The sequence below is a fragment of the Marmota monax genome, unplaced genomic scaffold (genome assembly GCF_021218885.2).
Source record: "Marmota monax isolate L192 unplaced genomic scaffold, Marmota_monax_Labrador192_F-V1.1 WCK01_AAM20220418_F8-fsc00121, whole genome shotgun sequence".
In the NCBI taxonomy this organism is placed as follows: Eukaryota; Metazoa; Chordata; class Mammalia; order Rodentia; family Sciuridae; genus Marmota; species Marmota monax.
Genome location: NW_026693351.1, coordinates 5,454,629 through 5,598,807, shown reverse-complemented (window position 1 = coordinate 5,598,807; position 144,179 = coordinate 5,454,629). Strand labels below are relative to the sequence as shown.

At 33.3% G+C, this 144,179-nt stretch overlaps 1 protein-coding gene across 1 annotated transcript; it reads left to right on the top strand.

Moving 5' to 3' along the window:
- The first annotated feature begins 28,445 nt into the window (after window positions 1-28,445).
- Window positions 28,446-131,148, top strand: Dpp10 (dipeptidyl peptidase like 10). Its single transcript, XM_046456887.2, has 19 exons — window positions 28,446-28,560; window positions 39,612-39,766; window positions 45,049-45,146; window positions 51,374-51,497; window positions 57,340-57,378; window positions 62,070-62,177; window positions 71,882-71,973; window positions 72,353-72,400; window positions 75,613-75,734; window positions 76,961-77,008; window positions 87,197-87,295; window positions 87,403-87,472; window positions 103,362-103,556; window positions 104,238-104,292; window positions 116,941-117,040; window positions 117,287-117,345; window positions 117,461-117,533; window positions 125,551-125,624; window positions 127,466-131,148. Exons 2-19 carry the CDS (start codon window positions 39,677-39,679, stop codon window positions 127,598-127,600), a joined length of 1,629 nt encoding a protein of 542 aa, XP_046312843.2. The 5' UTR covers window positions 28,446-28,560; window positions 39,612-39,676; the 3' UTR covers window positions 127,601-131,148.
- Window positions 131,149-144,179: the final 13,031 nt, after the last annotated feature.

Below are 144,179 nucleotides of genomic sequence, written 5' to 3'. Positions count from 1 at the left end.
TACAAAATTAAAATAAGGGGCTGGGACATAGCTCAGTTGGTAGAGTGCTTACCTTGCATGAACAAGGCCCTGGGTTCAATCCCCAGCACTAGAAAAAAAACAAAACAAAAAGAACAAAATTAAAATAAATTTATCATTTTATTCAGCAACTCTAAATCTATGTATTAATCCCCCAAAGCTGAAATTAAGATTTGAAAGACATATGTACACTCTCATGTTCATTATAATGTCATTCTCATTAGCCAACTTATGGAAAGAATCTACATGTCTATAAACAGATAAACAGGAAAAATGTGCTACATGCATAATGTGGAATATTATTGAACTTAAAAAAGCATAACTATGCAATATACAACAAGGCTGATGAAACTTATGCTCAAATGGAAATAAGTGTAAGAATGCAATAAAGACAAAGACTGTCTCATTCACATGTATGAAGGAGGAGAGCAGTCCCAGAGACAGTAAGCAGAGAGTCTCCAGAGTCTGTGAGCAGGGGTAAGTGGTGAGTTCCTATTTATTGGCTATGGAGTTTGTTTCCTAACATAAAAGGGTTCATGCTGGAAATGGGATGGACTATATAAAGTGCATTCATATTCACATGAATTGTACACTTATATATGGGAAATATTAGGTGCATTTTATAGTCTAATAAAATGGTAAACAAGAACTAGATTAGAGTACTAGAGAAAGAAAAGATGCCACTGGATATGAGGAAGGAGCTCAGAGACTTCACACAGAGAGACTTGACATGTGTTGGAAGGGTAGGGCAACCAGCAAGAAAACAGAAACCAAACAATAGGCTTAGATAAGTGCTTATCAGGATGGGAAAAAGAGAAAATTAGGTTGCTACATTACATCACTTTCATTACATCACTTGCAAAAGGTACACTGCAGATGGATTAAAGACCTAGATAAAATACAGGTTTAATGTTCAAGATGAGAAGGAAGGCCTTCCATGACCATCAGCTAGAGAAATTTCTCAGAAAAGACATAAAAAGGACACACCCATCAAAAACAGGTTCTTGCAGTCATCTCTATTAAAATAAAAAAAACCTCTTATTTAAAAAGCAATGCCATAAGCATTGTCAGAGTGGTTGAAGGACATTTTCAATATATGTCTCTACATGTGTGTATATACACATTTATAAACACATATATAATATACAATTTCAATAAATCAATAAAAGCATGTCTACTCTTTAAAACTCAAGGAAATGGACAAAATATATGAGTCAGAGTTTCAGAGTAGAATAAATCATAATGGAGAAAAAAGACTCCCACCAAAACTCACCCTTTCTATGGATTATAATTTTCAGAAATTAACATTTCCAATAGGTCAACCTCACCAATGAAAAAAGATAATCTTAAGCCCATATGTATTTTTCATTTTATTCATATGAAAGTCAAAATGGGGAAAACTATAGAGACAGGAAGTACATGAGTGGTTACCTAGAGCTGGAGGAGTAGGCATATAAAGGGATGATAACTGAAGGATACAGTATGTGTTTGAGTTAATGAAAATAGGATTAAATAGACTGGTAGTATTTGCACAAGTCTGTGAATATACTAAACACCATCACCCACTACACTTTATTATTTATTTATTTTAATGCCTTATTCGTGAATTGTAGTTATACATAATAAGGAGGTTCATTTTGGCATATTTAGCTCATTTCAGTCCATAGTGATCCTCTCTTGTGCAATTTCCTCTCTCTCACTGATTCCCTTCCTCTACTCTGTCTTTCTTCTACTTATGTATTCATTTTAATTGGAGCATTATAGTTATATATAAAAGTGAAATGCATTGTGGTACATTCATATGTACCCTTAGTATAATTTTGTCAACTTCGCCTCCCAGTCCTTCCTCTTTCCCTCGCCTCCTCCCTCTCCCAAACTCTCCATTTTAATGGATGACTTCTGTGGTGTGAACTATTAGTGAAAGTGTTTGCTTTTTGAAGAAATGGTAAACCTAAAAGAAGGAAAAACATGTTAGGCATTCATTTGAAAAGACTTCTAGCTTAACAGAGAGTGCCCTTTTCTTTTTTTAAAATGTAATTTAGCATTACAAATGTTAAAATCGTTAATTATAGAACATTTAAAAATACATATCATTAAAAAGGATGGAAGATTTGAATATCAGATAAAGGGGTTTGAGCTTGAGTAGGAAAATCATTTTACTGATTGAAATGTATCTGGAATCAGGAAGCCACAACTCAAACCAAATTTGTGTGTTTGTGCGTGTTTGTGTGTGTGTGTGTGTGTGTGTGTGTGTGTGTGTGTGAGAGAGAGAGAGAGAGAGAGAGAGAGAGAGAGAGAGATACATAGATATGCTGGGAACATTTGTAGAGATTTATTTTAAGGAATTGACTCATGTAGTGTTGTGTCTGACAATTCCCATATCCTGGATTCAACCAGCAAATCGGAAATTCCAGTAACAGTTGATGTTGTAGCCTTGAGTTAGAAATCTATCATGCATGCTGGTAGTCAAGAAACATAGGCAGGATTTCCTGAAGTGTCATTCATTCTTTTATAGAAATTCTAATATCTTACTCTAAATAGCTTCCTCTAATAGGGTGTAGCCCACCTACATTCTTGGAAATAATCTTTGATACTTAAGTCAACAGATTTTTAAAAGTTAACCCTGGTAATGAAATACCTCCACAGAAACTTCTACACTGATGTTTACTGAACAACTAGACCTAGTTAAACTGTCATATCAAATTCAACATTTTTAATAACAAGATAAATGATAGGCATTATTTTGTTTCCACCTATTATTTTCTATTAATTACTCACTTAATTCACAGTCTGCAAACGTTTCACCTAAATATTTTAGTAATTTATTTTCTAGCATCTTCTCTCCTTGGTCGTCACTTTAATTCATCTACTACCTGAAGAGATACGTGTTGAAAATGCATAAACTTAGGATAACCCCAGTAGATTACAAAAGTTCATTGAGGTGACACAATGCCATTGTTGTGACCAACATGACATATCATCTGACTTCTTCCACTCCATTACAGAACACACATTTTTCTCTACCTAAACTAAACTCTGTGTAACTGCTGGACAGAGACACTTGGTTCCTCTGTTCCTGACTCATTCCCTTTTGTGTACACCTAGTCTTTTTTTACTTTTTTTCTCTCAGAACACTTTGTAATACTTTCTCTTGCTCTTGTCTGAGCATTTATTTCAAGCCTTAATCCATGCTATGAGAATTGCTTGCTTTCAGCATTCTAGCATTCCTCTATTTTATCTCAAATTATTCAAATTTAATACTACTTATTGACATTGGTATCTTCCACCACTTACCTGTGGGGAACTGGTAGACTATAGAATATGCTAAATATTTTTCTTTCCTTCTATTTTTCTTTATTTTTTTTTCTCCTCTTCCTCTCCTTTTTCATAAAGCTTACTTAAGCTCAAGGCAAAATATAGGTTTAAAAAATTTCTCTAGTCCAGAGAAATTAGTGGGAGGCTGATTATTGTTCTCATGCATGATGGAAAACCAAAGATTTTGAGGATGGTATAATGTAAAAGGAAAGAAAAGATCACATATGAAAAAACAGATCTTATAGAGGAATTCATAACAAACCCATCCTTCTAATGGCTTAAAGTTTTATACAGTGTTTTATTTATCAAAATCTAGATGTTTGGGGAAATCACTTTTTCACATTCATTACCTACATTTTAAAAAATTATAGTGTTTGGGTAATTTCCCAAATATATATTTAAAAAACAAAAACTCCATCATCTACAGTTATACTATTACTAGAGGCTTAACTTAAAATTTATTAAAACTGCAGCTGATTAGAAATGGTTTGGTACCTCAAGGAGATTTTAAATTTCTGTGATATAATTGCTTACTTTATCATTAATAAAAATTTGAAACTGTACTGTTGACTTTCCCGGGTAGATGTATAAGGTAATACTTTTTTCAAATATGTTTTTGAAATCTCATATTTCCTAATAATAATCAATATGCTTCTCCTCGTATTCCATTGAATATCCACTTTAGCCAGGCACAGTGGCACATGCCTGTAATCCCATGGCTCCGGAGGCTGAGGCAGGAGGATCTTGAGTTCAAAGCCAGCCTCAGCAACACTGAGGAGTTAAACAACTTATTGAGACCCTGTCTCCAAATCAAGAACAAAATTATCTAGGGAATGTGGCTAAGTGGTCAAGTGCCCCTGAGTTCAATTCCTGCTATGCCCCCCCCCCCAAAAAAAAAAATCCATGCTTTTTTATGGTAAAGCGGTTAGTTCTTATTAAGATACATTCAAGAAATAAATAGTAAACAATCACAAGACAAAGAGACACAGTGCTGGAGTCATTTTCACTTTGAGATGAAAGTCTTATAATTTGACCCCTAGCATACCAAAATATAATAGAAATTGATAAGGAAAAGAAGCCAGTGAGAGTCCAGTTCTAATTCTAGTCAGTTCCTCACTGCACTGTGAATGGAATGGTGCTCATTGCTAGCTAGTACACCATGCAGAAAAAAAACCCTAGGGAAAGAAGCCAGATCCCTTTCACCATTCATATCTGCAGTGATTGACATGATGAATGTGGTGAGTATTTCTAACATAAGTCAATTTGGACCACTGGTTTGTTGGTTCGTTAGGTTGCTTTTAGTTTCCTACATTCCTCTTCATTTTGGAAGTACTTGAAAACAAGTTACCTACTGATTTTATCTGGAACCAAAGCTAATCTTTTTAGTTACAGGAAATAAAAGCAGTAACCCTTACCACATCCTAGGGTTAGCCACACCCTAAGGTCTAATGTTCTCACTTCAAATTTGAGATCAACAGAATTGCTATTAAGAAGCTCAGGTTATTTCTTTACTTAATATTTAGGCCAGAAATATTGATGAACTATAATGCAATAACTGGGTTTAATAAGAAACATATATATATCCAAAAAATACTTAAATTTACTCAAAAACCCTTAAATTTAATTCTTGACTGATAAATTTGCTGTATATTCAGGTATATGTTTATATTAATGTAATGCATATATAAATATGACAGGAAGTACATTCTCATATAAGTAAAATGCTATAACATTGATTGGTTTTGTGTGGAAAAGAAAAAAAATGTGCAATTGCAATACACAATATGAAAGGAAATTAATTTGAATTGCTGTATGAAAATCACACACCCATTAGGCAAGCACTTCCATAAACTCTTTAATGTCTTCTGAGCTAAATAGCATGTTTGTGACTTTTCCACTGAAATTCAGAGATCTTAAAAAGAATATGAAATGCTGCTCTTTAATAAGCACAGATTTCACACTTGATTTTTCCACTTCAGCGACACATACATCAATGTAAAGAGACAACCGAACATTCTGAATGCCACTAATTGGAGTTGTGTTTTTTCAAATTGTTTGTGCTGGCCCTAGTAGAAGTCACTTGAGAAGTATGTTTTGAGTTGACTTTGCTGACTGCTTTGAATTCTAGATTCTCTGAAGGCAGGGACTGAAGCTCTGTAATCCTCCCAGCATGTGAAAATATATAATGAACTGTGGAGATAGCAGGCAAAATGATTCCACTGACAGTAATTAGAGATGCTGCTCAGAGAAGATGGTCAAAGCCTGTGCCAGCATGTGAAGTGGAAGGTTCTGAACTGCTAAAGTCCCTAGAGATGGGTAAAACACTGACAGGCTTATCAGAAAGAAAGAAAAAGAATGTTGGGGGGTGTGGGGAGAGAGAGGGGGGAAGGAAGAGAGAGAGGGAGGGAGGAAAGAGAGGAAAGTAGAGGAGAGGAGCTTGGAAAGAAGGGAAAAAAAACCCACAAATCTACTGTATGGTATTTGAGAACACTTTTTTTCCCCTCTATTATGTATGTTAAATTTTATTTAACACTTCATAAAAATCAAAAGGAAATCAGTACTCTGTGATATAGAGTACCAATATTAATTATAGGATGGCTAATCTTTACCTATCTCTTTTTTTGGATGGAAAAGGTAGTTTTTAACCCAATCAAACATTTCCATAGGTTTACACAACATGTACAATGAATTTTTATAGAGGTTCAAACCAAGTGTTCAGATTATTTCTTTGGAATATAGAAGCACAATCCAATCTGCATTCCAGGTACTCTGACTATAGAGAATTAGCAACGAGAATTCTGAGTTTTGAGAGCACTTAGAACAAGAAGCGACCTACAAGCTGAATTTGAAGTTAGATATTGGTGTCATATTTGTATCTCTGTGGACTACTCAAATATGAAAAGAAATGAACCCAGGGCTTCACACATTATAAGCAAGTGCTCTACTGCTGAGCTGCACTCCTAGCCCCTCTTGTGTTACTGTTTTTAACAACCGAAAACTAAAATTTAGGGATCACTTCCAAATGCGAGAGGATAGAAATAAACAAATGAATCATCAGTGTAAAACATGTCAGCTAATTTGTGCTGGGAATAATAACCATTGCTCACTACGTTCCCCTTAATTTGTATTTAAGCAACTTTTGAGTTATTTAGAAATAAGGAGGTAAATGCAAAAACATATTTTTCCTTGTTGGTTAGATTTTTACTGTAAATAGCAATTTTTGTGGCACATCTAATTTCATGATGCCCCCAACATAAAATTAAATAGTAAATTGTACAGTAAAGACCATAGAGATTGCAAGACTGTGGATAATGGTAATCAGGTCATGCACAATTCAATGCACTCAACATTTTGGACAGTTCCGGCTAAGTAAACCACTTGAATGGAATAGTGATGTAGATAATATGCAGTGGAAGTTCCTAAACAGCCTCTTTCCATTTCACTGGAGCTTTTGCATATCTGTTACCTTAAGTTTGACTCCTCAGGATTGTCCTACAGTGATGATAAGAGCGAAGTCATATGCAGTCTAAACAAAAACTTGAGAAGAATAATATTATAATGACATCTTTTGTAAGAAGTGAACCACTTTACACAATCCCTGGGGTAAAAATAAAAGAAAAAAAATACCTATAATTAGGAAGCATTTAGTGTTTTAGTGATTTGCTGTGTTTTGTTAAGTGGCATGCAACTCCCTGAGGGAACTGTGTTCTGCAGTACTGTCAGGATTCTTCATGTCAGAAATAACTCCAGATATCACTTTGATGATGTGATACAGCAGAGATCTATAAAAATGTGAAAAGAAAGTCCACTAATAAGGTTATCATAATAAACCACATCTAAAGAAGTGATTTCTAAGGAAGATAGAGTAAAATAGTCTCAGAGCTAAGGAAGGATTGAGAGCAAATATACTTTGTAGTGGAAAAACATAAAGATATAGACAAACTGAAAATCTTAGTTGAGAATTTTTAAATTTCTTGTACAGTAAAAGACGCAACATGTAGGAAAATAAGTAAGAATATAAAATATTTGATCAATATAGCCAACTTGATCTGCATGATGTTTATTGAAACCTATACTTAGCAATTACAGAATACAGGGCACTTTCAAGAGCACACACCAGACCATAAAATATGTTTCATCAATAGGAAAATATTGCAATCATACAGAATATACTCTTTGACCACAAAGAAATGAATATGTAAATTTAGTAAAGTATGAATTTTATATACACACAATTTTTATTCAATTAAGAATATACCATATAATAACACAGGTTGACTAAAAATTTGAAATATGAATTTATCCTGTAAATATGTTGCTCCTCTGCCTAAAGATGTGCAACAAATCATTGCAAAATTTTTATAATTTTAAAACAGAAAGTAGTAAACAATTTAAGTAATCAATATGGTCCTGGTAAAAATAAATGTAGAGCAAATATACTTTGTAGGAAATTTGTTTTTTTAAGTAAAATAGTAAATATATGAATTTATTTTACTTAAAAACCAAACCAAACAAAAAATCCTGGCAGATTTATTTGTTTCTGATGTGCTTTAGAATGAAACTAGAACTAAGAAATTATATTAAAAATTGGTACCCAAATCTGAATTTTTCCAAAATAATCTTAATAACTGTATTTTATGTCTCAACATAGAACTGGAACATGGGCAGGAAGATATTTAGGACTAGATGTTCATTGAAGAGAAACAAATCTCATACAACTATTTCTTTGATTTCTCCTTTGTTATCCAAATTCATATTCTCCCAAAAGAACTTTCTTCTGGAAAGAATTTACCATCTTCAAGCCAGGTACATGGCTGTTACATAAAGTCATTGGAAACATAAAGACATATATCTACTGATAATTCAGATTTTAAGTTGATTCTTAGAACTAGAATTACCCTCAGATTTAAGCCTTTATCACTTTTTTGAAATTGTGACTTTTTTTCTGATAACAAGTAATTCAATTGGAAAAAAAGTGAAGAAAAATATTATACACGAAATATGATAAACTATGTGCTGGAAAACAAATAAAGTTCTAATTCAGAGCTGTCACCAATTAAAAGAATCTTGACCAAATTTGAAAAAATGATTTCTCAACCCTGATATCAGAGAGTAATTGCTAACATTCTAACCTTCATGCAAATTTAGCTATGATAACTGAATAAAGTATTATTTTTAACAAAAGCAAAACAATTCCCTAAGGTCTGGGCAACTATACAAAACGAGGCAAATTTTGGAAGGGAGTAAAATTGACAAGTAAGTGATTGACAGTATATGAGTTCTTCCTTCTATGTTTTTTTGCTTTGATTTTATCCTAAGGACTCTATAGCTGAGGCAGAAACAGGGTATGAAGAGCTGATTCTCAGACAGGGAAACCCACTGTCTCTTCAGCAAAAATGAGCTGTCAAGCTCTGAGTAGCTGACCATGAGGCAGCACAGAAATGTATCTATTCTTTCATATATACATAAGATATTAAGAAGAACACAATGGTTATTTGTATACATGGTGAATATCTAAAATTAAAAAAAAATAACTATATGGGGTTAAGAGAAGGATAGGAATGACAGAACAATTAGAGATAAACATTATTCAATATGGAAAAAGAGACCATTACAAAGGACAAAAGACAGGGCCCCAGGGAACAATGAGAAAACTACAAAATGCCTGATATATGGTAACTGGAGAGAAGGGAGAAGGAAAAATATTTTAAGAAATGATAGTCCAAAATTCTGGAATTTAATGAGACAATAAAGTTTATATTCAAGTATCAATTGAGCATGAACTGCAAATACAGTAAGTTCACAGAGAGTCACTCAGAGTCAAGAAAGAGACAGGCTGTTGAATATTAAATATAAATTGACAACGTCAGTGTGGCCAGAGAAACCTCACAAATAGAACTCGGGAGGACAACTAGAAAGACTGTGGTGTTCTCATTAGTAACCATGTAAAATCAAAATGAAACAAAGACAATCTCTGATTCAAGAAAAGTAAAGGTCCATGCTACAAGAATTGCTCTTGGAACATTTTCTGGGTTCTTTCATTTCTGAAGACCTGAATTTCCCTTTCATATCAATATAAAGAAAAATGATAGCAGAAGGAAACTCAGATCTTCAGGAATGAGGAACACAGAAAATAGTATATATCCCAGTAAATATTAAGAAACTTTTGTTTTTTCTTTTAATTTCTGTTTAAAATATGTTAGTGTTAAAAGTAAAAGTGATGATATGATTTGGAGGCCTATAATATATATAGGTGTAATGCTATTGTCAATGATAACAATAAAAATGTCATCAATTTTTAAGTTGAAAAATTATACATTCACAACATTTCTATATTTTACGTGATCTTATTTTCCTGAATGATAATTTGCTTAAACAAGGCACTTCGGGTTGTTAGATGACTATAAAACATTAGGTTGTCTAGTAAATAACTTCAGAATTCAGGGCATATGGTAGTTTATCTTCATTAAACAACAATAGATAGAATCATGTATTCATAATGCTCATCTTGTTGTTGACATTTTTATTCTCCATACATTTGAAAAAATTGAAACAAGTTATTATGAACTTGCCTCCTAGATGACTAAGGATATAAAATTGTTTCAACTTTTTTCCTAGAATATTTTGAACTTTTGAAAATGTTGGTACATTTTGTTCATAATCCTAAAATTTAAAATGTATTATCTTGGTAACTAATCTAGTTTTAATTATTCAGGTAATAAAATATTTATTAAGTAGTTCAGTTCTCCTGGTACCTTGTGTTACTCCCAAAGATCATGACCTTCAAAAATATAGTTAATAAAATATGGATGATATTTCCTGTAAATGGAAAAAAAACAGGCACTTGATTTTGTAAAGAATAAGAAGTTTGTTTTTAGAAATCTGTAATGTGTTAGCTACCCCGGTGATTTCTGTTGGAGTGAAATTAAAGAATTTATAAAGCATTTGAAATCCAGAAGGAGAAGGTGGTAAGTCAAGAAGCACTCTGGGCCATCAACATTTGGGTGGTGCATGCATGTAATTTCAGTAACTCGGGAGGCTGAGGCAGGAGGTTCATAAACTGGAGGCCAGCCTCAGCAAATTAGTGAGGCCCTTTCTCAAAATAAAATATTACAAAGGGCTGGAGATGTAGCTCAATATAAAAGTTCCCCTGGGTTCAATTCCTAGAACTGATAATAATAAACAATACTTTTAGCAAAATTTCAATAGTCATTTCATAGTAAAATGCAGATAAACCTAAACATATTCATGTTTTTATTGGAGAATAGTAGTTAACTCTTGGAATCTTGGTTTCCTTACTTAAGAGTTTAAAATGATGTCCATCTATTTGGAGAAAAAAAAGAGAGATTTTACAAAGGAAAAAAAAGTTATTTGCAAAGAATATTCAAGTGGATTTGATATATACTTTTAGGAAATCTAAAAGATAAGATATATGAGGGACACACTGAGGAAGAATGGGGTTGGCATAGTGGACCTAGCATTCTATCATGGCTATATATTTGCTGGGATTATAAATTAAGTCACTCTGGATTTCTAGAAATCTTAGAGTGCAGTTAAAGGTGACTCTAGCAGGTGTCCATAGGTTGGGATTGAGTACAGAGAGATTGCTTCTGTTAGAGTCCACTGAAGTGATAGTCCCTCTAGTACAGATTTGAAGTGCCAACCATTTACATGTACAGGTATGAAAAAGTTGCCAAGTTCATAAATAAAATAGATAGAAAATATTTTCTGTGGAATTTTATTAGAACATGGCCATGTGAGGAGACCCAGAAGATAAAGTCATCTGAATTACCTTCTTCAAAATGAGTTTTATTATTAGTACTGTAATTTGCTGACATGGGGTTGACCCACATCTTGTAACAGTGTTATACAAATTTAAAGCTCTGAAAAGAATTCCTTCTTAAGGTTTCAAGTAGGGGCTGGGGATGTGGCTCAAGCGGTAGTACAGTACGCTCACCTGGCATGCGTGCGGCCCGGGTTCGATCCTCAGCACCACATACAAACAAAGATGTTGTGTCCACCGAAAAAAACTAAAAAATAAATATTAAAAAAAAGGTTTCAAGTAAACATAGTTTGTTATTATTAAAGAAACAGGATATATTTTAAAATACTTTTAAAAGATTATTCCCTAGAAAATTTAACCTAAAAATATTCTGATTTTATTTTTTTAAATCATGGCTTAATCCATTTAAAAATGTCATATCTTGGATCTCAAAAATTTTACATTAAAGTAGAAAAGTTTTGAGACATCCTGAATTGAAAAGAAAAAAATAAAAAATAAACTTTTCTTTTTTAGTTGTTTTCCCTTAGACCAAGGGTCAGCAAACATTTCCTATAAAGGAGCAGATTGTAAATATTTTTGGCTTTTCAGCATAAGACATAGAAAGAATCAATATTATGCAAGTACTTATATAACAAGACCCAAAGCAAATTGTCACAAAATTTTATTGTGATAATTCAAAAGAAAATACTTAAGTATAGTAATTTGTAATGCAAGTCTACAAATAAAAGGAATAGCATTCCTTTCTTTGTTAATTGCAAATATATGTTCTCAATGCTCAAACCAATTATAAATATTGGTCTGCAAAAACCATTTTTAGCTTGTGGACCATAAAAAAGCATGTGTAGACTGGATTTTGCCTATGAACCATAGTTTGGTGAACCCTGCTTAAGACTATATATATAGGGCTGGGAATGTAGCTCAAGTGGTAATGCGTTCACCTGGCATGCTCAGGGTGCTGGGTTCGATCCTCAGCACCACATAAAATAAAATAAAGATGTTGTGTCCACGGAAAACTGAAAAATAAATATTATAAATTCTCTCTCTCTTCTCTCTCTCTCTCAAAAAAAGACTATATATATTATATGAGTGAATATGTTTTTGTATAATTAGAACTAGTATTTTAGAAAATTTCTCCTTTACAATGAAGAGTGCAAGAATGATAAGGTTGATAGGCATGGATCTCATATAAGAAGGACTTATTTGTATGGAGTAGAAAGGTTATAGTCTAAAGAAACAGCAGGGAACAATGAGCACCTTGAGTTATGACGTGGTAAGCAGTAATTACTATAGAGGATCTTTGAAAAATGCTGTCCTCAAGGGAGAGCCAAGGTTCTGTTATGGTAAAGGGGGAAAAGGAACCCTCAGAAGAGAAATTGAGAGTAGAGTGAAGTTGGTTGGTGTGGAGTGCTGGAGTTAGAGTGCACAGTGAAAAGGTATGGCAGGTGAGATGGTAAAGAGCCAAGGAGCATTGTTATTGGGACAATAACATGGAATGGGATCTGGTGATAATCAGTACTGTAATCTGTTGGCAATAAGTATTGTAATCTGGCATGCAAACTGGAATAAGTGGCATGGGAGATTTACTTGAGATAGTTTGCCCTGTGGTAAGGGGGCATATTTATACAATTATAGGATCCACCAAAGTTACATGTTCTTTGGTAGTTGCTGCACTTTGAATGTGTCCCCATAAAAGCACGTGTTAAAACTGAATTCACAATGCAACCCTGTTGGGAAGTGGGGCCTAAAGGGAGGTGGTTAGGGAAGGAGGGCAAAGGAATCACTGGCCTTATATCTAGTCTAGTTTCCTTGTAGAATAGGAGGTCAGCTCCTTTTCACATGTGTCCTCTTACCCTTCTGCCTTCCAATAGCAAGAAGGCCCTTTTCAGCCCCTTGATCTTAGATTTCTCAACCTTTAGAACCATAAGAAGTAAATGATTCTCGCTTAATAAATCACTCAGTCTGTAGTATTCTATGAGAGCAGCACAAAGTAAACTATAGGCCAAATGCTATAACAAGACATCATATTGTTTGTGATGAGCATTCTATATAGCAGACTTCCTGGACTGGTCACATCCATCCAGTATCCCATTGTTCATTTGTTCTGCAGTTTTATTTTATCTCTCCAAGAATTATGATGCAAAGTTATTAGTGAAGTCTGAGTTCAGACTTTCCCATAAAGTCATCTCGCCTGCTGTCGAAACATCTGCTTTTCTATTTCTACTAGTCTCCGTCTTATCTGTTCTAGCTTTAAAGTAATATGCACATCAAGGGTAAGAAGCACACTCAACTCCCACCACAGGCTGATGTGAAAAGCACTTAATTTTAACTGAGAGTAGAGGGAATTTGGTTGGTTGTGGAGTGGTGGTGTTAGAGTGCACACTGGAAAGCTACAGCAGTTAAGTTGGTAAACGACCAAGGAGCATTTACTGTTGTTATGGGTTATTCTTTACCTTTACCTATACCTGTAACCTATAACATTAGGAAACACAAATGGGAAAGGGGTTTAGTGGTTTGGTTTGAGATCTTTCTGACTTAGTGGTTCATATTACAGTTTTGTTGAGATTCTACTAATTCATTTCTCTTTCTACTTCTCAATTAGAGCAGAGTGTGGAGAAAATATGTTTTTTTTAACATTAGCTGAAAATGAAGTGATAAATTCTAAAATCATTAGAAATTGTTTTTTTTCAAGGCACCTTATTAATAGTCTTATCTTCAAAATTGGACTAATATTTTTCTAATAAGTTTTTAGATGGATTTTTTTTCTTCATAAAGATCATTTAAACCACAAAATGGATGATTGTTAAGACAGTTAACATTTATCGCCAATGCTTTTTTTTTTGCAGAGTATTTTGAAATTTATTGCTTCAGAATTTTAATTTTCAAGTACAAGAACTTTTTTCTTTTATTATTATTAATTTTATTTGTTGCATTTAGTTGTACATGACTTCAAAATGCATTTCAATTCATCATACATAAATGGACTGCAATATTTCTCTGTTTGTACAGGGTGTAGAGATGCACCATTTGTGCAATCATACATGGACCTAGAGTAATATCTTTACCCTAGCTCCATTCCCTCTCAAACACACATCTGTTTTCCTTGTCCACTCTCTAGCTTTCTGTCTTGATCCTTTTATGATTGTGCATTTGAGACCAGAGATGATACTGCTGGTAAGAATAAGTCAGCATCGGGTCCTTGTTCCCCTGGTATTGAAGATTAAACACCCGATAAATGACAAGGCAACAGAAAAATGTTTTATTTAAAGGACAGCAGAGAGAGAGAGAGAGAGAGAGAGAGAGAGAGAGAGAGAGAGAGAGAGACTACTCTGACTCCAAAGCTGTTGCCTGAGGAAGTGGGGGTGTCCTGCCCCTTTTAGCCTTTCTTTTCAAGTCCCCTTCTCCTCTTATCTTGCCTACATGGCCAAAAGGTGGGAAAGGAGCCTTCCAGTGGTGCCTCAGAGAAAGGCAGGAGAGGAGTACCCAGGAGGTATTCCATCAACAACTTCTTATTGGGAAAAACAATTCCCTGGAGGCAGGTAACCTTGGCAACAGGTTGGAGGAAAGGGAAGTGCTCTGGAGGTATTGGTACTTTATTTTCTTTTGAATCAGCCCCCATATTCCTAACCCAATCATTCATTATCTATACTCACTGTTCTTTTGTGCTGGCGTCAATTTCAACATCCAACCTTCTAGACCTGCCTTGCTTGCACTATATACTCCACTTAGAATAATGTTTACTTGCTCCCAGCTCAAAATAACTACTGGAATTTTTGGATCCAGTTATGATGTCATGTCTCATCTGAAGACTTTGCTGACACCTCCAACCCCAAATTCTAACCATCTCATACCATTTACTTAAATTCTAGTAACACTGAGCTTCACTAGATTATAGAAATACTATATTTTAAAATAAATCCATAAACTCTTTCATTATCTTTCTCATTATATTTGTGGATTGTTCAACCACAGGAGCTATGATATTCCTTGTTATCTTTGAGACATTGTGAACATTAAGCATTCAGTACATGAATGAATGAACCACATGAATGAATGAACCATCATGTCTCAAGACACCTCCCTCCCCCATACCATGCAATCTTCTCTCTTCTTTCATCTTAAAATTTCTTCATTGGTAAATTAAAAATACTTACCCCAAATAGTCATATGTATGTATTTCTTTGAAACAATGTGAAATTTGCCATATCACTTTGCATTACCGATTGACAGAAGTGGTATTTCACCAGGGGTTTATACTTAACTCTTTTGTCCAATGTCACTTTTTCTGTCTTGTGTGTCCATGTCATATCCAAGGAAGAAGCAAATCAAACAACTGCAAACAAAAATTAATGCATATTAAGGTTTTAAGATTGACCAAGACAGAATATAATATGGTGGATTGAAATATATGTTCTGAATAGAACACTTTTACTTAGAATTTCATCCAGAAGATTCTGATCTGTCTACTTTATGGAGCTCATGCCCCCATCCCTCACCCACCATATTGAACACTGTCACAGTGAAAGTACTGCCAGAAAAATTCTCTTTTCTTGTTGTATTATATGAGTGCCAAAGAAGACTAAAGGCAGACATACCAGTAAATAATTTATTGTAAACAATCAACCATAAATTACTAAGGATCAGAAATTACTATTTTTAACACCATCTTATATGCTTGTATCCGCCAAATGATTTTAGAGTATATTTTGTTGCAAATATTCATACATCATAAGTATTTCTATTGTAACAGAGTAACTGAAGAACACTGGAGAGTTTACTGTACAGAATCTTACAGGGGAATGTATCCCAACTGCTTTTATTCTGGACTCCAAGTTATACTTAAATTTAAATGATTCTCATCCTCACTTCCTTATTAGTTCAATCAATTTTAAGTTCATAAGAACATTAATGAGAATAAATAATTTAATTCTGGACATAGAGCTTTTATTACCAAGTTCATTTTCTATGGATATTTTACTTGTATTTAGTATTTTTGAAGGATATAGTAAAACAAAAAAATTGAGTGTTTCTGTTTTGCAATAAGAAAATGTATTTCTTCATTTGCGGCCAAGGATGTCTTGAAATTGCATGAAGAAGTAGTATAAAGAGTCTAGAGTTGTGGGGAAAATGTGCGTGGGAGATAGCCAAGCCTGGTTCCACCTTCTGCATTTTTCAATTTGTTTTCTTATCAGCATGCCTATAAACTGGAAAGTATTAGGCACAAAACCATTGATAAGCATATGAAAATTTCTTCCAGTCTCTCTCAACTCTCCTTCATGGAAACTCTTGAGTACTGCAATTTGAAATAAAATGAGTCACAATACAAATGTGAAAACAAATTATTTTAATCTTGGAGGCTAAAGTGCATATGCAGCATATTTTTCACTAATTTTTTGATGCATAAGAGGGAGGACAACTAGCTGGAAAGACTCTCAATATAAATGATAGTGAAGGACTTTCTTTACCATGAATGTATAAAGGTTAAATGGTTGCATGCCACTTGTTAATTAAGATTCTGAGAGTAGGCAACAGAAATGGACTCAGGCTCACATTAACAGAAAATGAACTCATTAAAACATACCTGAAAGCTTTCAGAACCAACGAGAAGGTTGGAATTCTTTGACCAGGAAATGAACAGGAGCTATGAAGATCCAGGCATTTTTGAATGTGTTCTGGAGAATCTGATTAAGATACTGCAGCAAAATCTGTTAGGATGCTACAACTGATACTTAGACCTATGAACATTCACCTCTACCCTTGGAAAAGTGAGGCTCTCTGTGTATTATTCCCTCAAGATTCAGAGTCATGTGGAGGAATATGACCATAGGATGTTTCATCAAGCATGTAATTATATTGGTGACAAGTCTTCCCATCCATATTTTATTGCTCATCAATACTCAGGTAATACAAGGATCCTCTAAAATTGAAACACATTTCAGAGACTGAATCCCCAACAAAGAGTCATGTGGAGGAATATGACCATAGGATGTTTCATCAAGCATGTATTTATATTGGTGACAAGTCTTCCCATCCATATTTTATTGCACATCAATACTCAGGCAATATAGGGATCCTCTAAAATTGAAACACATTTCAGAGACTGAATCCCCAACAAAGAGAAAATGTACTCTATGCAGCTGATACAGAGAAACAGCATACCATCTTCAAATTCTTATGCTTCCTTCCAGGAAAACTGGGAAAGGAATATTTGATTCTAAGTTTTAATTACATATTTTATGATCAATTACTATTAGATCAAGTGATTTAAAAATCTGTGTACAGATATCCTGATTTTGTTTTTTTAAAAAACTTATAGACCACTATGAAATACTAAATTCACTCCTTTTACAAATAAGAAAAGTAAGTTTCCATAGAGGGGAAGTGACTTTCTTGCCTCAGTACTACAAAAAGCCATTGACATTGCCAGGATCATATCACACCTCTCTCATAGAAATCTCGTTCTCAACAGGGCCACAAATAAATTTATCTTTTAGATAACAAAGTTGTCATTCTGAATAGCTAGCCCTGTCTAGTATATTCTTTTTCTATATTTTTCTTCAATACTCCAAAATCTTACTTTAATTATATTTGTTTTCATTTCAAGTTATACTGCCATCGCTCATGTAAAGTAGTACTATTTCTCCTGAATTAATTTATTGGTTCTATTTTTTCCACCATATCTACACTGATTTGCATATGCATTCATTGGAAAGTCATATCATAAGTTTTTTTTGTTTTTGTTTTTTTTGGATCCAAGGCTTAACACAATGCCTCAGATGTAGAAGGTGACTGATACCTATTTGGATTCCAATGAAGGGATAAAAGAAGGGAAATAGGCAAGACAAGGAAGTGGTGAAGGAAAAGTGAAAGAAGAAAGTGAGGAAGGGGAGTAATCAGACACACAAAGAGAAGACAGTACCATCATCTGGCACTGACACATACAGCAGTGCCCAAGGAACTTTTCAAATTAATAATAATGTTGATCACTTTATTTCCTATGGATTCCAGCTTATTTATTTGGACCCATAAATATGTGTATTAATGTTTTTAGTTATCAGAATGATCTATTAATCACAATGTTGTCTCTAAATGAGCTTTATAGTCTGATGTAGTCAAAAGACAATCTGCTATTACATTCATTGATTATAATTGATACTTTCATTAACTTTATTTTGGCATCTTAAGATATATGTCTCTTAAGATATATATCTATATCTATATCTATAAACAAAGATATCTATATCTATATCTATATATCTATATCTATATATCTATATCTATATCTATATATCTATAAAGATATATATATATATATATATATATATATATATATATATATATATATATATATATATATATATCTTTGTCTCTTAAGATATATATATATCTTATGTATAAAAGATAAGGGTTTGGAACTGGAAAGTGACTTATGTAATTAAGAATTTAAGACAAAGGGATATTTTTCACTTGCTGAAAATTGCATTATATTCTGTAAAGGTTTTAAGAAATAAGAACTTTGAAAGGGCTTCCTGATATGAATAATTGCAAATGTCAAAGTATGAAAGTTCCCTGATAGTAATTCTATTTCTAGAATGTCAGATACTGATTCAAAGGTGACATGAATGATTTTAATGAGTTGTTTTATATCAGAGAGATGGTCCTGTAGCAGTATGAAAGCAGTCTTTATAACCAAGAGAGAGATTTATTTAAGGCCAAAATGTCAGATGTAATCAAATTATTTAACTTGTACTCATAACTTTATTTTGCACTATATTAATGGACATACAAAATTTATTATATCTCAGCAAGTTAAAGAAACAGAATGTTATGAAGAGTAAATTTGAATGCTACATAGTGGTTTTTAGTGAAAAACTGATAAAAATCTTTATGATAATATTTTGTAAGTATTAATATAAATTACATATTATATTTTTTAACTTCGTTTTAAGTTTGTTTTAGCATACATGCTGTAAAGTAGACAGTGCTGGTCTTTATTAGCATTGATGGTACCTGGAGAAGAAACAGAATATTGTTCACACCCAGAAAACCTTTATTCTGCCTTCAACTAGACACTGTTTCACTCAAAGGGTGATCACTATCCTGATTTTAAAATGATTATTAGCTCTCATAAGTAGTATACTAGGAGCATTTTATGTGTACACACACACATACACACACACACAGGCACAGATACAGCAATCTGTCTACCCATTCACATACGTTTCTCTTCGGCATGTTCCTTGGAATAGCATGGCTGGGTCATTCAGTTGCACAAATGTCTGCTTTGGTAAAAAACTATTAATAAGATTTATAAAGTATTTCTACCAATTGTTTCAAGTGCATGAGCATTTTTGTTATTTCTCATCATTAGCTACACATTATGGAGTCTCTCTTTCATTTTATCATTCCAATACCCAAGTATTTGGCTTTTGTTTTTTTACTTTCTTTCATGTTATCAAGAACCTAAATTATATAAATCAAAATAAGGACTTTTTATTCATAGGATTTTACTTAAATTTTTTTTTTCTTGGAATATGATTTAATTATTTTTATTTTATTTATTTATTTATTTTTTATTGGTTGTTCAGAACATTACACAGCTCATGACATATCATCTTCCATACATTTGATTCAAGTGGGTTATGAACTCCCATTTTTTACCCCAAATACAAGTTGCAGAATCACATCGGTTACAGATCCACATTTTTACATAATACCATATTAGTGACTGTTGTATTCTACTACCTTTCCTATCCCCTACTATCCCCCCTCTCCTTCCCTCTCATCTTCCCTCTCTACCCCATCTGCTGTTGTTTAATTCTCTCCCTTGTTTTTTTTCCCCTTTCCCCTCACAAACTCTTATATGTAATTTTGTGTAACAATGAGGGTCTCCTTCCATTTCCATAGTTTCCCTTCTCTCTCCCTTTCTCTCCCCCCACTCGTCTCTGTTTAATGTTAATCTTTTCCTCATGCTCTTCTTCCCTGTTCTGATCTTAGTTGCTCTCTTTATATCAAAGAAGACATTTGGCATTTGTTTTTTAAGAATTGGCTAGCTTCACTTAGCATAATCTGCTCTAATGCCATCCATTTCCCTGCAAAATCCATGATTTTGTCATTTTTTAGTGCTGCGTAATACTCCATTGTGTATAAATGCCACAGGTTTTTAATCTATTCATCTATTGAAGGGCATCTGGGTTGATTCCAAAGTCTAGCTATTGTGAATTGTGCTGCCATGATCATTGGTGTGGCAGTATCCCTATAGTATGCTCTTTTAAGGTCCTCAGGGAATAGACCGAGAAGGGCGATAGCTGGGTCAAATGGTGGTTCCATTCTCAGCTTTCCTAGGAATCTCCATACTGCTTTCCATATTGGCCCAACCAGTTTGCAGTTCCACCAGCAATGTACAAGTGTACCCTTTTCCCCACATCCTCGCCAGCACTTATTGTTGCTTGACTTCATAATGGCTGCCAGAACATCAGATAATGAAGACAAAGTTTATCAACTTGAAAAGAATATAGTCAATACTGAAAAGATGCTTAAATCTCACGAGCAATCTATCCAAGAGATATGGGATTTCATCAAAAAACCAAATTTGAGAGTCATTGGGATAGAAGAAGGCACAGAGATTCAAGCCAAAGGAATGGACAACCTATTGAATGAAATAATCCTAGAAAACTTCCCAGAGATGAAAGATGGAATGGATTGCCAAATCCTGGAAGCCTACAGGACCCCAAACATCCAAAACTGTAATAGGCCAACTCCAAGACATATAATTATGAAGATAGCCAACATACAGAACAAGGAGAGAATATTAAAAGCTATGAGGGAAAGGAGGCAGATTACATTCAGGGGTAAACCAATTAGGTTAACGGCTGATTTTTCATCACAGACTTTGAAAGCGAGAAGATCCTGGAACAATGTATTTCAAACGCTGAAAAATAATGGATTCCAACCAAGAATACTGTATCCAGCAAAATTAAGCTTCAGATTTGACAATGAAATTAAAATCTTTCACGATAAACAAAAGCTAAAAGATTTCGCAGCCAGAAAACCAGCACTGCAAAGCATTTTGGGCAAAATTCTACAAGAAGAGGAATGGAAAAACAGTGCCCAAAACCAACAGCGGGAGGTATCTCAGTAAAGGGGGAGGAAAACAACCAAAAAGTAAAAAATAGCCAAACTAAAATAAATAAATAAATAAACATGACTGGAAGTACAACTCATATTTCAATTGTAACCTTAAATGTTAATGGACTAAACTCACCAATCAAGAGACACAGGCTGGTAACCTGGATCAAAAAAACAAATCCAACAATATGCTGCCTTCAGGAGACTCATATGATAGGAAAAGACATACACAGGCTGAAGGTGAAAGGTTGGGAAAAATCATACCACTCACATGGCCCTCGGAAGCAAGTGGGAGTGGCCATACCCATATCGAATAAAATCAACTTCAAACCTAAGTTAATCAAAAGGGATAAAGAAGGACACTATATCCTGTTAAAAGGAACTATTCACCAACAAGACATAACAATTATCAATTTATATGCACCAAATAATGGTGCAGCAACGTTCATAAAACAAACTCTCCTCAAGTTCAAAAGTCAAATTGACCACAACACAATAATTATGGGTGACTTCAACACACCGCTCTCGCCATTAGACAGATCCTCCAGACAAAAGCTGAATAAAGAAACTATAGAACTCAATGACACAATCAATAACCTAGACTTAACCGACATATATAGAATATATCAACCATCATCAAGTGGATACACGTTCTTCTCAGCAGCACATGGATCCTACTCAAAGATAGACCATATATTATGCCATAGGGCAACTCTTAGTAAATATAAAGGTGTGGAGATAATACCATGCACCATATCTGATCATAATGGAATGAAACTGGAAATCAATGAAAAAAGAAGGAAGGAAAAATCCTGCATCACATGGAAAATAAACAATATGTTACTGAATGATCAATGGGTTACAGAAGACATAAAGAAGGAAATCAAAAAATTCTTAGAGATAAACGACAATTCAGATACTTAAATTTTTAAAGAAATAATAATCCCTCAACTGTTTCCTAGGATGAAATTGTATGTAAATTGTATAAATTGCTTAGAGAGGATTTTTTTTTCACTATTTGATGGGATCATCTCCTTTAAGGGTAAATGCTGTTAATATTTCAAGGATTTTTATTTATTAAAAAATTAAATATCTTATAACATCTTATACATATAATAGAATTGAAGGAACCTTATCCTCATGTCAAGGAATTCTTATTCTTTGTTATAAAATTATATGTATATATATATATGTGTGTGTGTGCGCATACCTGTATGTGTGTGTGTGTGTGTGTGTGTGTGTGTGTGTATATATATTCAAAATGTTTAATGTTATCTGTATGATGAGAACTCTTCATTTATTGAAAATAATAGTGCTTGATCCCAATAATGTCTCTAAGTCAATACAGAATTTTCATATTTCTAATCATTTATTTCCACATTATTACATCAAGTTCACATTAATAACAAATGCTTAGTTTATCATAGTATAATACATTCTTAAAGAAATTTTTGAGGTAGCATGATTAAAAATTAAAATCTGTTCCTTGTAAAACAAAAGATCAAAGTGTCCACACACATTTTTGGAGCCAGATTTGGGCCACTAAGGTTTGCACAAAAGGAAAGAACTGCAAATGATTTGAAGAATGGGCCATCAAGGCTAAAAGGAGCTGCAGTGATTGACTCTGTAGGGCAGAGAATAAAAGGATGCAAGTGAGTGAAACTAAAGCATGTGCTTCAGAACTCACCTTTTAAATGTAAGCACTTTAGACACAACATTAGGAATAATGACAGCATTTTACCAATCATTCTTCCCATTAAGCAGAATGTTTAAGAATTACCTTTCTGCCATCAGTCTCTCATTTTTACCATCCATTCTTTAATTGCCACCAATTATTTTACTAAATATTCCCCTAAAATTGATCATACCGTGCACCTGCTCATAAACAATTTAATGTCGTCAAATATTGAGAAACTTTGAGTTAGCATTCGAGCTTCTCTATGGTTTGGCACCAGTTAACCTTCAGATCAAGCATGGGTGTATAGATCCTCTACAACTTTTCTCCAAATATTTCTATATAGTCATTTTAGCCCATTCTGGTCTTTAGAATAGAGTTTCTTTCTTTCTACCTTTCTAAGCGTATAGAATCAATCCTGTCCTTTATGCAATGCATATTTAGTATCTTTAAAAGTCATGAACCAAATCATTCATTCTGACCTCTGCCATTCATGACTCAACCTGGTAATTCTTGGATTTTGCTTCATTGAATTTAGAGGTTTACCTACCAGTCACATAAAATTATAGTCTTGAAGATAAGGAAGAAACATTGTAAATGTACATATATATGTACAATCCCAGGGATATTTAGTAAGGTACTTTCAAACAACAAATTACAAATTGGCTTTTAAAGGCTTGGAGAATTAAGTTAAATATTTAATATATGGAACATGATTATGCCAAGAAATTATTTAACTATGAATCAGTAGTTCTCACCTGGGGAGTGGTTTCAAGCCCCTCTTCCCTGCCAAGAAATATATGGAAATGTACGGGGACATCTTTGGTTATCCTGTCTGAGCAGAGGGAGTGCAACTGGCATCTTGTGTGGAAGCTGGATGTGCAGCTAAACATCCTATCATGCATGGAGCAGTCTTCCACAACAGAGAATTCTCTCATACTAAATGTCGTAGTTCTTAGTTTGAAAACTTTCCTATGTTAGGAAAACACCCTTCTTATCATCAGTTGTTTTTAAAATAATAACTATCATTCATGCAGCCCAAAGGCCAGATTAACTTCTATATTACTCATATATGAACTTCTGCAATTTATATACAAATATAAATGTGGTCACTAATCACCAGGAAATGCAAATCAAAATTAGAATGAGATAAGACCTCACAATTTTTAAGGATGGCTGTTATCCAAACAAACAACCAAACTCAAGCATTGGCTAGCATGTAGGGAAATGGGTACACTTATAAATTGCTGGTGAGAATGAAGCTAGAGTAGTTTCTATAGAAAATTGTGTGAAATTTCTTCAAAAAATTTGAACTAAAACAACTTTGTCATCTACTAATTCTACTTCTTGGTATTTGCTCAAAAGAATTCAGGTAAGTATTTCAAAAGATATTAGCAATCCCATGTTTGTTGTACCACTATTTACCACAGCCAAAATATGGAAACAATCTAAATACCTATCAGTGGATAAATAGAGGAAAAGTGCTGTATACAACAATGGAATACTTTTGCTCTACCCTTATCAGCCATAGCTGTCATCTGGAATAATTTTTGATTGCAGTTTCCCCACCTGGGATGCAAATCACAGAAAAAGGCAATTCAAATACTACCCCCAATGCACTATAAGTTTACCGATTCTGTGATGGCATTTATGGATAATTTTTAATGATTCATTTTCTAATTTTGGATGATCATGAAAATCACTCAAGTCAGTAAAGGTGAAGTAGCTTTTGAGTAGTATTTCTGATAAAATAGATTGAAAAGCCAATGCTGTTTGTTGTTGTTGTTCTTTTAAGCTGGCTGAAAAAAGTTTGTGAGAGTGTGGCTGTGACAATCCATTTCCGCTGGTTGCATTAGTCACAGTAGACTCATTAACACTGTGCTTACTCAAGGTCTTTACATTTTCATGACTTTAATATCAATTGATCATTTCTTGTTTGTCCACCACATGTCACTTGTGTATGGAATGGAATAAGCCCAGTGTCTCTGCTTTAGTTTGGAGTTGAAGAGTCCCCCAAAGCTCATGTGTAAGATTATGCAAGAAAGTTTATAGGAAAAATGATTGGGTTATGAGAGTCTGAACCCAACCAGTGAATTAATCCCCTGATGATATGAATTGAGTGGTCACGAAAGATGGGTAGGGTATGGCTGAAAGAAGTGGTTTCCTGGGAGCTTTGAGTTATATAATTTTGTAATTTTGTATCTGGAGAGTGTAATCTCTCTCTGCTCTCTGATCATCATGTGAGCTGATTCCCTCTGCCACATTCTTCTGCCATGATGTCCTGCCTTACCTGAAGCCCCAAGGAAAGGGGCTGTCTGTCTATGTACTGAGACCTCTAAAACTATGAGCCCCAAATAAACTTTTCCATTTTTACAATAGTTCTGGTTGTGTCTTTTAGTCACAGCAGTGAAAAAGCTGACTAGAACAGCTTCCTCACGAAGTAACCCAGGCTGCTAGTGTTCTCAGTATGTGGAGCAGCTGCTGGTGTTGCAGGGGGAGGAAGACAAGGCGGTAAATTGAAAATTGGCTCTTAAAGCCTCCTTTCCATCAGTGACACACATTGTGTCGATCTCTTGATGATGAGCAATATCGACTAGCATATCGATTAGAATAATTTCTTGGAACATGTATTACATATTTTCTGACAGAATAATTCAGCACATCGTATTTCAATTATCCTCCTGTTTCCTTTGGTGACTTTACAATTTTCAGTTATTTTGTAGGTAGATTAAGAGTATTGATTTTGAGAAACTGGATAGTTGGCATGCTTTATAAATTTAAGACTTAATTGATCAAATACCTATCTTTCTATCTGTTATGCTTTTTAGGTGGCTCATTGAAGGAATGAATTAATGGTATCAAAATATTTTGACAGTTTAATCAGTACCATTGGGATGTGTGGCATTACTGTTTGTCATGTTTCCAGGGTGATTTAAGTGTAGTTGAAGCCCCATTTAATTTCATCAGAATGGAAAATAGGATCCAGTTTGATTTCATCAGAATGCCTGAGAAGTATCTGGGAATATGTGCAGTTCTCAAATTGTTAAGGTAGTGGTTAGAGTTTTTCATTAGGTGAAATAATACAATTCAGTGAAAAATCTTGTAATTGAAATGAGGTTAAAAATTATAAAGGTAGATTTTTTTTATGAAAACAGCTACTATTTTTTGTTGCTGTTCTTGTCTACTGGGGAAAAAAAGGTTTTGTGGACAGTCTCTGGTAGTATAGCTTTTAGTGGGATGGCATTAAAATTCTGATTCCATATTGCTTGTTCTTTTACATTGGAGCAGATGTCAGTTTCATATGGATTCTGGATGTAATCCAATCTGTTCTTCAAATATAAATGTAATTACTGGTCAATAGTTTGGGATAATTTATACATCTGCTGAAGTCGTGGAGGTTTTATTAAATATTTTTGACTTAGAGTTCTTTCCCTCTGAAAAACTGAGGATTTTTGAATCATATTGCTTTGGGTGAAGTCACCTTCTTCCTAATAAAGTCTTGGGTTGAATAGTTGGGGGTTATGTGCAGTCATTACTCACAAGTGCTATTAGAGGGTTCGGATTTAGGGAGAAAAAAAAAGAGAGGTGGTTATCCCAAAGAAACAGTTTACACTTGTTTTTTTTTAAGGACTGAAGAAGTTAATATGCAAAAGACTTATAGTTTAAGCTTTAATCAGCTAGAATAAAATTAATGTATTTTTCCAGTTATCAGGGTTTAATTAATTAAATTCATTAAAGTCCTTAAAGTCATTAATTCAAGCTTTCATCCAGTATTATGATACCTAATATTATTCTCAAACTTTTGCCTACATGTGATCTCTATTCTTTAATAAGAAGCTTATTTCCTGTTTTGTATTGTTACCTGAAAACTTTCTAACTGAAATGAAAACAATAAATATAATTGATTTAATCCTCCTCCCCCCTTCCACTGTGGCTGTTCTACTCCTAACACTAATGTGTATTTAACTGGCAAAATGTGAACTACTGGCCAGTTGTTGGGGATCATTTACAGATGGGCTGAACTCACGGAGTATTTTATTCTGATTCAGAATGTAGAGCTTACAAAAAGCTCAGGATTTTGAACCAAGTTAATGTATGAGACCAGCCTTGATTTTAGGAATAGCCACATGTGTTTTATATTTTATATTCACTATCTCATTTACACTTCATAACAGATCTATATGGTATGTGAGAGACTTAACCACATTTTACAACTGAGGGGGACTGCAGTTTACCAAGGTCAAGAAAATTATCAAGGTCACTAGATTTTAAATGTAGACTAGATGAGGGTAAAGTCCATGCTTTTATGCACCATGCTGTACCCTTCTGTTTTCGAGATATTTTATCTGTAGACTGATATTCTTACTTATAATAATAATAATTATTAACTAAATATACCCAATATTAAATGCTTGCCACATACCCAATATCAAAATAGAATATCAATGAGATTTTCTGTAAATACCAATTTGCTCTGTTACTATGCACACCCAGATTTGAAATCTAGGATCTAATAATTATTTAGACAGTTGTTTTAGAAGTGCTTGTATTTTCTCTAATTGCCATTTTGTGTATGATTCTATACCATGCTAGTTACATCTTTTTCCTTATTGGTGGAACATTTGATGCTAAAAGAAGTATGGCTTGCCCTGGACAATTTTTGACTCCCCTAATATATGAAAGAAACTTGGTTCTATGGAAGCTTATAACACAACATGGATCAGCACATTTGTTATTAAATACAATGTAAAGTGAATTACACATAATTTTATCCTGAATTATCAATAGCAAAATTAGGTCACTTTGCGTGAACACCATCATTCCTGTTCTGGGGCTGTTGTATTGATATTACTGAAGGAGACTCTATTCTGTGTTCAAATTAAAACTCTACCACTCTCAGGCACAAGTTCTTATCATTGATATGCTATTTAAGAAAATGTTGGCAAAGAATATTGGTACATGGGTAAGTGCATTTCATGTGTAAGTTAAAAGGACTTTTATTATTTCTTATTATCAGTGAATCTGCAAGTCCAGCTGGATAGCTTCTGAAAGATTTTCTAAAGATATTTTTATTGACCCCCCCAAATGCATTTTTCTAACAGTAAAGTCTCAAAATTGAAGCTTTTCCAACAGTCAGTTGGCTGTTACTAAAATGACATCTATTTCAGTTATTATTCTCTTGAGTATGCAAAATGTTACCTCACAGCCAAACCAATTTTGTGGTATGGGAGAAACATCATTAAGTAGATGAAATATTGTTGCTGAAAATAAGGATTTAAAAACATCAATATCAACTTCCATGTGATTTCAAAATGACAACTTGATATTGATATGATAGGAAAAGAAGTAGCCATTAACAATTGATTACAATACAAATATATGCATTAAATATTTTTTAAAAATGTTATAAGTAGGCAAATGACAAAACATTAATTCAGTGATCATTATATGATATGAAAGTTTAATAAAGACATCCTAACATGTTGGGGTTTTTTTTGTTTGTTCATATGTTTTCTGATCCAGATTTATATTTTTGAAAATAATATCTACTACCAACCTGATATAAAGAGCAGTTCGTTGCGACTTACATCCTCTGGAAAAGAAGGAATTATTTTTAATGGGATTGCTGACTGGTTATATGAAGGTGAGTTGAACAGATTTGGTTTCAAAAGAATACAAACGACATACGTTGATAGAAAATCTAAAAGAAAAAATCTATTCATACCAGAACAGTACATTTAGCACTATATCTTCTCATTTCCTCTCAAAATTGCCTTCATGCTTTCATCTTTTTATGTGTTTACATTTTGCCTGGTTGTAATTTAAATCTACTTATCTGAGTCCACATTGGTTATATGTTTGAAAGTGTATATATAAAATGCACATACAGACACACTTGGTCTCGGCTACACAAATTTTGTTGTTGATGATACTTAACCAACGAGAATGGATGGCTACCTCACAGCATTCTGGAATTAGATGCTTAATTTTTCAGATTCTCTGGAAAAGGAGAAACAAAAGCCTTTACCTGTCCAAAAAGAAAAAAAAAAAAAAAACAGTGCATAGAAGCCACTTGATTTTAGTCATTCCCATCAGGGACATTCTGTCATATTTTAAAAGCCATTGCATAGGGAAAAAAATAAAGCCTATGTGAAGAATTATTTTTCAATAACTGTTGAATCAAGTTTTGGTAATAGCTAAAAATAAAGGCTGAGGATGTAGTTCACTGGCAGGCAGACAGCTAGCCTAGTATGCGTGTGGTCCCAAGTTCAATCCTAGCACGGCAAAAAAATAAAATAATAATAATAGTATAAAAATTAGTGATATGCTGAAAACCTCCCTCTATTTTTTTAAACATTTAGTTTTTAGAAGTAACTGGACGCAATACCTTTATTTTGTTTATTTATTTTTATGTGATGCTGAGATCGAACCCAGGGCCTCGCACATGCAAGACGAGTGCTCTATCGCTGAGCCACAATCCCAGCCCTCCCTCTAGTTTTGATCATATATCAGTTATCAACTGACTAGCTGAGTTCTAGGTATATATTGCCTGAGAAAGACTGAAAGCCTGAGTTTAAACCCTGATTTTCAGATTCTGCAACTGATCTTGGCAAAACATGTCAACACTTAAAGTAAATCTGTTTGATTATAAATGATAAAACCAGGAATCATACAAAAAAGTGATTTTATTTCTTGAACAATATTTGTAAATGCAATTTCTCTGCCTCAAATTCAATAATTTAAATTCTGTAATAAAAATAAACCATTCAGAGCACTCATTCATTTTTTTCAGTCTCTCACTCAGTGGGTATTATCAATTGTCTTCCATATACTAGTCTTGGTATTAAGATAGCACAGGAAATTTAAAAAAATATATATATATATATATATATATACATGGCCTTGAGACCTTATATTCAAGTGAAAGATTTTTGCTAGGCAGAGAGATGTTATTAAAAGTATTGTAGTCCTTGAAATTTACAAGTTATAGTCCTTGAGATTTATATATATGTGTGTATGTGTACAAGTCTATTTATATCTATAATAGATTTCTGTATACATGCCAGCATCAAATAATGAAAGATTTTTAGAGGCCATGCTTTATTTTGAGGAGTAGTGAGAGCTACATTGAATATCAGCAATTATTATGCCATGAAGGAGCAAAACAACAGTGGCGACAAAGGAATACACAAGTAGATAAGAAGGGTTCTTTGGTTGAGAGTTTCAGAAGCTGACTCTTAATTTCCGATTTCAAAAAAGATAAGTTTTAGAGAGGCCTGGAATGGTCCACTAAATTGGAAAAACAAAACAAAATAGGTGGAGAACATGCTTGGGTAGATTTGGGGATTTGACTAGCTGGAGCTACAAGATGCCTTTACCTGGATGAGAACAGAGCCTTTCAACTTCATGTCATTGATACTGTGTGAGAGACCAAAAAGTGGGAAAACAACAACAACAAAAACAAATGGATGAATTCAGTGTGGTGAGTGCTTGACTTATGGTCAACACAGGATTCTCTGAAAGAATGAAGAAATACGACTTGGGCCATTCAAATCTCAGGGATTTTCAAATATTTTTATTTCATTTCTCAGCCTAAAAAATTAAGAAGAATTATATATGAGAAGAAGATATTAGGAAGGAAAATCCATGCAGAGGTAATAGCTTGCAAAAACACAGCAGGGTTAAACACGACAATGTGTGCTAGGGAACTGAATCTACATTCTATTATCAAGGTATAAAATTTGGGACAGAGGAAGACAGTAAGAACTAGAAAACAGGGACCTCCCACAATGATCTGGAGTTTCAATTATGTTTCTACTAATAAATGTGGAAATTAGTAGAGCTTTTCAAGCACAAGAGTGATGAGATGGAGTCATCTGTGTACATAGAGGACACTGGTTATGGTGTGAAGCTGGGATCTAATAGTGGAAAGGACCAGTGAGCAGCTATAAGGCTTTTTCTATGTTCTATCAGGAGATAATGAGCATTGGAACTGGGGTTAAAGCAGTTAGAAGGAGGGAGGATTCTAAAATTGATGAGGCAGTAAAATAGTTAGGTCTTAGTGGCTGAGCAGATGGGGCGCATGAGAACACGTCAAGAATGACTCTATGACTTCTGGTTTGGGTCACTAGTAAATGGTGGTGGCAGACACAGTGAGCAAGCACTAACAAGGAGTGAATTTCAGGGAGGAGAGGACTTAATAGAAATGTGGTCATTTCAGCATAGTGGCAATGCTATGTTGGGCAATGCAGTGTGATCCTTAGCATCAATGAGCTTTGAAATCAATGAGATGTATATGCAGTGTAGACCGTGCCTATTTTGCTGATTTGGACCTGATTAAGATGACTTAAGCCACTGTCCAATTGGGGAAGCTTCATGTAGGTTATGGGCATTCCACTTTTAAGGAAAATTTAAGGGACAGTATTGGAGACCATTAGCTAACAAATAATTTTGAGATAATAAAAACATATATCTACACTGAGAATGAACAATGTCTTGAGGTTTCGAAGGGGACAGAACAAACAGGTAACAAAATCCTTTGTGATGACACTGTAGGTCTCAAAGGTTCCAAAGGGAAGTGAAAAAAAAAAATATATATATATATATAGTTTCTGTCACTCAAATTAAACTTGACACTTTGGCCACTATGTTCCAAATCTACTAGGAAATCTCCCATGTGTATCTGATTTAATCCTTACAGCACTGCTTATTGAAGAAACCAAGGCTCAGGGAGCACAAGTGACTTGGATAAGGTCTCAGAGCTGATGAGTGGCAGAGCTGATCTTTGAACGTCTTCTGTTTCCAAAGCCATTGCTTAGGCAGCAGGCTACCATATTTGTTGGTGCTTGCTTCCCCTGGGTCCTATGACATGGCCACATCTGGGCCCCTAAGCCTTAAGTTTTCACTAATCTTTTCCTCATCCAAGGGCTTTACATGCTGCTGTCAGTGGAATTATTCAATGTTCTACTTCATTGCCAGAAGGAATCTTTTCAAGGGAATCATTGATAAAATTTGGCAGAGGGGCTAAATTTGGATGTCACTGATTCTCCCTTAACATTTTGCCTGTCATCCCCAACCTGTGCTGTCAGAGTCCCATACACATGTTAATCTCCCATATCACTTGCTTGTCTGATATGCCAACAGCTCCGGTTCCAGAACTTTCCTTCATGCATTGAGGGACACAGCAACATGCCCTGGGGAATACATGTGATGGTCAGTGCTGTGTGTATAGTTCTAGTGTGGAGATCATTTTATTTTCAGAACTCAATTATAATCTAACCTGTGTGGGAGGTTCAGGAAGTAAAATGTAACATGTTTTCAAAGATTGAAATTAACCTTCTAGAAATGTTATGGGAGAAAAAGATAAGAGGAATCACACAAAAGATAATAAAATGTTTTTTATAGAAAACTTTAAGGACAGGGCTTAATCTTTTTGGAATAGGCCACATTGTGATTGCGGGTGTTGCTCTCAACCACAGTCACTACAATGGAGTCTTTAAAAGTGTCATTTTAAAGCTTCTTTGTCTCATTCTTGTCATTATTCAGTTCCTAAAGAAAATAACGACATATAGAATATGACATGTTTTAAAGGGATGGTGAAATTCAGAGAAATAATAAAACTCTTAGAATGGAAGATAATTTTAAATATTGTTTACACAAAGCACACCCATGTGCATCATGTACTTGGTATTATAACTAAATGAGGTAACATATCAAAGTTGATTTTTTTAAAAAGTCTTTTAAGTTTTGTTTAAAAAAAGTATATAATTGCCAAGTTCACAGCTTTGAAAATTTCCAGAAAGCATTTACTCTATTAAGTAGGAAAAAAAAATGACTTGCTTTAAATTATTTAAGTCTATAGAGTAATGAGACTAATGTGCTTAAATGATTTATGAATATACTTTAGATTGTCATATTTTAAAGAAATTATTCTCTGAACTTCAAGAACAACAGGGGAGCAAAGATATCTGTCAAAGATTATCTGAGTATAAATAAAATAGAGGTCCATTAAAAACTAAAAATATTTTAAAAAGGGGGGGGGCTGGGGTGGTGGCTCAGTGGCATAACCTTTGCCTAGCATATGTGAGGCACTGGGTTCGATTCTCAGCACAGCATATAAATAAATGCAATTTGTAAAAATAGAGGTCCATTGAAAACTAAAAAAAAAATATTTAACAAAAGATTATCTGAGAACAATACAATGAAGAGTAAGAATTTTGGATGTTTACAAGTTAGTGAAATGATAAACAGTAAAAAAACTATTATATAAGAAACCATTCACAATGTGAAAAAGAGAAGTATAAAAAAACCTATGTAAGCATACTAAATAGAATTATAAATAAAATCAAGTTTTATATTCCAAGCATGGTGGCCCATGCCTATAATCCCTAAGATTCAATAGGCAGAGGCTGGAGCATCACAAATTTGAAGCTAGGAAAATCAAGTTAGTGAGACCCTAAGCAACCTGGCAAGAGCCTGTCTCAAAATAAAAAATTATGAAAGAACTGGGGATGTAGCTCAGTGTAAATCACCCCTGTGATCATTCCCCAGTTTGGAAAACAAAACAAACAAAAAATAAATTTGATGTGATAGAGGATTTTAAGGTGCTTTGTAGAAGAAATGGTTCTTGTATTGATTTACAAGAATGGAGAAAATAGAAAAAAATATTACAGGATAAACACTATCCTTTTTGACAGATTGCAGTTGTTGCACTTTTTTCATTTAATGAGAACTGCTCAAAAATACCTATTTTTCCACTTTACTTTCTTCCTTCTCGTGGATACATGAAGTCACATTTATTCCTCATTGATTCATCAGAATTTTATTGAACACTTATTGAGAGTCAGTATAACTAGACTGTGACAGATAAGATTCTTTTTTTTTTTTAAAGATAGTGATGCAGTCATGAAGCTAGAGAAATGCCTGGTTATCAATAGTGCTGAGTCTGTAGAGGTCAAGCAAACTAAGAATTCAGATTGCTACTTGATTATCCATGACCTTGACAGGAGCAAAATCTGTGAATTGATGGGAACAGAACAAGACTGCAGTGCATGGGAGGCTATGAAGGAAGTGATAAGACTATGAATATAGATCAAGAAAATTTTGACAGGAAAATGTAGAAAATAAAGGGAAAGCATTAACCACAGGCCCACAGGGATGGAAATACATGCTTAAGAAATTCTGTCTAAATTGATTATAAATGGATAAAATCAGCTTGCTTTTTAGAAAAGCGTGTTAATCTGAACGCAAGGATCATATCTTAGTTTTCTGGAAATGCTTTGTGTTGAGCCTGTTTATAAGTGTCTGTGATATAAAGCCACATGTGCTGCAAACTCCATCTGCTCTGCAGTGAGATTTCCTAAATCAGAATAATAAAAACAATGAAGAGCCAAACCTACACTAAATTGGAATGGAATGCAATTTGTAAAAATAAATTGTTTGTAAATAATACAATATAATTAACGCAGGAAGTTTCAATCCTTGAGTAAGTGTCCCTCTTAGTTGCAATTAAAGATGCTGTGCCTTATCCAGAATAACTGTAAAGCAAATGCATATTAGATTATTCTATTCTATTCAACATCTCTTTCCAGTTAACTTTAGTTTTTCATCTGAAAATAAAATTTCATATCTCTTTGCATTTGTGGGTTTTTTTAATATTTATTTTTTAGTTTTAGGTGGACACAATATCTTTATTTTCTTTTTATGTGATACTGAGAATCAAACCCAGTGCTTCATGCATGCTAGGCAAGCGGGCTACCACTTAAGCCACATCCCAGTCCCTGCATTTGTGTTTTTTATGTGATAACATTTTTGTGGAGTAGAATATTAGTCAAGTTCGATATAAAATAAATGAGAGTTGGTTATACCCAATTTCTATTTGGATAGACCAGTGCTCTGAGGTTTATACCTTGCTTCCTTGTGGAAAGTACTGTCATACATACCTTAGCCCCTGTGATAGGATCCATCCCTCAGAAACCCAGAGTGCTGACTTTAACCAATAGGATTTCTTTGCACACTTAAGTTTCATAGGTCTTAAAACTTATAATTAATTGACCCTCATAATACATATTTTTTCTTCAGTGTGTCCTGTGTAAGTCATTTCTTCAACTGAATTATAATTGTTTGTATGAATCAAAACCACTTAGAAAACAATAGCACATACAAAAGCAAATAATTTAAGGAAGGTGTATCAGCCATCTTTGCATTACTACAACAAATACCTGAGACAATTATAAAGGGAAAACCTTGGTTTGGTTCACCATTCTGGAGGTCCCAGTCCACAATCAGGTGGCCCCATCAGTTTGAGCCTCTTTAAGGGTAGCACGTCACCATAGGAATGCATCCCAAGACTGAGATCCCACAGTACCCTGGAAGGGCACAACCCCAGTGGCCTAAGGGTCTCTCACCAGCCTCACCACTCAAGCTTCCACCAGTTCCCAGTAGTGCCACCTTGGGATGAGCCTTTGACACATGTATCTTTGAGGGACACTCACTCAAAACACTGAAGAGGTTTTATCTCTAAAGGGACCACTCATCAAGGACAAGGGTTCTGCAACAACCTCTGGCTAGTAGTGGTTTGCTTATTAATACCTGGAGTGGAAAGCAGAGGCAGCAGTCATCAGGATCTAGGAGGAGGAAATCCTGAATATTTTTCACAGCAAAATAAATAATGAGTTTGGATGAGGAATACAACCAGACACATGATTTCAATATGTGGTAGCCAAGAATAAAACCCCATGCACTCATTTCCTCCCTTCACTTGATTTGCCTGGGCTTCATATTGGTCATACCCAATGAAAAGTCAGAGACCAAAGGAATATTCTTATTATTCTAATTAAAAGTTTATGTCCCTGAAAGAGGAGCACACAAAGTTCCATCTGTTACTGTTTCTCTGCAGGATAGTATCAGTCCAGTTTTAGATATGGAATTTACAAATACAACAACCACTCATGTTTTTCATATACGGTTGTGCAGCAAATACTCCCATTAACAGAATAAATTAGTTTATCATGTGGCATTAGGCAATAATCATGACTGCCTTCTTTGACTACTGATCCTTTTCCCTTTATTTTTTTTATCATGTTGACCAAAACTTTATTCCTACAAAATCTTATTCCTTTGTTTCATTTTCTTAAGCAAATTGATAACATTTTTTTTTTTTTTTTTTATTAACTGGAACCCCTGGGCAAAGACGTATTTGTGAACATCCTAAGTTCTCAATATATACTTGTATGACCTCTTTTGAATAGTAAAGACACATTTTTTTTCTTGTAAATGAGATGTGTCATTGACCCAATGCAGTGACAGTGTTTTCTGTTATTATTTTCTTTTGTTTGTTTCTTTTTAGTCATAATAAATTCAAAATATTCAGGGAAGAAATTTCAGCTTCCAATTCAAAATGTATCGAATGGGTTATTGGCATAATGACTGATGATTTTACAACTTCTATCCTGATTTTTCTAGAATTGTCCCTCCTGCCTATGCTGTTTGGAAGTTTTCATGTAAGATGGATACATTTTTCATTATGTACACATATAGTAGAAGCGACAGGATTGTACAAAGGCAAATTCACTCCCAGTATATGTTTCTCTCTGCATGACACAAATGCTGCCCATTACTAATGGAATGGTTCCATGTAATCCATCTGCCACCAGTTTGTCACATAGACTTACTGGGAAATTATATTATACCAAAGATCAGTGATGGTGGCTGCCATTACCAGGTAGGTGAGAGAGTCCACAGGCTGATTGACATTCATGGGGATGTCATTTTGTTCATTTAATTACTGGTAGCCACTTTTAGTTGTGGATGTGATTTGGTAAACATTAAGTTGGAAACCAATATCTTCATATTTTCAAATATTTACCTCTTATGATAAATCAATCCACTTATCTTTCATAAACATCCTTGGCACTAATTTTCTAGTTTTACTCTTCCCCAGTCTCTCATGAAGTGGCTCATTATTAGTTACCATGCATGAGTCAGAATGAATTCATTCTTCAAGCCAAATTTTCTTCAAAGAAAAGTGGACAACTAAATATTTGGTTTGAGATTTTGCCAATTGGAAGACACGTTCATTACTATCTTTCAATGCCTCAATGGCTCTTGTGAGTCAGATGGTACTATAGAGTCTTTCTAATCCCAGCTTGCTCATGTACATCATGCAGGCCTACCCAGAAACCAAGCCAATGTTTATTTGTCCTCTGCCAGTCTGTTTCAGAAAACACACCCTAGGGCATAGGTGTGAGATGAGGGTTAGAAGGTGAAACAATACTATGGACAGTCCTATGTGCTTTCTGGCCCAATCCCATATATAAGACTTTTATTTTATAGTAGAATGTTGCTGTATATGTCCAGTTGTATGGTCATGGATCAGATAATAACTGGTTTTGAGTGGGGGTATGGATTTCAGAGTCATTTGGTAACCCATAGTCAGGTTAATTTTCTCAACCAGAGCCCAATACAGAACTGCTTATGAAAGACGTAATATTCCTTAACACAAGAGAGAATGAATGGTCTTTCTTCAAAGTGTGAAATGCCTGAGCTGTGATTATCATATGGGAGTGCCAAAGACTCCACATGGCACCTCTCTCTGTCATGGGTAGTCACATTATCATTGCATCTGCTTTGTCACAAGGTGCAGAAGGGAGACAAAGTTGCAACATGGCATATCTGCATTGCAGAATCCTCTATTGCTCACATCCAACTCAGAACTGGCAGCCTTACAAGTCACCTGGGAAATAGAACAGAGCAAAATGTTAAAATATGGTTTGCATTGTCTTCAAAATCCAGGAGAGTCTAATTCCTCTTTACTTTTGCACACGTGTGATCCCAATATTTTTTCTCTCTTGTGAGAAGATACCTGATGTGTCATAGACTACTAGGTCTCTAAAAACATCCCCAGTATTTCAGACTCAAACTTTCAAAGACATTTGTTTCCAATTCTCTGCCATTATGCAGAAGAGTTCTAATTTTCTTATACAGATGTTGTCTCTGTCAGTGAGAAGATCTGTGAGAATTATGAGGTTCAAAATATTTAACCATAAAATCAGTTGCATATAGCAGTATAATATAGCACAATTACTTGTGCTATATTATATATATATATATATATATATATGTCATATATATTATATATTGTATATAGCACAATATGCTTTATATAAAACTGGTTGAGAGAAAAAAAATGCTTCTTCTCTTAGCTGATGTGTGAGAGTCCCAAATCCTCTTTACTAATATCTTAGCTTAAAATCGCACAAGGATTTGAGCTTCTAATCTGGTTGCAGATGGTCTCCCATTCCTATATTATTTTGGACCTCAGCCACATTTTTCCCCCAAAGCAGAAATGGACTCTCAAATATTCCATTTTGACCCTTTATTCTCTATGTGCAGCCCTAATTTCACAGTCATAGTTTCAATTTCTCCCTTTCTCTCTCTCTCTCTCTCTCTCTCTCTCTCTCTCTCTCTCTCTCATCCCCTGGGCAATTACTCTGGGTTGTCAGAAAAATCATGTTAACTGAATTTCAGTCTCTAATCACCATTGTTTTTGTTGCAACTAAGTGTCATAAACACTAGTTCTTTCAACAACTCTCCCCGTTACCAGTATGTCTTCCAATGTCACCACTAGTGGCAACGGATTACTCACAACTCCATCTCCTCCTATGGATCATCTATGCTCCAATTTCCTCTTAGAAATGTTATTATCATATTCCACATGTATTTGTATTTGGAATATAATTATATATATGATATATATGGTATATAATAAGAAAGGCTAATCTCAAAATATAATTTGAAGATCTATATTCTAAAACTACTTCTGAACTCTATCAGGATCCCCCCAAAAAAGAGCTGACACATTCAGTAAGATAATTAGTTTGTTTGCAAAAAGAACATTTACCAAAAAAAGGCATAAGGAATCCATAAAGAAAAGTGCTATAATCTTAACTAGTAGCAGCCACCTTACTACTAGAGGAGAAAATTGTGTGGAGGAGACTGCTTCCACAGAGTAGTGACATCATTTAAAGTTCACAGCCAGCCTGAGGTGACATTGCAGCATGGAACTGAGAGAATAAGTAAACTGGCTTTACTCTCTTCCTTCTATTCTCCTGCCAAAGCATTATAATGATCTGTCCTCTGGAAGCCAGAGGGCATGGGGGCCCTTTTGATGTAGTTCACATAGATTAACTTTCTGAGCCAGAAAGCAGGTATGGAAAAGTGCATAGTGGTTCTTGGGTTACATGAAAGAAAGATATCCAGTGTATTTCTTATTCTTCCTTAGAGCTTAAAACAGTTAATGAATTTTAGTGAGTTCTTAATTCATTTCTTCAGAGAATGGAAAATAGTCACATGCAAATATGAATTCATGGTAACATGCATGTGGTTTTAGGCCATTTCTCACCCTTCAGTCACTGTTCTCATTCTGTCTACTGTAATAGGGCTTCCATACACCCTGTCCACATTGCCAATGATGAATGAAATCATGACTCTATTGTTTCATACTCTCCTTCTGCATATATTTTTCCTGAGCCTAGAAGGTGGCTCTGAAAGAGGGAATTCTCAGGGAAGTTGATAAAAATCTAGCATGCTATCCAGAAAATATATGTGTGCGATGGAGGTTTCAAGGACAGATTTTTGTGGGTCACTGAGCCCACATCTCTACAGTTGGTTTCAAATAACACTTATTTATTCTAGAGGAACTTCTGCATTCTCACATCGCCCACTGGTGGTCCCCGGATGGAGAGAGGCTTGCCTTCTTGATGATAAATGACTCCCTGGTGCCTAATATGGTTATCCCTCGGTATACTGGAGCATTGTATCCCAAGGCAAAGCAGTATCCATATCCCAAGGTAAGAAATGTGAAAGTGCTAGTTTGTTTCTTCTGTCAGCACCAGAGACTTGATAGATAATGTGCTGGGTTCATGAGCAAGTTGTCTTTTAAGAGAAAGCTTCTCTTACTTGGAGATAGATGAATTATTTCTTAATAGACAAGGCAAAATACTGGGTTGAAAGAGGGAGAAATGATTTGGAGGCATCAGAACTTTTGCTTTTGCTACATGTTTTTCCTTCTGCTTATTCTTGTTTTTCTCACCTTCCTTATCGAAATGAGGGTGAGAATAGGTAAAACACAGAACTGATGTTAGCATAAGTATAATTCCAAAGAATAATCTAGGAGTTGCAAGTAAGTATTTTTAAGAGAGGAAAAAGTGGTCTGATCAAACAAGTTGGAAGTTCTTAGCTTAAAAAAAAAAAGCTTCTTTCAGATGATTTCATAGAGCACTTAATATACTATATGTTAATGTGTATTATAAATCTCCTATAAAAATTGACTAAGCATAAAGAATCCCAGTAAGTAATATACTAAGCATGAAGAATCTTGATGAAGAACAGACAAAGCATAAAGAATTACCAATAAAGAATAGACTAAGCATAAAAAATTTATTAGTATTAGTATTAATATCAGCATTATTTTGGCAGTGCATACTCTGGAACATGGTTTAAGAAATGCCTGTGTTGAATCATAGCCAGGGATAGATACGATAAATGATAGGGTTTTCCTGGGTGAGAGAATATGGAAATCCTACCCAGACAGTAAAATTATTTTCAAGTATTGACTGGGGCCTCTTGGGAGTGGCTTGCAAAAGCATAGTGCATTGTGTTTCTATTGTAGGCCACCCTAAATTCCCAAAGATCTCTTTTTATGACTTCATTTCCCCCTTATGCTTATATAACAAAGAAAAAGGCTCATGGTAAGGGCCACATGCATTAATCATGTAAAGATATCTTGTAGAAAAATTTCTAAAATGCCACTTTATGTATTTTGGATCTAATTAGAGAACAGGGTGCTGATTTCATTTAGAAGCTGTTTTGAAGCTACTCCTTTAACGAGCTGCACTTTGTTTTTCCCAAGCTCCACAGGTTTTCTGCCTTTGAATTTGTGCACTGTATTAACTGAGCACAGCACACTGGGCAAATTTCTATCACAATTGTTACTCTAGAGCTGCAGTGAAGGCATGGCCAGTGTGGGGCCAGGTCCTTCGCGCTTTCCTTCTTATCCTGCCATTCACCAGACTCAAGTTATCCAGGGAAGAAAGTAGGAGAGGCCTGAGTATGGGAAATCAGGACTATGATGAGCATTTCCCTCCAGGAGCTTCTGCCCTCTCTATCTTCCTTTTGTTGGCTATAGTATTAAATGCAAGTTGGAGAGAAATTGGCTTCTATGATTTTGAAATGTTATTTTTAGGGTCTTCTCTGGATAAAGACTAGAAGGCAAATTTACTTTGTGCTTTCAGGAGAAAATGGCGATCAGACTTCACAACAAAATAATCATATTCACAAAGAGATTTTTAATTGTATTCTAAGAAAAGTTCTTATGACTTCTCCAATTATAAATTTAGCTTTTTTTTTTTCTTTGTGCCTGTTTAGCATACTAGTACACCTTTTCTTTCCAGATCAAAATTGAAAAGACTTTGTTTGGTTTACTGGAAATGATTAAAGTTTACATGGCAATTTAAGTATAAAATGGAGAGCTAGTGATAGACTGTGAAAGGCACATCCAGCTGTCCAGTGCACACTGAACAAAGGGGATAAAATCAGCCCCACAGATGGGACAGCACTTTTCAATTCATTTTCCAAGAGGAGTGAGAATTTGGTAATTCCCATAAAAGACATGTACATTAGCTACATCTTCAAATTGCCTTCTCAGTTATGGACCCAGTGTACTTGAACTTGGAGACTAACAGGCCTCACAACTTTAGCAAGACTGAAGCCAACGAGTGAGCAAATAGAAACATCTGAGAAAAAGTGAAATATAAGATCAGTAATTCAGAAGACACATGATACAAATCTAGACACTTAATTATTTAATAATCTGTTATTTCATCGATAATTTAACAGCACATAATGATGTTTCCATAAATTACAGATGTTAATAATACAATATGTTTGCAGGGGACTTCACTAGTTTTTCTTATATGGTCTTTATCACAATTGCCTATGTTTTATAAAAGGCAGAGATTCTAAAAGGTTAAGGACTTTTATAAAAAGTCACAGCTATTTTTAAGAATAGGAAAATAACTCGAACTTATTGATTCCATTCCTCTCAGTAAAACTACCAGAGGTCATCTTGTATTTCAGGAGACATTGATGAAATCAAAATATCTTTTTGTCAAGTTAACAAATATTTGGAGATCTGTTTGCTACATTTGCTCCTAATCGCCTGGCTGTATACGTGTAGCATTCTTAGTTTCTCACCTGTAATGTGTAAATATAACATGATGAGGGTCCTGAGTATTGATGATTACTATTAAAAAGGATTAAATGTAAGTAGTAAACAAATATCCTAGCAGACAAACTAAGTGGAAACACCCCAGTCCTCAAATATTGTCATTTGAAACACCAGCCCAGGTGTGTAAAACTCAAAGAAAGTAGAGCTAGATTTTGGTCCTTGTTCTCAGAATATACTTTAGTATTATTTTGGGTATGTTACTTTAATTTTCAAACATATTATATTCTACTCTGGTTTAGAACAATGTTTGTTTTGTTTTCCTTAACAAATGCATTGTTTCAATTTGCTCCTATGCAATAAACTTTCAAAAAGTGGTACTTTAGAAATTGAAATAACAGGTTGAGTTCATACTAAATTGTGTTTCAAATTAAACTGGATTAAAATGAGTTCGACAAATACCCAGTGTGGTCAAATTTACTAATGAAATACTTATGCCAAACAAATATATTAGTATTTTACTTAATTCAGCATGATTCAGAACTCATAAAAAACCCTATCATTAGCGATTCAGCATGAAAGAGATGCACAGTTCTATTTCTGTGACCTCAGGTTAATCTTCTTAATTAAAACATTATCTCATTTAATGACAATTTAGTTGCCAGTAGAATAAGGTTAATTATTATTGAGGCTTGTGTTTCAGAATCATAGAGGAAGGAATTCTGTGGCTTTGCAGGATTTGTGGCAAATGTGAATGTTAAAAGCAAACAAATGAACTCTTCTAATTTGCAAACTCTTGAATTGATTCAAATATTAAAAGGTACAAATGAACTTGCCGTGTGTGCTTAATTTCAAAATCCCATGGAAAAGTAAAAATGTAACAAAATTAGAAAATGCTAACAGCTGAATTTTGGAGACAACCTGATGTCTCTTTTGAGTTCACTTTTTGCCTAAAATTTGGCCTCAGGTGTACACAATTTTTAAATTCGTTTTCATGTAGAAGCTAATGAGGCTATCAGTGATCCTGAACAGGTACAAACTTCAAGTGTTACTGACAAAGCTGTCTCAACAACAGGATAATAGTTGATGTGTCTTTGGCAAAGTATGTCATAAATTCTAAATTACTGGTCAGAGTTCATACAGATCAAATTTAATTTATTTCTTTTTTAGTTTAATCAGTATATTGAGTAATAAGGATATAAACACACATTTTCACTAATTAGATCAGAAGAATTAATGTCATAACAATTACTTTCATTTTTAACTCATGACCATTTACTATTTTAGACACATTATCATCTGCTTTTTTTTTTTTAGTCCTCATAACAAAACTATATTTTTATGTACAGAAAGGGAAACTTCTTTGACCCAAAGCTATTATTTCTGACATGTTCTCAGAGAAGTATGCATCTCATTTTTGATAATCAAGTAAATTATACTTGAGAATATTAAGCATCTTCTCATGATCCATGTCAAGTAAACGACAAAATCAAAATTTGGATTCGGATTTCTCTGATTCTCAGATTAGACCAGTTCTCAAAATGTGGTCCATTCACCATTATCAGGGTAACAGGCGCAATGTATCATGTTGCTGTATCTGGTCCTGGCTTAACTTTGACTTTGTCCATGATATTTTCTTGAACATGAATCTTTTTTTTTTTTTTTGCATTTTAAAGCAGTTTTCCCATGCTTTACTATTTTGAACTCACTTTTGAACTCCTCAGTTTTCAACTCACTTCAACTCCCTTTCAGTTTCCTTCTCTATCTCATAGTCTGCTCTGTAGCCTCAGCCACACCAAAAGGATAGCAGTGCTTGTTGTTTAGAAACACACTGAGCCACAAGTAGTCAATAATTTATTTTATGCAAAATTTCTTCCTGAGAACATTTTTTCATTCATTCATTCAAACTGTTTGAGGCATGTTGGGGAAAGTTCCCTTCCTACCCCTCTATTGTTCACAGGGTATTTTAGAAAAACTCCCAAGGACATTGCCTGTAAATGAACTAAAAGCATAGTCAAGAGCACCCTAGATTTAAAAACTAGCTTGCTTTGTTTTTAGATATTTCACCTCATATAGCTTGTTTAGCTAATCCATTTTCATCTGGAGACAGTAATAGACTCACTTGGTGAAAAAATTCATGTAATACCTTTAGTACACACTATGTGCCAGAAACATACGGGCTTCTACTTGAAAGTTATTATTTAACACATATTTAATCCCTGTTCTCAAATGATCCTTCTCCCTTCACTTCCACTTTTCATGCCAGATACTTAAGGAGAGAAGTTTGCCCATTTTTTAAGAGATCAATTTAAAAAAAGTCACCCTATTTAAGCATCATTAAAATGTAAAAGAAACTTCAGATAGATGAATGCAATGGAATACAATGGATTTTCTGCAGTTTTAAGGATGTGACACATGCTCTATGAGGGTAGGATAATCATGTATGTAGATAGGATTTCTTTTTTCTTTTTTTTCCTATCTTTTTTCTTCTTTCCTTCTCTCCTTCCTTCTCTCCTTCCTCGTATCTTTCTCTCCTTTTGAGTTAGCCACATCTCCCCCACTGCATGCTGTCTTGTGAGTAGTCACTTGATCTACTAGTTGTTTTGCACAGCCAGCCCTTCTGGTGCCTTTCTATGGAAGAACATGGTAGCACAGCCTAATGAATAAAGTCATCATGATTTCCTATCACCTTTAATTGTCTGACTAAAACGCTTGAGAAGCAGCAATCTGCAGAAACAATTGAAAGCAATCAAGTCATTGAATTTAAAATCATTTATACTTCCGAGAAATTAAACTTTTTTCCTCCATAACACAAAAAAGTAAACGAGTCAAAAAATGCCTTTTCTTTTATTCTCAATGTAGCCTAATGCTTAATATACTCGCATTACAACTTTCATTTTCTCAAAGGCAGGTCAAGTGAACCCAACAATAAAATTATATGTTGTAAACCTATATGGACCAACGCACACTTTGGAACTCATGCCACCGGACAGCTTTAAATCAAGGTATGCAATTTCAATTTCACTTTTACGGGGAAATAGATATTTTCAATCCAATTATCATTTTGTTGCAATTTAGAGAGAGATGTGATCAGCTCAACAATTCCACTTGAAAATAAAGCTGAGGTTGCCTCCATTAGTGAAGAATGAAGTCATTCTGGGTGTCTGGCTGTTCCCAAGAGGCATTTAGTTTCAAGGTGATTAGCAGCATCGAAAATGACTAAAGATACTGATACTGAGAACTGGGTCTTTTGCTGGTGATGTGACAAAGAGATAAGGACAAAGGATAATTTTGAACTGAATTTTCTTTTAGAAAATAGTCACTCCAGTTCTCCAGTTTTTTTTTTTTTTTTTTTTTTAATGGTGCTCTTTAAAAGAGTATAATCTCCCTGAAATTTGTTTGTTTGTTCAACTTCCTCCCCACAGCTTGCCAAGGATTCACTAGCATTTTTCTCCAGGCAGAGAAATTTAATGAGATTTTGTTTCCACTTACCCTACCTCAAAAGCCTTCATTTTTAAAAAGTTTGAGCAGGGAGAAAAGAAGCACATTTTATGTGTCAGAAGCATAAATTTAATATTAACAAAGTTTTCCGTAGTGAACAAATAATCAAATAATCATGTGTATTTCAAAATTCCGAATGGCCTCATACTTCAAAGGAGATTTTTTTTTCAAATGTTGCAGACCTTTAGAAATTTACAGAGTCCAGGAGAAGGTATAAGCAGGTAGGAAAATGTTTCATGCTATATTGAATGATTTGGGCTAAGCTCAAATTTTGTTTTGATCATGTCTATATAATCAATGCAGGTTGACTGATTGCAGCAGAACTTTCATTAAAATGTTGACATAGTGAGGGAAATCTCATCCCACTTGGGGTTTTACAGATAGTGCAGCCTGATTGATGTGTATGGAAATTTTTCCCATTTGAAAAGGTAATAAAAATCTATGGGGTGCTTTCTCTGAAAAGCCCCTCCTTAACTAGCTAATATAAACTGTTTTTTATTTCTTTCTTTTGATGTGAAAGATGAAACTCAGAAATATTATATGGTTCAAATAGAACCTCGAAGCCAGTTGGTAGCCTTGGAAGAACATGAGGTCATCAAGTCACAGAGCACTTCATCCCCATTGTAATGGAAGACCTAAAATTCAATCTGAAGTGGCATGCATAATGTGGTTGGGTTCACCAAATCAAACAGAAACTTGTCTTTCTGAGCTTGGTCTATCAGCCATGAGGAATTAGTCACAGGAGAAGCAGTCATAGAAATATTCACATTCTGTGTGGCCCCTAGCTCCTTTCCTCTGAGTTGTATGATGCTCTGAATTAGGAGGAAACAGCTGAGTGTCTGAATCAATGTCCACCACCATTTCACAGTGTCACCTGGCACAACACAAGCCTCTGGACCTCTCTCAGGGACAAACTTGCTCCACCTTCATCTTGAATTAAGAATCTATAGGTTTCATTCTTTATTTATAAATCTTAGCCATGTGGTTCACTTGTACAATACCCATGTTTCTTTCTAACAGAACTTAGTTAATTGCTGTCCATAATTTTGTTTCCTATTTGCAAAAATGTAAACAGGTATAAAATTGATCTATAAGTGATATACTTTCCCCAAACCCTATTAAATCTGTCACATAGTTAAATGACCCCTCTGATTTTCTTGGGTTTTTTGTTTGTTTTTTGAGTTTGTGTACCTAATAAATAATTTTAGATATTGCCTTATTTTTTAATAACAATACATAAATCATATATATAAATTATATGATATATAATTTTTAAAGTAAATGTAAATTATTTTATAATAATTTGCATGTTTTGTATATTATATAACAGCTATTACCTTTTTTTAATCTTCAGAATTTCTACATAATGGTAATCAATACGTGAGCCATATTTTATTATTTAGTGAAGTTATAAATGATATTCTTTTTCTTTTCAATTATTTTTTTCCTGCCTATATAGAAGAAAGATGCATAAGACAAATGTAGGAAGGTGTTCTTTAATATCTTGAGCTACCTTATAAATTACATTCCATGACTTCCACCTGACAGTAAAAATATTTGTTTTGAACTGAAGGTTTTAGGTCATTTCATTTTTTTTTATATTTGGATATCTGGTTTATCTATATATAACAACTAGTGATTATAATAGAAAAATGTTTTCAGGCTAGCATCATCATGTGCTAGACTTTCCCTTTAATCAGATTCTTATACTGAAGCCAAACACTATAAAATAATTAGATTTTAACTCATTTATATGATTTTGTAAAAGAAATAAAAAATATAAGATAGCCTGGGTAAAGGCATAATTTCTTTTCTCAATTTGTGCCTTCATTTGCCTTCTTCATTTTCTTCATTTATTATCTATTTATTTATGCATCCAAAGTTCAGCTAAAGCACTTAATTAAACAAATTTAGAATATGAATGCAGCATTTCTTCAATAGTAATTCATTACATATTCATCTCATCACCATTTAGTTCATCTTTATTTGAATCATGGTCTGTGATTATTCTGAAAATAATGTAGCACAGTAGGACCTAAGATATTGGCCTTGCTTGGGACCTGTAGAAGTAATGGTGGGCACTAGAGGAGTCATCTCATCTTGTGAGAAAGAGCTACTTTCCAGATTGTTGCCCTGTGAGTTTAAGGTATTATAAGCACTCAGTGCATTTATTAGAAAATGTAGCTATAAGTTTAAAAATGTATAGCCATGTCCTAATGAAAAGTTTTTTTTTTAATAATGAATCATACCAATTTTTTTTTTTTCATAGATTAGGTGTGTGTCCCATTATTTGGAAGGAAATGACGCAACATCATCTGTGTTTAGACCTCTCCAGTCTGAACAGTAAATGTAATTGTCTTTGGTTTCTCCTTAGCCTAAGTCTTCAGCATTATTTGACTTATTTGATATCTGTCTCTGGCAACCCACCTTTTGTGGCCCATTATTCTCTACTTGCTTCATTTATGTGACACTGTAATATTGTTCCTGTCACTTTGGGCTTGATACTATCATGCTCTCTCTTTCTATTTCATTGAAGTATTCTAATCTACATCTCTTATTCTTCCAAGAAGTATTTGTGCCTTTTTAGAAAATCTAATTAATAGATTCATTTGTGTTCATGACAGTGTCCTAAATGACCCTTTTACAAATAGCACATAGCTATTAACAGAGGTCTTTGGAGAATATTCACTAAGAGCCAGTCATGAATGCTGTCACAGTACACTTCTGGACAGAAATCCTGGGTTATCTAAAAGAGAATGATCCCAGAGTAAATGTATTTGCACAAAGATTATGTTGTGAACACATAATCTATATCTACAATAGTATGTTGTGAACATAGAGCAGTGATTAGACAAATAAAACACAGATGTGACTGCTAACACACCTGTCTGCAGGTGATGCTAGGGCCTCCACTCCATATACCCTGTTGTGGACAATTAGATCTGCTGTGCCAGACCACCCAGCTGATAGAAAGTCTCTGTTGACTTGAGTACAATCCCTCTAACCCGCTTGTCTCTGTCTCTGTGGCTCAAGAGGACCAGATCCTCGAGGACTTCCTGGGAAATCCAGAGCCATGGAGACTAGGAACAAGCAGGAAAGCCAGTTTAAGAAAGGGACACTTCTGCTGGCTACTGGTTGTGGAACACCAGATCTAATATGTTCATGAGATGGAGTTCCAGGAGGACAACTACATCTGCAGCAGGCAGGTCAAGAAGTGTGACCTTTCCAGGTAAGGGTACTACTAGAAACTACTTTGTCATGCAGAGAAAGCCTGAATGCTTTTAAGCACACAGAAATATGTCAATGTGAATTGCAGGGAGATGTTCTCCTAGGATCCTGGGACATGGGAAGCGGGTATACAGGAATTTATTTACTAGTACATGTTTCTTTCCTCTCTGCCTACGTCAAGGTCTACTTTACCTTCCAGTTTGGGTGTTTCCAACACTTTAATATAGACACTTGAATGCCTGGAAATTACTCCATATGAGACTGTACACATTTGATTTTGGAGAGAACTGTCACTACAAAGATTGTGATTACCATGTGCAAGGTCACCCTTAAATATAAATGAGGTGTATACTAAGGTGTCTCACATCAGATTAAATTTTTCTTATTAACACAAGGTGAATTGAGTACAAACACACAAAAAATTACATCATTTACTCAAAAAGCAATGTAATAGTGTGACTACAAGTTAATGATTTTAGCTTAATAATTTTACACCTAACTTAGTGTCCCTTAAAAATTCAGTTATTCACCAGACTTGCACTAGTTGACTTTAACAGTTTTCCAAGTGTTAAATTATTTTTGAAAGTCACTATTTGCCTTCATAAGTAACAGATATAAATATGTCAGTATTTGTAAAGGTATTGCAAAGATTTTCTAGCAACTTTTCATTTGAATACTACTTTAAAAGGGAAATGATATGAATATTTAAATTCTGTTATTTTTATTTTAAAATCATTTGTTACTTTGTCATGTCATTGTGCCTAAAATGTATTATTTGCTTTAGCTCATTGAGACAAATTCTGACCAGTTTTGAAACTCAACTTTCAGTCCTATCTACATTTTCTCCCAAAATTATGAACTCCTTGATTTAGCAGTTATTTTAGCAGTGTTTACAATATTCATGTTAATTTTTTAACCTAAATTTGTACAATACTTATACCCATCAGTCAGAAATTGTTGAAATTCAGTACTTCTTTTCTGGATTGAGTAGAGTATCCATTATCTTTTCTCTCCAAGCTTCATTTTCTATGTAATGTAATAAATGTTAATATATATTTTATGCTTTTTAATATTAACGCTTCTAAATATGATCGTGTATACAAAATAAACTATCTTAAACAAAACAGTGAAAATGAGCAAGACATTGTCCCTTACAGGATTACAAGGTCCATGAAGTCACAGGTTATACCTAAAATAGCTATTTATTTCATTCAAAGTTGTCTTGCTAACACTATTTAGGGCACTTCCTATTATGGTTTCCTGGAGTTTCAAGTGGGGTTCAGCTGGTTGTAAAAGCTGCCAGATTTCTTTAAGAGACTTTTGAAGAAAATATTGTAGGCTTCACTCTATGACAGATGATGCTGGCCCTCCAAATGATGTCTTCTCTTTGATGGGCTAACAGATTGTTGAGAGGAAGCGGTAGCTACTCAGCAGTTTTAGAAGTATGATTCACGTAACTGGATATAGAGCTTAGATATATTTAAGGACAGGTGTTTTGTATCACAAAGTTTTTACTATATAGGTTTTTTTTTCCTATGTCTAGTTTTAATACAATGTCCATGGATGGCATTTTGAAGGCCATTTCTAAAGAAACTTGTGTCTTCTGAAACTGGAGAAGAATAGATGTCATTTGTGCCATAAATCAAATGATTTTTGATGATTGCATTTTTCTGCGTGGGTGTTTGGATATTATATCCAAATATACAATCTGCAATGTGTCATCGTAGAAAACATATCAGTCTTTCTGAATCTCAAACTACCTTCAGGATATTATTAATTAACATCCTTATTATATTAAAAATTTAGTAGTCACTCATCTCCTTAAGTTTGATTTCTTTTTCATTGTTATATAATGTTTAAAACATTGTTTTAAAATGTTTAAAATAAGTAAGAAAATTAATATATTTAGAAAAATAAAAAGGTTGCAAACAAAATATTTGGCTCTTAATCCACAACTGAAAACGACCAAAACAGACCATTTACAGCTCTGTAGGCAAAGTCTCATATATAAAGTGAAACAACATGAAGGTCATTCACAAGACAAAATTATAAAGCCAAGATTAAGCATTACCATTTAATTAGCTATTGATTGTGTTTTTAAAGAAACAGAGATTAAATAGTTTTAAAAATATATTCTTGTCTTGCACAGGTATCATCACCAATCAATTAATGTTTTCCATTAGAAGTTGAGCTTCTGATCTTTTTTTTTTATTTTCCAAGAATTGCTTTTCTGAGAAATCAATGATTTTCAAATACATTTTCAAGTTTTACATATGTGTGTGTATGAACATATGTTTACATACATTATTTGCATTTGTGTATGTACATATTTAAAAATATCAGTTGTATGAATAAATATGTATATATAATAGAAATTATATGAAATAGCATCCTTTTAATATTCCCAGTTATGTTTGCATATAAAATAAAAGTATCTCTTATTGGTTCTACCCAGATTCTCTAGCTCTAAACATAAGTTTTAATTTTTTTGTTTCCAAACTAGAGAATACTATATTACTATGGTTAAGTGGGTAAGCAATACCAAGACAGTGGTGAGATGGTTGAACCGACCTCAGAACATATCCATCCTCACAGTCTGTGAGACTACCACTGGTGCCTGTAGCAGGGTGAGTATGATTACTTTTCTTCTATGATTGAAACAAAGTAGTTAATCCTTCTTTACTCAGAGAAATCAGGAAATCTTTTGTAAAAAAGTCTTTGATATTTAACTTTCACAGGAGGTTAGAAAACATCTATTCCTATTAAAAGTGTATACTTGAGTATATCATTGAGCAGTGTCAATGATAAGCAGAAGAGAACAAATTCAGCTTTTAAAAGAAATAAGTGAATTCTTGAGAGACAAAGGGTAGTCTAAGACACATGTCTATCAAATGTTGAAATTTTCTCTGCCTCTTGTCTTTGATTAACTTGGGATTCTACAAAATTTCTTCCTGGTCTTTTTTAAACACATTCATAATTCAGATTACCAAAATATAACCACTTCTTTATCCTACAATTAAGTAAATATAAACAAAAAAATGAGGCTCTTGGACCAAAATGTTTTAAAAGTAAATTGTATTTCAGTTTCTAAACTCAGTTTTTATAAACTGAACAGTAAATTCAACATATGTCATTTTTAAAGTTCTCAGTAGAAGAAATGGGGCAATCAGATTAAATTGTAGGTGCTAATGCAATTGAGAAAAAAAGGATTCCCAGATTATTTAGCAATGCAATTTTCAAACATCTGCTCTAGGAAAGGTGAAATAAACATTGTAGATTAGCATTTCTTCGGGATTCTACCACAAAAATATTACATATATTATATATATATATATATATATATATATATATATATATATATTTTATATATAAATGTTGCATATATATATATATATATACATATATATATATAGTGATTATATAAAACACCTATTTTCCGATATTGTGCATTAGGAGAAACAGGGACTGCTAGGCAACTGCTCTGCCTCTGAACCACATCCCTAGCCATCTAATGGCAAAACTTTTAGACCACAGAGTAAGGAGATGGAGCCCAAGCCTAGCAAAATTGTGTTACTCATCAGTAACAGACTTCAAAAGACATTATGAGAGAAAACATTCTAAATTGAAATTTCTCATCCAAAATTCCTAAACTTATAGCACATGGAGGAGTCATGAGTATCTAATGACTAAAGGGGTTCTATCCCTGGGATTTATGATTGGTTTAATATTAGAAAACTAATATATATATATATATATATATATATATATATATATATTAGATATATATATATAGATATATATATATTAGATATATATATATAATATATATATGAGACAAGATAAAAAAGAAGAAAAATAGTTAAGTATTTCAGTAGATGGAGAAAAAGAAATTTATAAAATTCAGTATCCATTCATGGTAGCTAATTTTCAACATAACTAAGTAGAAGTAAAAATCCCCAATCTGACAAAAATGATAATCTATTCATGAAATAGCTCTCTTTCAATAGGTAAACACCATATTCACATAGATATCAGCAATAAATCAAGGATATACATTCTCACTTCTATTTATATAAACATTATTAGAAGCTCTAGTCAAAGTATCTCAGGAAGATATAAATATTATAATGTTAGAAAAAAAGGAAGTGAAATTGTCTTTATTTCCAGATGACACTTTTGTGTATAAAAAAGGATGTACAAATAACCTAGAACAAAAGAACACAGTTTATAAGGTTAGTTCACCAATGCAAATTTTTTGTTCAAATGCAAGTTTTATGTGTGTGTGTGTGTGTTGCAGATTCTAATTTTCATAGGAAACATTGACTAAACTATTAACAGGTAAAGAATGCAATGCCTCCAAATTGCTATAAATTGTTTATTTTAAAAGTATAGTTCTAATTTTTTATTGGTTTTGAAAATGCATGCTTCTAACTTCTTCAATGCTTTAGAAACTTGAAAAAGAGGCAATAATGACAAATGATGGAAAATTATAAACAAGGGGTGATTATGTCTAATGGTATAAATAATTTAAACTAGTCTCATAAATTGTCTAAATTTATACCTGTTATGAAAAATAATTCAGAACATACAAGATATATTTATCTATACTAATAATATTAAGAAGGAAATATGCTAAAATACCACAAAAGCCTTAAAACATTAAATATGTAAGTATAAATTTGACAAATACTCTGAAAAATTTCAATATTGAATACTACAACATTGCTGAAAGGCATTTAAAAAGACTTAAATAAATGAAAACTAATCCATGTTCTGTACTTGAAAGGCTTAATGTTGTTCACATGTCAGTTCTACACAAATTAAACTTGTAATTGCAATATAATACAAAATAAAGTCTCCCTGGACCCTTTTTATAGAAACACATAAGCTTTTAAAAAATTATGTGGAAATGAACAGACCTGAACAAGCCCAAACTATCTTATAAAAGAAGTTGAAGGAGTTCATACTTCCTGAGTTTGAGGATAATTACAAAGCTACCCAAATCTTGAGATGGTAGGAGAGGTACAGGGACATACAAATAGATCAACTGAATCACACAGTTTATAGAAATTAGGCCCATATTTGTATGATTAATTGATTTTCAACATAGATACACTGTAACACTTAATGGAGTGAAAAAACTTGTTATTGGAACAATTGGCATCCAAATAGGAAAACATGATATTTCACCTCTGTTTTATATCATAATTCTAATCTTTCTGAGATAAATCACGAAGTGTACAATTTGTAGTCTTCTAAAGGAAAATACAGAATATAATTTCACTGTGTTGAACAGACAAAATATCAATACTCCTAAAAACAGTAACACATGGGACCTCATCAATATTAGAAATTTTTTAATTAATTTCCATTAAGGAAACTGATAAACTGTAGACTGAGGGAAAATATTTTGCAAAATGGGTATCTGACCAATAAAAATGAAAATCCAAATAATATGTCAAAGCATGTGAACAGAAATTACAAGGAAGATGATAAATAAAGTTTTTCAAAAACAGATGATATTATGGAAATGCAGATTAATATTATAATAGGATAACACTACATACCATTAACACTACTAAATTGAAACAACCATGAGAAGGTTAACAACATTATCTGTTGATGAATTTTAATTCTTTTTAGGTGGGAGTGTAAACTGACATGCTTACTTTAAAAAAATGACTTTCAGTTTCAAATGAAGTTAAACATATGCAAATATCATTGTTTACATATAAATACACATGTACATATATGTATGTATACATATAAAGGAATGAAAATACTTGGTAATTCCACTTAGAGCTATTTACCTAAGGAATAAAACAGGTGTCTATCAAAAGATTTGTAAAGGTCTAAATAAACTTCATTAAACCTTTACTCACAATAGATAAAAACTGGTGACTCTGTGTATTAAGAGGGAATGGATTTTAAAAATTAAGGCCTATCTATATGAAAGAATTCTGATAAATTTAAGAAGAAATAGCAAGGGAATGTTGATAGACCCAAGAATGAATGAATCTCAAAAGCATGTGATATGAAGAAAACCTTACCCCAGCAAGCACATAATGTGTGTGATGCACGATCTTAATTTTCTGGGTTACTGAAACAAACAAAACTTATCTATGGGGAGAAAGATCAGGAGAGTGATTGCCATTTTGGAACCTCTGGGAAGGAGCATGAAGGAAGTTTAGAGGAAACATAAAGACTTTTATCTATGAGATATAAATCGATTCACCCAAACTCATCACATTATGAACTTCAGATTTGTGTATTTCATTATATGTAAACATTTATAAAACATACTTTTAATAGTCTATAAAAGATAGAAATATAAAAATGAAACATTTAGAATGGGATGATGAGCATAGATGTAGATATGAATGAAGTAGGAGAATCAACCATTTACTTATTGGGTTTGACTAACACTTGTCACATTAGGCTTGTTAGATAATTTATCTCAGTCATCCTCATTTGTCCTATTATATTATGGACTGAGTAGACTTTCTCCATATATTTAATACAGTGTCCTATATGGTTTCTTATTCAATGGATCATTAAGTAATTTAAAAATTGGCCTACATATATTCCACTTAATCAGAGAAAGGCTGTTAACTTCTTTATATAAGGATGATCTGAATTCTTTTTGTTGAGTATAGATAACAGCAACAATTGAAAAAGGAAAAATAGTGCAATGAATCTGACACAACTTTCCTAGGTATGTGTATGAATATACCACAGTGAATCTCACCATTGTGTACATCCACAGGACATTAATTTTTTTTTAAAAAAAATAACTATGAGTTAATGGCAGAAAGATCAAGAGGACCAGGGGTAGGGAGAGGAAAGGAGAAGGAGAGGAATTGGGGTATGAATTAGAGCAAGATATTTTCCATAAATGTATTCTATTCTCACACATGACTAAAAAGAACCGATAAAAAAGATTGGGCACAGAGTATCAGGATTGGAAGGGTACTTAAAGATTATGTGTCTTCCAAATTTGGAAGAAACAGAATTTCAAATGGGTGAAGTCTAAGAATATTTTTTTTGGTGAAATTTGTGATGGAATATTTTAGACTATCTGAATGGTATTTGCCAATGACTTTATGTAGGGATCATTGACAAATACCATTTTTGTTTGTTTGTTGTATTTTTTAATTTTTTAAAAATTTTAATTTGTTATATATGACAACAGAATGCATTATAATACATATTAAACATATAAAAAAGAATAAATTAAAATGATAATAAGAAAATAGAGGAGTTCTATCATATCATTCATTTAATACCTTCTTGATATTCTATTTTAATTCTATGTCTTGTTCAGAGTTAAAAAGGTTTTATTTCCAGTTAATTTAAATAGCAAAACAAAACAAAAAAATAGTAGCACATGAAATTTTGGGCTCTGTCTGGTTCTAAGAAAACTTAGTGGTAGTAGGGAGCAGCCATGTCACTATTTTATGTATGTGTTCTCTAGGTCTGAATTATAGCAGACCTAGAATGGCTATTGCTGAATTACAAATAGGAAATAAAAGAATAATTTATGCAGATGTTTTCATGATATCTGCATGTGGTGAAGATGCACATGCAGATATCATGCCTCAAAAGATAAAGTGATCAGTTATAAAGCAATAATAATACGGATTTAGAAAAGAAAAATGATATAAAATTGTAAATAAATTACTATGAAAAATTTAAAATAAGGAAAACCTCTAATATTTTATAGTTTTGATAATTTGAACACTTTTATTATAGAATCATTTCTTTCAAAAAAAAAAAAAAACCCACAAGATATTTCATGTAACTACACAGAAACATTACTAAAACATTTTACCTACACATATTTAAGATGTGGTACATATATGTACATTTCATTGAGATGAAATTAGTCAAATTTTTCTTCTTACAATATGATTTGGGTTCAGACGATTTGCAAAAATGTTTTAAAGAAATCTACAATTTTGGCATTTCAAATGTTTGATGGTTTTCTTAAGACTGAAGTACTACTAATATGAAAAAAATTGCAATGATTAAGAGTAAATTGAATATTGGAACAAGGTCCATTTTTAATTTTATTCCTGGCTATTTGCCTAGTTTCATGGAGGACTCAATAATTTTGTTTCCTGATGATGCCTAGAGGTGAAAAGAGACAGAGTCTACTGGTTCAAAACAGTTTGAATGAGGTAATCAAACATAGCTGGAAAATGATCTTCTATCCCTGGTGACATACTTCTGGGCATTCGAAATAACTTTACCAAAAAAAAAAAAAAACCTTTACAATTAAATTATCATTTAATCCAAATTCACTACTTTTCATTCATTTTAAATCAATAATAACAATGGTATCCCTCTTAATGTGTCACTACTTGAATGGAGGATGAAGTTGTCTGAAGATAACAGTATAAAAAAGGGTAAATTGTATATGCTTGTTTTGGTCTTAGATACTTCATGCAATCGATTGTTTTGTTTCAGAAATATGAGATGACATCAGACACCTGGCTCTCTAAACAGGTATAGTATAGGTGTTCTTACTCTAGAAAGTTATTTCAGTAATATTACTTTAAGGCTTTGATAATTTAGACAAAATTATCCCTTCCCATTAAGGTATTTACAATTTGGGCTTTCTATGACATCATTTGCAAAAAAAAGGTTACTTCTGTTTTATACGGAATATAGATTACAGAATAACTACTAGGACCCAATTTCAGGATCACTCGTGTAAGTAAACATTTGTGTAGATGAAGGAAAAAATGTTGCAATCCATCAAAACTGGAAACTATCTACATTATTCAAATTGCCCAGAAAATTATGCAAACCTCCACATAAATTGGTCATCTGGATATTATTCAGATGAACTCATTTTTTTTTCTTTAGATGTATCCTAGCTCACTGTGCTATTGTGTGACATAAATGAGCCTAGAATTGAGATGAGTACAATAGAGTGAAAACCACATTTCTCCACAACCTAGTCTCATACTGGACAATTCAGAAGGAAGCACAAATAGGCTATTCAGATACTGTCGGATCCATTTCACTGCTGACTCCATCATTGCTTTTTAAAAGAGAAACGTTATGCTTTATGTAGTTGGGATGGTTTAGGTTTGGTTCTTCACAGTCATCCTTTATTTTATATTCTCTTCCTGGGTGTCATTCACATCTGTGGTTTCAATTACCTTCATATATTGAAACCTACAAATTTACAGCCCCAGGCACTTCTGAGAGTTCTGACACATCCACATTCATCTTAGGATCGCCTCCTAAATCTGTAAAACATAACTACATATTCCCCAAATCCAAACTGAACACCTTTTTCTTCTATATAGATGTTATTTCTTTTTATCACAGGAATAAAAGCATCATTATCCATCTAGTGATTAAAAAGATTAACTAGTTAATCATCAAGTTTCACACTTTCAATGATCTATCAAGTCAATTGACTTTTATCCAGTTCATAAAAATTTCCCAGGTTCAAATGACAAGTACCACAATCCTTTCTTATTAGCAAAACCTCAACCCTTCAGGCACCTGCCAATCTGTTCACACTATGGATTGGCTGAGCAACATTTTTTGAAGTATGCATTTGATTGATATAACCAACAGATTCCCATTATCCTCATATTCCCATTCCTACAACTCAAAACAACTTTTATCTTCTCTTTCTGTACTTCAGATAATGACCAACATCCTTTGATGGTCCACAATGGATTAAACTGGAAGTTGTTCACACCCTGTCTCATATCATTTTTATAACCATTTTCTATCCAAGATACATTAGCCCTCATAAACCAAGGCCCGTTTGCATATGCCATTCCTTATAAACAGAATTCTTTCAACTCCCTTTTTTTTCTGTGAAGTCTATTCATTTTTAAACCTCAGATTAATATATCTATTTACCTTCCCCAATCACCCTAGTCAAATTACATCTCCCTGTATGTATTATCCTAAAGTGTAGACTTTATATAACACATACATTATTTTTGTGATTTTTGTATCAAGATTCAGGGGCATGAAGGATGTTTATATTTTTGCTCTTCTTTGTAATCCCAATGTCAAACATGGGTTCTAGTATATAAGAAGTGCTCCACAAATATTTGTTGAATGGATTAAAAACATAAAAGGATTGTTATTAAGTTAAATCCATACTTTCTTGAAGTATAGATTTGTGAAAATAGAGATATATATGTGTATGTACATATATGTATTTAAAAAAATTATATTCTGCATATATCTGTCTACATGCACAAATATCAGTTAATTCAAACAGTTTTACCCTAGTCAATGTGCAAGATAAATTTGGATAAAACCTTGATTTTGCAGACAATAATGGACTCTCAATTAAATTCAATATAGAAAATATAAACAATGAAAAATTGAACTTAATGGAAATTGATGTATTCTGAGTGGTCTTTTTTGCTTTCTGTGAATCTATTCTGTCATTTTTAATGTCATTGACATTCAAAGTAGTTTAGCAGACATCAACATATTTAAACTCAAAATTCCAAGTTTGTGAATGGTTAATAGAAACTTTTTTTAAAGAAAAGCATCCAGCTGTTAATTATTCAGAACAAAATACAGTTTGCAGTTTATCCCAGCTGATTTTTTTTTTCCTTCAGAAGTTCTAAGGGATTTTTGTTGAGTGATTAGAATCACATGAGATTGAAGGGATGAGCATGGTTAGAAGTAATGAGAGGAAGCAAATTTCTAAGATGACCAGAAATTTAATAGAGTTGTATGCTTACTTTCTAGATAGTAGGAAGGGCAGAGACAAATAGACATGGTTGGCCTGGTGTTTAAGGGACTTTCAGTTAAGATGACTGGTATGCAATATATTGGGTCAGGTTAACAAGTTCAATGACCTAAGTTCAGTGCCATGTGTATCAGAAATACTGACTTCCTTAGGGTCATAAAAGTCAACAATAAGATTGGCTCCACCTGTACACAGTTGGATGTTTCCAGTCAGATACTGGCTGGTGGTAAAATTTTGAAGACTAGCAAACATTTCAGGTAGAACCCTTCATCTGTTCTTTTTCTGAACCACTTGGAAGGCACCAAAATGGAAGTGGAGGTGATGTTAGTGAGAAAATGCTGAGTATCTCCCACCAAACAATGACTATTTATCTGTTGAATGAAGCTCAGCTTATGAGAGAATGTTGAGTAAGTTCAACATACGGTAGGAAGTGTGGTAGATAGAGTGATATTTGTGTAAAACAAACATTTTTGGCTATTTTGTACATGCATTCATCTATTCAACAATTATGAGTTGGGCACCTACTGTGTCCAGTCCAATAGAGTTAAGGAAATCAAATTTAATTATTAATTGACGAGGAGAGTAAGCCAACAAATTAATAGACCAACAAAATAGTTTACAGTGTTCATAAAGACATGAAGGAGGTAAATACAGGATACGTTTTAGAATATCTAATGAGAGATTCCTTAACTTATAGAAGTTCTATAATTAGGTAAATTTAAAAATGGTGTATGTCTCATGAAATTAAGTTTTTTTAAAAAAAGTAAAGTATGAAGTACCCCAAGAACAAAACAGAAAGTTTGTTCCACATGGAAAATTGCTCTAAAGATAGAGTGACAGGAGATGGAACAAATAGAATTAATGACTATCATAGTTGAAAAATGGGGTTTACTCAGTCAAATATTTTGTCTGTATCTATCATGTGCCAGTAATGCTATTTTCCTGGCGTTGAATTATATAGTATTTTAGAGTTTTCAATTTATTGTTTTTCTAAATGTTCGTGAAGTAGACTAGGAAAATATAATCATTTATGACTATTAACAGATCTTCCTACTAACAAAGCTGAAAATCTGTCTCTCCAGCATATTAAAATAATTATTGATTTATTCATTCAGATAGAATATATCAAACACAATTTACAAATCACTGTCCCAAATGGTGGAGATGTAGCATTGAAGGTTCCTGTCTTGTAGGGTTCACATTACAGAACAAAATTAAATAAGTACATTTATCTCTACATGCTTGCATTCACAGCAGACATACACATACATACATACACATACATACACACACACACAAAAAATACATGTTGAATAATGGTCTATTTAAAAAGTAGAAGGAAGGCAAAAGATGATAAAGGATGTCAAGTACACTTGGATGACCTGGCTTATCTGGTTATGCTTTACATGAAATAACCAGTGGACTCCTCATTGATAAAGTGACATTGGAACAGAGACACGAAGGAGACAAGAGAACAAGCTAGAAGTAGGTAATAAAAATTACGAAAACTGTGGATCAGGAGCCTGGGGAGGGAACCGCACGACAAGAGGACATGATCAGAAAACATAGGGATAAGTCATCTAAAAGGGCTGGAAAGCTATTTTAAAAATCTACAGAGTAAATTATATCAAAGCCTTTCTTTCATACCATGTATATGACCTCTCTCATTACTTTGATAGGAAGGAATTCAGTGTTCTTTCAGATAAATACATTCCCCTAACGATCTCCTGGAAGAAAGATAAAGCAATCTTTCAATGTGACTTTCATCATTTCCTTTTCAAAAATAATTTCATTTATTTAGTATGTCTTTATAGTTTAATTAAATGCTATCAATTAGGAATTCACTGGTGTGGCTTAGCATTTTGTTTGTGTGTTTGTGGAGAGATAATCAATGGAACAAGAAATTGGAATGAAATTATTTTCTATGACTTCAAGTTCTGTGGCCTTTTCGTATTCATATTTGAAGTAATTTTGTGCTCATTTTCAGTATTGAATCTTCAAATAACTAGAATTGCTGAGTGAAAGAGTTCTGAAAACTATATGAACTATGTTATGCGCTTTTATATTTTTAAAAAATTTTATAAACTGATGTAGATGTTCATGTCTTCCTTACCTATGAAGAATAAATTGCCAAACAATTTCACATGAAAGTTTTTGTGTGAATCAATTTAAAAGTGTCATGTCTGTCCACTGTGCATAAGCTTCCCCATCATTTGTACCACTCACATACCTACTGGCAATGTTACATGAGGTTCAATTTTTAAAAATACTGAATGTCATACCTTTTTTTTTTAAATACTTGGACCATTTTTCCAAAGTAATTCTAAATCAGTGATTTATACACCATGCTTGACTTAACAGTAGTTGGTAACATAAATTTCATGTGCCATTTTGGGATTTTTATATGCGCATTCTTATATGCATATTCTTATATACATTCTTATATGTATTTTAGAACGAGGAGCCTGTGTTTTCTAGAGATGGCAGTAAATTCTTTATGACGGTTCCTGTAAAGCAGGGGGGCCGTGGAGAATTCCATCACATAGCTATGTTCCTCATCCAGGTAAGTGCTGGCTTCTTTCTGTAGCTCAACTTGATTGTTATTATGTCCCTGAAAGCCCAATTCTCATGGAGTTTTGAGCCTCTGTGAAGCTCTCTCATATCCAACTCATAGACATTTTAAGAAAAGAACCCAGTCCATAGTCATAAATGTAAGCAGTGATCTTGCACAAAACAGTCTCAGAAGGCAATTAAATTTATTGAGTTGTACATGTGTGCTATGGACTGAGGACCTTGGAGTAGAAAATTTAATCAATGAAAAGCATCCAACTTTCAAAGACCTGAGAACAATCTAGAGGAAGAATTTTATCCAACATATACTTATTACCATTTTGTACAAATAATATTTTCAAGGAGTTATAAAAATTTTAAATGCTGAAAGCAATTTCAATGTCCACCAAAATTAAACCCACCCACACAGAAAAACACAATGTAGATTAAAAAAAACTATGTAAGAAGAATTTTTATGTATTGTCACAGACACAGGGCCTGTATAATATACTTGTGGTCTTTTTGATAAAAGTAGGGAATTTTTTTGCTGTCCTCTAAACTTTAAAAGAATGTTAACAGTTAAAAATGTTTGTTTAATTATTTAAAAACAGTAAATTCACAAGTTGTTTTCAATATGTCAAGATTAATATCAGTTTAATCTAATTTCTAATAACAAACATTCTTGAGGAAATAAAGCATTCTTCAAAATAAACTAAATAATCATCACAGTGTTACAGGTAGAAGTTTTATAATGATAAATATTTGTGGTTACGTTGGAATCTTTAGGGCAGTTTTACAAACAAGCCAGAATCATTTCATAGAAACAAAGTACAAACTAAAGAGAAGGTGGCAGCCAGGTGAGGTGGTGTAAACCTATAATCCCAGCAGCTCAGGAGGCTGAGGCAGTAGGATCATGAGTACAAAACCAGCCTCAGCAACTTATCAAAGTCCTAAGCAACTTAGCAAGACCCTGTCTCTAAATAAAATATAAAAATGAGATGGAGATGTGGTTCAATGTTTAAGCACCCATGGGTTCAATCCCCAGTACCCATCCCCCCAAAAATTGAAAAAGAAAAATGTGCCAAAAATTTCCTAAGTATCTTGGCTACTTTGACATTTACAGAACTTTTGGCTCTTGTACACATTCTAAAGTAATTATTACTACCTGTACATGTTTAAGTCGATCAGCCTAACACTTTGAAGCCTCAATGTCTTGTGTCAATGGTTTAAAATTCAAAGCTTGTCTAAGGTCTATTTTATTAAAATAATTGTCAAGGATTTTACATTAATTTTCATGAAGGCTGAAATAAATAATTGAGAACATACACGATGATGTAGATTGAACATACAGAGATGTAGATTTATTTATATTTATATATATGAATATAATTATTAAGTTGTAAAAACTGAATATAAACTAATGTATAATGTCATCCCTTTTATGTTCTAAATAAATGCATGCATTCATTGATGAGTAACGTTTTGTCAATCAAGGCAAACCATTAAACTATATCAGGCAGGTAGCATTTTAAATTAATATTTTCATTTTTAAAAAATGTGAACCAGAATTATCACTAGCAATTAATTTACTTAACTTTTGCTAAGAGTAAACTTTTGTTATAACAAACACTAGTTAAATATCTTGGACAAAACCAAAATTCATGCTTTTCAAGTCAAATAAATAATTGTGGCATTTTGTTGACTTTTAATTTCCAGTAGTTTATATTTAGCAAGCTGTGTAAATATCTAAGTAGCAAAGATCATGTACAAATCATGGATACTGAAAAGACATAACAGAGGATAGGATGAATGCACACTATGTCTTTATATGTACAATTCCAAAAAGTAGAAAATCTGTTCAACATATCAGCAGGAAAAATGGATTCATGTATATTACTGGACAAATGGTGAGGACAGCCTGGGGAGACTGTGGAGAGTTAGTTTACACAACAAAGCAAGAATTGCTTGTTAAGTTGTGGAAAAAGAAAGAAAAACCTTCTGTGCCCAATTGAAGCAGCCTGACATGCAATCTAATGGGTTATTTCTAAAATTTTCAGAAGAGCTTCATGGAGCAGATGTGTTTGTTTTGTGTCTTTTCTATTATGGAGATTCTAGCAAAGCCTCCAGTGAAGGAAAAACATCTTGCTCTGTTCTGGTTGCTCTTCAAGCCTATTTATGGGTTGCCACACTGAGAAATTACCATGACTACATGATTACTTATGGATATTCTGACAATTGACTAAAATTAATGTTTTCTTAATGAGTCAGATTTTGTGCTCATGTAAATACAATTTTACCTGAGTTTACACACATACATGCATCATATTATTTTAGGAAAGAGTTTAAAACTACTTGCAGTAGCACATGCCTACAATCCCAGAGACTCTGGAGACTTAGGCAGGAGGACTAAAGCCAGCCTCAGCAACAGGAAGGCATTAAGCAACTCAATGAGACCCTGTCTCTAAATAAAATACAAAATAAGACTGGGGTTGTGCCTCAGTGTTCAAGTGCCCCTGAGTTCAATCCCTAGTATACCACCCCCACCCCAACACAAACACACAAAAAACGCTTGCTTCAATTTAATAATATCTAATATAAAAAATGTTTTGTGAATTTTGTTAGCCTGTCTTGTTACTTTATATACACTATAAAAATTTGAAAAATTCAAAGCTGAATAAACTAAATACAATATATAAAATTGCCCACAATCTCATCATCTCACATTCTGATATCTTTAATAAATTTCTGCATATATTTCCAATTTCTTTTTATACTAAAACATGTAGTTTTCCTTTAAAGACTGCAAGCAAATCATAATTTAGGTTTACAATATTTAAACAATAACTTTTCTCACATCATTTAATTGTGTTCCTAATATTTAACATTTAATATTTTAATTTCTCTTCAATATTCCCTCAAGTAGATGTATTATTTTTCTGTATTTAAATTATCCAATTTTCTTCATTTTTAAAGTGATTTCTATTTTTGATATTAGAAATAATTCAGGAATAAGCACTCTTATGCATAAACACTTCTTTTCCATTTACAGTTATTCCCATGAAAATGACATTCTAGTTGTTAAAAGGCATTTAGGTAAAGCCTATGCATGTGTAATATATTTGTTTAGGTATTGATATGTAGTGGAAACTTGATCTTGCAAAACAGCACAGAATTTGCTGTCTAAATAGTAACACATACCAATGTTGATGACCTTGTACTTGTCTTCCTGCTCTTGCTGTTCTGTTGTACCCTCAACATGGGCATGCCGGAAAGTGAGAAATGATGGGACCAGAAGGCTTTGCCCCCTCAGTCAGAAAGACCACCCTTGCACATCCTTGTGCTCGGCTGAGAGCATCCCACTTCACTCACAACATGTGTATTTAAATGAAATTAGTTCATTTTTGCAAACATTTTGCTATCTTTTATAATCAGTGACTAGATAAAAACCATTGAAGGGCAACGAACTGAGTTATTGCTTTCAACCTATTTTTATTGTAGTGAGAGTTATCATTACAAATGCAATAGTGTTTTTTTCCTTTATTTACAGAAGCTACTCCTTGTTAAAATAATTGCAAAAAAAATAAAAAGATTGGATTGATGTATTTTCCTCTAGTCTTCTCACTTTAAACATGGTTGTAATTTTATATAAATTATACATTATATCCTGAAATTTTAAACTTAGATTTTCAATGCAAACTTTTCCCATAATGCTACTTAAAAAACAAACAAACAAACAAAAAAACAACCTTTAGATTATTAGCATTTAGTTGATTGGATGCAGATAGATAATCATAATTGTTAAGTGTTTAATTGAATGGCAATTTATTTTAACTATAGATGGCACTGTACATAAAGCTTATTGAAGTTATGAATTATTTCTTTAATATTGATAAATTAGCAGAACTGGAATTCTTTAATTAAATGTAAAATACTTCTCTTCCCTTATACATGTATTTCCCAATTTCTTTTATTATGAATATGTAAAGGCATGCATTGTGAGTATTTTCTTATTTTCACATATTCAATTAAAAGCAATATTTTAAAAAATATGACTTTTCTAAATTTCTATAGTGCTAAAATAACTTCTTCTGAACAATCAAGTCTATGCTACTATATGTGAAATTGTTCTTCTCCACCATTATTGACTATGTGCATATTAATATCCACTTATGTACTTTCTTTAATGTACCTCCTGAAGTTATCACTGAGGTTAATTTTTTTTCATTTTCTTTTTTTTTAATCACTTCAGATATTCTCCCCTTCCTTCCCAAATAATATTTATTAAGTAGACCTCTAAGTTATGGACTCCCATTTCAGGAACTATAATATCACACCTCCTGCAATTCAATTCAGGCTTCAATGAAAAACTTTTATCAAAGGAATGGGATCTTTTCTTTTTTTTTTTTAAATCAAATATGGGGTAAGCACAGTTCCCATTATATTAAGTGGTTCAGATTTGTGGACACAAGCAGCTACAATGTCATCTTTTAAAATTATGTTAAATGAAAAATCACATGTTGGTGAATCCATTTACTTTGTCTATTTAACAACATGAGGTTTTACCCATGAGAGCTGATGATTTCACTTGGAACACATCTATGTGCCATTATTCATTACAAATACTGTAGAAAAATAACATGCCCCCAATTCACAATTCTATCACCTAATCAACCCAATAAAATTTTTTTCATTAAATTTCACTGGTGTATCTGATTGGGACATTGTCTGAAAACAATTAGCTCATTTAATGTGATGAATAGACAGTAAATTAAAGCATTCTGTTTTTAAGCACTACAACATTTTCCTTATTTAGAAGATATAAAATTGAAACAGAATTCAGATAATTGAATGAACAGGCAAAAAGCAAAGGTACCATTAAATTTTTACTTACATCAACATGTCTTTATTTCACAAATATAAATATAAAATTGATATTTAACTTCTTGGACTAAGATAAAATTTCCAACCAAGTCAGGAGAGATATCTGAGGCCTAATTCCAAATAAAACCACTATATTCTGGATTTTTAGGCTTCTCTTAAGAATGAACAAAATCTCCAATTTTAATGCTTTTCTTTCCCCTAAAATTAGAGTGGACATTTGAGTTCAATTTGAAGTATGTTTCCATATTGCTTCATTCAGAGGTCTATTATGTTTTTACATTCATATTCAAGCGTTTCTATTCTACCAATTAATACAGCAGAGATTATGGATGCAATGAAAGAAAGAAATTCTGTTGTGGAGTAAAAATTGTTATTTTCTGCTGTATTAAATTTTCTCTCCTGAGACTGTATTTCTGGTGAAAGTATTTGAAAAGCTAACTGGAGTACAGATACCCCTAATGCAAAGCAGTCAAGACCCTTGCTATGTATTTTTTTATGAACTGTAGAGTAATCTACTATATTCTGATTGTTATTGGAGTTGTTTACTTTGCATCTGGATCAAAATTAATGTGTTCACTGTTATGAATCTCAGTATCTATCTATCTATCTCTATATATATATATATATATATTATTGGAAATTAAGTCTAGGCTATAATATGTGGAATGGGGATTCAACTTATTTCCCAGCTCATATTTACCTTGGTAAAAATATAAAAAGCAAGGCAATTACAGATGTTTGAAATAAAATCAAAAGCTTGTGAGGTTCTTAGTATGACTCTCAACAAGAGATGTTTTCTTCTTACACTTAGATGCAAAATATTTTGAAGTAAATGGACCTTTGAAGTCAATAGTGTAAAATTTTATTCCTGTGTTCGCTGTGTTCAAACATTTTTCAAAGCATTGAATTTTTTGCTCAGGATCATTTAAATGCAGCCTCTCTCTCTCTCTCTCTCTCTCTCTCTCTCACACACACACACACACACACACACACACATGCACACATATTAAATTCTCTGAAAAAGAAACTAATCAACCTAGAAATCTGTGAGTGAAATTTTGTCCTGACATTTAGAAATATTGAGCAACCTTTCTTTATTAATGTTGTAAGAATTCTTTCATCCTTTATATTGACATTAAAGATGCACTAAAACATACAGATATTAGTATTCTGATCTTGACACATTCATGAAAGAACCTGAAAATAAGTGAGGATATCTATCCACACAGTCACTGTCCTATGGAAGCTTGACCACAAAATGTCTGAATTTAGAATTTCACATCAACCTTAGGTTGTATCTGTCTAAAATCTCACAAATTATGTTTCATATTACATTTATACCTTTAGCTCACAAATACTTGCAAATGACAGTAGTGCCTTAGACAGTGTACCTCAAATGAAAAGTTTAAAACTTACTACTAGCATCATAAAATAGAAATCAGGAGGAAACTGGAAAAAAAAAACAAGAATGGCAAATAAATTCATTGAAAGGTATTCAAGGAAAAATAAAGAGAAATCTAAAAATATGTGAAAGAGATAAATGAAAACCACCAACAGAATGAAAATAAAGAAAAACAAAGTATCAGACTAGCTACAACTTAAAATCTAACTGATTCCATACTGGAGTTCTTAAATGAGATTAATAAGAAAACAGTGGAAGAGATAATATTTAAAATCATGATATAACAACTGTAAGCAACAACAAAAATATTCTAGAAACCAAAGAAGATATCTGTGTAAGGTTGATAAAAACATTATTAAAGTTATTAATGTAAACTTAAATTGTATAGCTAAAATGCAAACCTAGCACAAGGTTTTGAAGCACTAACTCTTTAGATATAGTATTCATGATAAATACATAAAAATTGAAAGAGGTCTTTAACAGTGTATCAATTACACTAAAAAAAATTGTGTTGACCTAATTTACACACTAAAAGAAAAACTGATTTTCAGTTTGTCTTCTGTAAAGAATCCAATTCAATCCTTTATGCAAAATAGACATCTAAAATAAAATTATTCAGTAAGGCTAAAATCTTGATACCAAATAAGAGAACATTTATTCTCAAATCAATAAAGATGAACAAAAGAAAATAAATTATAAAAAATATATAGTAGTTAAAAAATCTATATCTGAGCCATAGACAGCATATGGTATTCAACATTATAGTATTCTATGGTATTCAACAAAATCATTATTTAGAAATCTTAGAGTCACACAAAAACTAATGTTTGCTCTGAGTAGAAGTGAGTCAAGTAGATCCAAGACTTGAGACTATAGATAGATATAGCATAGGTAGATAATTAGGATATATTAATATAATTATAAATATTTGAACACACATCAATAAAAGATAATATATTCCCTTCAATTTTATATGAGACATTAACAAAATTGAACACATACAGGACAAAGAAGAAAAACTCACTGACTTCTGTAAGCAAGAATGTTGTTGTATCCACCTAAAACTAAAAAATGAATATTAAAAAGGGGGTGGGGGGCTGGGATTGTGGCTCAAGTGGTAGAGTGCTCACCTAGAATGCATGAGACACTTTGTTAGATCCTCAGCACCACATAAAAAAATAAAATAAAAATATTGTATCCACATAAACCTGAAAGATAAGTATAAAAATAATGTAATCACAGTGTAATATCCTAGAGATCAGAAAGACTGTGTGTGTGTGGGGCGGGGGGTGGATGTGTGTGTGGGTGTGTGTGTGTGTGTTACTGGAGTTTATACCTGGGGCACTATACCACTGAGCAACATTCTCCAGCTTTTTTTTTTTTTGAGACAAGGTATCATTAATTGGCTGAGGCTGGTCTCCAACTTTGTGATCATTCTACTTCAGTTTCTTGAGTCACTGAGATTACAGGTGTATACCACCACATGCTGCTCCATATTACATTTTTAACAAGTTTTCTGAGTAGAGTATATAAAATGTAAATTTTGTCAATTTTACCATTCTCTGCAGAATTAAAACCAAAATTGCAAATTTATAAAATATGAATAATAATATGAAGAAGAATGATAGCATGTATTCTCACAATCAGTGGTCAGAATAAAATACAGAGCTTTAAGTAATTATAAAAATGTAAATGAAAGAATAGAATCAAATGTATTGGATTCTCAACTCAAACACCTAGAAAGCAATTGGTAAAAATCAATATAAGACAGAAAGATGTAAGGAATTATATTTGAAGCAGAAAACCAAGTGGTTATAAACAGAAAGAATAGAACTAATAAATTAAAAAATAATGCTGCTTCTTTGCAAAGAAAGAGGAAAAGAAGAAAGAATGAGGGCAAGGAAATAAGGCAAAACAAAACTTGATCCAAATCAACAAGAGAGATTAAAAAAATAAAGTAAAATTATTATTACGATGATAATGGTGGTGGTGGTGGTACCAGGGATTGAACCTAGGAGCACTCAACCACTACAAAACATCTCTAGCCCTTTTGCACATTTTGTTTAGAGACATGGTCTAGCTGAGTTGCTTAGGACCACACTAAATTGATGAGGCTGGCTTTGAACTTGAAATCTCCCTGCCTCAGGCCTTCCAAACTGCTGGGATTACAGGTGTGCACCACACTCCCAGCAAGAAAGTAAAATTAGACAAGATAAGAAATGACTAGTGGGACCAAAAGATATTTTAATAAACCATTAGAGAATATTTCTAGAACTCTATGCCAATTTATTTGAGATTTTATTTGAAATGAACAATTTCCTGAGGAATACATTTAGCCAAAATTGTCCCCAGGATATAGAGAGCTTTAACTGACTTATGACACAGATGAAATAAAATCTTACCAAAGAATCATGCCACAAAGGAGTGCCAGGCTTATATGACTTATTTTACAGAGAATAATTCCAGGCTTTGACAGGTAATCCCACATAAGTTATACTGTGCTACAGCATAGATTTTCTTTTTAATAAAAGTTGTGAAAATTTTTACAAAACTTAATACTAAATTCTTTTTATAAAACCTAAAATTTACACATCTCTGCCTAAAATATGATATTTATTTAGAAAAGAGATATCACCAACATTTCCATTGCAGTCATCGACTAAAAAAGATACATGCTATTGCTACTTTAAACATTGCATTGGAGGAATTATTTAACATAAAATCATAGAAAAATTAATAAATGGTCATAAACTTGGAAAGTATTCAGTAAGATAACAGATATTTAAAATAAAAATAATAGATTTATTATATATAAAAATCAATTCGAACCTGTAATGAAAGGAAAAGTACTTTTTATAAAAATATATATTTAGCAATAAATATGAAATTGAAATATAAATGTACAAACTTTTTGTGAGGAAAATTTCAGAATGTTCCTGAAAGATAGTCAGATAGGCTTAAACAAATGTGAAAACTTCTTGCTGTTGGCCAGATTTATAATATTCAATAAATAATATTATTGAAATAATATTAATTCAATTAAAAATTCTACAGTTTTTATAATTATTTATTTGTAGTAAAGTTTATGCTGAAATGTTTTATGTTAAGTTGTCTAAACTGCACAGCTTCTAATCATTTGGGAAAGAGTGATCAAAGTCTTATGTTCCTGCCAGTCTGCTGTCAAGTTCATGCATAGGTGCGTGCTCACCTGAAGTTTTCTGAGTGATTTTTCTATAGCTCAGGAATAAAGATGCAGTCCAGCGTCCTTTTGTGTTTCTAGGAGTGTGTGTGTCTCCTGGAGATTTAAGACAGAAAACTGAATGTTAGCAGAGAACTAAAAAATTAAATGTGGCACCAGCAGTTGGTATTTTCATGTTTACTAAAGAGGTGATGGTTAAATAAAAAGAAAATCAATATCTTCTATTTCTTTGCAGAGTAAAAGTGAGCAAATTACTGTGCGGCATTTGACATCAGGAAACTGGGAAGTGATAAAGATTTTGGCGTATGATGAAATGAGTCAAAAAATGTGAGTGCTTTTTGGTTTTCACGTCAGGCAGGAAGTCAGATTTTTCAAATGAGATCTTTTCTACTAGATTTGTTTTGCTTACCATCCTAGTGAAAATAGCCAGCCTTGTAAAGAATAATCTCTTTTTAAAGACTTCTATACTTCACTTAAAGACACCTTACACAGAAGCATACACATGACACATACAGACTGAGATTATGAAAAAAGGTGATGATTTAAAAAGAACAAAATGTACGTTTTTCAGATGGATCAAAGTCCTGTGGTTGAACAACAAAACAGCACTTGCTTGTTTTTCCACAGTTTAGAAAATTCAAGTGAAAGCTGAGTGTGACAAAGATACATCATTACTAATGTTTGTGCTGTTTTCTCTCCTGGACAGTTACTTCTTGAGCACCGAGTCTTCTCCCAGAGGGAGGCAGCTGTACAGGTAGGCACTATGAAAGGATCTCCTGACAGGTGGGCTTCTTAATAGCCATTAACCCAAAATGATGAAGAAAGAAAAATTTTGAAATGTCATTTTCAGCATGGCTAGGAAAGAGCCATCGTGTGATAAAACCTCATATTCTTGTCTCATCTCTTGGTTCTGGGTCCTCTATGAGTCTGAAGGACTATACCTAAAAAAGGAGACTTTATCTGCTTTTAGTTTCAGGATTTGTCTCTCTCTCTCTCTCTCTCTCTCTCTCTCTCTCTCTCTCTCTCTCTCTCCCTCCCTCCCTCCCTCTCTCCCTCTCTCTCTATAATTTGCTTCTCTCAATTCTCCACATTATTTGGACTTTATGTATCTTCCCCAGTATTCACTTCTTCTGCTGAGTCTCATTTTGAATTTTTGCTGCATTAATGTGGCACATATATAATTTATTCCTAAATAAAAAACGTAATAGTTCTGTGAGCACTTATCAAGAGTATCAAGCAGAAGCTTCCTTTTTTTGTCCCATAGTTCATAAAACCCAATGAGATTGCTGTGGGAGAGGCATCCTTATTTAAGGAATGTTCATCACATAACTAAAACAAAACAATGCATGGAGGAGGAGTATTTACAGCTGCCCAATTTTCCCAAAATGTAGAGCTGTATTCATAGAAAGAGCTGGAGGACACACTTACTTATCATTACAATGTCTCCTCACTCACAAAGCATTCTTCAGACTTCACAAGAAAGGACTTTTATTTTGGGGCAGCCAATGATCAATTAATTCTAGACTTCATATACACTTTGTAATTTTCATTTCATAGGTCCGTTTTTTAAGTGTCAAAACTGCCATGTCCTATTTTAAGTGGAAATGCATCATGTTTGAAGAACTATCACCTCTGATTCTTACCAAGTAGCCGAGATGTTCCTTTGAGAGCAAAAGCCTAACTCCCCCTAATTTGCCCCTGCACTCTCATTCATGTACAATTCTCTTTCCTACAAAGCAACCCCTCCTTCTTATCATACCTCCCAGAAGCTCATTTTCTTTGTTTATTCTCTGGGACCTTCTGGAACTCATGTTCCCAAATTCTGACGACTTTCATTATCTTCTACTGAAGAAAAGCTGTTTGTTAAGAGATATCAATTCAAATTTTGGTTTAGAGGTGTTAAAAAGTGCTGCTCACTTTTTCTTTCCGGTGACCTTAAGTTTATCTTCTTGAAACACATATTATAATTAATGCACAATCATTCAGAGGATGAAAATATTTATTTGATCATTGCTTTATTACTTCTATTTTATAAAACTCTTAAAGAAAAATAACCATGTCAGAAGTTAAGATTGGTTAAGGTGAGCAAATGGAACTGCCTCAATCTCCCTTCCTTTTACCATTGTAAAATGTGATTTGAATCACAATGAATCCTAAGATTTGTGAGCTTGCCTCATCTTTCTCCTGAGGAGGCAGAGCAGTCAATATATCTATGACCTGTACTAGTGTAACCAACTGTGCTATAAAGAAAATGTAGTACCAATAAATTTTCCCTTAAATAGCTCATCAAATGCCAGTTGGCTTGACTGTAAGATAATATTAGTGTTTGATCCAGAAAACTCAATCAGTGTCTTGCTTAAGCTATAAAAATGGTCAATGATTGACTTAATGTATGGCCCCAGAGTTCCCTGCATACTCAGAACTATATTAACATAGTTGGTTACATTTGTTTAGTTTCAAAATTTGCATTTCTTATTTTGGCAATCTCATAATCTAAATGGGAAAATATCAGCATAAATCTCTAGGGAGCTTGGATCTGAAAGCTTCATGGAAGCATAGAAAGAGAAAAGTTTTAAGTCTTAGTCACTGGATTGCTGTGTGAAAGTGGAACAATTTCTAAGGCTCTCTGTGTTGCTGGTTATACAATATTCTGATATAACTAATGAAACTGGATTATATACCTAAAATGGCTAAAATGGTAAATTTTATGTTCTATACATTTTATCACAATCAACAATATAAATGGATATGATTATCTTATAAGTCATCATACTGGTAAACTAGCTAAATTGTTTTACATGCCTAGTAAATACATATTATATTGCCTTTAGTAAAGTTAAAGTATGAATTGTAATTAGCTTGCAATGTTTCAAATGTGTGAAATTTTGACTTGTGAACTCTAATTAACATTCAATTGCTTCTGGTGCTTCTGGTACCCACTTTAACACCGCTAGCTCCATCTCATGACTGTAGCACACTGCATGTTGAAACCAATGTGACTATTATTTGTATATAAATTCCCAAATCGTGTTTCATTCCAAAATGCAACTGAGAAAATTTTGTACAGCTTTTAAAAGGTATTCTTAGTTATATTTTCATCCATTAAGTAGGATAATATCATTTATAAAATAAGACATTCAATATAAGTAATTTAACCTTGGGTGAATATATCTGCCCCATAATGTTAAACACCATTATTGTAAAATAAAGATGTTGATAACTTTTCTCTTTACCTCCTGTATTTATTAAAGCATGTGTTATCATTAGCATTATATGTATTATAATACAAAAGTTACTTTTCTTTACCTAACATTTTACTGCAAAGTTCTTAATTCTCTGAACAAAATACCCACAAAACGAAATTACACCTCATTATATGGTTTAGTTTCATTATATTTTCATCTTGAAATGCTTCCATTTGGAAGAAAGACTCCCCCATGTAACAATTCCAATAAGTACTTTTTACTGCAGGTACTTTGGGAGGAAAAATATGACATTGATGCCAAATACTAATGCTTAGACTATTAAGTTTAGAAAATCATAAGCTTGACTTTCTGTGAATTGTGGAAATATTTATTTTTTGAACTGACATTTATCAGTGACTACTTTATCTCTTTCTATCTGTGGCCAATTTCCTTTAAGTCTGAAAAGTACAGAAATATGTGTAAAGAAAATGCAAATAACTATAAGTTACATTGAGTCCTATGGAAATCAGTTTATTTATAGCCATATATAAATACATATTACATATATACAGGCATGCATAATTTTAATTTTATTACAGAGAAGAAAAATGTGTGTGTCTGAACATTAATAAAGGAAATTCATTTTGTATGTGTATGGTGAGTCATAATTTATAAGGAACTTCTGTGCAAGCACTGATGTAGCTTTTCTGTTTAAGTTACACTTTATTTAAATGTGATATACACATTCAAGTAACTTCTAACTTTCATTTTCTTTCTCCAGTGCTTCTACTGAAGGATTGTTAAATCGCCAATGCATTTCATGTAATTTTATGAAGGAACAATGTACATATTTTGATGCCAGTTTTAGTCCCTTGAATCAACATTTTTTATTATTCTGTGAAGGTAAGGTAACATAGGATTTCTGATTGTATTTGATGAGTTATCTATTAATACCATAAATAAATTTAACTGTTATACATTAGAGATACAAATTTTATTTATATATTTCATTTAGAATTAGCAATTAGGAGTGAGACCTCATGTATATATAATTGATAAAGGCTATATGAACATGGATATTTTTAAAAAGGTGAATATACATTGATGAACTCAGCTATTTAAGAAAAGTAGCAGTGTTGTTACAACAATGTGTTTGTTGTTAAAACATTTTAGATATATAGAAAATGAAATTTCTCTGTTCCTGTTTTCTTTAGTTCTGAGCAATCCCATCACCCCTATTACTTCTGTTTTTTGACAGTATGCCATAGTCTTCCAAGATTATATAGTATTTCTAGAACGTTCTTAAGAATCACTTACTCTTTAATCTGATGCTCTGTTTTCTGAAGACAAATTGGAATCCATGTGCCCTCTTATAATGTGATGAATTGAGTGCTCGTCCTTCCGTCTAAACATTAAGTTGTTCTTTTTTAAGATAGAGTAAGGAATACACTAACATTGACTCTTTTTTAGTTATTGTTCTCTTGATATCTAAAATGAAGTAATGAAAAGAGAAAAATACCTCTTTAATGATACCAGGGGGAAAAAATTGGATTTTTAGATAGAGTTCCTAATTAAGACGGGAGGTTCAAGATAACATCTTATGGTAAAAACTTAACTTATATATTTTAAATATTTGAGATTTTGGTTAATGTATTTTTAAATAAACATATGATCAGCCCCCTTTTTCATTATCTTGTAGGTAAAAGTTTCAAGTTTAAATAAATTCTTTCTTTCGTGACTGATTACAAATAGAATATAATTTCGGATCAGCTGATGGGCAATAAATGTCATGAATCAACTTCCTCAACATCAGTGATTATTGTATAAAGACTAAAGATAGAAGAGTACAGCACATAGGGCTGGCTAACATCAAAGAAGTATATAAATAAAGGGTATTCGGGAACATGAGGGTCTTAGCAAAATCAATGAAAATAGTGCTATTCCAAAGTTCTTAATTATCTGAACAAAATACCCACCAAACGGAATTATATCTCTTTATATGGTTCAGTTTCATTACATTTTAATCTTGAAATGCTTACATTTGGAAAAAAGACTCCCCCAAGTAACAGTTTGAATAAATATTACTTAGATGTCTTTAAAAATATTTATACTTGTATTTTTAACATCAGGTCCAAGAGTCCCAGTGGTGAGTCTACATAACACGGACAGCCCAGCAAGTGAGTACACAAGATGTTGCTTTAGACTACTTCTGCCTGGCATTGACATAGGCCATTATGTTTTTCAAGATGTCTGAGGAACCTTCTTCAGACCCAACATGGGGAAATCTGTGTGGACACCATCAGTTTGACACTATATAAGTAAGAATGACAAAAAAATCAAGCGGCTTGAGTTATCTTACAGCTGGGATTGGATCTTAGCTGCCTAAAATGGGGTACCTACTATCTACCTCAATCCCATGATGAATAATGAATGAGGCAGGTGCATTTCAACCTTCTGAACCCTTCATTCTTTATGGGCCTCATGTAGGTTGTTCCTCCGGAACAATGCCTTACTTATATGGACATTTGGAATAATTATGAAAAATATATTATTTTATAAATGTTATACTGTCTTTAAGATATCTACATCTTCTAGTTTAATATACTCACTTGTATTCATTTTATGTTTATTCAACTTTATTTTTAAGTAGATAAATACATTATCAAGTAAAGTGACCAAGACTAAGGCAATACTGTGTTTATGTACTTGGCAGTAGAGTGCTTAAATAAACATATGCTTGAGCTAAGTTTAGAAATAAGTATCCAGATTGCTTCCTGCCTTCCTGTGTCATTCCTTTCTTTCATCTTTGCTTCCTTTTTTCTTTTTAGATTTATTTGATCAATGCTCTTATGCTCCAGTGATTAAACATAAACTACTGTAATCTAAATGAGGCTCATTCTATTGACTCTTTTCATCTTTAGAACTTCCCTGAGATAGGGAGTTTTATTATCTTTTTTTTTTTTGGAAAAGAAAGCTGAGACACAGACAGGTTAAATAACTTGGCCAAAGTCATACTTCTAAATGGCAGGGCCAGGAATCAAGTAAAGCAGTTTGACTTCAGGATAGGGTTTTTGCTCAGTGTGGAAGTGCACACCTGTAATCCCAGCAGCTTGGGAGGCTGAGACAGGAGGATCATGAGTTCAAAGCCAGCCTCAGGCAAAAGCAAAATACTTAGCAACTCAGTGTGACCCTATCTCTAAATAAAATACAGTATAGGGCTGGGGATGTTGCTCAGTGGTAGAGTGCCCCTGAGTTCAGTCTCCAGACCAAAAAAAAAAAAAAAAATAGGGTTTGTAATTAGTAGAGTACAATGGTACCTTTTTCTATCATGTTTTTTGTCCTGTATCACATTTATACTGAAGTAGGAGTCTTAGATATCGTCAGCTAGAAGAGTCACAGATATAAAAGTAGAAAGTTGAATGATAAATAATATTTTGAGAAAACAGGCACCATTTATACATTGCAAGACTACCAATACTATACTTATTTATACTATCTTCATACTTCAATACTAACATATGGAGGCTAACTGCCTGCCCTGGACAAAGACAGATTCAAATTGGTATTGTAGTTTTTATTATTGTTATTGCTGTTGTTTTGTCTGGCCTAAAGATGGGTTAGCATATATTTTATTATTTGTTTATTCCTTTACCCCGGTCCTCAGTATATATCTTAAAAAGGTTATAGAAGCAAACTTAATCTGTTCAATACTAACAGTGACAGCAAAAGTTATTAAAATAAACACAGCATGGTTGATGAAATACAAGGAAGGATGAATTACATAAGTTCTTAGAGAAATCATGATAAGAAATGATCCCATCATATACTTTTTGTGAGATCTTATACAAGTTAGTTAGTGCCTCATAGGGTCAATTTCTTCAGAGGGAAATAAGCAAATGAGTTTCCAGTAAGGATGAAATAAATTCATAACATTCAGGCCATACTTTATAAATGACAACTATTGTATTTTATTGCATATTCTGCCTTTAACAAAGGATGATTAAAAGGAAATTCCCAATCTAATTTTAATTTATTTTTTTTTACTATAACAAGACAATGTTTTTATAATAACATTGTGGCAAATTATGAAACATTTATTCTGCAAGTTACAGAATATGTCTCTTGTAAATGATGAAACATTTCTGTTTAAGGGAAGTCTTTCTGATCTTCCTAGTTAAATGGCAAATCTAATTATCTCATGATCAAAAAAAAAATTTAAATGGCTACAAACAGTGGTCAGGTGTTCACTTTTCAAAGAACAATTACTTATGGAAATAAAATTTACATTTAATGAGAAGTCTGTCTTTTGGTTGGTGAAAGTAAATACACCAATGAATCAGTATTAACTCATTTTTGAGCCACAGAAAAAAAGCCACGAGGAGAAACTTGTAAAAGAAAAATTAAAATATTTAGTAAACATGAAAAACAACACAATAGTTTTAAAAGAAATGAAAAATAAGCATTGCCTTATAAGTTTTTGTAACAAACTCATAGCATATAATTTTTACTTTAAAGATGAAGATATAACTTCTCGTAACTTACTAGCAGAAATATAAATTGAAGCCACCATTTTTTCATACATTTTTTTTAGTTGTAGATAAACACAATACCTTTATTTATTTTATGTGGTGCTGAGGATTAAACCCAGTGCCTCACATGTGATCTACCACGGAGACCTGGAGCCACCATTTTGGGAAAAATATTAACTTAGTCATAAATCTTTGATATTTTATGTCCTTTTTATTTACTTTTAGTGGTTTTTTTGAAAAAAAAATTATTCTAAACCAAATTATTTTAACAAGGCTATTGATAATAAAAATATTATAAATTACAAAAAATGGGAGTTTATAGGAAATTTAATGTAATATGAGTCCCCTGGATGGCTCCCATTTACCGTTCCAGAATCAAGTTTAACTCCTCATTCTTCTCTTCCATGTCCTCTGGCTCAGAAGTAGTTTGTGTAAATAACTTTGGTTCTGTTGCCCTGTGGTTGACAGTCGAATTCAGTGGATAGCAATCAGGTAGGCAACTAGTGACAGGGAGTGACTTGGACTTATCTATCCATCAGGCCTGTTCCTGTAGAGTCTTCACAGATTGGCTGTAAGCTTTGGCTAAAGTTATTGACCTTTCAATATGGAATCCATGCACAACCATCTGCATGGAGATCCTAATAAACTACTCTCTCCTCCTGACCATCAGGCCTAACAACTCTCATAAGCCTTGGGTTACCATACCATTTTTTTTTTTTTTTGTCTGTACTGGGGATTGAACCCAGGACCTGCCCATGCTACACAAGTGCTGTACCACTGAGCTACATGCCCAGCACTGCACTATCTCTTAGGTTCCTTCTACCCCCTAATGTCCATAAGTCTGCAATAAATCTCTTTATCAATAATCTTAATAGATTATTCTAAGTGTTGAATACCATCAGTTTCCTATCAGAATTAAAATAAAATATATTTGTAAAAAATTATTTTTTTTAAAAAACATTTAAGTTATATGTATAGGTCATTAAGGAATCAAAAAACTAGTTGAAAATGTACATAAAATTTCGAGAAAATACATGCAAATATTAAAAGTTTGTACATTTATTTGCCAGACAGCTTCCAAATGATTATGTTGCAGTTCTTCAGTGTTTTCTAAAGGTTCTACAATGAACATATTACTTTTATACTAAAAAAAATAAATCCTTCAATAAAATGCTTAGTGACTTCATAAGTGGCATAAATATGTAGAATTTTACTTAGTTAATATTTCAAAAGATCTTTTTTTTTGACTGCTTTCTATATTTGTTTATTTTTCATTACATAATAAAATAATCAAGGCAGGCTAACTTTATAAAGAAGAGAGGTTTATATTGGCTTACAGTTTTGGGGATTCACTGACCAAGATCACGTAGACCCCATTGATTTAGCCTCTGGTGATAGTGTTCTTGCTGTCAGAGTCCCAAGGGACACAGAGCATCTCATGACTAGAGACAGCACCTGTCTATATCTGTGTCAGTGTGTTTCTCTCCCTCTGCTTATGAAGCCACACACATTCATTCATGAGGGTTCCAACACCAATGGCAAAGTCAGATTAAGTTTCCACCCTCTTGACACCATGGACACAGGGCTCTGGGGATCCATCTCCTGTAGGACTCTGGCTGACAAACCATGTTCAGAGCATAGCACTGATGTTCCCTGTTTTCCTTTGAAATTTCAGCTTTCTCCTTCTCTAACTTCATGCATGTTTTTTTTTTCCTCTTTCTTTTGACTTTCTATTTTCTTTCTCCTTTTCAATTCCATCTCCTTTTCCTTATTTCTCTTTATACTGCCTCTTTCTTACCTTTCGTGTTTTCAACTTCTTCCCAGTTTTCTGTCCTCATTGTCTTCCCTTTGCTTCCTTTACTTTGCACCTAGAATGATAATAGGCCACTACCTCCTGTTACAATGAGTAACAAAGAATGTGTATTAAATATACTTTCTGAACTTATCATGAAAAGAATGCTTTTGCTCCTCATGTTCTGAAAATGGTTTTAATCTTCTTTATATTTATTTGTCTTACCTAGAATTTATTTTCCTGTAGCTATGATGGATATCTATTTTATGAGTAAACTAACAGTATTCAATTTAAAAGTAAAAACTTGCTAATTATGGTTATCATCATATAATTAGTTTAGTTTATATATAATTGGGTTTTTCCCCACTGGCATTTTATTAAAAACAATATGAAATTTCTAGTGTGCTAATCTTACATTGGTGCTTCTAGATGTACCTATTCAATTATTTAATTACTATTTTTAATAAATAAGCCAGAACACACTTATTAAAAACTTCATTTAATTAGAATAACTTGTTGCGAGAAGTATAAAAGTAAATGTTTAATAGATACATTGCCACCTTTGTAGTTAATAAATATCAAGTGGTATTGAGTTCTTCTACATTTGAAAGGGTTATTTTAACTATAATAATTAAGTGTATTTTTATAATTAGTGCTTAGATTTTAAATGGTAAATCCTTGAAAAATTATAGAAATACATTTAGGAAGACACAAATTGGTGTGAATATACTCTATATACAACCAGAGATATGAAAAATTATGCTCTATATGTGTAATAAAAATTGTAATGTATTCTGCTGTCATATATAAATAAAAAATCAGTTAAAATAAATATAATAATAGAAATTTTGCAAACCAATGACTGCCCTTGCTAATAATAAAAATATTCACATTTTTAAACATTTAAAATTAAATGTATGTGATAGCTTCCTTGAAAATTTGCTGTGTTTAAGTAATCTGAGGGATTTTTTTTTTCACATTTTAGGGATGTAAGACACTTGTAGGAACAATTAATCTTCACAATTTATACCAATTTACACAGAGGTAATTGGTTGTGCCTGAGATCCCATATAGAAGTCACAGTCCAATGAGAGTGACACAAAATGAAATGATTATCATATTGTGAAAGTTTCATCAATATAAATGGATGCAGTTCAGGGAAAAGAGAAGTTAATAGACAGTGATTTCAAGAGAAAATAGCCTTCATGTACAGAAATGAGAAGTCATGAAATATGCACATTGAAATATAAAGTTAGTTAACATATCTAAAACAAAACAGTTCAGAAAATAATGAAGGATTATGAGGCTACATGGGTAGGCTGAAGCCAGATCATCTTATGTTTCATTCTTAGGAATTCTCATTTAACCATAGTGACTCAATTACAAATCTTTAACATGGTTACAATGTTCATATTCTGGTTATCAGATAATGGAAAGTTGACAAGGCCACACTCACCTAAAAAAAAAAAAAAAAAAGAGCAAAGAAAACTGGATAAAACATATGAAACAACTATTATCCTATGTTGTTGGACAGTAGTCTGCAAGGTCGTCCAAACCCTGAAGGAAGGAAGGAAATAAATTAGTGTTGTGAATCCACTGGTTTTATGGTTGGGAATATTTTGTGAACTAGAGAGCAAGAAGGAAAAATCTAAGCAGAGCCATGGATACCCCTGAATTGAAGAGACAGAAACTAGTTTTCAGAAAGGTTGGAGCTTAAGAAATATTAGAAAGGTGGGAAGACCTGGAAAAGAAAAAGGTGCATGGAGAGAACCCCAGGTATCAGCAGAGAGCTCTGTCCCTGGAGACTCTTTCCAAAATACTCATTTGAGAATGTGCTGCAAGATACTCCATGACCTAAGCAAAGCCAGAGCTCATACAGTGCTGGCCTTGTTCCTCATCAGATGGAACACCAGGGCATTTAAGGAAGATCCCAGAAGAGCCATGCATTTTAGTAGAATTAAACTAGTCATAGAGAGTCACGCAAACTCACAATGAAAGGTATCTTAAAATCTTGAAATGATCAAGCTCTCCTAAAAGTAACTTAAATATATGCCAGATAAAGCCCAACAGTTTAAAATAAAAATTACAATGTAATCCAAAATTCAAAATGTAAATATCCCAATGGTCAGTATCTAATAAGAATTTCTGGGCTATGTGAAAGAATTAAAAAAATATATGACTCAGAACTAATAGAAATATTAGAGAATAAAAACAGATTCAGAAATGACAGAGATGACAAAACCCACCAGCAAATACAAAAAATAAATTATTAAAGTGTATTAAAAGTGAAGAATAGAATGCATTTTGTAAAGGAACTTTATAAATTTGAAATAGTTTAAATAAAAGCTTTATTAGAATGTACTAAAAGCAGAATGGACAGTACAGAATGGAAGATAGGTAAGCTTGAGAAATCTGTAGAAGCTTTCCAGGCAAGAGCAAAAGAATGAAAGAAATTAACCAAAATTTCAGTTAATGGCAGACTAATATCTTCATCTTTCATATTTTTAATTGGAGTCATAAAGTGGGTGGGGGCTTGTAAAAATGATGAAATAATCGTCAATAATTTTCAAAAACTGATTAAAATAAAAATTGTACATAAAAAATACCCATGATGCATCTCAATAAAAACACATCAAAATACAAAACAAACTGTTGCAGAAATTGTGAAATTTCAGTGATGAAGAAAGCATATCTCAAATTATGAAAAACAAAAGGGCATATGGTATCTGTACATTCCATACAGAGTAACAAAGAAAGATTGTATATATTTCAGCAGAAAGAAAAGCAGCTTAAAGGCCACAGAGCCAAATACTTAAAACACTGTTAGAAAGCCAAATTAAACCAAGCAAAATACTCAACCTAGAAAAACAAACTTAGAAAAAAATCCTTCAAAGGTGAAGACAAAATCAAGCTTAAAGAAGAAAAGTAAAAAAAAAGAATGTATTACTATCAAAATTGCACTTCTGAGTCACTCATGGATCAAATATGTTCAAAAATCATTAGAAAATATTTTGAACCAAATAAAAATGAAAATACAATAAATCCAAATTTAGGGATAACTACAGTTGTGACTTTGTAGGGCTCTCTATTTTTATTTTTTATAAAAGGGAAAGGTTTAAAATCAATGATCTTAGCTTCCACCTCATGAAACATACCTCTAGTCCCAGCTCTTGAGCAGGCTGAAGAGAGAGGATCACCAATTCTAGGCCAGCCTGAGCAACTTAGCAAGACCATCACTGAAGACCTTAGTGAGACTCTCTGTCTTAAAAACAAAAAAAATACAAAGGTCTGGGTATGAAGCTTTTATAGGTTTAATTCCTAGTATCAATCAATCAATAAATAAATCAAGAAACTGTAAATCATTAAATAAAATTAATTAAAACAAAGCTGAAGTAAGGGGTGAACCATGTATCTTGATGGTAGAGCGCTTGCCTAGCATGTGTGAGGCCCTGAGTTCGATGCTCAGCACCACCCACACAAAAATAAATAAGTAAATAAATTTTTAAAAAATTTAAAGGTGAAAGAAGAAATAAACATGGGTAGAAATAAATAAGTAAATTTTTTTGATGTCAACATACCTTATATACAAATAGAGATATGATAAATGGTGGTATAAAGGTGTATTAAGAATTGTATTAAAAAAAGAGAGCTCATGTATAATGGCATAATTTGGCGTGAACATACTTAATATACAGAGTTACAAAAAATTGTGCTGTGAATAGATAATCATGAATGTAATGCACTCCACTATTTTCATGTATGTAAGAAATAATTTAAAAAAGGAAAAAAGAAATAAATAAGTAAATTTAAAACAGACTAGCAATAGAGAAAAATACAGAAAAAGGTACTTATGTGACAGGATCAACAAAACAGATAAAATTCTAAAGAGAGACATAAGGAAATAGAGAAAATGTAGAGTGTCATTATCATTTTCATCAATAGATTAGGTGATGCTAATTCACATCCTACAGACACTTAGAATTATAATAAAGGGATACAATAAGTAATTTATACGAGTAAATCTGATATCTTAGATAAAATGGATGGATTCCTTAAAAGACATGGATTGGTAAACATTTACTGAGAAATAATATGATACATAAACACCCTATTACCTGCCAAATTTTCTAAATTCACAATTACCATTCTTTTCAGAAATAAAGCTCCAGTTCCAGATGAGTTCACTGGTGCATTCTATGAAACATTTAATAAATTACCACCAAGCTTGCTCAAACTTTTTCAGACAATATAAGGTTGCCATTATATGGATAAATAAAATTTTCATGAATTTAAATGTATTACTCTTTAACTAAATAAACATCAGTTCAAACCTAGAAATTTTTAGACAAGATAAGACATTATGATTATATGAAGTTTACACAGGAATACATATTGCTGTAGCCTTCAACATTTAATTGGTATATTCCCCATAATCTACTGACAATGCAAATGATTTAGAAAACACATTTGACAAAATATAATAATATGTTAATAATAATTAATAATTACTCAGCAATATAAAAATAGAAATCACTTAATTTAATGGATGTTTTATACAAAAATACAACAGGGTGATAGCATTCTTTTATTATTATTATTAAATTTAGTTGATTTTATTTTTGAGACTTGGTCTCCCTATATTGCCCAGACTAGGTTCAAACTCATGATCCTCCTGCATTAGCATCCAGAAGAACTGGGCTGATATCATTCTTCATGATAAAAGACGGTGCTTTCCCCCCAGGTTTGGGGAAGTCAAGAATGTCTGCTTCAACCTTTTCTGTACAGAATGTAGTAGATGTAGCCAGGACAATAGTAAGAAAAAGAAACATAAGTAGTGAAACTGTCACCATTTGCAGAAGACATACTTATTAGCAATCAAACAAGCGAAAACTATGGAATAGCAAAATAAACTCTTAGAAATAAATGCATTTATTGTGGTCATAGTATGGCCCAAATACAAAATGCAATCATTTTATAAAATTCAATGTAAAATTAAAATATAGTTTAAAGTACTATTTAAATTAACATCAGAAATTTATAATTTCTGGGAATAAATCTAATGAAAATGTATACGTTCTCTAAAATAAAAGCTGTATAAATATCTGGGGAATCTTAAAGATCCAAATGGATATATACTCATGTACATTTACATATTTTAATATGAAATATCTCCCCAAAGAAACCTGTAGTCTTAATACAATGCAAATGATTTAGAAAACACATTTGACAAACTATAATAATCCATTAATAGTAATTAGTAATATAAAAATAGAAATCACTTAATTTAATGAATGTTTTATACAAAAATACAACAGCTGGTAGCATTCTTTTATTATTATTATTCTATTATTATTATTATTATATTACTGACATACCCTTTATGTATTGTCAGTCTGATTTTTCTGTTGCTTAATTTTCAATATTTTTTATTGTCAAGCTTATTGATCTTTACTACAGAATCTAATGTTAATTCTACCCACCATATTTTTTTTTATTTTAGACTGTAAATTTCATGTATTTCATATTCTTCAGTTTTTATTTTTAGGAATATATTACATGTTCGTGCTTTTTCTACCTTATTGAACAGCTAGACTATAGTTTCCATCTGTTTTAATGTCCTTATCTGGGAAATGATATATCATCTGTGTCATTTCTGTGTTATTTTTATGGATTAATTTTGTTCTCATCCTGAGTTTTTGTATTATATCTAGAGATTTTGAATTTCACCTCCTTTGTTGCTTGGTAATTCTGTATTTCTTTCAAGATTCTTAAGCAAAGCAGTATTACAATTAGATTTTCATTTTGAAAATGTAGTGCTAATTTCAGTGTATTGGTGCAAATGAAGAAAATGTCACTGGAATAAGGAAGTTCAGTTAGAAAAAAATGTTATAGTAATTTAGGAGACCAATTGCGAGAGTTTAACTGGTACCTAGCACAGTGACTGCTGAATGGTTACAATTGGGTAATTTTTTTGTGTGGTATTGTACTGATCCTTAATTAATGCATAGTAGTGAGCTATTTGTACTGCCCTTTTTGGTTTATAGAATATTTCATATTGGAAAGCAATTCTATGCTGAAGGAAGCTATCCAGAAGAAGAAGTTAGTAAAGTCAGAAATAAAAATCCTTCATATCGACGACTATGGTAAAGTTTTGTGCATGCTCTGTTATTCAAGAACAACTTTCTCTGCATCTTATAGGTTTACATGTAAATGACTCTCCATCTTTAATATTTTTTTCTTTATTTAAAAGAACTACCTTTACAGTTGTCCTTTCCCAAAGACTTTATGGACCGAAACCAGTATGCTCTTCTATTAATAATGTAAGTATTTTAATTGTTTTTAAAATAAAGGGATCTAAAGATTGTATATTTCTTATGCTTCAATAAAAAATAGAAGCCCTATGCATGTAGCTAACTTGGGTATCTGTCATTTGTTCGGATGTGAAGGCAATTATACTCAGGTCCATATCCACCTGCTGTAGAGCCCTGCCACAATGGGAAAGCAGACCAGAGTTACAGATTATTTCTATTTTCTTTGAGAAACTAAACTGATTTGTCTTATCATTAGGCTCCTGCTTTGGCCTAGACCCCAAGTTATAAATGTTGAAAGTGACAATGATATTTTTGATAGAAGAGAAAAGTAAAAACTTGTACAAAGAGCCAATTTAAATATTTGCCTCATTGGAAAGGAAACTTGCATCATTTATAGAAGCAGGATGATGAAATCTTTTATTTTCGAGCCCAGCTAAACCTCAATTCAAATTGGAGCTGTAAGATTTACCAGCTCACTATTTAATTTTTCTAAGCTTCTGCTTCCGCATTAATTAATTGAAGCTAATACTATGGTATTTTATATGCACATATAGTATTCTAATATGCAAAATATTTATATAAAATATCTATGTGGAAGAAACCATGCTAATGGCTATGGAGAAAGAAACAGATTGCAGGCCCAGTTCTGAGACCTGTTCAGTATATTTTCACAAGGCTAGCATGCACTGAGAAACATTTTGCAATTCTGTGATAGTGCAGAACTGAAAGTGATGTGAGAAATATAGTACCATTTCACATGCTTATTTGATAAATAAAAAAAAAGTGAATCTAAAAAGCCTAGGCCCTAGAAACAATCCAGAGAATTGTACTTTAGAGTTTAGTGCTGTGCTACAGGCCCATCATCTATCCCATCCCACTGTCTACTCTTTTACATCAGTCCATATCTTCCATACTGGATAAATGTCTAATCCGAAGAGGCAGCAAATATTATATGAATTTCCAGAATGCAATATGTTTTATTGTGCCTCCCTGACTTTGTTCCCTTCTCCCTGAATTTTATTCCCTCTCATTGAATCCCAGAGAACCCCTGGTCATCCATCAAGGCTAACCTTCCCAAAGCTTTCTTCCAATCTCCTTCCTACTCCATCTATATTCTATCGCCATCCCTAGTGCTCTCCTCCTCTTACATGGACAACCTTCTGCAAGCCTCCTTCATCGATCTTGAGACACATTGGCTGTGTTAAGACTTTTTCAACTTTTATTTTTATGAGGATACTCTTAGATGATTTTTTGGAATTCTGACTCCCAGTAGATTTTTACCAAAGATTCTGAAGCAAGATCCATATTCTGGAAGTGAGTACTTAGAGAAATAATTTGTAGTTAAAGGAATATTTAAATATCTTAATACAGTTTTAAAGCCATTTATTTTATGCATTTCATGTATTAGACAATGCTTGATTGATTTGTGCATTCCTTCTAGCACCTCGTTCTTGCAAAAAGAGTCACTCTACAAATACGTAGTGAGTGAATAAATGGATGAAATTCAAAAAGCATATAAGTATGGTCACACTCATTCCTTTTCCCACAAAGAAATTCTAACTGGAGAACATTATTATTTTTATCCAAGTATTCTCATCATTCAAAGTTTTATACACCAGAGTCCTATAATTTGGTCATCTTGATAGAAGTGAGCTAGTTTTGAGCTGTTTTCTTTATAATTAGTGTTAAATAGCATGATATAATTCACTAATTCACTCATAGTGTGTGAAGTTCTCCAGTCACTCATATCCAACAGTTGAGATGACACTGTCCCTGGTTTTACATACATATTTTTCATTCCCTTAACATTGAGAAAGATTAAGATTGTGATTAGCATCCAGCTCATGGAACCATAAATTCTTGCCTTGATTCACTAGTATTTCCTGAGAGTTCATCTTCTTCAAGCCCCACAACAGCCAGACATCCTCGTGGGATGATTCAGTTCTAGACTGCCACCTTCCTCTCTACCCACACTTCCTTTCCTTTGGTTTGCAGCTGTGACCTCTCTTAGATGCTTTTCAATTGTACCCTCAGGGCAAACTTGTTGAAATTCCTATCTAAAAATGTAGCTCTCACACCAACCAGCTCCTTCCCCAAAGATAAATCTGGCATTCTTATATCAGAAACCACTTCACTCAGGAAACTCCACCTTCTTGATCCTTCCTTTGTGTGTTTATACAGTTAGTAGTGCACTTAGTTTCTTTGACCCACTGGAAAAATTCTACTACTTCTTTAACATATATCTCTAGATAATTCTATGCACAACTCTGTTGTAAACATGTAATCATAACAGATATTAATAATGCTTTGCTCTCTCTTCTGTTAAACTCACAAGTCCTTGATGGAAAGGATAGGGATTGGAATTGGAACAAGAATTGGAACATTATCGGTATTCAGTAAAAATCAATAGAATGAATGCACTGGTACATGAACAGAAAAGTATATAAATCAATCAGCCTAAGTGTTCATCAAGAATGAAATGAGGTGGGCAAACAGAAAGAAGCAAATGACTTCAGACTTTATAATGTGTATAAATTTAGCCTCTATACAAGTCAACTCCTCTGTGGCTTAGTTTTCTGTGTAGTAAAATGAGAGCTGAGTTTCTCATTTCTCTTAGGGTCTTTCTGGATTCGGATAAATGTGGACTGATTTTTATGTCTTCACACTATGTCTTTCCAATTAGATCATTCAACTTTTCTCCTTTAATTGTAACGATTAGTAATAGATACTAATGATTGCTTATTGTGTAAGAGGCCTTATGATAAGGATGCATGGACTGTTTTAAATGCTTACAGATACCACATGAGATAAATATTTTTGTCTCAATTTTAATACAAGAAAATTATGAATAGAATATATCATGTATATTATTCCTGATATGAACACAGCAAAACTAGGTTTTGAACTGAAATTTTGCTCATTTATTTTTTGGATCCTAAACCACTACTCTCTCTGCTCTTAATACTGTTTGCCTACACAATTCACTGTATTATAATTATTGGCACATTATCAAATAACACTAACCTAACTCAGAAGAGGCTTTTATAGAGACAAATTCTAATGTCCTTCTTCTTTCCACTTCACAATGCACAATAATCTCTGGAATACAACATTTTCCATGTGCATCATATTAGTGCTTTGGTGTAAAATTTTGATCACGGAAAGTAACTGAGTTCCTGAATATTCTATGAGAAAGATCAAATTCTCAGTCCAGACTCTTTGATAAAATTCTGATTCTAAACAAAAAGTTCACTTAATGGGAAGTCTTTACACTCTTTATTTGTGTTGTAGATTCCTAGACTTTGAACAAATCAGATGACCAGAGGTAAATTTGTTTTGTTTCACAATGGTAGAGACAGATATATTCCAAAAACCTCTAACATTATGTGATCCTTAATTCTTTTTTCATACTAAATGCTCATTCATTTTGAATTCAGTTTCATGCAAAAATAACACATATACTTGTCTGATATGGACAAGAGAGGGCTAATATTTATTTCAAAGAGCAATTATTACCTTACCATGTAATGATATTCAAAACTCAGGTTTTAAATTCCTCACATTTATTAATCTCCCTCATTTAAATGGATGGAAAATGTACCCATATTCTAATATACTGGGGATTATTAAAAGGAGAAAAGACAGTGGCATTTAATCTAAGTAATGGAAGGAGAGAAGGTGATCATTTCATTTTTTCCCCTCAAACATTTTAACCTTGTTCTTTCACACTGTAGGTAATGCATATTAATGTCACTATGAATTTCTTACTACAATTTAAAATGTAAAACAGAGTTTTACAGAGATTAGAATTACCATTTTACAAGTAAGGATACTTTAGGGTTAAAAGTAGTGGATAATGTGCTACATGTTGATATTTATTAACAGATGAAAACTTGGCAGGAGAATACATTGGCAGGCTTTTATTAGTTTTTCCTAAATAATTATAAGGCAAAAGGCATGAAAAAAGATGTAGTATACATTCCAAAAGACTAGAATTAGAACTTAGTAAATAAGTAATGGTTGTTCAACATCTAAATCTTAATTCTATTCTGGAAAACTCCATTTTATAATAATAATAATAATAATAATAATAATAATAATAATAATAATAATTCCAATTTTATTTTTCTTTGGAGATATAATCATTTGTATACCAGATATCTTCAGTGAATATTATTCTGATATCCAGTATTATAATTATGTTCTCTTAAACAGATAGTCATTTGTTTCTTTATGATCTATAGTTTTTTTTTTTAATTTGTGCCTTAATTTATTAAATTATAAAATTGTTCTACTACTAATACCTGCTTATAGTACTGTAGTTATTTTTTTAAATTATTATTATTCAATTGACAGAACAATGTCAGTTAAGATTGAAATGTCTCTATGTTTATATAGTAACATTTTAGTTGAAAAATAAATTTCTATACTCTAGCTAAAGGATTAGAAATAAAGTTTTAAAAATATGTATACCATACATTACTGAAGGCCAAAATGGAGATTCAAAGTTTGCATGTAATTAGCATCCACTTGAATATTATAATTCCACTTCTTTTACTGTATATACACTATGTATTGCAGGTCTCAATGTTGTACTCAGGCTGACTTGTACTTTCCTTGAGGAAATGGACAAACCTCAGTTTGTTGTGAAGATTGTCACTTGGTTCTTTTGTTAGAATATACTTTGTTCTGTTTTTATACTTCCATATTAAGTCAGCACTAGAATATTTTTCACTGTCTTTTCTAAAGCAGAGCTTCTCATAAGAGATTTATTTACATGAGATATAAACACATGAAGAACAGGATAGATTCTCTGTCCTTGGTCTGTTTATAAGATATACTAACATGTCATTTAACTGTGACTTAGGTGTGACCTTCTCTAAATGCAAGGGAATTGAGAAATGGTATTCTAGTTCCATGGGGATATAACTGTTCCCAGAAAATAAAAGGAAAATCTTTCTACCCCCTTTTTCTTTCTACATCCTCACCTACTCCATTAGAAATTGTCCCAAATAGAAACTGGCCAAAGGATAAGAATTAATGTAGTAAGACTTTGACAGCAGAGACAATTAGGAGGTAGTAGCTTCCTTCCATTTCATTTCACATTTTCTGTGCAGGAGATGTCCCTGAGGCCCTTTTCTATTGGTTCTGTTCTGATATTTTCATATGATGTCTAAGATGTTTATCCTGAGGTTAATTTTGTGTGGATAATACTAACAGTCCATTTTTGAGTTTCAGAGCTGGCTCATTAATATCCATGCTGTTCAGTGCTTCAACCTTTACTGATAAGCTTTCAGTTTTGGCTTCCTGTTACAATATAAATAATTTGATATAAAGAACTGGTTTCCACTTTTTCTTCATTGCTCTCATGAGAGTTATTACACAATTTTTGCATCTGGCTAAGGAGACAATCTCTGGCTTCTATTCAAGAGAAAGATCAAAATAGGATCAAATTCACTTCATGCAAAAAAAGAATGCTTTCAGTAGGTAATAATTGATCATGGAACAAGGGAAACGGGGAGAAGAGGAGGGAAGTGAGAAGAAGGATGGAGTTCAGTTTTTATAAATGCAAAAGACTTTCTCAAATCTGCAGGTAAAAAGCCGTAAAACGAAAATCATTGTTTTTTTTTTAAGAAATTTTTTAAAACTTGAATCTGGTCATGTTGTTGAATACTCCAGGGACTAGGTGAATTAGGATGATTATAAGTTCAAGGCCAGCTTGTGCATTTTTGTGAAACTTTATTTCAAAAACAAAATGAAATACAGGTGAATGGATAAATACAATGTGGTATATATGCACCATAGAGTTTTTACTCAGCCATAAAGAAAGAAATTATGTCATTTACAGGAAAATGAATAGATCTATAGAAAAATCATGTTGAGTGAAACACACAGACTCAGAAAGTCAAGGATTGTTTTGTTTTCTCCTATAAATTGAAGCTAGAGAGAACAAAAGGGAAAGAAGGAGTGGATAGAACTACAGGAGACTAGAAAGGAGACATGTAGGGGGAATAGGAAGGGGTTCAGCAGGATGGAGGAGACAAGGGAATGGGGAGATAATGGGAATAAAATTGGCCAAATTATGTTACGAGTATGTACAGTATGTCAAACGAATCCCGCTACTATGTATAATTATAATGTGCTAGTAAGAAAAAATTCTTAGATTAAAACAGGGGATGTAACTCAGTGGTAGAGCATTTGCTTACAATGTGCAAGGCTCTGGGTTCAATCCTCAGCACTGCCAAATTTTTTTTAAAACTTTAAAAAATATTTTTTTTTGATTAAGAAAAAGCTTTAACTGCAGCTTTTTTCACATTTATCTACAATAAAAGACAGCAATATTAAATTGCCCTAAATTGTAGTGGATTGACCCACCCAAGAATAAGAAGCGGAAATACTAAAGACATTTTTCTTTCAAATAAACTACAACTGAGAAGAGAGACGCCTCTGAATCGATGCAATTTAAAAAGAAACTGAAAGCACTAATCCAATTCTGAAGAAGCTTATAAGATACTTTGAACACATGGGTGATAGACTTACAAAGGGACAGTCATTCACTCAATGGATTTATGCTTAGTATCATAAACAGATGCAAAAGACAATTCTTTTGCTTTGAAATGGACATAGTTACTGCTAAACAACTGCAACTCAAGTCAGCAAAGATGTTGCTATATTATATATCAACTATTTTAGATAGAATTATATAATAGTTTATTCATAAAAATAGATCTTAAAATTATTTGTATTTGTGCATATAGAATGGGTGTCTAGAACACTTTTGTTGACCAAAGTTCATTTTCCTTAAGAAACTGTGTTCTTGAATATAGATACAGAAGTTATCAATGTAGAGTTGCATAGAAATAGCCAGATTTGGTTCGCTCACCTTCTGAAAAGGATGGAAGGTAAATGGCCAGAACTGGGTAAAAACTACTGGATACCTACCATGGATAAACTTTACAGACACACACACACACACACACACACACACATGTATATATACATGTATAGATTTGCATAGATTTGTTTAAATATTGTTATACTCTTTTAATTGTTGTCATAACTCTCATCCTCCTTGCAAAAGATAAGCAAATGTAGGAAGGAAAGTCAGTTGTTTAAAGCCACTGGGCTACACGTCAGTTCAGTTTTGTTTAATCCCCACACTGCCTGTATTCCTTTCAACAGTTCTACTCCTACTTCCCAATAATATTTATATCATTAATGAAAAGGTTTTTTTTCCTGAAATATTTAACAGTGGACAAGGTCTGTGAATGAAGTTTGGTGAATAAAAGTGATTGAAAATTAATACAAATTGAGAACTTACTTGGTAGATAAAAAAAAAAAACTAACTTATCTACCAAGTAAGTTCTCAAATTGTATTAATTTTCAATCACTTTTATTCTCTCTTAAAAAAAAAAAAACTAACGAGAGAGAGAGAGAGAGAGAGAGAATTTTTTAATATTTATTTTTCAGTTTTCAGTGTACACAACATTTTTATTTTATTTTTATGTGGTGCTGAGGATCGAACCCAACGCCCCGCGCATGCCAGGCGAGCGTGTTACCCCTTGAGCCACATCCCCAGCCAGATAAGTTAGTTTTACCACTGCTATAATCAAAAATTATTTTAGGGGAGGAAATGTTGATTTGTTGCATACGGTTTAGAGGTCTGAGTTCATAGATGACCAACTCCATTCCTTAGGGTCCAAGGTGAAGCAGAACATCACCATGAAAGAGTATAGTTGATGAAAGTAACTTAGGACATGGTACCAGGAGGCAGAAACACTAAGCCTGGCTCACAAAATATATATATCCCAAAGGCATACCCCCAATCACTCACCCACCTCAAGGGGCACTCTACTTGCCCATAATTACCAACCAGTTAATCCCTATCACAGGATTAATGCACTGATTAGGTTAAAGCTTTCAGAACCCAATCATTTTACCTCTCAGCTTTCTCTCATTGCCTCACACATGAGCTTTTGAGGGACACCTCATCTCTAAACCATAGCATTCCAACCTTGACCCCCTAAGGTTCATGTTCATCTCACAATGCAAAATACTTTTAGTCTGGTTCCAAGACTCACTATAGCCATCACAGTTTCAGGATTGCTGAAAAGTCCAAGTCCAAAGTCTCTTCTGAGACTCAAGGTAACTGTCATATGTTTTCCCTATAAAAATCAAAAACTATTTACATATATCCAATATAAAAAAGGCATAGATTAAACATTTCCATGTGGAGAAATCAGGGTATGGAATGAACCGATGGGACCAAAGCAAGAATGAAATCCAGCTGGGCTAACAAGTCCTGTAGCTTCACCTCCAGCATCTTGGCACATTGCACCATGATGTCGTTTCCAAAGGTCTTGTTCAGCTCCTCCCATATAGCCTCACTGGTCACATCCCACATGGTATCTCTCTTGGCTTCTCTCTACTTCCTGATTTTCTTGTTTTGAGTTGCTGTCCTCTGGCATATCCTTGTACCCCTGTGTTCTGCCTCACCTCGGGTACAGAGCAATGGAGCCAGCCATCTATGGACCAACACCTCTGAAACTGTGAGACCCAAAATGAACTTTTTCTCCTCTAACTGTTCTTGTCAGGTCTTCTGGTCACAGCACTGGGAAAATGAAACACTTGGAAATACTAATTATCTGTTTATTATGAGGTAGACCTCATCATAATCACTGCCAGAAATAGTATCTTAGTAACTGGAAAATTGGATGTGGGTATCTGTATGAACAACTTTGATCATATCAAACACTTCACTGGTTATGATTCAGAAGAAAAGAAATTCAACCAAGAACTTATTAACTTAGGTAAAAAATGTGAAGATTATATTAATAATTTCTGTAAAAGAAGAGTTCTCTGACAGGAAAAAAGTAATGTTATTCTGTAAAAGATGAAACAAATATATACCATATTTACTCTGCCATTTCTTCATGTAGGAAAATCAATGCAGTAGAAGGAATTTAAGGATAATAAATAAAGGAATTGACCCAAGAGGTCCTTATCCAATGTGAATATATGCACATATATATTACTTGAAATAAGGCAAACTTCTTTAGACTCCAGATATATGTGTGTGTGTGTGTATGTGTGTGTGTGTGTGTGTGTAGGTGTATATACATATGTATATGTGTGTATATATATATATATATATATATATATATATATATATATATATATAAATCAGCTAAATCATCACTTATTATAAAACCCTATGAAGGAAATTTCAGACTTAAAGCAAGAAATACAGTGTTTAAAACTACCCTACCATTAAAAATTCATAGACTACCATATGCCGCAGTCTGGCTGGGCACAATCAGGAGCCACTTGTCAAAAGAAACTAACTTTATTTTTAGAACCACACACGCCAAACAAAACAGCCTCTCAGGAAAAACCCTCAGAGCCTCAACTGCCACCACCGGCTTTCCACAAGCCTCTCTCTCCCACACAAGCTTCTCTCCCCCTCCCACAATCCTCCTGCTCTTGAGGCCGATTGGCTGGGTCACGTGGGCAGAGCCAAAAAAGTCCCCCAATGAGCAGCTCCGTGGTCTGAAAGGGCAAGGAAACAGCCTAATGAGCATCACCGCAGAGGAGCCAATCAGCTAGATGTTGCTGGGGCCGCTGTGAGCCAATCATCAGCCGGCAGCTGGAAGTTTGCTGGGGCCCCTTTGGCTGTGGCTCTCAACATCTCCCCCTCTCTGTTTTGGCCCCCAAATTTTAGACCATCACTAGTAGAGGAGGATGCAAAATGCCATGACATTAAGCCAATTGAGGGCTCCTTTGAAAAATTGTACCACCGGTGACATCATCAGCAAAAATACCCCAACACTACCACAAGTCGCTGCACCAACAGATAGTTCACAAGGCATACAGGTGAGCTCACAATGTGTCCAGGCAAGTTCTGCAAGCAGTTCAGTGATGGCTATTGTAGAAGCTGTAGATTGGTTTTATCTTTGACTTCACCAGCACTGGGATGAAGATAGGAATTCTGGCAATAATGGCTAAAGAAAAAATTATGTAACATTCCAGAAGGCACTAAAAGAAAACAATTTTCTTAACAATTTACATTGTCTTTAAGAGAATTATTAAATATAATGAAAAGGAAAGGTGAAAGTAAACAAACAGACCTGTTAACCTTCTTTTTTGTTTACATATTAAAACAATCCTCAACAGTTGTTTACCCAATTTAAATTAAACCATATAAATCACGTGAAAAAAAAATATTTGGATCCATTTTATCATGAGCGCTCATCTTATATGATATATGGACATACATACATTCAAACATATAACACAAAACACAAGTGTGCACACATAATATAATACATACAACACATAACATTATAGTAAAGGCCTTATAACTTTTTACAGGTGAAATCTCCATTGCAATGTTTAAAAACTCTATAGTCAAAAAATAGAACTGATCAGCAAAACATTAACCTAGGTCTGTATGAGCTCAAAAAAAAAAATAGAACTTCATGGTATGGCAAAGGGCAATAATAAAATAGATATTGAAAAAAGCATCCTGGTTCTGTTGCAGATGTAAGAATAGCCAAACTGGAGTTTTGGATATCAGTTGTTATGGATTTGAGCCAAATCATCTTCTTTTTGGTCTGTAGAAATCGCTTTAGTTAATCTTTCTGGAATCCAAATCGGCTGCTGTTCTCCCCTCAGTCGCTCCCCGTGCGAGCCACCAAATGCCGCAGTCTGGCTGGGCACAATCAGGAGCCACTTGTCAAAAGAAACTAACTTTATTTTTAGAACCACACACGCCAAACAAAACAGCCTCTCAGGAAAAACCCTCAGAGCCTCAACTGCCACCACCGGCTTTCCACAAGCCTCTCTCTCCCACACAAGCTTCTCTCCCCCTCCCACAATCCTCCTGCTCTTGAGGCCGATTGGCTGGGTCACGTGGGCGGAGCCAAAAAAGTCCCCCAATGAGCAGCTCCGTGGTCTGAAAGGGCAGGGAAACAGCCCAATGAGCATCACCGCAGAGGAGCCAATCAGCTAGATGTTGCTGGGGCCGCTGTGAGCCAATCATCAGCCGGCAGCTGGAAGTTTGCTGGGGCCCCTTCGGCTGTGGCTCTCAACAACCATAAAATAAATTTTCTCCTAAATAACAAAGTCAGAAGCATTGACAATTGACTTTTTTTTTTTTTTGTAATTTAGTGGGATGTGGCTCTTTGACAGATCCATTTTCTTTCTTTTCATTGATCTCCATTTCCATTCTTTACTTTTACTTTTATACTTATTTTTTGTTCATTTTATCTAGAATTAAAATAGTAATACCTGTTTCTCAATAAATCTGTCTCTTCACAGAACCCTAATGCAGCAGAGTCAATCTATTTTAAGCTAAAGAGAACAAAAAATGATATATGACTATAAGCAATTCTTTCTATGTCTCCTTCTTCCACTTCCCCAGTAGGTTCAACACAGATATGCAGCTAACAGAAAAGCAGTGCTAAAATTCTGTCACACAGTGGACCAGTCATGGAAATTGCTTGTATTAGAAAATAGTATACTTTCTTCCATTTATTACAACCAAACTTTTACTGATAAGGAAAAGTCTTTGTTGTTGTTTTTTCTAATGTACTGTACTTACAAATAATATGTCAATCAAAAAATAAAAATAAATCCCCATGTATGGTGGTGCCTGCCTTCAATCCCACCTACTCAGGAAGCGGAAGCAGGAGGATTGCAAATTTAAGGCCAGCCTGAAAAATTTAGTGAGATACTGTTTCACAAAGAAGAAGAAACAACAAAATCTACTATCCTGGTTATTTGTGATTTTAACTGTTTACCAAATATTTAATAATAGAAACAGAGAATAAAAATTTTAAAAGCACAGAATTGTTCAAGGTAACCCAGCAGGATTGGTAGCAAAGTCAAGGACCAAGACCTTTGTCTTCTGAATGTAACTTTAACCCTGTTTTCACTTAAATGCCACTTCATGAACCTGATCTGTTTTTAAATTTACTGTTTGTATAAGTAATGTACTCATGTCATAAAAAGGTGTATTGTTCTGTCAATTTAAAGATTTCTGGGTTGTTGTTTGTTTTGTTTGTGCTTCTGTATTTTATTACATCCTTGTATTGTGAACTCTTCATCCACTCTGACACATCCAGTGTTGCAGATATTGAAGTAGGTGAGAATTCTGCCCTTGAAGAACTGAATTTCTAAAAAAGACTTTTGCCTTAATTTGATTCTGCTGATTGTGTTAGGAAATAAACAAGTTTCATATTTCTGTGATCTTTCCACTCCTTAAAACAGATGGAATTTATTCTGTTGTTCACAAATTTCAACAAATTTGTATATCACCAACCTTAACCTTGAAACAATCCCCTCTCTATGGGTTCCCAGAGACTTCTAAGACGGAGGGTTAAAACAAAGGATTGTGTAAGAAAAATAAGAAAGACATACAGAAAAAAAAAAAAGAAAAGAAAAGACAGTTAGTTGGAGCTCAATATACCCTTGAGTTGTGTGATCTATTCACTATATGGTAGATTATTACATTCCCTGGGATTATTCCTACCAACGCATATTTTGCAGTACCTCCCTGGCTGAATGAGTACTCTTTTCTTGGATTTATTTACAAAACAAACCCTGCATTTTATTTCTAACCCTGTGTGAACAATTAATCTCCACTGTACTCCTCCAATCACCTGGTTTGTTCCTTGTAATGACAGTGATTAACACCAAAATCCATGTTCTTTTTTTTCGAAATATCTATATCTACATTATGCACCAAAAATGAATGAACAACACACCCAATTAAAGAAATGAATTCAAGATATTTGATGCATACTATATCAATACAATTTGCCATTTAACATTAAAAAGTTAGAAATACAACACTGAAGCTAAAAATGTCAATTTAGACAAGAGATTAATGGAGAGAAATAGGATTGTTAACTGTGGGTGTTGCAAATATGTAGTCAGAGACTGAATGTTTTTTTTTTTTTTGGAAAAATGTGTAGTTATTTACTGATTACAATTTTGAAATATGGCATATTTTAGACTGTATTTTAAAATAATTTGTATGTCTGCCATAAAATGTCTGATTTTTCACATGTTGGCTAAATTTAGGTGAGAACTCCTAAAATAGCTATGAACAATGCAATGAATCTCATGTAACTTGGAAAATTACATCTTCCAAATTAATGAAACTTGTTATGCCTTCTTAATACTGCTACCAGAGTCCAACCTGGACAGTCCTAAATTAAAAGCAGAATATTTTCTTATAAGGCTTTAGCTATCATTGGTCCATTTAGAAAAATGAATGTCCCAATGACATAATAGCTCATTCAACTTTGTGATTGTGTTTTATCTATAGATATTGCCCAGTTTAATCTCTGTATGACTAGTCAAAACCCTTTTCTACTCCACTTTGGACAGTAAGTAAATAGCTCAACATAAGCTCAAAATAAAATAATAAAAACAGTTTGTATTGTTCAATGCACCCCATATGGATTTGCTCATTGTACTTCATTTAGCATTTTCAAATACACTGTGTCATTTAATGCCTACGATTATCTCTTTGAGGGACACAGGTTAGTATTTTACCACTATTATTGATAGAGAAAAAGGGTCTTAGAGCTTTAGTATCTTGCCTATGTTCAAAGTGAAGTTGAGACTCAAACTTTGGTATTTTTACAGTTAAATATTAAAGGTTGAAGTCAATCTTTGGTATCTTTTCTTCTATGAATCATAATATTTGCAGTAAATCCCAAAGTTTCAAAATACAGTATCTTTATGTCAACTCAAGTGTTTTAAAGTCTTTTCATTTTAAACTTTAGGTGTCTGTTTTTCCTGAAAAGGTCTAGTTCAACAAGTTTTGGCTGTGTCCTACATAAAGCAGAAATGGTATTATGCATAATGATTCATGCCAGTCCTCACATGCTACTCAAACTATATCAGTATCACCTGGGAACAAGAAATAAAACAGACTTCATTGTTAATGAGGCAATCATAATTCTAGGTTAGGACATATGGACATGTACAGTAGCTAATTCCCAGCTTTATGATCAGAAAATAAGGTTTCAAGAAGTAATATAAAAAATAAAATGCAAAAATTTTTAGAAGGCTAAGTATGTAAATTTTGGGGAAGGACAAGGTAGATCCAGATTTGAGTCATAAGATCACTGTTAAATGTGAGATTTAGAAAGGAATGGAGGGAGACCTGATTAAATAATTTGCATGTTATATTTTTTAATAATGTTCCCTTATTCATAAATGTAATAAGCCACGTAACCGACAACTTCTTCCTCTAAAAGGTTAATTAAATTTTAGTAGTGTAAAGATTTAATGACTTTTAAGCTTAGATTAGAAAAGATGTTTTCTGATCAGATATATAAGATATTTTCTGCTTACATCACAAAAGATATTTGTATTAGTTTTCTAGGGTTAACATAAATAAATCAATAGTACTGACTGGTTATCTTAAAGAAGAGAAATTAATTTTCAGTTCTGGAGGCTGGATGTCAAGATCAAGGTTCTTCAGGGTTGGTTTCCTCTGAAGCTTCTCTTCTGGGCTTTGCAGATGGTCACACCTTGCTGCCACCTATGCACAGGCAGTGTCTCTGCAAGTACCTCTTTTGGGTCTCTTTGGGGTGCAAATTTCCACTTCAAACCAGGGCAACTGTCAGATTGGATCAGAGCCCAAGCTAATGGTCTCATTTTATCTTTGTCCCTTAAATGACCCTTTCTCTAAATAAAATCACATTCTGAAGTACTGGGGGGCAAAGATTTAACAGGAATTTGGGGAGAACAAAAGTCAACCCATAACAGCTTTCAATAAGGTCCCATCTTCCCCCCTATTTCCTTCTTTGTCAATCATGGCTTCCATATAGTCCCTTTATCTGCTCACTTCCATTTCTTCCTGAGAGGTTATTTACTTTAGTAAACATTATAACCCAAATGCTTGCTAATGAGGATTGCTTTGTGAATTGGTGCCTCTAGATAAATATTTGCATAAACATGAAGGCAGGAGTTTGGTATCTTTCCCTTGGAGAGTAAATGGGGTTGGGGATTTCTGTTGTGTGACTCCACTAACAATGAACTTTTTTTCAGTTTGGTGTCTTTATGTTCTTTGTATCTATCATATACATGACTGACTACTTGTTTGAACTGTATCTGGATTTGGACCTAGATAGAGAGTTTGTGTTTTAGCTTTTCTGTATTCTAGAAAATGAAATAATAAAACATCATTTAAGGCTGACGTTTAAAAATTTGTACCCACATTTTTCCTCTAGAGAGAAAGTTCATGCTTCATAATTTGGGTGTCCTTCTTTACATCTAGCTTTCTGATTTTTCAAACATCTGTGAGTCTGTTTCCCTTTCCTTGCTGTCAACCTCAGTGTTGAAAAACAATTTTTCTCTCTGTCGAATACTTGTGGGAATTCCATGACCAAGAGGGAGGCCCAGGAAACTTGAATGCAGTATTTCTTTTTGAGTCTGACACTCTTTAGGGTGGTAGTTTTCCTGTTAAATTCATATGGTTTCCCTAATTGGTTCTGTTCTCTCTCAGACCCTTCAACCCTTACGAACCACCTGAAAGACATTTCTAAAACACATTTGAAGAAATACAGTGAAGACAGACTTGTCAACATGCCAATCATTCTTTAGAAATATCTACAGAAATCACTATGCATTTTTCTTCATCTGAACTATGCAGTTTTAAGATATACTTTCATGTCATTCAGAGAATTGTTCATTTAAAACTTTACAAAGGAAAATGATTCTTTTTACCTTCAGATTTATCATCAATATTTATCAAAAAAAAAATAGTAGCCAACACAGGCCTTTTCCATAACTCTCATTGACTTGTAAGCATGAAAGCTAAAAATTTTCCCAGATTGTCAATCACTCCCATGTTGATCCAATATGTTGCCATTTTCAGGGATGAAGAACCAGGAGGCCAGCTGGTTACAGATAAGTTCCACATAGACTGGGATTCTGTCCTTATTGATACGGATAATGTGATTATAGCAAGATTTGATGGCAGAGGAAGTGGATTCCAGGGCCTCAAAATTTTACAGGAGATTCATCGAAGATTAGGATCAATCGAAGTAAAGGACCAAATAGCAGCTGTGAAGTAAGTGGAGGCAAATTTTTCTATTATAGTTGCTGTAATTAGGACAATATAGGTATAGTATATTACACATACTATTACCCACTGACTGAGAGGTTTCTAATTTATTGATTGGGCAATTTTCTCAGTTAAGAATATATCTGTAGTATATTTTTTCAAGTACCTAACACCCTTAGTGCTATAATAAAAGTATTATTATATTTCTCATATAGAATTAGAATTTACTTTGGATTTATGAAAATGGAAGGGACATTACATCACTATATTATTTATTTATAATATTCCATAATGTGTGTTATTTGCCCAGTTAGTTACAATACTCTAAATACTTTTTAAGGACTATTATTATGCTTGAATGAAAAAGTGACTTCAGGAAATTCATAGGTTGTTTACCACAGTACACAGAAGTCAGTGAAGGTATTTTGAAAATAGAGATGTCTACCCAGTAAGCCTGAAATGCAGCTGAAGATTCTGCATTTAGAACATGCTCCCGGGTGATACAAAACTGCTAGACCACCACTTTGAGAAGCAAGATTTTCGAATATATAACCCTTCCACATGAATGGAACTAGTCAGTAAATCTCATGGTTGTGTTTGTGTTTGTGTATGTGTTCAGTGTAACTTCATTCACATGTACATTTGACTCAAGATAAACTATATATTTTTTTTTCTTTATCATTGCAGATTTTTACTGAAACTGCCATACATTGACTCCAAAAGATTAAGCATTTTTGGGAAGGTAAGTGGTACAAATATCACATCTATCTATCCACTCATATATACACTTATTGTGCATATGTTTGTAAATATGTAGATAATTATAGTCTTCATTATATTTAGTTTTGTATTTTCCCTGAGAAAAACTGCCCTGGTTCATACTGAATACATTAATTATTTATTAATTTAGCAATTTTTGTTGTTGTTGAGAATCTAGTTGGTGCCTGGTGTTAGAGCAGCAATGGGGGAAAGACCATATTTTCATCTAGAGGGGGGAAACAGTAAACCGTTGGTAAACATAATTGCATATAGTAAGGAGTCTCATGAGGAAAACAAAAAAAAAAAGATGGATAAAAGGGTACTGCAGAAATGTCTAATGCTAATAGATTGGTCAGGAAAGGGCCCTCTAATAAGATGACATTTAAGTCAATACCTTAATAAGGACAGGAAACCAGTCAACCCAATCTCTTGCTGCTATATATTCTCCACCGTAGGAACACCAAGTACCACATCCTTAAGAAAGATTGGCAGAGGCCTAGAAACTAATATAATAATTTGTTCTATGTTCTCTGGAAGATATTTACTACATATACATGCATATATGTGTGTGTGTGTGTATGTGTGTGTGTGTGTGTGTATCCTTTTTTTTCTTTTTTGGTTACTGGGGATTAAACTCAGTGGTGCTTTATCATTGAGTTATATACCCAGCACTTTATATTTACTTTTTTTAAAAATTTTGAGACAGGATCTCACTAAGTTATTAAGGCTGGAGCTGGGCTTTAACTTGCAAGGCTGGCCTTAAACTTGTGATTCTCCTGCTTCAGCCTCCCCATTAGCTGGGATCACCATCATTCACCACAGTTCCTGGCACTGACTTCAATAGATTTTTGTGGAGCACTTGTTTTATGCACCTTTCTAGTCAATATGATATCAGGATAGTAAAATGACAGGGAGGGGCCCTTGAATTAATTTAGTTTAGAGATGAATTCTTGGTGTTCATGGATATAAACATATTTCTACTTTTCATATGTAAACCTGGAAATCAATGGCTTGAAATAACTGCTGATTTTACTGGAATATAAATTTTAGTGTTATATACTGACAGGTAGGTGCATTAAAAAAACTCACTTAACAAATGAGTAAAACATGAATTAGCACAGATGACTACCATGCTCCCCTGACTTCAGATGCCTGCAGTACATTTATAAATTCTAATTTTGTTGTCAGTAATAGTTAATGGGTCAATGAAAATATTTTGTGTATAGTACTACCTGAAAACATAAGTGCAAACAAATGAAGAAATGAGAACAAATCAGTAATGAAAAGCATGTTAGTAAAAAAGTGAAAACGTATAAGAAAGTGGTCATTCCAAAGACATGGAAATTCTAGCTACATCAGAAGAGGCATATAGTGTAACCCAGTCACATGAGACAGCACTGATGATCCTTAGGACACTGTGCTAGGTGAAAAGAGCAAGTCACAGAAAGATGAGTACAAATGAATCCAAGTATATGAAGTATCTGGAATCATCAAGTTTATCGAGGCAGAATGGAATGGCATTTGTCAGTGGTTAGGGGAAAGGGGAAAAGACAGATTTTTTTTTTTAATGGGTCCACAGTTTCAGATTTGCAAGATGAAAAAATCTGCAGATCCATTTAATAGGTTTATGTGAATGTGCTTGATGCTTCTGAACTGTGCTTAGAAGTAGCTTAGATGGTAAATCTTCATGTTTTTGCCACCAAAAAAAAAAAAAAGGCGTATACAGTGAAGAGAATTTTACTCACTAATAGTCCTGGTGTATGTAATTTACAAGGGAGTCAGGACTTTATTTACTACACACATAAATAAACATAAAGGAACAAATGAGCTATTTGAACCTTCATGGAAATTAAAGGCCATTAAGAAGGCTGTGAAATGTCTATTGAGAACATGAACTATGTGGGCAAAAATCCGGCAGGACATAGGAGGTGAGGGGGAAACTTCTGATGCAAATACATTGTCACTATGAGGCATTTGGCAGGACATAAAATAAAGTAATGGACTATAAATAAGGCTTACATAGGGAAGTGATAGACAAAAAGAATCAGAGGGGAATTGGGTACAGACTTTAGAGGATCCTCCACATCAGCTCAGAAATTTGGATTTTAGCTTATAATGAGAGGAACAAAGATTTCAATCTAAGATTTGGAAGTTCAAAATCTTGCATTGTATCTCCCAGTCACTGTGCAGGTATTGACGAACCTCAGGGCAGTTAATACTGGCAACTTAAACATGCAGGCTGACATAGAATGCAAATACAAACATTAATGAATTTATTTTAAATGGAAAAACTATTTCATTTCAACTAAAAAGACGTGAATACTTTGACTAAATTATTAGTTAAAAGTTGGCTTTCTGAGCTTACAAATGAAATCATTAGCCTTAAGACTTAATAAACCTTGAGTTTGTTTTTTGTGTGTGTGTGTTTTTTTTTCCTCTTGGACTATGTTTGTTTTATTTCACTACAAATGGAGTTATGCTAAATTCATAAACTGCGCTGGGAAGTAATGTTCTTGTTTTTTCTCTTCTTTGGAAAACTTGTTTAAAATTTTAATTAGATTTTAAAAGTATCCTGGACTATTGCTTTCTTTGCTGGAAATTTTTAATTATTTTAAAAATTTATTTGGTCATTAAAAGATTATCACAATTTTTCCATTTCTTCTAGAGTCACTCTTAATACACAGGGAGTCTCCTCAGCTCTGAAAACAGGGCCTTGAATATTCATTTCTTTGTTTTTGTGTGAGTTTGTCTTTCTTGGAATTTTATTAATGGGAATTGTGTTTTTATATTATATGGTGTTTTGAGACTGCAAACCCAAGTGTAGACGTCTGGCTTAAATTTTTAATTAAGATCAATTATTTGTTTTTAGTTTTGATAAGCTCATGGCAAGAAGAAGAACAACAAAAACATTTTCACTGATATCTTTTGTGTATGTTAAAATCATCTTTTTGGAGTCTGGCCTTATTCAGGGTCTGCTTTAACCCATGTGTGGAGCATGCATTCTGTGTACCCATCTAATGAAAAAGCCTTCCCAGCATGAGGCCAAAGTCACTGAGTGGAGAAAACAAGGTCTCCCCCACCCCTTTTTTTTTAGTTGTAGATGGACACATGCCTTTATTTATTTATTTATTTGTATGTGGTGCTGAGGATCAAACCCAGTGCCTCACACTTTCTAGGCAAGTGTTCTACCACTGAGCTACAACTCCAGCCTCATGGAAATAACAAGGTCTTTAAGCTTCGTTTACCTCTCTGGTTTCTTGTTTTCTCTTTGTATTTAGGCTCTGTGAATTTATTAACTTTGCACAGATTTAATGATATATTTAAAATTATTCTTAATTGGGTTTTTTGATTGTTTGTTTGGCTACCACTTTATATTTGTTTCAGGGGGGTATTTATTATATTTTCTTTTCCCTTCTTGTTTCCATTTTAAAGATCAATAGGGTACCTATGTCACCAAACACTGGAGTTGGAAGTGTCACACATGTGCTGTTACCATCAATGAGGGTAAAATAGGTCTCCCTTGTAAAAAGATTCCAGGCTGAGTTTAAAATAGGTGTGAAGAGCCTTGCAATTTATTTGGGATACTCCCTCTGAGAAAGTAGGATGATTGGCAAAACCAGGGCCAGGAATCTATCTCTGATCAACTTCTTTTCTTTATACTCCTCAAGTTTTGAATGAATTTCCCAGACCTTCTTTTCCTTTTTTTGATTCCAGATTTATCTTGTATGTATAGTGATATATGTTTGTGTCTATAGCTACCTGGCTTGCTAATTTTATCCAGTATGATTGACTTTACCAGCAGAAGTTAAATCTCTGTAGACATTCTGAGTTAAGTTATACTGTGGTCTCTATAATTTTGAAAGTGTTAATTCCAAGAAACTACTGGATTTTTTTTTTTTTTATGATTTAGTCTTTCAGAATTTGAAAAGCAATTCTATCTATGCTCACAAACTATGTAAGCTGATTAAGGAAGAAAAGGATTCTATTTCTATTTTGAACAATACTTTTTGGATATATATATATATATATATATATATATATATATATATAACAATTGATGATTTCTACATAGTGAAATGTTAAGCCTGTAAACATCAGGGACACATTGATTAAGTGAATATATTATTTTCCAAAACTATCACATGGATATTGGAGGAAAAGAGAAGAGATAAACTTCAGCTAGTGTAAATTAAATATAATTCCATCTCATTATATCAAAAGTATTTCCTAAAATGCTACAGGTAATATAGTACTACAAACCAATAGATATTGCCTAAATTGGATCTTAAGAATATTCCAGCATAATATACCTCTCCAGTATGTCTTCCACAATATAATTCAACTGGAATTCTCTTTGGTTATAGGGATGCCTTCCACCCTTCTACCTCAATATCTTTCTTCATGCTTTATTCTAAAACCAGCCTCCAGAACGTGCAATGCTTTATAACTCGGTCTCTTATTAAGCCTAATGTGGATGGCTCTTTCTTCATGAAAGCAGTCACTAAATTTCTTTGGACAACAGCATTCCCTCCTGTGTACACAGAAACACTAAGTCATAGTTTCTTATCATTATTACACCATTAGGTAATGAGTTAAATTTAATTGTCTTATTATTTCATTTCTAAGTCAGACCACAAGCCTAGTTAGAGCTAGTGATGTTTTATTAATTATTTTTTGTCACAAAGGCATTTGAATTGAGTTTATCTCATGTTCTTTTTCTAATCTGTTCTTCTTTCTTCCCTTTCTTCCTTTCACATATATGTTCTCTCTCTCTCTCTCTCTCTCTCTCTCTCTCTCTCTCTCTCTCTGTATGAGTGTGCACATTTAGAGATGAAACTCAGAGCTTCTTGTATGGTAGGCAAGTGTCTACCAATGAGCTATATTCCCAGCTCTTAAAATTTGTTTCTTTGAGGCAAAAAGTAGTTGGATATTGCCTCTTTTATCCAATATGACAGTGTCTGCAATTTGAAATAATTTGATTAGATCATCGATCTTCAATATTATCATCAATATGGTTGCATTTTAATTTTCTTGCTGTTGACTACATAAACCACATTTTTAATTTACACCTTTCAAAATTATTTCTAATGTCTTTTGTATAAATGAGCATTTTTAATGATTCAGTTAGTTACTGTTTGCTTATTGGCTATAATTCTCTTTTGGGTTATTTTGAAGATTACTTTAGGGCTTACAATTTGCACTCCTGACTGATCATAGTTATTTTCCTCTGGTATCATCACACTTCATAACCACTATAATAATCACACAGTGGGGTGCTGCTATCTCTCCCTTCAGGACCTTTTGCTGTATTTGTCAGACATTCTGTGCTACATATGCTGCAAAGACTCATAATATTTTAGTTTTTTTTTTCTTTTAAAAGTCAGCTTTTCAAGAGGTTTTAATAAAACTTACTTCTCTTACTCCATCTTGATGAAATTAGAAATTCTTACATAAAATTACTTTTTATTATTAACAATTATATGATTATCTTTTGAACTAATAATGATATATGTATGAATGCTCCATTTATGTTGGTGGTTGAGGTATATGAACATCAGAACAACATGTGTATTTGTTTCCTTATTGACATTTTTAGATTTTATTATATTAAATATTAGTCCTTGATCATATTATGTGTGAAATGTTTCCTTAGCTTGTTGATTATCCTCAAATGTTGTAAATAATTAGTTGAAAAACCCCAAAGTTTTAAAGCTTTTATTGGCAATATTTTTTTTCTAATCCTTTCTTTGGTGATTTCTTCTAATGATTTTATTATATAATGTATCATTCTTATCAAAGGAATTTCTTATGTTTTATCTGGTTTGAGTGAGGAAAAGAATAAAGCACTTGTAGGACATGGTGAAGATTTACTTATTTAGTTTCAAATAGCCATTTTTCTAGCTTTCCTGATTAACTAAATCTCCCTAATACTTCAATTCATGATAACTAAAAAAATAGCAATTTCTCAAACATTCCTGAGTTTACCTCTCATGTAATCTGCTTGTCTGTTCTTATGCTAACCTTATTTATTCTTTAATTATGCCATGTTGAACAGTAATACATTTTAATATTTTTAAAAGTAGTGTTTCAGTCATTTCTTTTTCAAAATAATATTGGCTCACCTCTCCTATTATTTCCTATCATTATTTTTACAAAATCTCCTAAAATTCTTTTGTTTTTATTGTTGTTATTTGCTTTTATTTATATGTTTACTTATTTATTTACTTTTGGTTTAAAGAATACATATTTATCTTGCAATTCCGGAGACTGGCAGTGCAAGGTCAAGGTGTGGGGAGAGTTGCTCTGCTCTGAGTCCCTTGCTTGCAAATGATGGTTCTCTCATTGCTTCTTTATGTGGTCCCCCCATCTGTGTCAGCTGGAATTTTTAAATTAAAATTTCGTTTAATTATTTTATAATACTTTAAGGAGAATTAAAATCTCAACAAGATAGAACATTTATTCAAGTCACACATTATATACAGTGTGTCTCTTTTATTTAATTCTTCCTTTATCTCTCTCAGTACTGTTTTGTAGTTTTTTAAAAATATAATTCACATCTCTTTCCTATACTGTTTATTTCTTGGAATTGTGTGTATTTTTTATGTTTTAATTTTAATGTGAATGATACCTGTCCTCTATATTATCTTCCAACTAGTTTGTTAGAATAATGAAAGTTTTTAATAATGAAATATTTAGCTTATATCCGGCCATATTCAATTGTTGTATGACTTGATTGAAGACTTTAAATCATTTTAATTGGAGTAATTATCTTCAGAAACTAACTTAACCTCATATAATGTATAATTTGAATTTTAATTCTTTCAAGCAATAAGGTATTGTTGTTGAAATACAAAAAAAAAAAAAAAAAAAAAACCTGGGAAGCAAATTTTTTATGAGCTACTTGCTTGAAAAACACTATTATAAATTGAACATAATTGGCAAATTAAAAACTAATTCAAACATCTTTTATAGACTTGACATTAGTATGAGTACTAGCTCAGTATTAATAAGGAATAAAAACAATTCAATCAAAGAGTATTTACTTACTATTTACTATGTATCCTGAATTTTTTGAGCTGCTATATGTAAGTCACTCCCAAAACAGAAAAAAAATATCTTTTTTATTTGAATTTGTAGTTTAGAATGGAGAGATAGATGGAAATAAATAATAAGTAGCAAAATACATAAAATGTCAGGTGATTATAGTACAATCCAGAAAGATAAAGCCGAGCTGCAGAGAGTGATCCTGAGATTAGGGGATGGTGGTGAATTTAAATCAGAGATCAAGAAAGCTTCTACCAGGAGATCACACTTGAATTAAGACTACATAGTTCATGAGGGTAAGTAACATGGACATTTGAGGAGAATTAGGTTTATAAATATGAGTGGATGTGGAAGCTTCTTAAAACTTTATTTATGGCAGTAATCACTTATTTTTGAAAGTTTTTATATTTTTTTAATTGCCAGCTTTCCAGAGTTTCTGACCAGCTGAGTATCTCCTAGATTTTTAAGCTTTTAGTATTTATAAGCTAAAGAACACATCAAGGCCAGGATCAAAATCTAAGTAATTATATATATATATATATATATATATATATATATATATATATATATATATATAAACAAATAACAGATTAAATGCAGAAAATACAATGTTTTCCATAATATATTTAAATTTTTTTATTTGAAATTAACTCATCGTGTGCTATAAGAGATATAGTTCTAAAACACCACACAGACCTAAGTTTACAGGAAGCACCTCTTTCCCCCCCCCAGTTCTGTCAGCATATCTTTTTACTATGTTCATGATATCATTTAAATATTATATAAAAGTATGTATCCATGAAAATATAAGTCCTCTGTGAAATAGAGCTCTCTTTGCTCCTCCCAAACTTTCTATTATATTTGATTTTTCTTACATCATTTTTTAAAGAAATAGAAGTCTCGGGAAACATTTTCATTTTGTAGTTTCACCAAATGAACTTTTCAAATAATAACATAAGTGTATTTGTATTTTATAAGTAATGTTATAGGGCTTGGAAAGTGGAAATTAAAAAAGCAATTGCAATGAATATAAAAATGCGATCACTGGGAAACCAATAAAATGTCAACTTAGAACATCCTGAATTATTGAATTCTTTTGACCCATATCAAATCAAAACAACCTCTAATTGACTACAAAGTCAATATGATGATCCTCAATTTTAGGATCTGCCTGATCATATGAGTTGGTATGAAAATTAAAATCACCATCTTTATATCTAACTAGAACTTATAGCTGATTCTTGCCCTCTTTTGGAATGTATTTTCCAAAACTCTTTCATGATCAACTTTTGCACTCAATAAATAAACATAAAATGGTTGAGAGTAAGGTGAATAATTAAAATTTAATTTATTCTAATTCCTGCCAGTGTTGATTTTATTTTAAAAATAGAAGCTATTTCTCTGAAATAAATCAAATTAAAGTAGCATTTTTGGATTTGATTTTTAAATGCTGCAGAAACAATTTTATTCCACAGCATTCACTATCATTAAGTCTTAGAGGGTATTTAGCTTCATGAAATCCCAAATTTTCATATAAAAATAGTATAACACAACCCCTTGTGCAGCAGCAATGGTTTATACCCCTACTTTTACTATAAAACTACACGGGAATAGGGGCCCATCCATGCCCACATTCTCAACAGATTATAACTGAATTTTTCCAACCACCCGCCCCTAGTTTTTCATTTTTAAGCTCTAATAGACTAGAGGATTCTGGTTGAAGCTATAAAAATATTTATTAGGAATCTTTAGTAAATTAGTATGCTTTAAGAACTTGTTCAAAATGTAGACCAAGAATGAGTTTGTTAAAAATGAAAACTCCTTACCCCACTCCAGATCTACTTAATTAGCATCTTCATTTTTTTAACTTTTAATGTTTTTATTTGTTTTAAGTAGTTATACATGACAATAGAATGCACGTATGCACTTTGATATATCAAATGTAAATGAAGTATAATTTCTCTTTTTTTTTTTTTTGGTTGTACATGTAGAATCCTATCAGTTATGCAGTCATATATGCACATAAGGTAATAACGTCTTTTTCATTCATTTTTAACAAAGTTCCCTAATAATTTTTTCCTAAAGTAATTTTATTCTGAACATATGAGGTATACAATATGATATTAGAGGATACCTATAGATTAAATAAAAGAATTTCTATAGTGGAACCAATGAACATTTCTGTCATCTCACAGAATTACTCGTTTTTGGTTGTTGTTTGCTTTTGCTTTTGTGTCAAGAATAGCTAAAATCTACTCACTTGGCAGAAATCCCAATTAAAGTACTTTTTTAAAAAAATTGTATCCATAGGCCTCATGATACATATGACATCTCAGAGATTTGTTTCTCTTATATCTGACACTTTGTATTCTCTGACCTACATCATTTCCACCACACACACACACACAATCCCACCACTGGTTATCCTTATTTTGTTTTCTATTTTTACTGAAATTTTTTTAGACTCCACATATTGGAAACATCATTTTATTTTTGGTGTCTGACCTGTTTCATTTGTTCAGTGAGCATAATATTCTGCATTTTCATCACATTGTGGCAGATGGAAGCCTATCCTTCCTTTTAGAGGCTGGGTAACATTCCATTGTACATCGGTACCATGGTTTCTTTACCTAGTCATGTGTGATTATTGGTTATTGATTATAATGTCATAGTGAACTTAGAAGTATTGATGTCTTTTGAGATAAAGATTTCATTTCTATTTTATCTGTGCCTGGATGAGGATTTCATGGGTCATAAGGTAGTTCTATTTTTAATCTATTTAGAAAGTGTCATACTGTTTCTTTTGATGGCTATACCAATCCATAGTCCCACCAAAAGTGTACCCTTACCAATATTGTTATCCCCTTTTGATATGAGCTATCCTGACAGATGTGAATGGGTATCTTGTAGAGATTTTGATTTGCATTTTCCTGATTAGTGATGTTAAGTACCTTGTCATGCCTCTAGTGGCCACTTTTATGTCATCTTTGGAAAATAATGTCTATTCAAGTTGTTTGTCCATCTTGTATGTTTTTTTGTTAATGTTTTATCAGGTTTTTTTCTATACATTTCAAACATTAACTCCTTATCAGATACATGGTTTGCAGACATTTTCCTAATCCTTTAGCTGTCATTTCACTGTGTTCATCATTTTCTTTGCTAAATAGGAAGCTTTATTAGTTTGATATAATCCCTTTTACTTTTGCTATTATAGCCTGAGATTTGGTGCAATATAGAAGAAATCATTGCCCAGGCTGATGTCCAGGAGCTTTTTCCCTCTGTTCAATTCTAGGTGTTTTATATTTTTAGGTCTTTTATTCATTTTGAGTTGATGTTATACATGGTATAAGATTAAGGTCTAATTTCATTCTTTTGTATATGGAAATAGAATTTTCCTAATACCATCTAGTAAGTGAAATTTCCAAGTGTGTCCTCTTGGCGCCCTTACTAAAGATTAATTGGATGTGTGTATTTGAATTTGTTTCTGGACTCTCTTTTCTCTTTAGCTGGTCCATGTAACTGTTTTTCTGCCATCATACTAGAATCTGCCTCTCCAGGAGGCACTATATTTCTTAGTTCCTGGAGATCATTGGGCTCTGAAAGACATGTGAAGTAAAATTCAAAACTAACCAACACAATGCCAATTTATTAACTTCGATTATTTCAGCATGATATATAGTTCTTTGGACTGAAGCTTTAATGATTGGGTCATTCAGCTCTTCTCTCAAGATGATCAGCTTAAATAAACAACCAGATGTTAATCAGTTTGAAGTTTGCTTGGCCGCCATGCTATCAAAAACAGAAAAGTTATATTGCCTCAGCTAAGAAATGCAATGCCTTCCTCACTATGGGAAAGACTTACCTGTGGAAATATTTGAAGTTTCTGACTGTAACATTCTTTTCTTATCTCCATGATAGAGAAAAAGAAACAAAAGTCCTGAAAATGTTCCTTCTAGGGATAGAACTTTGAAGGGCCCTCCCTACTTTGGCCTTTTAATAATTGTTTCTTGCTTTGTCCTTACATTTTTATAATTTGATTTTTATAGATGTTAATGAACTTATAACTGCTACTTACCTATCACTGACCTAAGGCTCTTCCTGTGTCTCTCAAAGAGCAAAGGGACTTTGGGGTAGTCTAAATCCATGAAGGATACTTTTTTTCCCTTCATTTTCTAATTGTTGAAGGAGATTCATTCAAGCTTCTGAGTATAAGTTAAACATTCTAATACAAGCTAAAATTAATTTCCACAACTTTTAACTCAGTAGGTCAGTGCCTTACTCTAGAATTCCTGTAAATTATTAAAATATCCTCTGGAACTTTCCTAGTCAGATATTGGAATACAAAATAAAACCAGACAACTTGAATTATTATTTAAGAATTTATTGTTATACTAGGTCAAAAACATTTTAAGTTGAATTTTAAAATTAAATTTAAGTCATGATCCAACTCATAACAACATTAATATCGCATCCCATAATTTTTAATATTTGTTGTATAGAATATAGGGGAGGGAAAGAAAGTTTTTCCCTTCACTCTCCATGTGTTCTTAGGTAGCACTTCATGTAAAAAAATGCATATATATTATATAATATATAAAATAATACACATATATTTATATAATAGTAAGAACAAATTATAATTTTAGTAGCATATATAAACATGAAATATAACCCAGACAAATGGAAAATCTCTAAAGTAGATCTGAAAGAGCTGGTTTAGACTCCAGATTAAATACTACTTCTCTAAAACAGAGAAAGAAGAGTGAGGGTTAAGCCCCAACAGAAACATTCACCAGGAAATTTACCATAAAATAGAATGAGGTTTGTTATGTAGGTAAAGTTAGTGCCTTCTTCAATGATGCGCTTCTCTAATGATTCAGTTATCCCAGTTTTCCTGGTACAGAGGGGAAACACCCTTGTAATCTAAGACCTCCTTTATAGATTAAATTTTTCTTCGAAAATGGCAACTCTCTAGCACTGTTTTCAGAAATAATCTTGTTCCTGCAGTTTCTCAGAATAGAGCTGCTCAAATAATCCTTAGGCCCATCAGTTATATTTGAGGTCGCAGATTCTAGTCCCCTACAGTCATATTTGGGGGTAGATTATCCTGAGCCCCACGAGGAACTGAAAGTAGAATCTATATTTGGGATGTTATAGTTTAAATATTTGATTCGCCTTTCCTAATTCTACATAACAATTTTTGTTATTTCAATTACATATGCATATATATGTGTGTGTATGTGTATCTTTCTCTATATATGTAATTTTCTTAAACTGATACATGATGTAAAGCGTGTTTTATACCCCTAGTTTCATATTATTTGAGACAGTTCCCAGATGTACAGTATGAAATCACAGAGCAACTATTTGACACTTGGTGATATCTAAATAATTTTATATCTAACAACTTTAGTAAAATAGCTGGTTAGATAAAAATTTGAACAACTATTCAAAATCTTCATCTGCAAACAGTGATTTTACTGCATTCTTAAGTCTAAGAAATTATGATACATGTTGATATGTATATTAGCAAGCAATGATCAAAACCTAAAATATGTCCAAGGATAATTGTTCTAATTTTTGGCAGGGGTATGGTGGTTATATTGCATCAATGATCTTAAAGTCAGATGAAAAGCTTTTTAAATGTGGATCCGTGGTTGCACCCATCACAGACATGAAGTTGTATGGTGAGTGTGTCCTACAGACTAATGTACTATAGTGTATTGATTTATAGAAAACAATATCCCAATGCACAGAATCTCAAATGAGCTCATTTATCATGTGTTATTAAAGCCTGTTTTGAATTGTTTATCACCTCCCTGATTCAATTGATTTTACTGGAGCATGACAATTAAATTTGAAATGCAGAAATAAATGATGAAATATGCTAAGGTTTTAGTTTATTCTTAACTTTCTGTTTTCTTGGGTCATAGCTTCTGCTTTCTCTGAAAGATATCTTGGTATGCCATCTAAGGAAGAAAGCACTTACCAGGTAACTAAATTAAAAATAAATAGAATGAATAACATTTTTTTTTTCTAAAAATCAGGTCAAATTGCTTTTACAGGTAGATCTGTAGATACAGATGTTTGTGTTCTTTGTTTTATAGGCATCCAGTGTGCTACATAATATTCATGGCTTAAAAGAAGAAAATATATTAATAATTCATGGAACCGCTGACAGTAAGTATTATATTTGCTGCTACTGTTTGATGGAATGTGACCTTTTACAAAGGAATACATCTTAAAATTTGCTTACAGAAGGCTTATAAACCTAAAAAACAAAAAATAGGAAGTGAGACAAAGGATCAGATGGTAGGAAGTGGAAAGAAAGAATTCAGGACTAAGCAGGGAGGAAATACATAATCAGCCTCAAATGGCAACATCTCCAATAAAACTTCCTAAGATTTTTGGCATAGTCTATCTGTGCTATTGAACCCAATAGCCATTAACCACTTATGACTATATTCCATTCAGTGTGACTGAGGAGTATAATTTTTAATATTGCTTAATTTTTCCTGATCTTAATTAAATAGCCTCATGTGGCTAGTGGCCATGGCTATTGTGTTATTCAGCAGACCTCAAATGGAAAACAACCTACGAAACAGAAAGATAATGTAAATATGCAAGCGCTGAAAGGTTGTGAATTTACTCACTTACACGAAGTTTTAACTTATCTGAAGTTAAAATCTTCCTAAAAGAGCAATTTTGTATTCCTTCTCATTTTTTAATCATTTTAAACATGGGAGATGGATTTGGTTGATGTTATAAATAAAAATAATTATTTATATTCATAGAAAGCTTTCAGGGCTCAACAAATTTATATTTTTATTGTCCTATATGATACCTCACAACAGAAGGTTGAGTGTTTATAGTTCTATTCACAGTTGAGAAAAAATCAATTTCAAGAAAGAAACATTTTTCCAAGGCTGTCTGACAAGTGAGCCAAGAGAGTTCAGATCTTGAATCAATACTTTCTAAATCTTGAGCTTGCGTTTGTTATCACACCCTACCCTACCTCAGTATTTTTAGCCAATTTTTAAAAATCATAAAAAAGTTCTCTTAGCAAAGAGTGTAGAGTATACCATCTCTCCAACTTAACTTTTAAGCAAATCAAGCTATAGTTAAACCACAGCTTAATGTGTATGTGTTTGTGTATTTTATATATATATATATATATATATATACACACACACACATATATACACACACATATATATATAATACAAACACACACACACACATACACATATATATGCACATCTATATCAATTTCTCTCTCTCTCTATATAAAATACATATATGTAATGTAGGGAGATACCACTAACGTTTAGACAGAATTCTGAATAAAGTATGTGTGTGCTTTCTGTTAAGAAGCCAAAGTTAAGTTTCTTTATTCCCTTATGATGGGTTGGATTTAATGATGTTCTTCAAGAGTATTATATAGAAAAGGGGAGTTTTCACTTTACAGTGAAAACTTGTCCTTCAACACATCAGCCAGGAATGAAGTTTCACATCAGTAGTGATAAGCCAAGTTCATAGTAGGTATAGTACATATAATATAATGAGAATGACACTTCACCTATGTGGTTCAGTACCCAAAAGCTAAAACCAGTCTAAACTTGAGAAAAACATCAGATTATCCAAATGAGGACTCTACCACCACATGATCACTATTCTTCAGAACTATGAAGGTCATGAAAAATAGAGAAATGCTGAGAACCCCCCATAGATCAAAGGATACTAAGGAGACATGATGTCTGAATATAAAGTGGTATCATGGATGGGACTCTGGAGCAACAAAAATAATGTCAAAGGAAAACACTCAAATAAAATAGGTGTAGTTAATGGCAGCACACTGATACTGGTTTATTTTCTTTTCTTTTCTTCTTTCTTTCTTTCTTTCTTTCTTTCTTTCTTTCTTTCTTTCTTTCTTTTTTTGACAAAGGTCCCATAATAATGTAAGCTGTTAACATTGGAGGAATGGAGTGAGGGCTATATGGAATTTTTTGCACTGTCTTCACACCTTTTCTAAAAAATTTTTAGGTTTTTAGTAGTTTTATCTGTTATAAATTGAAAGTCTTTTTATTAAAAGACAGATTTAGAATATACAATAACAGTGTTGGATGAAACATGATGAAAGAGAATTTAAAACTTTTGAAGACCTTTAGATTTTTGTCTAAAGTATTAAAACTTTTTCTTGAAATCTTAAGATTAGTAATAATAAAAATCATTTATTAAGTACTTTGTCAGAAAATGTGCTAAAGCATTTAGTAATTTCTTACTCATTTTGCATAAAAATAATATATAGTGGGTCTTACCACTTTCTTACTTAACACATTGGATAAATAAATATTAAGAAAGACACACAACTCCCCTGCCAGAGCTCAGCTCTGGCCTATATGCACCTCTGCCCACCTGCATGGGACCTAGGCCCAGGGTAGGCCCAGGTCCATCCCACCACCAACAGATACCTGCTGAGCTCAGGATTAGTCCAGATCCACCTCTGCCTACCTGTGCAGGACCCAGGCCCAGGGTAGGTCCAGGTCCATCATCCCCCCAACCTGAGAGCCCCGACCCAACCCACTTCCATACTGGGACACTTCAAACATCTCCATAGTCTTGCCATGCAGTAGCTTCTACCTTTTGACAACAGATAGGGCCTAGAAAGAGCTGCATCTCAGAGCAGGCATCCCAAAGCCAAATGGTGTAAGGCACGCCATTTCAGCCCTACCTCTGAAAGACCTTGCAACAATCTTGGGGCACTTCTAATGCTATCCTAAGTTACCTCCCCTATTGCCGCCACAATCTTGAGTTGCAATAGCATCCATCTTGGGACACCTGCAGGGTCTAGAAGCCCAGAATCAAAGTGAAGTACAGATAACCTGCATGGATACTACAAGGTTATAAGATAGAAACTGTAATATCTCATATCCACACTGCAAGAAAGGAAAATACATAGACAACATGAAAAAACAAGGGAGAAAATTGCCCCAGACTAACCAGGATACTATAATAACAGATACTATGGATGGTGAAGTTGATGAAATGCCAGAGAAGGAATTCAGAATGTTCATAATTTAAAAATGATCTCTGAATTTAAAAATTTCTTAAATGAGTAAATACCGGCAAAAATTGAGCACTTCAACAAGGAGACAAGAGAGTAAATACAAAAAGAAAAGATAAATATCAAAAATAAACAAAAATGGCTTGAAATAAAAATCGTGTCTCAATAATAATCCAGAATGTTAATGGCCTAAACTCACCAATCAAATGGCACAGACTAGCAGATAAAAAAAAACAAAGACCCAACAATATGCTGCCTCCAAGAGACTCATCTCATAGGAAAATACATCCACAGACTAAAGGTGAAACATTAGGAAAAATCATACCACTCCCATGGACTTTGGAAGCAAGCAGGGGTTTCCATCCTCATATCAAAGAAAGTAGACTTCAAGCTAAAGATAATCAAAAGGGATAAAGAAGGACACTACGTACTGCTCAAGGGAACCATTTACCAACAAAGCATAACAATTATAAATATATATGCCCCCCAAAACAGAGTATCTATGTTTATCAAACAAACTCTTCTCAAGTTCAAGAGTCAAATAGACCACAACAATAATTCTGGGTGACTTTAACACACCTCTTTCACCACTGAATAAATCTTCCAAACAAAAGCTGAAAAAAGAATCTATAAAACTCAATAATACAATCAATAACTTAGATTTACCTGACATTTATAGAATATTTCACCTTCAACAAGCGAATACACATTCTTGTCAGCAGCACATTCAACCTTCTCTAAAATAAACTATATATTATGCCAAAAAGCAACTCTTAGCAAATACAAAGAAGTAGAGATACCACCTTGCATTCTATCAAATCATAATGGAATGAAACTAGAAAACAATGATAAAATAAAAGAAGCTACTCCAACACCTGGATGCTAAATAATATCTATTTAACAAACAATGGGTTGTGAAAGATGCCAAGGAGGAGATTAAAAAAATTTTAGACTTAAACGAGAACACTGATAAAACATATCGAAATCCCTGGAACACTATGAAGGCAGTACTAAGAGGAAAGTTCATTGCATGGAGATCATTCCTTAAAAAAAGAAAATGTCAACAAATAAATGACCTAACATTATCTCAAAGCCCTGGGGGGGGGGGGGACAACAACACCAAAATTAGTAGAAGACAGGAAATAATTAACATCAGAGCTGAAATTAATGAAATTGAAACAAAAGAAACAACTAAAAAACTTGACAAACAAAAAGTTGGTTCTTTGAAAAAATAAATAAAATTAACAAACCCTTAACCATTCTAATGAAGAGAAGGAGAGAGAAAACTCAAATTACTAACATACGTGATGAAAAAGGAAATATCACAACAGACACTACAGAAATACAGAATATAATTAGAAATTATTTTGGAAACTTTTACTCCAATAAAATAGAAAATACCAAAGGCATCAACAAATATCTAGAGTCATATAATTTGCCCAAATTGAATCATGATGATATACACAATTTAAACAGATCAATTTCAAAGGATGAAATAGAAGATGTCCTCAGAATCCTACCAACCAAGAAAATCCCAGGACTGAAGGAAACACAAGACCTTTAAAGAAAAACTAATACCAATACTCTTCAAATTATTTTTGAAATAGAAAAAGAGGAAGCACTTCCAAATGCATTATATGAGTTTATTATCACCCTAGTTCCAAAAGCAGTCAAAGACACATCAAAGAAAGAAAATTTCAGGCCAATATCTCTAATGAACATAGATGCAAAAATTCTCAATAACATTCTGGCAAATCAAATACAAAAATGTATCAAAAAGATAGCACACCAGGGATGCAAGATTGGTTCAACATATGAAAATCAACAAATGTAATTCATCACATCAATAGACTTAAAGATAAAAATCATATGATCACCTCAATCAATATATGCAGAAAAAGCATTCAACAAAATACAGCACCCCTTCATGTTCAAAACACAAGAAAAACTAGGGATTACAGGAACATATCTCAACATCATAAAGGCTATCTATGCTAAGCCCCAGGCCAACATCATTCTAAATGGAGAAAAATTGAAAGTATTCCCTCTAAAAACTGGAACAAGATAGGGATGCCCTCTTTCACCATTTCTATTTAACATAGTTCTTGAAACACTGACCAGAGCAATTAGACGAAAGAAATTAAAGAGATATGGGTAAAAAAGAACTCAAAATAGCACTATTTGCTGATGATATGATTCTATATCTAGAAGACCCCAAAAAATCTACCAGAAAACTTCTAGAACTAATAAATTAATTCAGCAAAGTAGCAGGATATAAAATCAACACCCATAAATCAAAGGCATTTCTATATATCAGTGACAAATCCTCTGAAAGGAAAATGAGAAAACTACTTCCAATAGCCTCAAAAACAATAAAATACTTGGGAATAACAAACGAGGTGAAAGACTTCTATAACAAAAATTACAGAACACTAAAGAAAGAAATTAAAGAAAACCTTAGAAGATGGAAAGATCTCCCTTGTTCTTTGATAGACAGAATTAATATTGTCAAAATGATCATACTACCAAAATTACTAAACAAATTTAACGCAATTCCAACCAAAATCCCAATGACATTCCTCATAGAAATAGAAAAAGCAGTCATGAAATTCATCTGAAAAAATAAGAGACCCAGAATGGCTAAGGCAATCCTTAACAGGAAGAATGAAGTAGGTGGCATCAATATACCAGACCTTAAACTATGCTTCAGATCAATAGTAAGAAAAACAGCAGAGTATTGGCAACAAAATAGATTGGTAGGCCAATGATTCAGAATAGAGGACACAGAGACAAACCCACATATTTACAGTTAACTTATGTTAGACAAAGGCACCAAAAGCATATATTGGAGAAAAGATGGCCTCTTCAACAAATGGTGCTGGGAAAACTGGAAATCCACATGTAACAATATGAAATGAAACGCCTACCTCTAGATGCCAACTTAGATGCCCTTCAGTAGATTAATGTATAACAAAAATGTTACACAATGGAATACTTTACAGCATTAAGAGAATAAAATCTTGGCATTTGCAGGTAAATGGATGGAGTTGGAGAATATAATGCTAACTAAAGTTAGCCAATCCCAAAAATACAAATGCTATTTTTTTTCGTCTGATATAAGGATGCTGATTCGTAATGGGGTTGTGGGAAGGGAGCATGGGAGGATTAGATGAACTGTACATAAAGCAAAGGGGAGGGAGGGGAAGGGAGGGGGCATAGGGATAGGAAAGACGGTGGAATGAGATGGACATCCTTACCCTAATTACATGTAGGAAGACATAAATGGTGTGACTCTACTTTGTGTACAACCAGAGATATGAAATATTGTGCTCTATATATGTAATATTTATTATAATGCATTCTGCTGTCATACATAACAAATTAGAATAAAGAAAAAAATTTAAAAAGACACACAACTGTTAGTTATAAAAGGGGGCAGGGTTTGAATCCAGGAACTAAAGTTCTTATTTCTTATTTACTGTACAATGCAGGCTCAGTCATGTGAATAAATTATATTCAAAGTTAAATTATTTTACCTCTAGCCATCACCCTAGAATATACCAGTACTCTTTCAAATTTCTCTGTCAATATGATACAGCTATTCAGCAAAACATGTTTCTATCTGACTGACTCAGTTCTGGGTCTGGTTCTTCACCAGTTTTTTGTTGTTATTGTTGTTTTTGTTCTGGAAATATCACAACAGACACTACAGAAATACAGAAGATAATTATAACTTATTTTGAAGTTTTTTTCTTCTGGTGACTTCAGAGGAATCTCCCCAGTGCAGGTACACAGGTACCAGCACCCCACAACCCACAAAAGCCAGGGGAGTTCAAGATGCTCCCTCAGTGACATTCTAATGTACCACTATAAATGTTATTTTGGAAGATTAGAAGCTAATTTACTCAGCCTATCAGACTTTAATGTCCCCCATTTAGTCCTAGAAACAATATGAATTGCAAATATCATCAAACCATGTGCTAGATACTAAGCAGCAAAAAAATCCAATTGAAAAATTTATTTGTACATCTTTTTACCTTTATCCATATGTAGAAATAATGGGATTCATTTTGTATAGATTCCATATGATAAGTAAATATGCTGTACAAGGGACTATTTGTCATTGCCCCTATTAATTAACATTCCTAGTATCTTACATTTACTGAGAAATATATCATTATGTAGAGTTGATGTGGCAATTTTCCCATTAAATATAATATGATGTTGGGAAAGATTGTGCATATGTTTTTAAAGGATTTGAATCATCATTTGATATTTTTTATCCTCTGCCATAGAATGATTATTTGGCATCATCTAACTAGAACATTAAAGAGGATTAAACCAGTGATAAGGCTGCCCTGGGTTTGCAAAGACCTTTACAATATGTTAGCTTAGGAGTGATTTCAGAAATTCATAGGTGTACAAAAGACAGAAAGGAATAGCGCAGGTGGCATATGAGCAAAGTGCTGTGCACAAGGATTTGAGTGAATGTTCCAGGATTTTGCCCCTATTTGAGCCCACAGAATCGCCAAATCTAAAGCAACTCCATTTCTTATTTCAAAGTTTTGGACCTTCTATTCTGGCAGAAGGAAGACAGAATGAAGCTGGAATAACTAGTATTCTCTAAATTAAATATTTAGCCCATGAATAAGAAGATATAGAAGATATGTACTACATTTTCTCAATATAGAGCATTCTCTTATAAAAATTTAATATAATAAAGCAGAATGTCATTATCTAACTGAGACTGGGTGTCAATAACCCTCCTGAAGGAATACAAATCTATTTTTCTGTATTCATATTTACAAAAGGCATTCATTATATTAAAATATTTATAAAGTATAAATATTTTATATGAACAATTGGGAATAATAAACGATATCTAAAAAATATGTCTCAATACCATCCTGTATAGTACATAAGCCTTGTTCATCCATCCAGTAGTATTGATTTGATTTTTTATAATGTTAAAGTTTGCCATTATAGCTAACACCTTTCTAGTTAAAACCAAAGATTAGCCTTTTAATTGTATGATGTATGCAAAACACTTAAACTCTTTGAAAAAATAATATGAAAATTTTCTGATCTTAATAAATGTATCTTCTTCAAATATTATAATTTAATTTCTTCCAGCAAAAGTTCATTTCCAGCATTCAGCAGAATTAATCAAGCATCTAATAAAAGCTGGAGTGAATTATACTATGCAGGTAAGTAATTCTTTTAGAAGAGTATTGTGTTAGTCAGCCTTCCTTCATTATAAGTTACTTGAGATAACTTACACAGAGAAAAGTTTATTTGTCCACAGGTTGAAGGTTCAAGTCCATAATCAAGCCTTTAAGACATGGGCTGTTGGAAAATATTCAAGATACAAACTATACCAAATGTCCTCTTCTAAATTCCTCTTTTACTTGTTAGATATAGAATACTTTTTCTGCATTATTCTATTATTATTATTATTATTATTATTATTATTATTATTATTATTATTATTTTGTGGTGCTGGGTATTGAACCCAGGGACTTGTGCATGCAAGGGATGCACTCTGCCAACTGAGCTATATCCCAGTCCTCTTATTCTATTCTTAATGTAATTATTTTTAGTATGTTTCTTAGGTTAAATAAGTTTGTATACTTTGTTCTTGATTACATTGAGAATGTGGATTCCTTTATGCTTTAAAAGTAAAATTCATGAACCCATTCAGAAATGTTCTTTTCTCCTCAAAATTTATATATTATTAATATTGATATTTTTAAAAAGATTAACTTTCTATTTCCCTCTGTCCCTTTTATATTTTCTTCATTTTCTATCATTCATATATAAAAAGTGGGAGAGAAATATTTGTTTGGGGAAAATACTACAAGAAAAGAAGACAAGTTAAAACTCTATTTCAAATTCCATTTATATATGTGCTTTCACACATCTAATAAATATTAATCAGGGACTTACTTTAATAATGGTCACTATGTTAGATGGGTAACAAGACATACTTCATGTATCAAAAAAAATTTCAGCTTAATGGAGAAGTCATAAAAAAAGTAAATTCGTCAACATTTGGAAGAAACAATTGTTAGTCAATTTTCTGTGTTATGACAAAATATCTGAAATGATCAAATCATGAGACACGATTGATTTTTAGCTCATGGCTTCAGATGTTTGGGTGCATAGCTGGTTGGCCCCATTACTTTGGACTTGGGATGACACAGTATGTCATGGTAGGTTTCTTCAATTCATGGTACCTAGGAAGCAAAAAGAGACAAGTGGATCTGTAGTCTGAATAACCCCTCTGAAGGTCATCCCCAATGACCTAACTTCCTTCCACTGGGCTATACCTTGCACTGTTTACAGCATCTCCCCATAGTTCCATTCAATGGAGATGAAGCCTATAACACATGGGCTTTTGTGATACATTTCAGATATAAGTCACAGCATTCCACCACTGCCCCCCCCCCCCAAATTTCATGTCTTTCTCACAATGTAAAGTACAATAAATCCATGGGATAGGAAAGAATACCTAGGAAATGGACCAAAGCAAGAGTAAAGTCCAATAGGGCAAATGTCAAACATGGTAGTTCCATGTCCAGCATCCAGGATACATGGGGGTATGACGGGAGCTCCAAAAGCCTTGGGCATCACTGCCACTCTCTGTGGCCAAAACATTCTAATTTGCATACAGAAGGCATATTTTGTTTCAACTATAGATTGGCATGATTACAATCTTTTTCAAAGCTTAGCTTAAAGAACTCAGAATTTGCTGAAATGAGATTTTGGTTAGAAATTTTCATATATCCTTTCTTCCTTTTTTCCTTCCTTCCCTCCTGCCTTCATACCTTCCCTCCTTCTGTACTGGGGATCAAATTCAGGGTCTCACACATGATAGGCAAGCACTCTCTCTCTCTGAGCCACTAAACTATATCCCCAAGCTCTGGTTAGGTAATATTTTTCAAAGTCCCTATGCCAGAGGGGAAAAAGAAAAGAAATAAAGAAAATGAATGCTGAGGGGGGAAAAGCTGCCTTGATAACTTGAAATCATCTCCCCTCAATGTCTTAGGTCTACCCCGATGAAGGTCATAACCTATCTGAGAAGAGCAAGTATCATCTCTACAGCACAATCCTCAGATTCTTCAGTGATTGTTTAAAGGAAGAAATACCCGTGTTACCACAGGAACCAGAAGAAGATGAATAATGGACCCTATTTATATAGAACTGAAGGGTATATTCAGGCTCACTGAAATGCAACCAAGAGACTGTCATATTGTAGATGCTCAGAGTTTCAAGGGCAGCTTAAGGAGATGACACTGGAACAGCACACTCAGAGATAATGAACTAGAATTTGAAGACCGAAGTCCAAGTCTACTGTGTTGCCAAGGGTGCAGAATCTATTGCTTTGTAAAAGAAGGTCAAAGGGTTGGTTTCCTGGGAGAAATTAGTTTTACATTAAAGTAGGAATAGTGCATGTTTTCTTCTGTTATCCCCGTTTGTTCTGTAACTAGTCGCTCTCATTTTGATTTCAATAGCCACCATCATCTTTGCACATAATGCACAACTTATCATCAGTACTACAGTCCCTGATCTCTGATGGCTGAGCTGCAGTCTAACACTTTCCTGTACCTTTACAATAAGTGCAATTCTTTAATTGTCTATTATTATGCTTAAGAAAATATTCAGTTAATAAAAGCAGAGTATTTTATGTAATTTCTGTTTTAGAAAAACATTATTACATGAGTCAAAGGACATGTAGGAATATGGATTTCAGCACCTTCCAAAGTTCAGCCAGTTATCAGTAGATACAATATCTTTAAATCACACGAGTGTATCTCTCAAGATATGTATACACCTGTGTGCATATACAGTGAATCTATCTTTACATGTTATTCATGCTACCAAGGGTAAGCTTTTGATGAATTAGAAAAGATGCTCTTTTACAGGCTATAATGGATGCTTTGTTTAATGAGCCAAATATGATGAAACATTTTTTTCCAATTCAAATTCTAGCTATTGCTTTCCTATAAATGCTTGGGTTGTGTTTGGTATTGTTTTTAGTGGTTAATAGTTTTCTAGTTGCAATTTAATTTTTTTGAATATGATACCTTGTCACATGTAAATTAGATACTTAAATATTAAATTATAGTTTCTGATAAAGAAATTTTGTTAACAATGCAATGCCACTGAGTGCTATTTTGCTCTATTGGTGGAGAAGACTTCTTTTTCAAAGACTGGGGCTCCTTTTACTTTTCTCCTCAGTGCAGAATCAATTCTCATATTCATTGTAAAAGGTCTGGATTGTTTCATTTTCCAGTTTTTATTTAGTATACCACATCTGCCCAATTCATCTGTTACTGTTTAAGTTAAATCCTTCTGGTGAGAATTAGAAATGAAATCTTTTTTATTCATTGGCCAAAAAGTTCACAAACAGCAGTGTTTGCTATTTAATTTTAATCAAAGGCACAAAATGCATCAATTTCTGTGTTCTGTTGACTTACAGCAGTAAGTTACTGAAGAGTGTGAAATAAACTGGACTGTGTAGAGTCGAAACACGTCATGAGAATATGAACAGTGTCCACTGAAGTGAAAGAACATCCTCTCACTTTGCATATGGAATCTTACAGAAGATGTCTAAAAATGTAACCAAGCTTTGAAAGGCAGAAAAATGTGGGCAATATACTATGTTTTCATAGTTATAAAAAAGGTTCATAGGGAACATGGGATTATCATGATATCTGAATACCAGGAGGAAAATTTTTAAATGACAAGGAATCTCTCAGTCAGCCTCCTGTTTTGTCAAAGGATCAACCTAAAATTCTGGGTGTTTAGAAATATGTTTAACCACTGATTGGGTCTTCCGCTTTGCTTCTGGATGCTTTGGAATTGTGTCTTCACTGCTCCATTAGATTCAATTTACAATGGGAAAGGCTCTCTCTTCTAAAAGACCCATTTTAGGTCTTTTTCAAGAATAGTAAACACATTTTTTAACAAAATAAGTTGTAATGTTTAAAAGGAAAGTTTTGCCTATTTTATTAAGACGGTAATTTCTTTTTAGGCTAATTTGAAGTCCAACTGAAGCTTTTTAATCAATATTTTAAATTTCAACCACTAGAGTTTTTTACAATGCAAATTATTATGTTGTCTGAATGATGTGGTTTTATTGAATGTCTATTTGAGTAACATTTAAAAAGTATTGACCTTTACTGTTCATCATTTCTCGTTTATTATTATTATCAATGTTTATCTATTTTTCAATTAATTTAATACAGTTTGTAATGTGAAAGACATTTGTCTGGGACCCACTTTCACCTTAAAGGCTAAATAGATCTAAATGAAAACAACTGTTTAATAGGAAGGTGGAAATTTTTCATCTTTGTGATTCTTTGAGTTTTAGTAACTGGTCCGCTATATAAAGGAAATGCTCACCAACACATACTCACTGGTTACAAAGAATTCATGCAACTGAGTTTTCCCTTTCACATTTGCCCTTGTTATAATCACACTCTTTCAAACATAATAATGCATTCTGAAAGTGTCCTGGATAGCAAACTTTCAAAGTGTTTATTTTCCTTTAAAGAAAAACACCACGGTAAACTAAAAATGCTGTAAGAAAATAGGTAAGCAATATTAACTCATCCACACAGATAAACATACAACCAGTAGCTTTTGAAGCTATTTTGAAAGACAAAAGTGTTTGTTTACTTTGCTTCAGCTAAGAAGATGGCCATTCCAGTGTGGTGGCACACACCTGTAATACCAGTGACTCAGGAGGTTAAGGCAGGAGGATCATGAGTTCAAAACCAGCCTCAGCAACTTAGCACAGCCCTCAGCAATTTATTGAGACCTTGTCTCTAAATAAAATACAAAAAAAGAGCTGGAGATGTGGCTTAGTGGTTAAATGCCCCTGGGCTCAATTCCTGGTACCAAGGAGAAGAAGAAGATGATGATGACGGCCAACTCAAGAATTAGAGACAAAGAAAACCATGCTGACCTAATGAGTATTTTTTAAAAACTGAAGGAAGGAGATACTCCTCAAATGAATTATTTTTACTTCTGCTATCATAGAAATAGCTCTGAAGGTCTTGAAGAAGACTTCAGTTGTGGATCTACTAAAAATAAATTACCTAAGCATGGGTTCTTGACGTACAAAGATCATTTAAGCCATTGTTCTCCTAATGATGGGTTTTCAAACAGAGTTCCCAGGAGTGCATTGCACACAAGTCTCTAGGACCATTGAAATTACATGGCTTCTATAAGGAATTCTGAATGAAATGCCTGTTGTTTCTCCTCACATGGTCTGACCACCTTTTCTGGAAGCAGCCAGCTTTGCATAAGTATAATCTGACCTCTAGTGGTGCTCTGACTCTTTGGATTCTCTGCTACTAATGGTGGTCACCTACTAGAACCAAAACTCATCACATACACACTACAAACTAATATGAGAATGCTAATACCACACTGAAGTCAAATAATGGAAGACATTAGTAGGTGACTGTGCTCTCTTAAACATGGTTCTTGGAAGGCTCCAAGGGCCCTGCTGCCCATAGCTGCATAACTTATTTCCTGGTGTCCATTTCAGCCTTTTCAGTCCCCACTCCTATTTCTCAGGACCACTTCCCAAAATAAATTGCATGTGCACCAATTGTTGACTCAGGTTCTGCATTCTGGGGAAAACTTTTCTTCCCATAAGAGCTTATCACTGTGAATATATAGAAAACAAATGCATTGAGAATAAAAATGTGGTTTCTTCTCAGGTTGGAATAAGTTATTTCTACCTAAAATTTCTTAGACTCTTAATAAAAGTGGCAAACCTATGCAAAGTGTTCCACAGGCATTATCAGATGAATCTTCTCAACATGCCCTAGAATGGGTATTATTTGCATTTAATACATAAGAAAATTGAATCTTAAAGAAGTATGGAACTTGATCAAATTTTTAACTAAGAGTAAGTCACAGTTTCAGCCAATTTATACCATGTTCTCTGTCATTCTCCTCTGTGATAACCCTGAAATCAGGAAAGAATTAACTCAAGTTCATCCCATCTGAAAAGGATTTGAAATATCTAAGCATAGAGTTCTAGATATTTTTTAGAATGACTGAAAGCATTAATACTGAAAGCCAAAGAATAACCCAATATACTGCCATGGCATTTTTGAAATTACATGAATGAATTCCCTAATATCAAGAGGGCATATGTATCATATAATATTAAAATGTGGGTTTTTTTTTTTCTGTCAGAGCTATGTAAGAATTATTTCTATCTATGAAAACTTTTGCTCAGATGACCATGCCCTGAGAAGTCATAGTAAGTTCCCTTGCTCAGGCATTATTTCAGGGACATTCCAAAATCATTCCAGGAAGTATCCATATATGACAAGCAGCATTTTACTGCTCAAAATGCCCTGACTTGTAAACATGAAAATCTCATGCCATCTTTAAATGGAAAAGCACATTACAACATTGAGAGTCATACAAGGCAGCTACAATCCTATTTGCAATCTGACTTAATTTTTTTATTACCTTAAGCTTTTCTACCACTATAGAAAATAGATTTGCTTTATTGTTGATCACATCTACGAACAACAATTTTATTTACTTTGGCAACATTCCAGTGATTGTTAGCAGAGATTTTTTGAACTCAAAAATTCCCTCTCTCATCAAAGACAAGGTAAATACATGTTTAGAAGGAAACAAGTCACATGAAAGCATAATCTTGATTATTTTCTGTTAGACTTATAATTAAGTTAATGATTGGTTAATGTAAACAACACAGACCATTACCGCAGCAGTTCATTCACTTGGAAAGTCTTTGTGCTGATTACCACAACTTGTCCATATGTCAAACCTAGTACTGTTTTAACTGAGATACATTTGACATGAGTGAAATTTGAGAGTGAGAAATTCCATCCTGCCAGATTGCGAGTTCAAAGCCAACCAGCCTCAGCAATTTAGCAAGGCCTTAGATAACTCAGCAGGACCCTAATCTAAATAAAATACATATTGCTGGGGCTGTGTCTCAGTGGTTATGTGCCCCTGGGTTCAATTTCCAGAAGCAAAAAAATAAAAAAATTCCATCCTGCCAAGGACATCAAAGAAATGGGCTTCACATTTGTTCCACATTGAGGCTTTTTATCATATTAACTCAACTAATGCTAAAACTAAACATGCAAGATAGAAGTTATTATTTGCTGATGAAGAAATCAAAATTCAGAAGTTAAGCAGTTTTCCATCAGTGTGTTGTAGCATATAAATGACAGATTCAGAATAAGAAATCAGACAATAATAACCTCCAGGCCTTTACATGTATAATCTCATGTATACATTTTTTTTAACTAGTAAATTATTAAAGTCATTAAGCATGTCTTGAGATTGGGTTAAGCTTTCAAGTCCCTTGGTATTTCTTCATGCTTCTGTCTGTAAGTAACAAAATTTGAATTTTTAAATGGTTAAATACTTGTGACATAATATGTACTTAACCATCATCTGGAAGTTCGTTAGATATGCAGACTTTCAGGTAGCCCTCCCTCCAGAATCAGAATCAGATGTTAACATATCCTCAGAGTAATTTGTACACACATTAAAATTTGAGAAGCAGCGATTTAAATAAGAACTTTTATCATCTCACATCACAAGAGAACTCAAGTTGGATGTTTTGAGGGCAGTTTAACAGATCAATAATGGAATCAAATCATGGTCGGTCCCCAACTTTCTATTTCTACAGCTTTAGTCTGTTTTCTGTCTCTTGAAATGTCTTCATATAAATAAGTTGTCCTCGGCAATATCTTCTTTCACAACCTGTCTTGTATCAGGAAAGGTCATTTTCCCCAGAAATCTTGAGCACAATTGATTTTACAGTCTTTTCGTCCGCCCTTTAGTTGCAAGCCCCTGTCTCTAACACAGGGAGGCTGGGAAGTGACACATCTGAAGCTGCACTCTCTTTAGTGAAGGTGCAACAAGTAAGGAGGGTGGGAAAGTGAACATAATTGTAAGTACAACGTGTGACCCAGAAGAGACAGATCTACCTACCCACGGCAATGAGATCAACAATGCTGGCCTTTCATCTACAGAAATCCCCCAAGCTGCTGAGCAATGTTTTATGTAACCCTTCCCTTGAAGGTGTCTTACTTCTCCTCCCGGAAGACCCTCAACATCTGTTTTACCCCTGTTCCTGAGAGTCAGCACACTCCTTCCTAGTCCACATTTTCTATTTTCTTCCCTGCTCTTCATCACTGACATGTTTTCCAATGCAGGCAGGTAGTCTTGAAATGTGATTGCCGTCCCATCTTGCAGCCTTTATTTGCTCTAACACGATTTATGATACCTTGATTATCTCCATATGGTTTGAATTGCTAGGCACGCCATTTATTCTCCTGATTGATGGATTGTGGAAGGTATTTATATTGATGGGGAAAGAAAAGGCCTGACAAGGAAACACAGGTAACACAACTTCTCCATTCACATACACTTTTTAATGGATCTAATTCTCATTACATTCCAACATCTATCCCTGAGGACACCATGTGTGACTTTTAATGATCTGTGTAGTGTAATTGGATTTTTCAAACCCTTGGATAGAACAAATTACAAATTCCCTTGCCCAGATAAATAGAAATTTTCAACTTTGAGGCTGTCTTCAAATCATGAAATACCAAAAGGATATTTTGTGCCTATTATGTGCCCAATATTGTGCTGTATGGTACAGCATTAAGATCCTTTTTCAAAGACTTAATCTAATTAAGTATGGTCTAATGTGTAATTTAGTCAAATGGGTATTTTAGTCCAAATGCTATAGCCAAATGAGTCATCATTTACTAAAAAGTATCACCATATTCAATCATGTTTTGGTTTTCATTGAGTCATTTTAGTGCACACCTAATTAAATATGATATTCCCTTGGACTTACCAACATTAAATAAATATACAAACCTACATATTTTATTCAAAAGGGCTCCATAACCCACTTTCATTTATATAACAATTGGTCTCTCTGCAGTTTCCTTTCCCACATTTAATTTCAGGGAAATTTTCAGTCGAGTTCTGCTACTGTTTCAGAATTATTTCTCAGTCCAAATCACCTATAGCAGAGGGACATTGAGATAAAGTAATATTTAATTTTGTTTTGTTGTGGTGTCTGGTTTATTTGAATGAATTTATTAAGAATAGAAAAAAAAGAATTCACATCCTTGAGAACAAAGATATTTTCACAGAGTAAAAATAATAAAATAAAGTACTGCCCCAGCCTACCACCTGACTTTGGAAGTCAGTTGTGTTTCTACTCAGCATGGATTCAGAGCCAGCCTCACACAATGTGCTTCACTTTTTCTTTCAATGATTCCCTCATTCTCCCAGATCCAGGAGATCATATACTTTGCATGTGTTTCTTTGCCTCTAGGTTGATAGCTACTACTAAAATAAGTTAAAAATTTTTGTATGTGTAACATTTTTTAATTTAAAAAAATATTTTAATACATAATATTTGTACACAGTTTTGAGGTAGATTGGATGGTTTGGTTCACATGGGCATTGGGTGGTTGATCAACTTAGGTTAATTGCCCTAACCATCACTTTAAACACTTATCATTTCTTTATGATAAATACATTCAAGTTCATCTCTTCTATTTTGAGATAAATAATGCATTATTGTTTATTAAAATCATCCTGAAGTATCAGAGAATACCAGAATTCCTTTCCTCCATCAAACAACAACATTTAACCTCTTACTGGCCTCTCCCCCTCACCCATCTTTATTTTCCCTTTGTTCTACTATCAACTTCTATGAGATCTACTGTTTTTGTGTCCACTTGTGAATGTGATCATTCAGTGACTGTCTTTCTGTGCTCTACTTATTTAGTTTTTCAAGTGCATACATATTATTGCAAATGATAAAATTTGATGCTTTTTATGGCTGAATTAGGTTGTGTTGCATATATGGACTTACTTTTTAAAAAATTCATTTACCTATTGATGGACATTTAGGTGGATCCCACTCCCTAGCTGTAGTGAATGTCCATTCTTACTCAAAGTGATTTGTGGAGTCAGTGCTCATTCGTCACAAAATTAGAAGAAAAAACATTTTTGAGATTTGGAAGAAACCATAAAAGATCCTGAACAGCCAAAGCAATCTTGAGCAAAAGTAACAAAGTAACAAAAGTAACAAAGCTAGAGGACTGCAATACCACACCTCAAAATATTGAAATTATGTTAACTTTGTCTAAACTCTAAATAATAGTGGGTGATTTTTTTATACTTATTCACTTTCATGTCTAATTCTAATATGTTGATCTGAATTATTTTCGGTTACCTTCAAGTCTCAAATCCCCCCCTCATTAGTGTTTCATTAAATATAAAATATTGTTCACATGTACTTTTATATGTTTTTATCTATTTATTTACTTATTTATTGGGGTACCATAGATTGAACTTAGGGCCACTCAACCCCTGAACCACATCCCCAGCCCTGTTTAGTATTTTATTTAGAGACAGGATCTCACTAAGTGGCTTAGCACTTCATTTTGCCCAGGCTGCCTTTGAGCTGTTGATCTTCCTGCCTAAGCCTCTGAGCCACTGGGATTACAGGTGTGTGTCACTGCACCCGGCTTCGCATGTACTTTTAAATGTGCATGATCTAAGTTATACTATAACCAATTCATAATTTTCTGGGTAAATAAAACAATGAGAATAATAGTAAGAAGTAACATTACCTCTTTGCTTAGTTTGCACCAGTCCCTAGAATAAGCTTATTCATAGACTTATTTGAACTTTCAAACAAGTGAACTAAGATCATAATGTCACATTTAATATGAAGAAACTGTAAATTGAACAAACTGAGTTATGAAGGTCAAAGTAAGGCATACTTGTTAGTGAAGTAGAAGAAAAACATTATTCAGTGTTTGTCACTCACATGAAGTTATCAGAGTCGGGTGAGCACTCTTCTACCTAGGCCATCTGAGCAGGTGGCTGCCAAGCTGAACCCTCAGGGGAAGAGAAGGCTGAGGAAATAAGAGTGTCAGCTTCGATTGCCCTCTCTCTGAAATGACACTTATCACATCTGCTTGCAGACCTTTATTCAGGACAGCTCTCAGAGGGCCCCACCTGCCAGCAAGAGGGTTGAGAAATTCAAGGGATCAAATGAAGAATTTAGTGAGCTGACATGGAACAATCTACCTTTCTGAATGTCAAATGTTTTACTTGCTCCTTTAATTCCCCTACACATAGAACCTAATCAACTCCACCTGCAATAAAGACAACCTCAATCCTTTGAAGCTCATAACCCAGAGTTTCTGGATGCTGAGAAGTAGTCTTAATATCAAAGCCATATAAAGCTCATTTTTAGCCTCATAATTTTGAACATAAAACTGTATTTTCTTTCCTCCACACTCCTAATATACATCAACAACAAGGATAGAACAATCGAAATAAATAGTCTCATTTGAAATGGGAAAAAAATGCCAAATCTGCCTTCAGGAGTAACACAGCTTTCCTAGCCACCTTCTGGCGGTAGACAAATGAGAGTCCACATATCCATCAAATACCTTCCCTTAAATAATCAAATGTTACTTGAAATACAGACTCAAATGCATTTAATATTGGGAAGAAGTTAGTATCTTTCTATTCATTTACTTAACTTTCAAACAACCCTAAAGTCAAAAATTAAACTTAAATTCATTTTCACATATCATTTTAGAACCTATAAGGTTTTGTTTTGTTTTGTTTCCGTGCTGAAGATGGAAACCAGGGATTTGCATATGCTTAGCAAGTGATCCTTCAATGAGCTCTGCCCCATCCATTTTTTAAAATTTCTTGTTTTATACAGAGGCTCACTAAATTGCCACGAATGGTCCCAAACTTGCCATCTTCCATCCTCAGCTTCCCAAGTATTTGGGATTACAAGCATGTGCCACCATACCTAGATGGAATCCTAAGTATTGTCGTGTGGATAGCTTCTCATTTCCTCAATATATTGACAGCTAATTCATCACTATTTGTAGCAAAGAAGGAAATACTACACCCTTAATATGAACTTTATGTTAATCTTCTATTCAAAGAAATGAGTTATTAGACTTCCAGTTTCTCATTCTGATCAATAACTAAACTTCCTGAACTCTGAGAAGACCCAGATAGCTGAACAGTAAGACCTGTTCCTCAAATTTGCTTTTAAATGAGATATACTTCATGGATTATACAATGCTCTTATTTATTTATTTATTTATAAATATATATATTTTTTAAAGAGAGAGAGAGAGAGAGAGATTTTTAATATTTATTTCTTAGTTTTCGGCGGACACAACATCTTTGTTTGTAAGTGGTGCTGAGGATCAAACCCGGGCTGCATGCATGCCAGGCGAGCGAGCTACCTCTTGAGCCACATCCCCAGCCCACAATGCTCTTTTTTAAAGTGAATGATTTTTGGTTGTTTTTAAGTATGTTTACTAAACTGTATAAAAATTACCTTAATGTTCACCTTTGCTTAAAGACTTCCTATATATAACCTTTCGTCATCTTCCCTGCCTCTGTGAAACTAATCAATAAACAAATATTCTCCAAAGTCTGCTTCTTTAGGAGTGAACATTGCAATGGAGACACAGGTGGATGCATATCTAAGAAGGTAAAGGCCTGTAAAGGTAAGATGAAGAGAGTTACATAAACTGTTTCAAAACAACTCTCCTTAGCTAAAAGGATCCATAGCAAGGCTTGCATGATCCAGGATGGACAGGCAATGTCTGGGAAGATGTCCTTGTAGGAATACATTTCTGTGTAAGTCTACAGTATTCTTTGTGCAGGGCTGTGGTTTCTTGAGGAGAGGAGTCCCTGGTAATAGTACTTGTTATCAGTCATGCATGCTGAGATACCCTCCTTTTCACCTTCTAGCTTTTCTTCTTTGTTAATATTTGACACAACGAATATATTTTAGTTTTGACACTGTGTTTCTGCAGCCCCTGTGGTTTTCTTTGAGCTTACCAATTCTGAAATTTTAACATAAATTCAATCACATAATATTTGGACTTTATTAAATGGCTTCTTTTATTTAGCATGATGTTTTCAAGGTTCATCTATGTTTTAGCATATGTTAATACTTCTTTCATTTTCATGGCTGAGTGATTTCCTTTTGTTTAGACATTCCACATTTCTTTTATTCATTTATTGGTGGGTAAAATTGGTGTCTGGGACACTTAGGGACTTTAATGAATAGTACTGCAATAGTGCAGTCTGCAAAGTGCACATTGATATGTAAGTTTGTATGTGGCATGTTTTCAAATGTCCTGGCTGCATATGTAAAATGGGAGTTACTTGACCATATGGTAACACTATGTTTAACATTTTAGAAATTGACAAGCTATTATCCTGTACTATTTTCCATTCCACCTGCAATGTGTGAGGACCACATTTTCTCTGTATCTAGCCAACACGTGTTATTTTCCATATTTCTTTATTATACTCAGTCTAATAGGTGTGAAGTTTCTCATTGTGTTTTTGATTTGCATTTCTGTAGTGACTAAAGAAGGAGAATATCTTTTCATTGTTTACTGTCCATTTGTATATCTTTAGAGACATATCTAATCAAAATATTTGCCCATTTTTAATTAGATTGTCCTTGTAAGAGTCTTTTTTTATATTCTGAATAATAATCTCTTATCAGATACATAATTCACAAACAATTATTAATATTATGTGGGTCTTTTCATTACTTGATGGCATTTTGTATCTTAAAGGCTTTCGTTTTGATGAATTCCAATTTTCTGTTTATCCTTTGTCTCTTATGCTTTTGGTATCATACCTAAGATTCCATTGCCTAATGCAAAGGTCAGAAAGATTTATGCTGTCTTTACTTCTATGACTTTCATGGTTTTAACTTTTATACTTAGATCTAACCTTCTATTTTGAGATAATTTTTGTATATGCTGTGACATTGACATTGAAATTTGTTCCTTTGCATATGGTTAACCAGTTGTCTCAATACATTTTGTTGAAAAGCCATTGTTTCCTCTGAGTTCTCTGGACAGCCTTATAAATCAGTTGACCACAAGGATTTATTTCTGTAGTCTCAATTCTGTTCCATTGTTCAATATGTCAATACTTATGCTAGTGCTATATATCATTAATTATTCTAGTTTTTCAGTAAATTTGGAAGTTTGAAAATATGAGTCAATGCATTAGTTAGTTTTTCATTATTTTGACCAAAGTGTCTGACACAAACAACGGAGATAAGTTGAATCAATAGATGGTTTTGATAAGTATCAGTGACTTAGCAATATTAAAACTTCTAATCCATGAACATGTCACTTATTTGTATTCTTTGATTGCTTTCAATAATATTTTGAAGTTTTCATTATAAAAGTTTTACAATTATTTTTTTAAATTTATTTCTAAGACTTTTTCTTTTTAATGCAAATGTAAATTGAACTATTTATTTCATTTTGCATATCTCCTGTATGAAATACAAATGACTTCTGCTTATTGAACAAATACCTCAAAATTTTGATGAACTCATTTATAATACTTTAGGAATGATTTTAGCAATGTCCTTAAGATTTTTTTACATATATCTGATTTCATACATAGAAAAATTTATATATATATATATATATATATATATATATATATTATATATATATATATATATATATATATATTATATATATATTAAATTTGGAGGTGAGATGTCCCACAAAATCGTATGTGTGAGACAATGCAAGAAGGTTCAGAAGAGAAATTATTGGGTTTTAAGAATCTTAACCCAATTCATCAAAATAAAAGCTTTTGAGCTACAAAATGCCATCAAGTAATCCCCTGATAGAGATTAACTTGTAACTGGCAAGCCCAAACCCACCTCAAACTCAAGGGAGTAAAGGTCTCTTGAGAAGAAACCAGTGGGGCACCCTTCTTGCACAAGGGGAACTAGGAAGTTTTTTCAACATGCTCAGCCACCCAGACACTCAGAGGCTGCTGCAGCAAGAGTCCCTGATGGCTGGGCTACAGCTCAAGATGGCAGCAGACCTTGGTATCAACCATGTGGTGCTGGTTCTGCAGGAAGGCAGGATACTGGAGTTATGGGTTTATGGAGGCTTCCACCAAGATTTCAGAGGAAGGCCTTGAAAGCAAGGCAATGTTGGAGTCCCTGTAGTCATGACCCTAACAAGGCAAAATGTGGAGATTTGGAGGAAGCCAAAGCTGCAGTGGAGACGCCTCAGATTAACAAATGCCAGTAACATGGGACATCATCCTAGGAAAGCTTCAGTAACTGAGCAGAGACAAGACAACAAAAAGACCTCTTGGGCTACAACAAACAAGGCCACAGGGATGGAGCTACACAAGCCCTTGAAAGAGAACCTCATGATGCCATGTGCCCCAATACTGGACATGGAGCTATAGGACGTGTTTGCCCACTTGCATTTGGGTCATGTTTTGATTCTGTCACTTCTTTTTTGTGTGGATGGAAATATTTACTCTGTACCTTTATGTATTGGATACTTACAAATTACTTTTACTTTTAGAAGAGCTTATAATATGAGATTGCCTTGAACCTCAGAGAAGACTTTGAACTTCAACTTTGAGCAATCTCAGCACTCTTAACTATGGGGACTCTTGAAAATGGAAAAACTGTATTTTGCATTGTGAGATGGTTGTGAACTTGATGTGAGTTGTCCTCCTTTACAATTGTGCTTGTTGGGTCTTTAAGTCACAACAGTGAAAAGGCTAACTAAAATTTTATACATATATATATACTTTTTTTCCTCCTTTTTCCATTTTGTGAAGTGTTTTGTCAAAGAATTTTCTGCATCTTGAGAAATGATGAAAGTTTATATCCTTTAATTTTTAATCTCTCATTCTATTAATAAGATATATTATGGGAACTTCACATATTAAACCAAACCTGCATTCCTGGAATAAATATCAGTCAGGAAGGGTGTTTTAATTCATATATTTTTCCCTGGATTCAGTTTAGAGATTTTCTTTTCTCAGTGTTGGAATTGAACCCCCGGCCTTGCACATGGTAGGCAAGTGGCCTAGTAAGATATATCCCAACCCCACTATTCTTTGTTCTTTTTTTTTTTTACTTGGATGATTTTTACATCTTTATTTATGGCATTATGGGTCAAAGTTGTCTTCTCATAGGATATTTTTGTTTCATTTTGATATCAGAGTAATACCTGCCACGTGGAATAAGATGAGAAATGTTTCTCCTCCACTATGATTTGCAGAGTTTATATAGAATTTGAGTTGATTATTTTAAAACATTTTTAACATAAAATTTATAAGTGAATGTATCTCTTGTTTAGACTTCCTTTGATGGGAATGTTTATGATTTCTTATTCAATATATTTATTGGTTCTAAATCTGTTCAGATTTTTTATTCCTTCTTCAGTATGTTTCAGCACTTTGTGTCTTTTCAAAATCTATTTTATCTAGGTTACCTAATGTGTTGACACACAATTGTTTTCATAAAATCATTTTAAAAATTTCTATAAGGATAGTATTAATATCTTCTCTTTTATTAATGATTTTAGAAACTGATTCCTCTCTCTCTTTTCCTTGTTCAGTCTAGATAAAAGCTTATATACTTTACTGGTCTTTTCTGAGAACTAACTTTTGATTTTGATTTTTTTCTATCACTTATGTATGTTTATTTCACTTATTATTTAGTGACCTAACATATAAAATATAGTAGAGAATATTCCATGTGAATCAGCAGTTCAAGGATCCCAGGGCAGGATTGGGGTTTAGAATTTTTCAAAAAACACAGAAAAGTTTTAATAGTTGGCTCATATGCATGAGGTGAAGGTATTATTAAATGAAATTAGACAGGTGGGCAGGAAGAGGTTTTTGCAATTCTTCATAAATAGGGCAGGAACTGAACTCAGTTGAATTCATAGGAGTCACTGAAATTTACCAAGCAAGTCTGTGATACCATCTGATTTATATTTAATAACACTAATTCAGAAGTGGTGGGGGAAATGGTTAAAAGAATAGCAATGGAAAAACAGTTTGAAAGCTACATAGTTATCCACAGAAAAGATCATGGTGGCTTTAATTAAAATACTGTCAGTGCAAATGGAGAGAAGTAGACACATTTCAGATTTATTTCAGATGTAAAGCCCGTCATGCTTGCTGACAACTTGCATACTCAGAATAAGATAAAGACTGGGCCTGAAAATGTTGCCAAGGAGTTTGAGTTGAACAACTGGTGAATAAAGCTGCCATTTGTTGGAATGAATTAAAGTCAGAAGAAAAGCAGATTGAAAAGATATGGAGAGAGATCAAGGATTTTGGTTTGGCCACTTGGTTTGGAATGCATTGTTACTTTAAAAGCACAGACATGAATAGGCTCTGAGGGTGGATGAATCTGGTTGCATTCAGAGGTTGTAGATGCCGCTTTCAATTTCTTAATTATCAATACTTAGATTGCATATTACCTTGAGATTATGTGATAATTTCTAGGAGAAAAGTGCTAAGTGTCTGCAGGACTCAGAAGGCAGGTAAAGTATAAGGAGGCAGTAAAGTAGAGCAAAAATGAGTTCAGTCTGAAAGGCAGAGAACTGAAAGAACATGTGTCACTCAAACCAAGAACTGATACTATTTTTAAATTAAAAAAAAATTAAATTACAATTATGCAAAATATTGGGGTTCATTTTGACATAAGTACACAAGTATGGAATTTAATTTGCTCAAATTAAGTTCCCAGTGCTTGCTTTTACCTCCCCATCTTTCTCCCCCTGTTCCCTTTCTTTTATTTGGTTGGTCATTCTTCTATTTATTTATAGTTGTTTTTAAATTAGTGCTTTATACTTATACATAAAGGTGAAATTCACTATAGTGTATTCATATATGTACATAGGAGAGTTTGATCAGTTTCATTCCATTTTCTTCCTTTTTCCTGTCCCTCCTTCCTCCCCATCAGTTTCCTTCCTCTGCTCCACTGATCTCTGTTCTGTTTTCTTGAGATTTTTTTTCTCCCAATGTACACACCCACCCTGCCACCCTGAATTCTAGCCTAGCTTTCACATTTCAGAGACAACATTCAACCTCAGCTTTCTCAGTCTGACAGTTCACATAACATCACATTCTCCACTTCCATCCATTTACCACCATATGCCTAATTTCATTCTTATTTATGGCTGAGTAAAACTTCATTGACTATATATACCACATTTTCTTCACTCATTCATCTGATGATGAGCAATTGGACTGGTTCCACAACTTTAGCTATTGTGAATGGTGCTGCTATAAACATCAATGTGACTGTACCACTACAGTATGCACATTTTAGATCCTTCAGATATATATCTGGGGAGGGAGAGTTGGGTCCTCTGGTGATTCCATTCCTAGTTTTTTGAGAAATCTCCAAACTTCTTTCCAAAGTGATTATACTAATTTTCAGTCCCACCAACACTGTATGAGTATACCTTTCCTCCTACATCCTTGGCATCATTTATTATTTGTATTCTTAATAATTGCTATTCAGACTGGAGTGAGATAAAAATTTCAAGGTAATTTTGATTTACATTTCCCTGATTGCTAGAGATGTTAAACATTTTTTCATGTATTTGTTGACCATTTGTATTTCTTCTTTTGAGAGCTATCTGTTTATTTCATTTATCCATTTAATAATTGGGTCATTTGGTTTTGTGTAATTAGGCTATTTTGTTGGGAGGTGAGTTTTATGAAATTTGGATATTAGTACCCTGTCAGAGGAGGAGCTGACAAAATTTTTTCTCCCATTCTGTAGGTTTCCTCATCATGCTATTAAAGCTTTTCTGTGCAGAATCTTTTAAATTTAATGT

Excerpts from the sequence above, each read along its gene's own strand:
- Dpp10 (XM_046456887.2), top strand. The coding sequence starts at position 39,677 with ATGATAAATGACTCCCTGGTGCCTAATATGGTTATCCCTCGGTATACT. Across the intron at positions 75,735-76,960 it reads TTTTTTATTATTCTGTGAAG|GTCCAAGAGTCCCAGTGGTG; the intron begins GTAAGGTAACAT and ends TTTTAACATCAG. Across the intron at positions 87,296-87,402 it reads CCTTCATATCGACGACTATG|AACTACCTTTACAGTTGTCC; the intron begins GTAAAGTTTTGT and ends TTTATTTAAAAG.